Genomic DNA, 112,048 nt, shown 5'->3' on the forward strand with positions numbered 1-112,048 from the left:
GATCCTTGTGAAAATATCACCAATTATTAATTAAAGTATCTTCTTTTTAATACAAAACGCCGTTTTGAAAAATCACTTTTAGTTCTTGAGAAATAAATTTTTGAAATGATCGACAATTTTTTCGAATTTTGCAATTTTCGCCGATTAAGTTTTAAAAATTCGTATAAAATCCAGTTCTTAAAATATGAGTATGAAAATTTCCCAAAGTGTTAATAAAAGTGTCTTCTTTCGAATGAACCAACCAGTTTTCAGAAAAAGCTATTAGTTTTTGAGAAAACAATATTTGAAGTTTTGATAAAATTTTCGATGTAGCAATTTTCATCGAAAACTTGCAAAATTCGCTATAAAATTAATTTTTTAAAGGATCCTTATGAAAATATCACCAATTAGTAATGAAAGTATCCTCTTTTTAATGCAACAAGCCGTTTTGAAAAATCGCTTTTAGTTCTTGAGAAATACATTTTTGAAATAATCGACAATTTTTTCGAATTCTGCAATTTTCGCCGATTAAGTTTTAAAAATTCGTATGAAATCCAGTTCACGGAATATGAGTATGAAAATTTCCCAAAGTATTGATAAAAGTGTCCTCTTTCCAATGAACCAATCCATTTTGAAAAATAGCTTTTAGTTTTTGAGAAAACAATATTTGAAATTTTGATAAAATTTTCGATGTTGCAGTTTTCATTGATAACTTGTAAAATTTGCTATAAAATTAATTTCTTGAAGGATCCTTCTGCAAATATCACTAATTATTAATTAAAGTATCCTCTTTTTAATGCAAAAAGCTGTCCGGCTTTTCGCAAAATCACTATCCGTTCCATCATTAGTCAAAACAAATCACCGAAGCATCGCATATTTCTGAGAGACGAAGCAATTTCTTTAAAATAATTTAAAATTGCTCCTATTAAGAAATAGAACGTCCGTGGAGTGTTCAAAAAAGAAGAGGTTAAAGTTTATAGGCTAAGTTTCTGCTTAATCAGGTGAAGATGTAGATCTTTTGATCAATTAAGCCAAGATTGCTTGCGGCCGAAGTTTAGTGATTAATATTATATCAAGCTGAAGATGGTCATTATATTGCGTAATGTTATTTTATCAATCTGCATCTGCCTAGGAATGAAAGAATGCATCAGAAACACAGCTCTGAGAGACATTTCAACCCTTGCTAAATCCCTCGGGTGGTTGTTGCGAGCACACTGAGTGTAGCTATGATACAAACCCAAATCAATAATCTAACCATCTACAAATTCATGGTATAGTGGATGAAATCAGAACAGCGTTTGACACTAGAAGTACTACAACTTTGGTATGTCGATGCATTATCTCCGATTTTTCGCTTTCAAAGGGACAAAAAATATTGAAACAGTTGTTCAATCTATAAATGCAACAACTCAGTTCGAAAGTTTAGGGGCGTTGTTCTTGCTAATACTAATACCTTGCTGTATGTTTTCTAATCACTGAACGTGCAAAGGAAAAGATTTATTAGACGATTTTATGATTTGGTACTTATTAACAATTATGATGTTAACTTATACAGGGAGTATCAAGTTATAGGTCCCATTCTTTGTCCTTCTTAAGATATGATACGATAAGCTTAAGGGTTCGTAAGTTTGAGTACTGCTGGATAAAGAATTATACTCATCAGGCTTTGCTTATGTATATAGCTTTAATTTTGAATTCCTTGACGACTGAAACACGTCTCATTCGTCCACATAATTTCATTAATGAGGTGATTATCGGCGGTATTTTGATCAGTTTACCACTCACAAAACTCAACCCTTGGAGGATAATAATCTGCCAGTAATAACTCTTGAACTTCTGTGAGATAGAATAGATACAACAAATTATGATGCAAAATTGAGATGTATTTGCTGACATTCACAGAAGGATTGTTTTCAATACGTTCCAAAATTTCATCTTCATGAGTGAAATCTTTTTGACGACCACGGTCTTCCAGTTTGTGTTGAAGTCAGATTATTGTAGTCTTGCAGTATTTGCACAGAAATCGTATTGACCATACAGCAGCACCATGTCAGTGTATTCAATGTTGGTATACAACATTATTTAAAAGACTAAATTCTGAAAAATTCAATAATTTTCAAATTGACGTTTATGTGTCAAATTAAATTTGGGGTATTGTATACGCATTTTTACTCTGTTTTTATTTTCTATAATACCTCCCAAATTGTTGTAAAGTTGGTAACCGTAGGTAGGATAACACGCAATTTTGTTATATAACGTTTTGAAACCAACTTACTATGTCAGTTTGACGTTTGAACTTAGATATTCAACTGCTGAGACACCTACAGTATCTTATTTTTATAATACCTGTCAAGCTCAAATTTTTAAAGTTTTTGTTGGTGTTGCCTAGGGTCCCTAGAAAATTATTATTTTATTATTTACAATTATTAAAGTACAAATTTATTGTAAAAACGTGCTACAAACTGATAAAAGTATACAATTAAGTATCAAATTACAATTGTTTAAGTTATAATTATAAAATCGAAAACTAAATTATGACTTTTTGATTATAAAAAAGTTTAAACGTCAATGTGACAGAAGTTTAATCTTACCAACTGTTACCAACTTACATCAATTTGACAGATATTGTAGAAGTTAGTTACAAAATTACGTCTTTTTATCCTATTTTCTATTCAAAATACATTTTGTGTGTATCGAATAAAATAGATTTTTTTGTACAAATTCGAAATTTCGCGAAATGTCGAAAGGGGTTACGCTTTTCTTGGACATTTATATACATTTCATTCTGATACATCTTTAGTTACAAAATAATTTTGTTCTTGGCAATGTTACAGCAAATTTTTACCTTAAATGAACTTGATCTTTCTAAAGATATAAAAACCTTGTTTGATGTGCACTTATCTCGGCTAATTATCTGGTTTGAGATATAAAAAGTAAGTAGAGCAAAAATAACGGTGAAAAAGAAGTGAGGGTGGCCTTACCCAGTTTAATTTCATAAAACGAGAAAATGTGGAGTCTCATACTTCTCATTGCTTAATAATTTGATGTTAATAAAGTAATATGTATTGAGGTAGGGTTATAAAACATTAAATTAAAAAAAAATCGTACCAACTTTATTCAACTTAATTTTCTTACAGTTCATTAAAAGACTAAATATTATAAATATTTATAGTACTTACTGTTATTTAATAGTCGATCACAACAACATAATAATTTTTTATAAAAAAATAAGCAATATCGTGCGCATGTGGTCGTAGTTTGGCTTATTGATTTTGAATTCGCGCCTGCGACCAGTTTAGTTTCATCGACGGCAATTGGTGGCAGCACGGTGCTCGTTCGGTGCTCGGATCCAGTCGTCCTCTGACATCTGTTGATGTTGTTATCAATCCGATTGAAAATGCCTTTAAATCCTTCAAAAATGTTGACGGGGAATCTCCGCGGGGCTCCGTTTCGAATCAATTCCGACCAGTCGAGGTAAAAGACGGCCGCCGTCGTACTTGGACGATAATCGCGCGCGCGTGTGTGTGATCATGTCGATGAAAAATTTAATCAACAACTATAATTCCTCGCCGTTACCAGTTCCCCTGTCGTGGTGGTGATTTTAGGGGATATGGGCGCGAAACCGAGTAGTGCTAACGGGACCCAAAGCCCACGGACTCGGGCCTTCTCAACGAGTAGCAGCTCGGAGGTGGTGGCGGCGGCCCCGGCGGGCTTCCGTCTACTCCGCTCGTTGCCGGGGATGGACGTTTCGAACGATAGGCAACGGGCCAGGTCCCTTTCGAGCGTTCCTGACCTTCACGGGAGTCGCGAAGCGATTGCCATACCAGCTACGGGGGCCTCTTTTGATGCTTCGAATGGTGCAAGCCCCGAAACAGATAGTAGTTCCACCGAGGAGGCTGAAGCTAATTTAAACTCGAACGCCGCCGGTATTGCCCTTGGAAGGGTTTATGCTGCACATTCGTTACCCTCACACATTTGGTCCTTAAATGGTAAGTTTATTTTATTCTTCACTTTTAAATAAATCTTTAAAGTACAATTCCGTAACAAACGGCAGACTGCAAACCGCAAGCGACACTTTAGTGTCAAGATACATGTATCTCCATGACAACCAATAGTGTCGCCTGCGGTTTACGGTTGCGGTTTGTAGTCTAATATCTCGAATTAGAGTGGTAGAAAATAAAAATATTTTACTTCTATTTAGATGATGAAAATGTTTATTTACTTGTGTTACTTGTGTAGCACTACAAGCACCGAAAACACAAGTAAATAAACATTTTCATCATCTAAATAGAAGTAAAATATTTTTATTTTCTACCACTCTAATTAAAATACACGGAGAAAACCATAGCATATTTAATATCTCGAAATTGTACCTTTATTCTGCATGTTATTTATTAATAAGTTGTTTAAATAAAATCAATTCGATTCGTGCTGTTTTAAATTTTAAAAATCTTAGGATTTATTCAAAAGGAAGTTGGCAAGGTAAAACATCTTACATTATTAACTAAAGAATGTATATTTAAACGTATACATGATTCTTAGTGAAATCCCAGTTCGATACATATTCAATCAAGAGGTTTTTTATTCATAACAATACATTATGTAAAATTTTAGCAATCGCGATTTAGGTGAAGGTTGCCCATTATTATTTCGCATTTTCATATCTTTGACCTATACCCTTTCAAAACAGCTTTAAGAATGTCTTTTATTACATTTTTGTTGGTCATCTAAGTATTTTTCTTAACCCAAAGAAAAAATTAATAGGGTTGGTTTATGTAACATGGAGGTAGTTTTATAAATTTTTGTTTTGATTTTGATTAGATTTAATCAAACACACTTAATATCCTTAAGCTAAATACACAAAGATAAAATATAAATCATAGGAAATTGATAATATCAAGCCCCCAAGCGATACTGTTTGCGTAACGAACACTTAAAACTCATTCCGCATTCGATATTGATAAGCTTGTTATATTTTGTGTCATAAAAAACTAATAATGCGTGAAATAATTAAATTGGAATCTTCCTTCTTTTATTAAAACAACATTATTATTATTATTATTTTTAAATTGCGTAATTGAAAGAAATTCGCACAACACTCATTTAGAAATGAATTTAAATTTAAAATATTAAATTATAGAAATTATTAAACCCTGGGGAAAGAACAGAACGAATTAGATTATGCAACAACATTCGTATTCGAAGGATGAATATACATATACATGACAACATGGAAAAAATGGTGGAGCAATATTAAACGGAATTCAAGGAAGTGATATTATACTCAAAGCGGAAACGTTGCACCTGTAAAGGTATTTCAAAACAAAAATTATTTGAAAAAACTTGCAGAAAAAAGTAGGATGGAGAAGAAAGAAAGAATATTTAGGGAGAAGATTTAAGAAGAAACTATCTAAGTTCCGTATTGGTAAGAAGATTCTTATCTTAATAATTTAATAATTTCTACAATGAAAGCTCTCCATGCGAACAGCTCTAATAAGCGGACAAAAATCTTGGAACCAACCCCAAATCTATATTTTCATGTATAAATTTCTTTCCCATAAGCGCACGTTATAATAAACGGACGCTGATACGATTTTTCTTTGTATAACGGGCAAATATTTCGCATAGGTAACCAGACGAACACATCGAAGTAATCGATAGTAGATATTTACCGACATGTATCGGAGATTGCTCGCTTTACGAGTTCCGTTATTAGTTTTGTTCATTTGCATGTAACATACGTTGAAATGGCTTGCACTAAGCAGTTTAGTGCAGATGTTGTGTGTTCGTTGAGGATAGTGTAGTTTAGTGCATTTGCACTCATACTCTTTGTTGGGCCATGCGCAGTACAATTTCGTGCAACCGGTGCAAGTTAATGCAGATTTTGTTGAACCTGCTTTCGGTTAAGTTCAACAGCTGCAGTGTAACTCAGTGTAACAGGAATATTTGGAAAAAATCAAATTAAAATCAATTATTTACGAATATCACCATGTCCAAATTATTTTATTTTTACCTCAGTGCAATAATTTCTTATGGTTGTCTTCACGTGCTTGACAACGCTATAAGATTATTATTATCAATTAATTCTACATCACTGTCGGATGAATCGCTACTAAAAAAAAACATTTAGCGATGATTTCATCCTTTTCCGCGACTATTTTGCCGACAATCTCCTGTTCCTCCATTTCAAATACTATTATACACTTTCTTGATAAAAACCTGTTCGTTGCGACCACGCTTTACACACTTTTCTAACCTGCACTCAGTTGACATAACCTTGCACTTACTTACACTAAATTGCACTATGACGTCATACTAGTGCCATATCGTGCAGAGTAGGGAAGACCCAACGAACAAAGCTCATGATATCGCTAAAAAATTTGAAATCGGGAAACACAAGCGGCTAAAATAGTCAAAGATAAAAAAATATTCGAATGAAACGACAGTCTGGTGTCAGTGTAAAAACGAAGGAAAACTTTTTGAGTAGTGTGGGTTCAAAATTTGATAAATTCTGTTTCGAATGGTTTGTGAAAACTAGAAATCTAAATATTGGCCTATCAGGACCATTTGTAAAGAAAAAAGCAAAGGAAATTGCAGAAAAATTGGAAGTGAGTATTTTTAAAGCTTCTGATGAGTGGTTATAAAAGTGGCGTTATGTTAAAAAATATTGCTTTCAAAGATTTATTTGGCTGTCTGGAAATCAAACAAGAAAGCATGGATGACACGGCTTCTAAATTATCAAAATCTATTGAAATATTAGAAAGCTTGTTGACAATTAGAAATTGTTTAAAAAAAGTTGGATTTCCGATGGATCAAGAAAGTTCAACTGACAGTGACTACGATGTTGAAGATAATTTGCCACTCGCGAGACTAGCTAATTTACATAAATGTAGTAAAGAACTGGGGATAGATAAGGTAAAAACAGCAGTAAAATATTTAACTGTTGATCAATACGTCGATACAGAAGATAAGGACTTAGAATTTTCGGTAGAGACAGAAAATGTTAAAATTGAGGAAGAAGCATTGAATGTAATTTCCAAACTAAAATCATTCGTTATCCGAGAACGATAAAACAGCATATGTATATGTACTTTAATTTGAGTAGTCTTTTCTGATAACAGCTCAATTTACTCCACAACGAACTTTATCAATTCTTTTCTGATAAGTCTGATAAGCGGACAAAAGTAATGGAACCGTCAGGGTCCGCTTATTAAAGCTTTCACTGTATTATTTTAATAGAGTTAACTATCACAGATACGCTGGTAATCTGAGCGTGATACACTGAACTTGTAATCTTGAAAGCAATTTTCTATCTCTACGTCTTTCAAACCTTTGTGGAATAGCTCACCTTGCTCATCATTTACTACACAAAGATTTTTCGGGAAGTTGGCAATTTGGTGCTCATGTTGCAACCAAACATTTTGAAGTTCTCCAAGAGTTGCTGGATTTCGGCGTAATTCTGTGTTTGTGTATTTCCAAGAAAATCTTTAATGTTTTTGAATGCAAATTTCTGACATTGTTCTGATCATCTTTAATGAACTGCCGAATCTATGGACGAAATCAAAAATACCGATCCTTATCTTTTCAAGTGACAAGTTAGGAAATGCCTAAATGAGACACTGGAATTGGTAAAGTCGTTACGAATTGCTTTATAAGACCCAATTTTATATGCAGAGATGGAAATATGATGTTCTTTCTGTCGACGAGTGGCTGATATAGAATGTTTGGATCGCCAGGACTCAGATCAGATCTTGGTGGCCAATACGACTGTACCCAATACTTCCCACGAACTCTGGCCATTTTAAAATAACGTAAACGATCCATTGGTGCATGTGATATCGCAACCAATCAATGTCTCTCTTTATGCCTACATACTCTTCATTCAAATGAAGTGAATGGTCTTGTGGCATTGTGGAGGAAAACATAGAAATTCCTAACTTTTTCATTAAACAATGTACAGGTGTCCCAAATTCGTTGTCCGCATAGGCTATTTCCGGGACTAAGAGATATAAGAAAAGTAGCTGACATGTCATGAGCTCGTTTTTCGAGATCTTTAGATTTTTCAGGGTTTCGAGTTTTCTTTTGAAACTTCAATTAAAACGTGAAGAAACCCTTCTTAAAGGGTGAAGGAATGTTAAGTAAGGTTGTTTTCTTGTGAACACCAATTATAGCGTAAAGGAATGTCGGTTGAAACCCCAATTATACCGTGAAGGAGTGTTAGAATAGGTCAGGTTTTCGCCCGTCAATCATTCCGGAAAATACTCCATCTTTGGTAATACGTGAGATATTCGCGTTTGTCGTTTTCACAAATTTTTCAGTTTTTGGCGATAGGGTAGTTGTTTTTCAAAAACGAGATCATGACATGTAAGCTACTTTTTTGTCTCTTTTAGTTTCGTAGATAACCTATGCGAACAAGGAATTTGGGACAGCTGTACGTTATGGCAACACACAAATCCATCATCATTTCGAAAATATTGCAAAATGTACTTTTTCTTGATCGAAAATAGGATACTATAGCTCCCTTTCAAGTTTTTCTCGTGCAGTCTTGATGCTAACATCTCTGAAGTATAGTTCCAAATATACCAATAGAGTACAGTGCTTAGAGACCTTGTGAGATTAACTTGATTCACCTTGATTCCCAATTTTCACGTTTAAATAATACGATATTATAAATCAATTAGTTTGTTGTTTATGTGTGGTTGATTTGTGATTAACTTCAAATATACTCAATTCAAATTTATGTATGTAAATTGTGATTTTAAACGATTTTTGTCAAAATTGAATACAAAAATATTTTTACCAATTATTTTTTAAGTTGCTATTTTATGAGGTAAACTTTGAACGAATGTTGTAGTTAACCTTTCGATAATAATTATAGTTACTAGACGCTTCGTGCTTCATAGCACTTATTTCCAGCGAACTCGCCTAACTTAAACGTTCTTTTAACTACCAGTTTTGTTTGATAGCGTTTAAACGAAGTGTACTGTTTTTAATATTTTGCAATGACTTTAATGTTTCGATATCAATACGTTCAAGGCTAAATTTTACAACTAATAATAATCATAAAATAATTTATTCGTTAAAGATCAGATATCTAATACTTTGGCCGTGTGTTGGTTGCATGTTGACGTTTCTATTTACGAAATCGTTTCTGATCTTAATGCACAAAATTTAATTGAAATAAATGAAAAATGATTGAAATTAGAATGACGTTAAGAATTATATAATTTCAAGTTTTTAGTGGATAAATGTTTTAAAAGAGTGAAAGATAAATGTTATCCTCCCGTGACATCTAATAAAATAACAGAGTCTAGCGCTGAAATACAATTACAGCAACTTTTAGATATTACAGCATAACGTCTATGTACAACACAAAAGGATGTAATAAGATCGTATCAAAACACCCTCACATTGTTGGGTAAATGGGAATGTGATGAAAGTTTAAATTAATCCAGATATACAAAACTTGAATTCCTGTATTTCTGATGACTCCTTATTTAATAACATTTCATTAGTGCTATTACGTTTAATATAAGTAGAACGAAATATAGGATATAATTGGAAAAATTCTAAACTAAATTCGACTAGATGCTGTAATGTGGTGAAATGTTGTTATAGAACAGAAGCTGACAAAGTAATAAGGGAGGATATTAACGAACTAAAAGAACAAATTAATCAGTTAACTCCTATAAATATAAGGATAGAAGATGTTGATACAAAATTCATTTAAAATTTTTTTTAACGTGAATTTATCTTGCTGTCATCAATTTCATCGTCCCAGGTGAGATATATGCAGCGTAATACTTAAAAAAATGAATAATGGCAAAGCACTTTTTAAGATATTGCGTATAAAAGATCTTTACGCGGATTGTAACCCTTACGGAATAAACCATCCGTTGTATGGAATTTCTTCTTCACCTGTTCTTAAAAGCTGGAGATTAAAAAATGGCAAGCCAGAAGTATTGAAGAGAAGGAAATGTTATATCTAGGAAAAAGCATATTTTGGAAAGGTTATATATACACCATGGTGTTAAATAATAAATTTTATATAGATGATAAGTATTATTTTATTAATATAAATAGGGACATTGAAAATGGAGTGGCGCCTGGACATATCAAAATAACCACAGAGCTGCTGAAAAAGTGGATAAGGTTGGTGCAGGAATCCTTGCCGAAGGATTTTACAAATCGTGGGGAGAAGAAACATAACCAATAGATTTGGAAAAAAGGGTGCATTCTGTCATTACATAAAAGAGGAGACAGTAAAGATTTGTCCAATAAAGAACATTTGAGCAATAAAGATTGCTCAAATTATAGAGGAATAATCCTATTAATTACTGTATTAAATCTTTACGAATATATACTAGACAAAAGATTAAATACTGTTATAGAACCAACATTTTTCGAATCACAAAGTGGATTCAGAAAAAGAAGAGGTACTCAGAATCATGTATTTTACTACAAGACAGTCGACAGAAAAAATGGAAACACAAGGCAGAAATAAGTACATGGTTTTGGGCCTCGAAAAAGCTTTTGATAGAATACCTATAAAGAAAGTATGGCAGAACCTGCAATGTAGAGTAGTTATAAATAAATTAGTAAGGATGATTGAAAGTGTATGTAGGACAAGTACAAACTCTATGATAAGTAATAACAGAAAATTGCCAATAGGATATAATAGGACACCGAAACCTGATGATGGAGTGGTGCTGGCGGGCAACAAGCGGAATCACAATACAACCTAATGGTATGGAATATTGAAAAATCAGAAGTCAAAACTCAGATTAGATTAAGTGCAGTACTTTAAATACCTGGGAACAATGCTGAAAGACAACCCATGAAACGAAAAAGAAATTAATGAATGGGTGGTAAAAGCATTAAAATTATACTTCACTCTGAATAAGAACTTTATCAACAGATTTAGAGAAAAGTAAGATTCAGGCTATAGAGATGAAGTTGAGCCATGTCTTAGGAGTAACCAGAATCGATAAAATGAAGAACAGGGAATGTACTCTTTATAAGCTCTCAGACATTATCAATTGGATTCATGTCGGGGCTATTATTCGGCCAAACCAACTGAAGAATATTTTGCTCTCGTAGATACGTTTGAACTAAGCGAGCATTTGTGGCAGGGAGCTCCATCTTGCATAAATATCCCGATTTGGGAATCATTCTCTGACCTGCGGCATCAAATAGTTTGCTAAAATTTCAAATGTGCTCTCATCGCTGAACCAAACCTGTAGAAACACAAGAACATGGTGAACATTTCAGAAATTGAAGTAAAATAAGAAACTGGAGAAGTAGGAACTCTTTGGGACTCCTTTAAGAGGGATTCTTATTGATATATACGAGTGATTCAAAATCCCAATTACTATTAAGATTGTAAAATATTTCTAGCATTTCTTGGTTGAGCTTTGGTTATTACAAGATTTTGTATTTTTGATTCTTCAACATCTTGTTTCAAGCTTTCTTCAAGATAAGGTTCCTAAACGTCATCATTTTTATCTCCACATCAACATCAATATGTTTATTAAACAAGAATTTTTAAAATCCAGCTTTCTTGAAACAGAAATGATTTTCTCAAACAAGTTTTCCTGGCAAAGTGCATAGCTTGCAATAAATTTATTTCCCGTGGAATTTCTTCTTCTATGCATTTCAATATTTGCTTTACATCGAACTTACCAGAAAAAGGTTCAGAATTTTGAATAATTCGTTGATCAGGAATTTATAAAAGTTGTTAACTTGGGAATGTTGTTATGATTTCAGCAATTATCAAACATAACAACCATTCTAGAAAGATAGTAGAAGTCATCTAGGAGTTTTTCTTACTCTTATAATTTCGCGCGAGTGTCTTAATATTTTTGAAACATCTTTATTTCTTTGATTTTCCAATCAAAAGCAATGATAGTTTTTCTGATATGTCCAACTTTACGTGTTCTTTATTGTGTTTACTGCCAAAATGATAGTTATGGTTGAAGCAAGGGCTGACAAAAGATTTTTGTTAATACATTTAACCGTAAATATGAGGTTTTTATATTAAAAGAATATTGTGTGCAAATTGGGTTGTCTATATATCAGTTTTTCTATTTAATTAAATTGTATGTCATGTTTAAAGAAAAAATTTTATAACATTTTAAAAAAGCGTTGTACCGTTACACAACTTACTCAGCAGAATGTGTATAACAAAGGCAGCGATTTACATGAAAATGTATAATGTGGAGGATCGAGATTCAAATCAGAATACGCTGTGTCACCGAAGTGCACATTTTAATCCCAAGAGTAAAGTTTCATCTCCGGGATTACAAAGGACTTTAATGTTGCGCAACACATTAAAACTTACGTATTAAATTAAAGTTTTTGCAATGCTTTTAAAAAGTACCCTTTTAATTATAAAAGTAATACTTACAAAAATGAATTATAAATTATTGAAGCTAGTAACACCTGAGTTTATTGTAATTTTGAGTAATTTCGTTTTCCGCGAAACCAATCGATTTTTCCATTCAATTCCAATGTACCGTTTAAATTTACGTTTGCGGTAATGAATTTAATCGTTCCACAGAATTAATCGACTGTATATTCGGTTGCATATAAACCGAAAATTACGGACTGCGCCCCGGTTATTTATGCGGACAGCTTTATGAATTATCGCCATTGGTCGGTCATGGTGTGCTTCTTCGTCTTCGTTAAATTGCGCGTACGAAAACCGAGATCCGATTGCTTCGATTAACAGACAAAGCGGATCTGGAAATATTTACTACAGAATATGACTATATTTACCGACTAAGCGCTTATCGAGGCGATAAATCGGTATGGCAATAAAATATGACTGTTACCCGGTTATTTTATGACGACGAGACTGGAACGGCCATAAAACATGTACACTTTGCATTTTATTTTGTGTAACGTGTGCCTAAATTGGTTTTGATGTGGTTTAAATCAACAAATATAACCTATAAATAGTTGTAAAATGTTAAAACTTGTATATTTTTTATTGAAGTAAAATTAGAACTAACACTAGACCTAGAACTAGAAACTTTCGGGTTTCGTCTCTTAAGATGGCTACACCTGAATGTTTCTACTTCTAGGTCTAATGTTAGTTCTAGTGACAATGGTAGGTAGCGCTAATTAGCACTAGATATCGCTATGTTGTATATTTTTATGGAACTAAAACTAATAATACTAGTAAAACTCTACATAGTAATAGTACTAGTGTAAAACTAGAACTAACACTAGACCTGGAACTAGAAAGTTTCGGATTTAGCCGTGCGTCTTCAGACTAGTGTTAGTTCTAGTTTTAATTGTTATTCAGCGCTAGATTGTTGTATATTTTTATTGAACTAGAACTAACACTAGACCTAGAACTAGAAACATTCAAGTTTTGCCGTCTTAAGAGACGTACGGCTAAACCTGTATGTTTTTAGCTTTCGGTTTAGTGTTAGTTCTAGTTTTAATAGTTATTCAATCCCTGGAATTCGGCCCTAAACTTTTCTTCTATTCAAATGCCAGCCTTTACAAATCCACTCCTATATGAAGGACCAATTTTGTCTCATATTCATAGTTTTGAGTTCCTTATAGTATGTATAAGACATACATACCTTGATATCAAAAAATTTTACATTAATTTTTTTATGATAGAGGAAAGAAAGAAATTTCAGAAATCGGCCAAAGCCACCCAATGTATATAGGAAAGGGGAGGGTATGCTTCCGCATACAGCATCTAGGCCCCAACGGGCCCCTTCCATCCTCCTGCACTCTCTCCGGCTACATCAACCAGCCTTAGGAATTTCCGAAAGCTGGGATACAGTTCAGAGGTGTGTTCTTGATACCATCTGTGCTCGGCCATTCCTCTCCGAAGTCTCTCATTCTGAGGTCTTGCAGAGTGGGGCTCTCTTCACAAAAGCGACAGAGAGGACTAACAGCAGGCTTAAGGTTATAAAGATGCTTGTTTGCCTTACAGTGACCCGTGACGAGTCCCGTTACAGTTCGTAGAGCGTTTCTACCAAGCCTTACGAAAGACAAGGCTGCTGCTGAGGAATAACGTAATACTTCCTCAGACAGATGGCAGCCCTTAACCCTGTCCCACCAGTTCCTAACCTTTTTGTGGGTAAAATCTTTAATTATCTCAATCTGAGTTGATAAGGATGGAGCGATTATCGGTTTAGGCGAACAGGGCGCTCGCTTGGCAGCCCTTTTGGCAAGCCTATCAGCGTGCTTGCTACCTGAACAAGTCGAGTGTCCTTTTATCCATTGAAGTATAACACAGTTATGCACTGCGGCCTTCTCCAATATCAGATCACAATCCATAACAAGTCCTGGGGTAATTGTTATTCTACTCAGAGCTAAAATAGCTTGTCTACTGTCAGTGTAAATTGTGAAACTCTTACCTTCCAAGTTGGATCTGACAATAACGTCAACGGCAAGTTGTATGGCGATTAACTTCGCCTGTATAACGGTGGTACTTTTACCTAGAGGTTCAGATACGTGGAGTCGGAGATCGTAAGAGAAGACTCCGGCTCCAGCTCATTCCCGTCTACTTGAACCATCAGTGTAGTTTTAAGGCTGTTTTTTACCTCTACTTCTGTGGAACTTGGGTGGATGAGATATTTCTTCGTAAAAATGTGTTGTAGGGGTGTGAAGTCCGTTTTACATTCTAGAATTGGTGAGTAATTCACCATTTCATTCCAGAGAATGGCATTTTTACTATCTCTCTCACCCATTAGAATTCCTGCTGCCCGCAGTCGAATCATGGTTCTGTTCAGACAGGCAAGTGTCTGTACTTTATTAATGGATGTAGACTTGTAAGGTCTTTGACCACCATACTATTGCACCATATGTATATGCATAGGTCGGATTACAGCCGTATAAATCCAGAAGGCATTTTTAGGTGACAAACCCCATGTCTTACCTATAGCCCTCCGGCATTGACCGAATGCAACGTACGCTTTTTTTACTCTATTATCCTAGGTGAGCTCTCCATGTCATTTTATTGTCCAGTATGATACCCAGATATTTGACTTCTTTTGACAAAACCAATGGAGTATTAGCAACGGATGGCATTCTGGGCTTGTCATACTTCCTCATCCGTGTGAAAAGAATCAACTTTCACAAGCAACCCAAGTTTACGATATTAGTTCTAGTGAAAAATAGAACTAACACTAGTGTGAAATAGTAGTTGCTTACCTATGCGTGACATCACGAACGGGCCTTCGAGTTGTGCAGAATGAATTTGTATGCATTAAAATTATTTATTTAAACAGTTTAAAGTGCAAATTAAAAATTTTACAAATATTCATATTTATTTCCGTATTACTCTGTTATATTGAGGTTTTACCCTAATACGTTAAAGTTTTCCAACTCTATTCAGAGGAATAAAATTAATTACACTTGAAGTTGTAACTTGTTGTTAGTTGTGCTTCCAACTATGCAAATGTAAAATCATTTAACCGTAATAATGTTGCTGTCCGTATTTGCACGCAAGCATTCAAGGATAGTTAGCGTATTAAATAGCTAAACTTGGTTAAAATAAATTCTGAATTATCTAATTTTAACTTTGAAATTGTTTAGTTATTGAACAATTAAAGTTGAGTAAAAGTGTTTAATTAAGATATTTGTTTAATTTTATTTAAAATCAGGATTATGGCCTTGCAACTTTTATCGTGACGATTCAAGCTATCAGAAACTGTGCCTTTCCGGAAACAATGGTATTGTTTGTTTCTTCCTTTATTAACAACGCACATTGTTACTTGGTTAATGTTTTTGTGAAGTAAGAGAATTCACATGCATTATCATAGCGTACAATATTTATGTATTCATTTATTTTTATGCGTTTGTTCATTTCGCTATCGATTTTTGCAACTGTATTTATCACAAAATCTACTCCCATAATTTCAAATTCTGACACAAAACCTTTGTTTCATTTTACAATGTGGCATAAAAGGTAAATTACATAGATCCTCCTAACAAAGACACACACGTTCTAATTAACAATTTCATATTGCAATTGTCACGGTCAGGGAATATTTTAGACCGTCCGTCTTTGTTCGAAGCCGCAATCCAACAATATAAATAGCGACGAGGAGGACTGGAAGAGGTCAACATCGTTTGAATAGTGCGCCGCCGGATTTAGATTTGCATAAAGAAACGGCAGCTTCAGATTCGGGCCCTCTTCTCTTTCTCTATCTCTCGGCACACACACAAAAGAGTGCAAATTTAATACGAGAATCGAGGTGCAACCTCTTTTGCACTTGTACAAACATTCCTTCTGCAGAGTTTATGTGAACAAATGAAGTTGTCACAACTGGATATTGTTAATCATCGAGACACTGCACCTTTAAAATCATATATTGGAATGAATGGTGGTGGTCAAAATGTATAACTCGAAAAAGGGAAACAATTTTTGTGATGCACGCTATTTCCTGAAACGTTCTAATTATCTTAAATAAATGATTCGATCGATGGTCACTTTTGCTTTTGTCAGAGATTGTTGACCTAAAGGAAATATATTTATATGGAACTATTTTCTTTAAACTTTCATCTTGAAATCACTTCTGATGAAAACTTAAAACCGCAACTCTTAAATTAGACGAGATACATTGAGAGCAATCATCGAGCACTTAACGCTCGGAAACATATCGTTTAACACACGGACACATCTCTTGAAACGTAGTTTCCCATCTGGGGATAAATATAGCCGGTTTACAAAACTAGTTCGCCACTATAACCGACGGCGTGTGAAAATATAATTTCCCATAAATCTGTCGCGGTTCGTCGACAACGAACGCGTCGCGTTGTATTGAAAATTTAAACATGCCGTCAGTTGCAGCCGTAAATTTTGATTTATAAACGAAGACGGATCGCCGTCGGACATAGATTTCTTTGGTGTACATGAAAAATCTTGAAATTTCCTACTAAATCAAACAATCGTTAAGAACAAAAACTTCCTTTCTACTTTAGTATCCCCATATAAGCCTCTTAAAATTGTAACATTTTTCGTAAATTAGGTACGAACAATAAATACACTTAATTGTAATAATCATTGTATACGTTTTAAATCAATCACAATTAAGTGTTTAATTTTTTTGTAATTACAATCGCAAAATGTGCAATGATTTTGAGCGATTTGCAAAATTGTGTATACGCTTTGTAAACGTTTCCCGTGGATACGTGCCAATTTTGGGAATGAAAATATGTCCAGAACGTGGCATATTCCATTGTTTAGAGGAAATTGTTTTAGCGTTAGCTCATCATAGTTTTTTTTTTGCAAACTTATTTATAACTGATTAATCTAAATAAATGGATATTATTTTTAATGTATTAAAAACCACATTACCAAATAAAATATGAATATGGTATTGTATGTTATATGATTTAAATAGGATTAAATTTGATTAAAAGAAGCAATTTCTTTTTAATGCAACTGCGTAAGTTGCATTGATATATTTCTTGAAAACCAAGGAGATTCACTGCAATGATTTTTGTAAATATTGGTGTTGAATGGATTAGACAGATAGCTATCGGTCTCATATTAGTTGGGTTTGGTCGTTGAGATCTTTGAGTTATTCTTTGAACCCGTTGATCTCATAGCTCTCGAATAAATTAAGTTTGTTGCTCTTAGGTTATTGGTAAAACGATGTTATCTGAATTAAAATCATGGTTGTAAACCAGAAAATGGGTTCCAAGTCTCGAGTTGTCGTTAAATTTGTTCTTTTAATCTTTGTCTTATCATTCTGCCAGTTCGAGCAATGTAAGTGGCGCCGCATATTTCGCATTCTTATTGGAATACGAAATACTTTACTGTTATCCGGTTTGTTCATCTTATCTGTCAAACTTTCTATTTGATTTAATATGTTGTTATTTCTTTTGAAGTTTTGATACATATTATATTTTTTAAAGATGTTATTGTTGTGTTATTAGAGATGTGTGTTATAATCTGAAAGAAAAAAGTTTTCAACGATAGTTTATAAGTTTTAATTTCTTGAGCCTTATAATATGTGCATGTATAGTCCATACCATGAGTAACGCGAATGACTTAGCGCTTAAATTCGATTAAAGCATTGTTTGAAAAGATAGGCAACCAAATACACGTCGAGTTATGTGTGACCTTAACAAGGAATATATTAATCATAAGAAAGGAACTTTATATTAATTGTACACCAAATGTTATCACATCATCTTGTTGTATACTCTCGTAATTTTATTATAACAAGTTCCTGTACACCATTTCTTTCACCACTTCATAATTTCCTGTTCCGAGTATGCTATATATTTTGCTCAATCTTCAGCTTTCTTGGTTATGTTTTTATTTTAAGAATTTTAGGTTAGGTACATAAAGTATTCACTACTCAAAATCCACAGTGTGGTGTTCCTACAAAAATAGTCAACAAGTCACTAACTTGCCATAAATTCTGTGACAATTTTCTTTGTTTTTCTATGGGAGGTGTTTAATCGTTTTCGAATAACAAAGTTGTTATTTTCAAGGAAACTTGGTTTTATCAATATAATCTTGTTTATTCATGATTTCAAGTTTTACATTTTGTCTGCTTTTGTAATTGTCTGTTGTGTAATTGCTAAGGTTGTTGTCCTTTATCTTGTTCTTTATATCTTTTGACATTAAATTTTCTTTTGTGGAGTTTGTATTTAACTTGTTATTATCCTTTTGTGTATTTCTTTTTTCAGACTTATTAAAAAGCTAGATCACTTCGCAAATCATTATTCCGATATAAGTCCGAGGTTTGTTGTTTTAGGAACTGTAGGGTACTTGATAAGTTCGTGATTCTGATGTGAAAGGTTGTTTGATGTTCCAAACGTTCCATTATGGATTTCTTATTTGTATCCCTATTCCCATTTTCTCTCAAATGTAACATTTTTCGTTATTTGACCTTTTTGCTGTTTCCTATATAATTGATGATTGTGGGTTTTAGCCTTATATATAATATGTAGTCAATTTGATAAAATGTTATACAGTGTGTTAATTAATTATCGCACACGATGTCATCACTGCAAGTATGCAACCAATATCACAGTATACGCGATTTTCGTATTGTAATCCAATACTGTGATATTGGTTGCATACTTGCAATGATGACGTCAGAACGATAATTAATTAACACACTATATATTCGAGTAGGTTTACTAGATCCAATTTACTGTATTGTTTATTAATAATATATTATTTTATTATTAACATATTTTTTCATAATTTGATTTATATAGATTTGTAGGAATCCTTTCGGATGTTTATATTTGGTATAATTAAGTGTAAAGTTTTAGAAATTAATGCTTTCAATAATCAATTCGTTCCTGATAGTGATTTATTTATAGTTGCGGATGAAAGAAATGCGTACTTGCTGATTCATAATGAGTTTGTTGTGCATCATATTGGTATCAATTTTATATATAAATAAAACAAGGAAATGCAATACTTAATACATTTATAATACGAATTACACGAAAAATTGGCAGTTTCACTAATGTTTTTGTTAATTAATTTTTCATAATAATTGATATTATTGTAACAAGTTCTTATCTAATCAGTCGTTAAAAATAGACAAAGTACATGATGGCAAACTATACACAATAACCCGACTTTACTTAAATGTTTGTGTTTCTTTTTCCGTAAATATTTTGTTTACTAATAATTTTCAAGGTTTCTTTTACGCCATTACCACTTCCTTTATATGTTTTTATTATTTTTTTTTTGCGTTTTTAATCTAACAATAAGTACTTCTTAAAGATGCCATAAATACTCAAAAACACTTCAATTTAATATAATCCCTAAATAAACGATTAAGTTCATTTTGTTTACCAAAGTTTCTTTTACGCGATTATTATGACTTCTTTTTATATGTTATTATTTTGATGTTTTTAATCTCGCAATAAGTACTTCTTAAAAGGATGCCATAAACACTTAAAAACACTTCAATTTGATATAATCCCTAAATACAAGATTAAGCTTGTTTTTGTTTATAATTTAGTACCATAATACTAATAGTCGCAATATTATTGCAAGATAGGGATTTATTGGGTTTATCGTAAATGAGCAACACGTTCAGGTATAAACACTTAACACATGTAAAAATAACGTTGATAAATTCAATTTATTTTGAAATTAAAAATTAATTATGATGCTTTGTTTTTAATTGTTATCAAAAAAAAATCATAATAAGGACAGTAGAATCTAACAGGACTGCTACATCCATTGTTGTGACCACGCACACTACGTCACACCATTTTCCACTCCCAGTCAGCTGTTAATGTGTTCTATGCGTTTGTTGTGTATTTTTAGAGATTATATCGTATATCGTAGACATCACATATTCATATTTATAAACATATTAATGTTTATCATATAACCTCTAAAAACACACAGCAAACGTATAGAATTCAATGACAGTTAACTGGGCGTGGCAAAAAGTGTGACGTAGAGTGCGGGCAACTAACTGTGGCAGTCCAGTTAGATTCTACTGTCCTTGTAAAAAGCCAATAAAATTTCCTGTTAATCTTGCAAATTTTACAACAAACTAATAACTAAGACATTTTAAACTTTTAAGTATAACTTAATAAAACAATTTTTATTTTCGAAAAATTCTTTTGTTCCACTCTATACAGTGTCCGCCAAAATGTCAGCAACACTCAGCTCAGCTCATTAAGATCCTAATCTTACCCTGTCAAATGGTTTGGTGAGGACTATAATGATAATAATAAATGCGGACTTTTCATATTCTATCCGAGGCTTAATAATTTTTATTATATCAACTTGAAGCTGGTTATGATATTGTGGCACCTCGATCTCATGCAGCCTTGGTTCGATTAGATAGAATTACAGACGTCAATGGTTACGATACAACTAATTACGTTCCATTTACGGTAAACAAAAGCATTCATAACTGCTAAAAGAATATGATAATTAAAAGAAGTTGAAAACAAAAAGCCCTAGACATCAACAATCCTTATCAAAGTCAACCTATTTTTTACATAGAATTTTAAGATGTAATAAAACCATAACATTCTATTTAAAATAACTTTAAATATTTTAGATCGAAAGATTAGGATGAACATCCCATATTAAGAAAATTTCAAAAACCTAGGATCCAAAATAAAGAGGGTGTTGCTAACTTTTTGGCGAACACTGTATATAGATAATAGTAAATTGAGATTTAACAACGAAATTTGTTGTTAATAATTTAATTTAATTTTATAATTGTTGTGATTGCGCATTAAATGCTTTCAAAACACCTTAATTTTTTGAATACGTAAAACCGTAATTGTTTGATTCGATTTTAAACGCTTGCAATATAATTGTTTAGAAATATCTAGAAATATCTATAATTTATTTGTTATATCCGATATTTACGACGTTAACACACCGTTTAGTTAATCCTTTGCTTTTTTAATCATAAAAAAGCCTAAAAAATACGAGTCTTAAAAATAAACTTCCCAAATATTTATAATCATATTCAATTTACGTTTTGATAAAACAACAAAGTTATATTCCAACGTAAAAGTGTGTACCACATAAACAAAAACTGATACGATCTTTGTCGTTTACGGCTCACGCGTTCATCATAATTGTTGACGCAGACGTTGGTTGCACTCTGTTTTACTGAATTTACATTGAAAATGTTCTACCGAGTGTAAGACAAATATACAGGATGGATTAATACAATAAGAGTTTTTTTTTGACGAGTGCTTTAATTAAATAACTGTTTAATAAATTTAACTGTATAAATAATTAAGAATCAAACATTTTAGATTGTTATTGTTGTGATTGAACTCATAGAATCACTTTATATACAGGGTGAGTTATTAGTATCCCGGCGGTCGATAGTTACTAAACCATTTAAAAAACAAAAAAATATGTTATACAAAAGTTGTTTGACTCATCACTTTCTATTGCGTAAAATTGTTTTTACTTATACAGGATGTTCAATTTAAGCATAACGGAGAGTACGTACATTTATTTAAACGGAATACCCTGTATATTTGATCATATGATGAATACAATTAAATTTGATTATACAATCGTATATGTTACTATTTCACAGCGTTCATAGTTCCTGAGATATTCAATTGTTCTTCCAAAATGTGCCTATTACTGGATCTTTTTGAAAACGATTGAATTGATCACTTGAAAAACATCAAAAGTAACAAAGCTTTATGAACACGCTAATATATAATAGATATACTATTGGCTTTGACTATTATCTGACATAGTTTCAAGGCAAAATTGGAAAAAATGTTTTTACATCGTTTTTAAAAAGATCCTGCAATGGACACAATTTGGAAAAACAATTGAATATCTCAGGAACTATGGATGCTATGAGTTAGTAAGATTATTTAAACAAATTTAATGCTATTCATAATATGATAAAATATATACGTTGATTTATTAGCTCACCATCAAACTTTGACATATGATAGCTAATCCAATTACATTTTTTTAAAACACGTAAATATTACAAATATTGTTCAAAATAGCCTCCTTCTGCTAGAATACATGCTTTACAACGACGAATTAAAGAGTTCTTCAGCCGAATTAAAATGTCTGGTTGATTTCTTATTTCAGTAGCAGCCATTTGTATTCTGACAAATTTCTGACAAAGCGTAAATGGCGAATTAATATATTACACTGTTCAAAAGACCTGAAAATATTGAGAATTATACTGACCAACCTCAAAACTGTCAGAAAAAGTTGATAATTATATTGGCCTAACTGTACATTGTCAGAAAATGTTCACCATTATGCTGATCAAACTCAAAACTGCCAGTAAAAGGTGATAATTATATTGACCAAACTCTAAAGTGACGGAAAAGGTTGATAATTATGCTGAACAAACTATACACTGTCAGAAAATGTCTGGAATTATACTGACCAACCTCAAAACTGCCAGAAAAAGTTAATAATTATATTGGCCAAACTGTACAGGGTGGTTCAAATTCGATGTCCGAATAGGCTAACTCGGAAACTATAAGAGTTAGAAAAAAAGTAGCTTACATGTCATGATCTCGTTTTTCGAGAAATTGCTAATGCCGAAAACCTCAAAACATGCTTCACAACTACGAATTAAAGAGTTCTTCAGCTGAATTAAAATGTCTGGTTGATTTCTTATTTCAGTAGCAGCCATATGTATTCTGTTTAATAACTGTTCTCGTGTGTTTATTTCCACTTGGTACACAATTTGTTTCATTTGACCCCATAAGTTGAAATCCAATGGATTAAGGTCGGGGGATCTAGGTGGCCAAAAACGGACCATTATTACCAATCCACTTGTTTGGAAAATATTGGTTTAATCACTCGATAACTACTCTTCCGCGATGAGGTGGGGCACCATCGTGCTGGTATCATATATTTTGAATTACAGTAAGAGATATATCTTCAAGTAAATCAGTAAGTCCATCAAGTCTATGCAAACCTAGTAAATTGTTGTTAAATATTCCACCCCAAAGGTTGATGTTGAAACGTTGTTGAAATTTTCTTGGTCTAATCGCATGCGGATTTTGTAATGCCCTGATATGTTCATTATGGGAATTATTTATACCATCTCGTGTAAAACATGATTCATCTCTCGAGAGAGAACATTTGAAATGAAGTCATTATTTTGGGCATGTTGCTGCAATAACCATTCACAAAATGCTAACCGTTGCTGATTATATCCTGGCTGTAGAGCTTGAACATTCTGTTTACGATACGTATGAAAGACTTCGCGGTTCAATACGCACCATGCAAAATTTTGACTTACATGTATGTTGTGTGCTATTCTTCGAGTGCTGATTACAGCTTCTTCATCCTCTACATTAACTACATGTGGTCGAATAGCTTTTACTGGAGCAGGACTAAGTGTTTCTCGAAGTCTTCTGAAAGAATCGCTAAAAACTGAATAATATGGCAAATGACGCTGTGGAAATCTTTCTTGACTTGTCGAGCATTTCCATTGCAAAAATATGAAAATTATATCAGCATACTCTTCAGTGCTATAAGCGTACATTTTGTGTTTCTTCTTGTATGTAATAATTAAACCTTACAGTAAACTGACATATTGCAATGACAACTTTGTTTTTGTTGAATGTTTGATTTTACTGACTATTAATAAATTTGCTGCAGAAAACTTTAAAGTGTTATAATTGAAGTAGGACATATGTTCATTAACATTTTTTTTGGTACTTGGATTAGCTATCATATGTCAAAGTTTGATGGTGAGCTAATAAATCACCCTGTATAGGGTGTTCCATTTAACAAAATTTACATACTCTCCGTTACGCCTAAATGGAACATTCTGTATAAGTAAAAATAATTTTAGAAAATGGTGAGTCAAACAACTTTTGTATAAAACATTTTTTTCTTTCTCAAACGGTTTAGCGACGATCGTTCGTTGGGTTACTAATAACTCACCCTGTATAAGTATTAAAAAAACGAAGTGCACGCGGTGGGGCAAAAGAGTACCTACACGGCGCCGGGTCCGGTTTATTTTAAAACCACACTCCGTGTATACCTCTAGTCACACACGTTGCGACCTATCTTTAACCAAGAGATAACGAAACGACTCGGACCGTTTCGAGCCGACAAACAACAGTACCATCGAGTCGTTCCTCACGTTAACCTCGAACGTGCAACTCTTTCGCGTCGTTGTTTTTCTCGTTTTCTTTGCGAAAATATATTAAGACTCGGAAACAGCCATCCTCGTGGGTCCGGTTCGTTGAGAAACGGTTCGAACACGCCTTTTCTGCAAGGTCACAGATACTTCTTTAGTTGTTGGTTTTCCTTTCGGAACGTTCGGTGTTTGTGTGCGATCGTTAGATTTATGGATTTTCACTCGCCGGAAAAGTGGTAACTTTACTCGTTCTCGTTCTTCAGCATCGAAGTACCCTCTTCCGGTTATTGCTATTTGACCCTCGTCGATATTTTCTGTTGAGGTACTTACGTTGAGAGGAGTTTCAAGATGGGACAAAGCGTGTCCTCAACGTCGCATCATATACGACATACTCAAAAACCAACAGGTGAGTTAGATAAGAATCGAGATTTTCACTTAAAAATAATCCGATTTCATTATTAAAAAAGTATATAAGTCTTTTTTTAAGCTTAACACGCGTAGTTTGTTAAAGTTAATAATTGTTATGAATAATAATGAACAAACTTGATTTGAAACGATAAAAATAGACGCATTTAAATTCTTTGAAAAGACTGAAACATAATTAAAACATTCATATCATCGAAAAGAATTTGAACGTTTATTTCCACAAAGGATGATAGTGCAAGTATGATGATAATTCAAATACTTTGAGGGGTATTTAAAACGTATTTTTTTGTGTGAGTCACTGTTTTAATACTATACGATGGAACTTAGCCTATATGTGACGTGGTGATAGTAACTGCACCTATTTAATTACACGGTCATATATTTTATTAAATAATTAAGTAATTGCGTAATGTAAATAGTCGATTAGTTTGTTGTTTAAATGTCTTAATTATATTTATGTTTCCTGGAAGAAATTCTTAAACTAGACTTTCTAATAATAATGATCAATGTTTTTATTGCATGTTTACATCTTGTAAGTATTTGCGTTTAACATTAAATTTAATTTCACATACGTTTAGAAATAAAACAGTAAAATTGAATTTACTTTTTCTACTATAATAAAGATTGATATCTACTTGCCACTAGATGGCTCTTGATAATAGATTAATAATTTAATCTTAATAAAGATACTAATGATTTTGTTTCAATATGCAACTGTGTTGTATCTCAAAATAAATCCTGCTAACTTTCGAATGGTCATAGTGTTTTACCTCTACTGTATATCTTAAAGTTATTTCTTCTATTTTTATAAAAACTCTATAAACTACTACTCTAATACAACGAAATTTCTGCCAAGGCATAAACGAGGAAAATATATAAAATTATATTGCTTAAAATGCCAGAATATTTCTAGATTAATGTTGTCCAAACTCTCACTGTCACAAAATGTCCAATATTATACTGAAATATCTAGAATAATACTGGAAAAACTTTAAAATGTTAGAAAATGTACAAGTTTGTACTGGTCAAATCCCAAACAGCTAGAAAATGTCTGGATTTATGACAAGAAAACTGTAAGAACTGTAACGAATTGATAGGTATTTTCTAATAAGAAATTGACGGGAAATTTTAAGGCATTAGATAATGCGAAATGCCACAAAATGTCTAGAATGATCTTGGCCAACCTCTAAACTGTCAGAAAATGTCTAGATTTAAACTGGTCAATTTTTAAACAGCCAGAAAATGTTTGGAATTATGGTTAACCTATGACCTGCTAGAAAAATAACTGTAATGAATCGATAGACAATTTCTGAAAAAGCGTAAATGGCGTATTAATATATTACATTGTTCAAAAGACCTGAAAATGTTGAGAATTATACTGACCAACCTCAAAACTGTCAGAACAAGTTGATAATTATATTGGCTTAACTGTACATTGTCAGAAAATGTCCAGCATTATGCTGATCAAACTCAAAACTGCCAGAAAATATTGATAATTATATTGACCAAACTCAAAACTGCCAGAAAAAGTTCATAATTATATTGGCTTAACTGTACATTGTCAGAAAATGTCCAGCATTATGCTGATCAAACTCAAAACTGCCAGAAAATATTGATAATTATATTGACCAAACTCTAAAGTGACGGAAAAGGTTGATAATTATGTTGGCCAAACTATACACTGTCAGAAAATGTCTGGGATTATACTGACCAACCTCAAGACTACCAGAGAAAGTTGATAATTATATTGACCAAACTCTAAAGTGACAGAAAAGGTTGATAATTATATTGGCCAAACTATACCCTGTCAGAAAATGTCTGGGATTATACTGACCAACCTCAAGACTACCAGGGAAAGTTGATAATTATATTGACCAAACTCTAAAGTGACAGAAAAGGTTGATAATTATATTGGCCAAACTATACCCTGTCAGAAAATGTCTGGGATTATACTGACCAACCTCAAGACTACGAGAAAAAGTTGATAATTATATTGACCAAACTCTAAAGTGACGGAAAAGGTTGATAATTATGTTGGCCAAACTATACCCTATCAGAAAATGTCTGGGATTATACTGACCAACCTCAAGACTGCCAGAAAAAGTTGATAATTATATTGACCAAACTCTAAAGTGACGGAAAAGGTCGATAATTATGTTGGCCAAACTATACTCTGTCAGAAAATGTCTGGAATTATACTGACCAACCTCAAAACTGCTCGAAGAAGTTGATAATTATATAGGCCAAACTGTTCACTATCAGAAAATGTCAAGGATTATGATAATCAAACTCAAAACAGCTAGAATAAGTTCATAATTATACTGGCCAAACTGTGAACTGAGAGAAAAGGTTCATAATTATGTTGTCCAAAGTATACTCTGTCAGAGAGTTACCAGAATGTTTATTGTATGAAAATAATAAAAAATGTTTTATTCGAAGTAGCACCATCGCTATACAGTGTCCGCCAAAAAGTCAGCAATACCCGTTTTATTTCTGTTCCATCGCATCTACATTTCTGAAAAACCACTCTGTATAAGATTCTCTGATATATTTAATATCATTTGAAGAGTAATCTTACCAAGTTAGAGCTTTCTTGAATAAATATTGTCTGAGCTATGGGGTTTTAAAAGCATGGTGAAATTTACCAAACAAAAACTTAAAATCAAAATAACTCGAAAACGAAAAATGCTTGGTACTAATAACATTTATCAAAGTCACCATATTTTTTCGCATATAATTGGAGTTACTTGTCATTACCAGTCATAATTCAATGGAGACATGGTTGATATGATCTTCTGAATATTATCCTAAAAATCATATCTGGAAAAAACAGAAGTCTTGGTGACATTTAAATCCCAATATGATTTTTGCTAGAATCAGATTTCTTTACCATCGTTAACAAAACTTCCACAGATTTTCAAAATGCTTCTTGCATCATATCTTGCTGCCTGTCTTTTAATGACATTATATTTTAGATTAATCTTTGGAATAATAACCACAGATAATATACATTGTTACTTATTGATTTAATTCTTATAACTCTTTTTCGAAGTCAAGTCGTATGTTGACTTGACTTCGAAAAACACGTTATTGATGACATCATTAGGAGGATTTTTCGAAAGCTTTTGAAACGTTGCATCATAAGATTTTTTTCTATTGCTGTAAATCTTTTCAAAAATTACTTTGTTGTTCATTTACAATTCGTAAATTCGAGTGGGAACTCCAAGACAATTTCTATTGTTTCGGGTTACCTTCAGAAATCTATTCTTTACTTAATTTAAAAGTTTAGCATAACCGCACAAAAAAGTCATTAGTGGACATCTACAACGCGTATGTACAAAAATTAAGCTCCTCTACAACTGTTGAGGAGCTTTTCTTATATTATGTTACTTACACAATATCGTGTTGTTTTAAACCGGAAGATGTTTTTAAAATGACATTAAAAGATTGAAACTTGCTCGTGATGTTTGGGTCATAGTTATACAACAAAAATCTTTTATTCAATTTAGTTTAAAATCGCTTTTCTACATACAAGTTTTGAAACATCCTGGAGAAACCAGAAAAGTTAGACGATTTAAAACAGTTTTTCGTTTAAACCACTGATATATTCAACTGGTGTGAAGTTATCCATAAATCCCAGCAATAAACTTAAAACATTAATAATTCCGTAACCAATACGATTTGGGTAACCAAATTTCACACACAGGTCACTCTTACCCTCAAGAACAGCTAACCACCCCCATTTGGTAAAAAAAAAATTTTTCAACCCTCACCCCCGAAAAAGGGATGTTTTCGCCCTGATGGGCACCTTCGAATTAAACGAAATTCTACCACATAATAGAACACACTTCTAAGTATTTTTATCAATTTTCAAAACACCGTAAGCCCTAACGGTTTTCGAGAAAAAAAATCAGTATTATAAACCGCGGATGGGACTTTAGGGGTGAATTTGACCCCGTTGGGCACCTCCAAAATTGACGAAATTTTAGGATGATTTAGAGGATGCCTTTAGCGATTGAAATCAACCATCCAAACACCGTAATGTATTACGGTTTCCGAGAAAAAAAATCTGTTATTAGACACTATAGGTATACAGCGCGGCGCGGACTTTGGGGGTGAATTTGACCCCGTTGGGCACCTCCAAAATTGACGAAATTTTAGGATGATTTAGAGGATGCCTTTAGCGATTGAAATCAACCATCCAAACACCGTAATGTATTACGGTTTCCGAGAAAAAAAATCTGTTATTAGACACTATAGGTATACAGCGCGGCGCGGACTTTGGGGGTGAATTTGACCCCGTTGGGCACCTCCAAAATTGACGAAATTTTAGGATGATTTAGAGGATGCCTTTAGCGATTGAAATCAACCATCCAAACACCGTAATGTATTACGGTTTCCGAGAAAAAAAATCTGTTATTAGACACTATAGGTATACAGCGCGGCGCGGACTTTGGGGGTGAATTTGACCTCGTTGGGCACCTCCAAAATTGACGAAATTTTAGGATGATTTAGAGGATGCCTTTAGCGATTGAAATCAACCATCCAAACACCGTAATGTATTACGGTTTCCGAGAAAAAAAATCTGTTATTAGACACTATCGGTATACAGCGCGGCGCGGACTTTGGGGGTGAATTTGACCCCGTTGGGCACCTCCAAAATTGATGAAATTTTAGGATGATTTAGAGGATGCCTTTAGCGATTGAAATCAACCATCCAAACACCGTAATGTATTACGGTTTCCGAGAAAAAAAATCTGTTATTAGACACTATAGGTATACAGCGCGGCGCGGACTTTGGGGGTGAATTTGACCCCGTTGGGCACCTCCAAAATTGATGAAATTTTAGGATGATTTAGAGGATGCCTTTAGCGATTGAAATCAACCATCCAAACACCGTAATGTATTACGGTTTCCGAGAAAAAAAATCTGTTATTAGACACTATAGGTATACAGCGCGGCGCGGACTTTGGGGGTGAATTCGACCCCGTTGGGCACCTCCAAAATTGACGAAATTTTAGGATGATTTAGAGGATGCCTTTAGCGATTGAAATCAACCATCCAAACACCGTAATGTATTACGGTTTCCGAGAAAAAAAATCTGTTATTAGACACTATAGGTATACAGCGCGGCGCGGTTTTTGGGGGTGAATTTGACCCCGTTGGGCACCTCCAAAATTGACGAAATTTTAGGATGATTTAGAGGATGCCTTTAGCGATTGAAATCAACCATCCAAACACCGTAATGTATTACGGTTTCCGAGAAAAAAAATCTGTTATTAGACACTATCGGTATACAGCGCGGCGCGGACTTTGGGGGTGAATTTGACCCCGTTGGGCACCTCCAAAATTGACGAAATTTTAGGATGATTTAGAGGATGCCTTTAGCGATTGAAATCAACCATCCAAACACCGTAATGTATTACGGTTTCCGAGAAAAAAAATCTGTTATTAGACACTATAGGTATACAGCGCGGCGCGGACTTTGGGGGTGAATTTGACCTCGTTGGGCACCTCCAAAATTGACGAAATTTTAGGATGATTTAGAGGATGCCTTTAGCGATTGAAATCAACCATCCAAACACCGTAATGTATTACGGTTTCCGAGAAAAAAAATCTGTTATTAGACACTATCGGTATACAGCGCGGCGCGGACTTTGGGGGTGAATTTGACCCCGTTGGGCACCTCCAAAATTGATGAAATTTTAGGATGATTTAGAGGATGCCTTTAGCGATTGAAATCAACCATCCAAACACCGTAATGTATTACGGTTTCCGAGAAAAAAAATCTGTTATTAGACACTATAGGTATACAGCGCGGCGCGGACTTTGGGGGTGAATTTGACCCCGTTGGGCACCTCCAAAATTGATGAAATTTTAGGATGATTTAGAGGATGCCTTTAGCGATTGAAATCAACCATCCAAACACCGTAATGTATTACGGTTTCCGAGAAAAAAAATCTGTTATTAGACACTATAGGTATACAGCGCGGCGCGGACTTTGGGGGTGAATTCGACCCCGTTGGGCACCTCCAAAATTGACGAAATTTTAGGATGATTTAGAGGATGCCTTTAGCGATTGAAATCAACCATCCAAACACCGTAATGTATTACGGTTTCCGAGAAAAAAAATCTGTTATTAGACACTATAGGTATACAGCGCGGCGCGGTTTTTGGGGGTGAATTTGACCCCGTTGGGCACCTCCAAAATTGACGAAATTTTAGGATGATTTAGAGGATGCCTTTAGCGATTGAAATCAACCATCCAAACACCGTAATGTATTACGGTTTCCGAGAAAAAAAATCTGTTATTAGACACTATCGGTATACAGCGCGGCGCGGACTTTGGGGGTGAATTTGACCCCGTTGGGCACCTCCAAAATTGATGAAATTTTAGGATGATTTAGAGGATGCCTTTAGCGATTGAAATCAACCATCCAAACACCGTAATGTATTACGGTTTCCGAGAAAAAAAATCTGTTATTAGACACTATAGGTATACAGCGCGGCGCGGACTTTGGGGGTGAATTTGACCCCGTTGGGCACCTCCAAAATTGATGAAATTTTAGGATGATTTAGAGGATGCCTTTAGCGATTGAAATCAACCATCCAAACACCGTAATGTATTACGGTTTCCGAGAAAAAAAATCTGTTATTAGACACTATAGGTATACAGCGCGGCGCGGACTTTGGGGGTGAATTTGACCCCGTTGGGCACCTCCAAAATTGATGAAATTTTAGGATGATTTAGAGGATGCCTTTAGCGATTGAAATCAACCATCCAAACACCGTAATGTATTACGGTTTCCGAGAAAAAAAATCTGTTATTAGACACTATAGGTATACAGCGCGGCGCGGACTTTGGGGGTGAATTTGACCCCGTTGGGCACCTCCAAAATTGATGAAATTTTAGGATGATTTAGAGGATGCCTTTAGCGATTGAAATCAACCATCCAAACACCGTAATGTATTACGGTTTCCGAGAAAAAAAATCTGTTATTAGACACTATAGGTATACAGCGCGGCGCGGACTTTGGGGGTGAATTTGACCCCGTTGGGCACCTCCAAAATTGATGAAATTTTAGGATGATTTAGAGGATGCCTTTAGCGATTGAAATCAACCATCCAAACACCGTAATGTATTACGGTTTCCGAGAAAAAAAATCTGTTATTAGACACTATAGGTATACAGCGCGGCGCGGACTTTGGGGGTGAATTTGACCCCGTTGGGCACCTCCAAAATTGATGAAATTTTAGGATGATTTAGAGGATGCCTTTAGCGATTGAAATCAACCATCCAAACACCGTAATGTATTACGGTTTCCGAGAAAAAAAATCTGTTATTAGACACTATAGGTATACAGCGCGGCGCGGACTTTGGGGGTGAATTTGACCCCGTTGGGCACCTCCAAAATTGATGAAATTTTAGGATGATTTGGAGAGTGGATTTTTGATAGAAAAAAAAACTTTTGATAAAGAATGAAATTTATTATATTAATGGTCTGTTTTACTTATAATTAAATTGTGTAATGGATTGAGAATATTATTATAATTAGTTGCTACCGCGTTCCAAACCGCTTCCAATCCTTGTTCATTTAAGTGAATGCCATCCCTGTGTAGAAATTTGTATTAAACACATAAGAAAAGAAAAATTTTCACGTTGTGTTACCCTTCCATCATGTTTCTGTTAACAATTGCTTCAATGTCGGTACAATTGATTTGCTTTTCAGCACAAAACCGTCGAATGTAATGATTGATTTCCTATAAAGGCATAGAGAGTATTTATTTATAGCATGACATAGAAATTATAATATCTTACGTTCACAGACTCGAAGTTTTTGCAGGGAGGAATTGTGCAAATTTGTATTCCTTTAGGATTTAAAGAAAGAAGGAAGCGGAAGAGGTGAGAATATTGGGACTTTAGTTGGGATGGTGATGTTTTGTGGAGTATATCGTTAGTTCCTATCATTATAACGATATGTCGTTCAACAATATCTCCACAAAACCAAGGGGAACATGTTTTTGGAATACACTTTGCGCGCCGCAAAAGTTTTAGTATTGTTTGACCGCCTACTGCTAAGTCGAGGAAATATTTTCCGTTGCTTGTCCGTTTTGATTGTCGTCCTAAAAATATATACCATTAGTAGGAATTAACTTCATATCTGTTAAAACAAATACTTACTTTGTATAGTACGTAGCATTCGGCAAAAATTACTATCGCCCAAAAACAGTAATTTCGTCGGCATCTTCGCTGGTCACTGGTTTTAATAAGAGATAAACAGAACAACTGATCTCTGCAATAGCTGAGGAACCTTTATATATTATTAAGTTCTTACCTGTGTTACAGTAATATCGATGGCTATGATTGGTCAAAGCCGGTGTAAGTGTACTTACAATGCACTAACTCGTAAGCCACGTACCTGCTTAAGTGACCTTTTTACTGAAAAGAAGTTAAAAAGGAATTCCCTGTACATTTATTAACATCAAAAATAAGTTTCTGAATATCACTATTTCTTTATTAACTTCGCGCTTCTAAATGAAGACGTCGTTACCTCGCCAAATATTAATATATATATATTATATATTTAATTAAATATAACTATATTTGTAATTTATAATTTATATTATATATAAATATAATAACTTATTTATACACAATATATTATATACACAAAAATATTAACGAAAATATCGAAGCAGATTGATTCTAAAAAGAACCGATAAAATATCCATAAAGCGCGAACTACAGCAAAATATATCAACTAGTGATCTCCGTCCCCAATAGAATAGTTTAAGCACATTTATAAGTTTACTCCTCACCCTTCTGGCAAAATCTAAAAAAAAACAAAGGCGCTCTAAAACAACGCCGAATAAGTCGGCAACTATTTTCCCGGAATGCACTTACAATGCAAAAAATATGGACATATTTTTTCCTTAATACCTGCGCCTTTTGTAACTGCACGTGGCGGAGTTCTTACCCTTTGTCAGTAACGACTAAAAGCACATAAAACTACAAAATGCCTTTCTTAACAAAATTTATTTTTTCCATGAAATATTAAGAGTTTCGCAGTTTTCATAATCTATTAAAATCGCTAAAGGCACCTGCTATCTGGTCTACATACGTGTACAATTTAATAACAAATTTTTTTCTCTGAAGCCGTTAAGGGTTACGGTGTCTTGACGGTCGATTTAAATCGCTAAAGGCATCCTCTAAATCATCCTAAAATTTCATCAATTTTGGAGGTGCCCAACGGGGTCAAATTCACCCCCAAAGTCCGCGCCGCGCTGTATACCGATAGTGTCTAATAACAAATTTTTTTTCTCGGAAACCGTTATACCTTACGGTGTTTGGATGGTCGTTTTAAATCGCTAAAGGCATCCTCTAAATCATCCTAAAATTTCGTCAATTTTGGAGGTGCCCAACGGGGTCAAATTCACCCCCAAAGTCGACGCCGCGCTGTATACCTATAGTCTAATAACAAATTTTTTTTCTCGGAAACCGTTATACCTTACGGTGTTTGGATGGTCGATTTAAATCGCTAAAGGCATCCTCTAAATCATCCTAAAATTTCGTCAATTTTGGAGGTGCCCAACGGGGTCAAATTCACCCCCAAAGTCCGCGCCGCGCTGTATACCTATAGTGTCTAATAACACATTTTTTTTCTCGGAAACCGTAATACATTACGGTGTTTGGATGGTTGATTTCAATCGCTAAAGGCATCCTCTAAATCATCCTAAAATTTCGTCAATTTTGGAGGTGCCCAACGGGGTCAAATTCACCCCCAAAGTCCGCGCCGCGCTGTATACCTATAGTGTCTAATAACAGATTTTTTTTCTCGGAAACCGTAATACATTACGGTGTTTGGATGGTTGATTTCAATCGCTAAAGGCATCCTCTAAATCATCCTAAAATTTCGTCAATTTTGGAGGTGCCCAACGGGGTCAAATTCACCCCCAAAGACCGCGCCGCGCTGTATACCTATAGTGTCTAATAACAGATTTTTTTTCTCGGAAACCGTAATACATTACGGTGTTTGGATGGTTGATTTCAATCGCTAAAGGCATCCTCTAAATCATCCTAAAATTTCGTCAATTTTGGAGGTGCCCAACGGGGTCAAATTCACCCCCAAAGTCCGCTCCGCGCTGTATACCTATAGTGTCTAATAACACATTTTTTTTCTCGGAAACCGTAATACATTACGGTGTTTGGATGGTTGATTTCAATCGCTAAAGGCATCCTCTAAATCATCCTAAAATTTCATCAATTTTGGAGGTGCCCAACGGGGTCAAATTCACCCCCAAAGTCCGCGCCGCGCTGTATACCTATAGTGTCTAATAACAGATTTTTTTTCTCGGAAACCGTAATACATTACGGTGTTTGGATGGTTGATTTCAATCGCTAAAGGCATCCTCTAAATCATCCTATAATTTCGTCAATTTTGGAGGTGCCCAACGGGGTCAAATTCACCCCCAAAGTCCGCGCCGCGCTGTATACCTATAGTGTCTAATAACAGATTTTTTTTCTCGGAAACCGTAATACATTACGGTGTTTGGATGGTTGATTTCAATCGCTAAAGGCATCCTCTAAATCATCCTAAAATTTCGTCAATTTTGGAGGTGCCCAACGGGGTCAAATTCACCCCCAAAGACCGCGCCGCGCTGTATACCTATAGTGTCTAATAACAGATTTTTTTTCTCGGAAACCGTAATACATTACGGTGTTTGGATGGTTGATTTCAATCGCTAAAGGCATCCTCTAAATCATCCTAAAATTTCGTCAATTTTGGAGGTGCCCAACGGGGTCAAATTCACCCCCAAAGTCCGCTCCGCGCTGTATACCTATAGTGTCTAATAACACATTTTTTTTCTCGGAAACCGTAATACATTACGGTGTTTGGATGGTTGATTTCAATCGCTAAAGGCATCCTCTAAATCATCCTAAAATTTCATCAATTTTGGAGGTGCCCAACGGGGTCAAATTCACCCCCAAAGTCCGCGCCGCGCTGTATACCTATAGTGTCTAATAACAGATTTTTTTTCTCGGAAACCGTAATACATTACGGTGTTTGGATGGTTGATTTCAATCGCTAAAGGCATCCTCTAAATCATCCTAAAATTTCATCAATTTTGGAGGTGCCCAACGGGGTCAAATTCACCCCTAAAGTCCCATCCGCGGTTTATAAGAATGATTTTTTTTCTCGAAAACCGTTAGGGCTTACGGTGTTTTGAAAATTGATAAAAATACTTAGAACTGTGTTCTATTATGTGGTAGAATTTGGTTTAATTCGAAGGTGCCCATCAGGGCGAAAACATCCCTTTTTCGGGGGTGGGGGTTGAAACAAATTTTTTTTACCAAATGGGGGTGGTAAGCTGTTCTTGAGGGTAAGAGTGACCTCTGTGTGAAATTTGGTTACCCAAATCGTATTAGTTACGGAATTATTAATGTTTTAAGTTTATTGCTGGGATTTATGGATAACTTCACACCAGTATATATTCAGTATTCTTCCCACATAATTTTTTGTTTTAAACGTTACCAATTATTTTCTTTGATCCGTTTCCATTTTCAAACATCCGTTGAATAAAATAAATTAATATTTACCACGAATGAAAGCAGACGTTAAAAATGGAAAACCAAACGAACAATACGATTTTTTTACGGCATTGCTTTGCACACAATTACAATCAATCAAGGTATATATTGAATTACATAGAAAACGTACATCGATAGTTTATTTATATTTTTGCTATCGAACGCTTAACCTTTGGAACGACTACGATATCATAGCGACATTCTAAATCAACACGTTTATCATGTTGTATTGATAGCTCATACATTGTAGTCTTGAATTAAATCTAAACTTGGTTATTATTATTATTATATGAGTATTTAATTCATTAATAATTTGAACGATACGCAAACAAATCATATAGTCGTTAGTGTCAATGTTAAAGTTTCTCCTTGTTCGAAGGAAATTTAGTATGGAAAATCACTGTGGGAAATCTATTCAGAACCGGAGAGAAGTTCGTGATATAAATTATCGTTACGTGAAACGCAAATTTAATGATAACGTTGCGTGGGAAATATTATTTCTAACTTAAGAATGAAACTTCTAAAAATCAATCTTAATTAAATTAATAATAGTTGCGATTATTAAAAGGTTAAAAAGATTATGTTTGTAGAATTATTTACTCGATAATATGTTGTCTGAGGAGTGCCAAACTGGCAATAATAACATTACATACATGAAGCGGGACCAAAATACAAACTAAAACTGCGTCCCAATCAGGTTGTTTTTAGTTTTACGTCCTAGGCCAAGTATTTCAACGATGAACGTTGACTATGTTATGAATTTGTGGAAATGAGACGTAAAAGCAAATCGTAAATAAATCGTTTAAAAACACGAAATAAAGTAGTAGTAATTGAGATTACACAAATTAAAAAGTTTTCAAAACAACCAACCATGTTAATAAGTAGTTTTTTTAACTTATTATTTAATTAAACTCCTTAGCCTTATAATCAAATAAACATTCGCAAAAAAATATAATAAAACGCTATCTTTATGTTAATAACACGAGATAACGAAATAATTAACAATCTTTATTTTGTTGCAATTAAATAAAATCAAAACGGCATTCATTTAATAACTAAAATCAAAATTAGCGTGGAGGTCTACACTCAATGATTCGGATAAAAAATCATGGAGTGTAAAAAAGCACTTAAATTTTCCTATGAAATGAATGAATAGGAAGCTTTTAGATTCGCTGACAATGTTGGCATCGCGTTTTGCGGATATACTGAAAAGAGACAGAATTAGTTAACAAATTTCCTTTCAAGATTCAAAAAGGAAGTAATTCAAGAGAAGTTTTAAAACGCATGTCGCCATCATATCTGAGCATTTGAGGAAGTTCTGCAATGAAAACTAATGGGAGAAGTTAATTCATGCTTGAGGGAATTTCTAAGGAATGGGAAACCTGGTAACAGTAAAATAAAATATCTTTCATCTACAACCTGTAAGATCAGCTAAATATTTCTTTATAATTATGGATTCAACACTTACCGCTTCATATATAGATTAGTTGTGGGTTTCCATGAGGGTGGGTCGATGTATGTGGTGATATAAGTCTTCTCTATACACAGGGTGAGTTGGAAAGTATGGGAAATCCCAGAACAGAATCACTAAGGCCCACTTTTACCACCTCTTGATAAATTTATCCGATAGATAAATCCAGCTCTTAGCCAATGAGAGCGCTTAAAACCGTCGTAACCATGGCAACTATCCTCTAGATCAGTGGTTCTCAAACTATGGTACGTGAGAAGTTCTCAAGGGGTACGCAAAACAGTTTATATTTGCATTATCATTATTGTTTTTTTTTGTTCAGTGGTACTACCTGATTTTTAAAATAGCCTTAGTGGTACGCAAGGATATAAGTTTGAGAACCGCTGCTCTAGATAGTTTATCAGGAGGATGGTAAAAGTGTAGCTAAATATGTTACTTGATATAACTAGAAGCTGTGCGACTAACGGCCGAAGCTCTATAATTAATACCGCATTAATTCTAAAGTAGTCAACACAATAGCCAAGGTTGTTTGCGGCCGAGACTCGACAAGTAAGACCATAAGTTACTATAACACCATATCGATTCAAAAACTATCAACATTCAACGACATTAATATTAATTAAGACGAGGCGCTACATCAATACCATATCGATTTAAAAACTACCAACATTCAATGACGTCAAGAGTAATTAAGCCGAGGTTGCTTGCGGCCGAGGTTCTACATCTATACCATATCGATTCAAAAACTGCCAGCATTCAACGATATTTAAAATTAATTAAGCCGAGGTCGCTTGCAGCCGAGGCACTACATCAATTCTACATCAATATAAAAACCAAACCGCATTGAACGATGTTAACTGTAATTAATTAAGCCTAGGTAAACTTGCGGCCGAAGCGCTACATCGATCGTACTATCGTATATACCATATCAATATAAAACTTGAGTCATCTTCAAAGTTTCAAAGGTAATAACGCCGAGGTCGCTTGCGGACAAGGCGCTACATCAATACAAAAACTAGACAATTTAATTTTTCTTGTTAATGTATAGCCTCGGCCGCAAGCGACCTCGGCTTAATTAGGCTTGATATTATGATGAGATAATTAGATGTAATACGTAGATTACTTAAGCCTAAATTGCTTGCGGGCGAGACACTATTTCAAAACAAAAATTAAGTACCTATAGCCTGTCAATCTTAAAAATTGTTTTGGTTTTCTCTTGATGTATTTCCAAAAAAATTCTAAAAGTATTCAGGTATTGTATTTGACCATATTTTGTACTACAATATGTTATTTTTAACAAATTTTTCTGTCAGGGTTCTTTGTTAGTGCATATAGTATGTTAGCAGTACAGGTAAACGTCGTTTTGCGCCGGTTCGATTTACACCGATTCACAATTACGCCGGTTGGTGCCCGCCTGGGATTCCCCGGTTCGCCCGACATCAGACGACAGTAGGCAAAGAATTTTCAATTTCTAGTTTCATTATGGACGACAATAGTGATTCAGAACCTAAACATTGTGCGAAAAAAGCACGAAAAGCAATAAGCCTGGAGACAATTACAAAATAGACGTAATTACACGCATTGAAGATGGCCAAACCCGACCTTTTGTCTGCAGAGCTCTAAAAAAAACACTGTGACAACAATTATGAAAAACGCTGAGAAAATAAAACATTCCACTCGACAGACAACGGCTATAAGTGTAAAGAACCTAACTTACAGCCACAACAAAAATATAGAGAAAATGGAAAAAAATGTTAGCATTGTGGGTTGATAATGCCAATCAAAAAAATATTCCTGTAACACGAGTAATCATATGCGAAAAAGAACTGTTAATTTTTCTGATTTGAACTTACAGTCAAAAGTTTAAAGAAATTTTGGAACAAAGGAGTTACCCTACAGATCTCATCTTCAATTTTGATGAAACAGGCGTCTATTGGCAGAAATAGCTAAATAATTTACGTGCTCTGTAACACAACCTCCGTTTTACAACCCATGGATCAGGGGGTAATTTCTACCTTTAAAGCGTATCATTTGCGGATAACATTAAAAGCACTGATTAAGGGCCACCTGTATATAGGATATGTATAAATAAACATGTTAGATTGTTCTTAGAATTTTGACATGGAACCTAACCTTATATCGTCCATTATATTTGTGTTCATTTTACGCCGATTTTGTTTACGCCGGTGTCTCTCAGAACAGAACCCTGGCGCAAAACGACGTTTACCTGTATTTATTTATCACTGTCAGTATTTAGACTCTTTTGCAAATATTTCTATACCACTGTTTGTGTTCTTCCCTTTGTACAGTACCTTTTGGCTGAGTTCTTTTTTAGTGTTATTTGTTTTGCTGTTTCAACAAACCCTCCTGCCAATATTTTCCATCAGCGTTAGTAACCAGACCTTATTTACAAAATTTTTTTCATCATGGGTACTTTCGCTTTTACACTGACACTTCAGTATCAATTTTTGTAGTTTTTCTACAAAAATATCAGAGTTTCCTGTTAGTAGCAACTGTTCCTTTCCTTCTACAATCATTTTTGACAGCGTTTCTTGTCCATTCTCTGTTTACACAAATCGAAATTGACAAATCCCTGTCAATCTTGATTTTCTTCTATTCCCATTTAACTCATTTACAGCGTTGCTTATAATTATTAATAAATTAAAGATTTCAAAATTAAATTAATTTGAGAGGAGTCCTAGTACATCCCGAGTCCTAGTACAGCCTGACGTCATGTTGTTTGTAACTAGTTTTTCTGTCAAGCTTCTTTGTTAGTGCTGGTTGTTCTTCTCTTTCTCACAACACTTTTTACAGTGTTTATTTATCGGTGTGAGTAATCTGACCTTTTTGCAAAACTTTCTGTACCAGTGTTGATGTTCTTCTCTCTGTACAAAACCTTTTTGTCAGTCTGAGTGTTTATGTCATTTTGCAAAATAACCCAATCAGTTGTTCTTGTTTATCTACAGACATTTTCTTCCTTATTTTTTACTTATTTTGCACTTTCAGCAAAGTCATCTGGTAATCTTTCTGTGTCAGTCTTGATTTTCTTCTAGTCTTTTTGACTTTCACAGAGGCTTTTTTATTCTCCATCACTTTTGGCAATATTCTTATCAGTATTAGTATATATTAAGTTCTATGTCAGAATTATTGTATTCTTATACAGAAGTTTTTGCCATTTATTATTCTATTAGTTGTTTCTCCCAAAAACATTTCCATAAACATTTTATTTTTTTTTATCTTCAGGAATACTTAATTAACTTTTTCAATACTAAATTACAATACTTTCTTTTTATATCTTTTGCATATTCAAAAAATGTAAAAACGAGATTTATTATTAACTCAAAGTAAACAATTATGCAAAAAGAAAAGTTATTCCGTTTTAAATTAAGAAATTAATTCAAATTTTAACCCGGTTTGTTACTACTCCCACCTCATTACCATAAAAATGGAAAATACTCCCGCGTAATTTTCATTCGCAATTTGCAGCAACAACAACAAAGAAACGACTAACAAACGAAAAGAATCGTTTGACCTCCGGCGTCGTCTCGTTTTAACTCGTTAATGCGATATTTAGAAAGGATTTTTCCATCTCGGGACTAATTATCGAGTCTATATTTAGACGATGCCGGTCGCGATCTAAACAACAAACGCAAATTGATTTACGTTCATAAACGATAATTTCATTTCTCCCTCTCCATTTTCCACCATATCTTTCTTAAATTATCGTGCAACCAACGCTATTTTGAATTATTTATGTTATGTATAAAATGAATGTATTGCTCCACTTAAAATAATTTGCGTCGAAATTGTCTGGCAATTGTATAAGGTGATTATTTTCCAAATATGAACTTACTACTATGTATGATTAAGGTTTATGAAAATTTTATTCAAAAAGAATATATTTGTTGATTGCAGAAATTTTTTTAAAATTTTATTTAGATTTTTTTTTGGAACTTATTTAAATCATCGCTAAATTTAATATCTTTATCACAAAATAAACCGTTTTATATCTACAGTTAAACATTTTTAAATTTAATACAAGTAAAACTTTGATATAACGGATTTCGGATAAAACGGACAAAATATTTTTAATACTATACTATTAATATTATCTATTTAATACTATTCTATATTCCCTGAGTTGTTTATACGTTGTATAAATCAAGGACGGTAGTTCTAGTTTTAATTGTTATTGAGTGCTAGATTTTTGTATATTATTATTGAACTAAAAGTGGAACTAATATCTCTTAATACGGCTAAACTCGAATATTTCTAGTTCTAGGTTTAATGCTAGTGTTAGTTTTAGTTGTTATTCGGCGTTAGATTATTAAATATTTTTCATTGAACTAAAAATAGAACTAACACTAGACCTAGAACTAGAATCATTCGGGTTTAGCCGTTTTTAGAGACGTGCGGCTAAACCCGAATATTTATAGTTCTAGGTCTAGTGTTAGTTCTAGTTTTAATTATTCTAAAGCGTTAGATTGTTGTATATTTTTATTGAAGTGAAAGTTGAACTAAAACTAGACCTCTTAATAGAATCTCAAGAGAATTGTGCTACATTCGAATTTGTGTGCATTAAAATTTTTCCAAAAAAGTTTTAATTAAATTAAATAAAATTTTTATTATTAGAATTCAATATCAAAGGTGAACAAACCGTTATTATCATTTTTTAACCTTGATTGAAACAAAATAATATATAATATATATTCTTTTTAATTTCCCACATTTATCTTAACAAGCACCGATTACTACTATATAAATATATTTTATGACATTTTCAAGTACTTAATTTTGCCCAAAAAAGGCGGATCTGCTGTCGAGGTCGTTTCACTTAAATTATCGAGACCAATCTGTAAATAATATCGTAAAGATAAAAAAAATCTGAAGCTATTTTTGGCGATTCTGAGAAAACATATTGAACCTGTTGATGAAACGACATGTTATTGCAATCGCAAACATATGATTTATTTAATTTGTTATTATATTTGGGTGACGTTTTTATTTATTTTTTTTAAATGAGAGATTTCCTTTTTAGTATGTCGTAAAACTTGATTTCCATATTAATTAAATACATAGAAAGGTAATTGTGTCACAATGCGAAGCTATGGCTCAATCAAGGCTGCGAAATCCTTTATTCAGGAAACGATTATTTTATGCGGTTTGTTTTAGTTGCTTGTTTATTTAGTTAATTGAATAAAAATGATGGGAAATTGAATTTAAAAAAAATAACGGAGTGGAAAGTATTGGAATAAATTAATTTCAATTTTAGCTCGATAAAAGCGAGCATTGGAAAATTTTTAAATTAACAGTAAGTACATAATAGTGAACAATAAAAACGACTTAAATTTATTAAGATGTTATTTTTAAAAACAAGTGTCGCATCATACGAATGGTATTTAGGTGGCTAAATAAATAAATTGGCGATTTCTTTGATTGGAATGTCATCATTAAGACTTTCTAAGGTGTAAAAGAATTTCCTTTTTTTATATTTATTTATTATTTGCTTTAATTTTATGACTTGATGGTTTTAAGATGCAATATTAATAAAAACTCGGTTTGGGAAAGTTCATTATTTTCTATTAATTAAAATTGTTTAATGAATTTGGTTTAAATTTGATATATTTCGTATATATCAATTGATTACACGTGGTATTATTTTTTTTAATTAAATGGTTTATAATACAATTTGTAACTTGATCATTGATCTTTATTGTATTATCACGTGTATTTTTGTGAACAATTTTAAGTTTCTTATCATGCCAAGTCTGTATGAAATTAAGTTTCTATCAAGTCTGCATTAAAACAGTATAAAAGTTGCAATAACACATCATTAACTCTGCTTTAACACTGCTATAACTCCTGGATGTGCATAAAGTCTTGCTTATAAAGGCAAATTTATGTAGAGTTAAACCTTTATCAAGATTGTATCATTTCACTATTCAGTCTAGAGTTATATGAAAAGATACCGATTCCCAGAGATGTTCCTGGAAGCTATTATTAGCACCTGGACCACAATACAAAAAACCGAGATACATCGAGTCAGTTATAATCTTACATCGGTGACAAAATATCTATCTCACAATCAGTCAAAGCAATGGAAGAATTTTAATAAAACACTGAAAACCATAAAGACAAATCAAAACAATCAATCATGTACATATACTGAAAGTAATATAAGCTATTCAGAACATTACCTCTATGCCATGATGAACAAAAACATTTGTGTTCTAAAGAAAACGCTCAAAGTTAAAGTGTATAGCTGTGTGTGTGTGTGTGAACCCAAGTCATACCAAAACTACAAGTTTTTTCCATGGTTGTGCATGGTTGGGTATGGTTGTTCATGGCCATTAATCCAGAACACATAACAATTCATAAACAATACTTGGAAATCACTTAATTCAAATAGTTGAGACACGAATGCATGGAACCACATGTTACCAAAATCCATAATCGAGCCTTCCAGTATAATCACATCAACTTAGGTTCCTAGAAAAATTCTTAGAAATTGTTATTAATCTCGAATCAGAATATAGAAACTTTATAGAAAACAACATAATCATTGTGGTTGTTGCAATTCCAGCATCAAAATTGCATTTAGACTCTGCATTTATGCTTTTATTAAGTCTACTTTAGATGTGTATCATCCGTGCATCAAGTCTCAATCAATTCTGTCTTCAAAACTGTGTTTAGGAGTGTAGATGCATTATGCTTTCAAGAAGTTTTAGATTTCTTGTCATTTCGGCATCAAGTTCCAATCAGTTTTGTTTGGAGACAATACATCATCAACTCTATTACACTTATGCTGTAAAGAAAACGCTCAAAGTTAAAGTGTATTGCAAAGGCATCAAACTTGTATAAACCCAAGTCATACCAAAAGTATAAGTTTTTCCCAAATCTTGATGAAAACGATAATAGGTACATAACCGGATCGACGGAAGATTTAATGATTAAAGAAATTTATCTCTGGGAAGCCACTTAATTCAAATAGTTGAGACATGAATGCATGGAAGTACATGTTACCAAAATCCGTAATCGAGCCTTCCAGTTGAACCACATTAACTTAGGTTCATAGAAAAATTCTTAGAAATTGTTATTAAGCTCGAACCAGAATATAGAAACTTTGTAGAAAATAACATAATCATTGTGGTTGTTGCAATTTCAGCATCAAAATTGCATTTAGACTCTGCATTTATGCTTTTATTAAGTCTACTTTAGATGTGTATCATCCGTGCATCAAGTCTCAATCAATTCTGTCTTCAAAACTGTGTTTAGGAGTGTAGATGCATTATGCTTTCAAGAAGTTTTAGATTTCTTGTCATTTCGGCATCAAGTTCCAATCAGTTTTGTTTGGAGACAATACATCATCAACTCTATTACACTTATGCTGTAAAGAAAACGCTCAAAGTTAAAGTGTATTGCAAAGGCATCAAACTTGTATAAACCCAAGTCATACCAAAAGTATAAGTTTTTCCCAAATCTTGATGAAAACGATAATAGGTACATAACCGGATCGACGGAAGATTTAATGATTAAAGAAATTTATCTCTGGGAAGCCACTTAATTCAAATAGTTGAGACATGAATGCATGGAAGTACATGTTACCAAAATCCGTAATCGAGCCTTCCAGTTGAACCACATTAACTTAGGTTCATAGAAAAATTCTTAGAAATTGTTATTAAGCTCGAACCAGAATATAGAAACTTTGTAGAAAATAACATAATCATTGTGGTTGTTGCAATTTCAGCATCAAAATTGCATTTAGACTCTGCATTTATGCTTTTATTAAGTCTACTTTAGATGTGTATCATCCGTGCATCAAGTCTCAATCAATTCTGTCTTCAAAACTGTGTTTAGGAGTGTAGATGCATTATGCTTTCAAGAAGTTTTAGATTTCTTGTCATTTCGGCATCAAGTTCCAATCAGTTTTGTTTGGAGACAATACATCATCAACTCTATTACACTTATGCTGTAAAGAAAACGCTCAAAATTAAAGTGTATTGCAAAGGCATCAAACTTGTATGAACCCAAGTCATACCAAAAGTATAAGTTTTTCCCAAATCTTGACGAAAACGATAATAGGTACATAACCGGATCGACGGAAGGTTTAATGATTAAAGAAATTTATCTCTGGGAAGCCACTTAACTCAAATAGTTGAGACTCGAATGCATGGAAGTACATGTTACCAAAATCCGTAATCGAGCCTTCCATTTGAATCACATCAACTTAGGTTCATAGAAAAATTCTTAGAAATTGTTATTAATCTCGAATCAGAATATAGAAACTTTATAGAAAACAACATAATCATTGTGGTTGTTGCAATTCCAGCATCAAAATTGCATTTAGACTCTGCATTTATGCTTTTATTAAGTCCACTTTAGATGTGTATCATCCGTGCATCAAGTCTCAATCAATTCTGTCTTCAAAACTGTGTTTAGGAATGTAGATGCATTATGCTTTCAATAAGCTTTAGATTTTTTGTCATCTCGGCATCAAGTTCCAATCAGTTTTGTTTGGAGACAATACATCATTAACTCTATTACACTTATGCTCTAAAGAAAACGCTCAAAGTTAAAGTGTATTGCAAAGGCATCAAACTTGTATGAACCCAAGTCATACCAAAAGTATAAGTTTTTCCCAAATCTTGACGAAAACGATGATAGGTACATAACCGGATCGACGGAAAGTTTAATGATTAAAGAAATTTATCTCTGGGAAGCCACTTAATTCAAATAGTTGAGACTCGAATGCATGGAAGTACATGTTACCAAAATCCGTAATCGAGCCTTCAAGTTGAACCACATTAACTTAGGTTCATAGAAAAATTCTTAGAAATTGTTATTAAGCTCGAACCAGAATATAGAAACTTTGTAGAAAATAACATAATCATTGTGGTTGTTGCAATTTCAGCATCAAAATTGCATTTATGCTTTTATTAAGTCTACTTTACATCTGTACCATCCGTGCATCAAGTCTCAATCAATTCTGTTTTCGAAACTGTGTTTAGGAGTGTAGATGTATTATGCTTTCAAGAAGTTTTAGATTTCTTATCATCTCGGCATCAAGTCCCAATCAGTTTTGTTTGGAGACAAAACATTATCAACTCTATTAGGATTTACCATGTTTCTATTAAGTGTCGTTTGCTCAAAGTCAAATCTACCAAGACTACATTCACTTAGTGCATCATATACATATACATATAGGATCTACAGCATCTAAGAATGCATCAAGACTCCTACATATTGCATACCTCTGTATAAAGTATATTCATTCAGAACTGCATCATATTTCTATAATCTGCAAATTTTTATTAAATCCTCATCATTCCTGCATCAAGCCTCCAGTAAGATTATATTGAGATAAGTCCATATCAAGTTTACATCATCTTTCATCGTCGAGATTTCCAGATTTAACTCAATTAATACTTGTTGTTCCGTTACTTCTTACTTTGGATTAAGTAAAAATCAGAATTGTTTGAAGACTGAATTGTCACCAACTCAAATAAATTTTCAGAAGGAAACTTTTTAAAAATCTTCAGGTTTCTAAGAAGTCCTTGCGAATTGAGATAATGAGAGTAAATACCCTATAACTTTTTTAGTAGTAATTTAGTAGTATTAACGCCAAAACATAGTATATTCAATAAAGAAAACCTGAAAAGTGGCATGATTTTACTATTATCCAGATTTATGTTGGTAGTATTGACATTTGACAATTCATATATAACCTAAAAGTATAAATTTGACATAAAAATACCAACCGCAACCTCCAACATTTGCAGAATGACAGATTAAAATATCAAATTTTCTATATAAGACTGTATTGATAGCAAATTAGAACTATTTTATGCCTATTATTAATTATTACTTTATTTTAATTAAGTTTTATTTTCATGAAATATCGTTACTGTTAAATCAGTAATGATTAATGTTGCTAAAAAAGTAACATTTATTGTTTAAATACTAAGTCTACATCTAGATGTAACGCGCACTTTAACCCATTGACTCATAGCAAGTATTTATTCCACCTCAATTCGTTTTCCATGTATTGATCTGATAAGTTAGTCTTACGTGAGTTAGCGTTATTTCCACGTTTATATTCTACAACGATAATTAAACGTGTTAAATTAAGCTTTCCTAGAATTAAAATTTAGTGCGTCGTATTAAATGGAAAATTAGATGTGTCATTTGTCCCCTAACTCTCAAGATAACCATCTCCCAACGATCTTAAATTTATTTACATATTCCATAGTCTTTTTTACATTTACAAGAGACAACATTTTCTCCACGACACGATTCAATATTAATGTTTTCCATTCTCCTGGCTTATATGCCAACTAACATATACATATTGTGGAATGGGTATACAGACAAATATTATTTAAGTCTAATTTTAACGAGTAAAGTCAACTACGCAACCAATAACGCTAAATACTAGACGAATACGCAATTTCTCTTGCATTTCTAAATATTTATTTTAACATATTCGACCTAATCACGTTCACACAAAAAGATTCATTCGTCCAAGAGTTCAAAAATGACATTGATAAATCTTGAAATCGATTTTTTTGTTAACATTATTATTATAATTTTTATATTGAAACACCCCCATGTAGCTATTTAATCTTTTCAAAAGATACAGATTGCTTTTGTGAGCGAATCTCGGGTTTATAAATAGGCCTCTTTCTGAAATAACTTGCCGATCCTCTCTCCGAGGAGCTCGAGGTTTCGGTTCAACGTTCGAGACACGTTAAACTCTTCACTTTTATTTTTTGAAATGTTGAGGAGTTCTCGCTGAAAGAAACTGGTTAATTTAGATCGTTTATGTATTTTTTAAATTGTCGTCTAGACTACAGCAAATCTCATTTAAGATGCAATATACAATAATCTCCATAGAAACCTACTTACTTTGTCTCATATCAAATGCAACATGTTAATATAATTTGACATTACAGTAAAACCTCGATATAACGGATCAATATGGGGAACGCAGTGTCTATTATAGCTCAATAAAAATATATAATAATCTAGCGCTGAATAACAAATAAAACTAGACTAACACTAACACTAGAACTAATACACGGTTAGCTACGGCTAACCCCGACTGTTTCTAGTTCTAGTGTTACACTAGCACTATCACTAGAACTAACACAAGACCTAGAACTAGAATCATTCGGGTTTAGCCGTCTTAAGAGACGTGCGGCTAAATCCGAATGTTTCTAGTTCCCGGTCTAGTGTTAGTTCTAGTTTTACATTAGCAGTATCACTAGAACTAACGCAAGGTCTAGAACTAGAATCATTCGGGTTTAGCCGTCTTGAGAAACGTGCGGCTAAATCCGAATGTTTCTAGTTCTAGGTCTAGTGTTAGTTTAGTATAAAATATCACCATGTAGCGTATTTTTATTGAACTAAAACTAGAACTAACACTAGAACTAGAAACATTCGGGTTTAGCCGTGCGTCTGAAGAAGCCTGCATCATGTCTTACAACTCTGCATTGTGATAATTAGTTATAAGCTTTGTATCATGTGTGCGTTGAGTCCTCATTACCGAAATCGCCAAATTCATATCCGACAAAAAGGCAAAAAAATGAAACTGTAAAATTCTAAGGGATAATAGGAAATCTTTTCTCGATAAAATCCTGAACCATCCTGTATATAAATTCTAAAAATATTCTTAGAAATCTCTGGATTTTCTTACAAATTCTTTCTTCGTTTAAAATAAGTGTTAATGCGTCTCAAATAAACTCAAAGAAATTCTTAGATATCTCAGGAAGAGATTACAAATTTCTTGATAGATTCTTTGAAAATTTTCAGAAAATCCTTAGAAATCTTCTTTTTATATCAAATAAATTGTGACACATCCCACATTAAGGCAGAAATCCACGGAAAATCCTATATTGCCTTAGAAATCTTATAAGAATTTTTAAGAACACCGAGAATTGCTCATAGATTAAAGAAAATCCTTTCTGGATAATCTAAATCCTAAAACACTGTATGTAAACTGTCAGAAGATCCTTAAATATTCTTGCAAGCTGTCAAAGAAATGCGATTCAAATAATTTCTACAAGTTCTTAAGTATCTCATTAAGATTATGGGCTAGAAATATACGGTAAACCTTTAGAAGTCTTAGATATACAGAAATACCTCGGTTTAAATACCTTCATTTTCCAGACATTCATTCAGAACTAACATACGGTTAGCACGGCTAACCCCGAATGTTTCTAGTTCTAGGTCTACTGTTAGTTTAGTATAAAATAACACTACGTTGCATATTTTTTTTGAAGTAAATCTAGAACTAACACTAGACCTAGAACTAGAAAGTATCGGGCGCACGGCTAAACCCGAATGGTTCTAGGTCTAGTGGTAGTTCTAGTTTTACACTGGCACTATTACTAGAACTAACACAATACCTAGAACTAGAATCATTCGGGTTTAGCCACACGTCTCTCAAGACGGCTAAACCCGAATGATTCTAGTTGTAGGTCTAGTATTAGTTTAGTATAAAATATCATTATGTAGCATATTTTTATTGAACTAAAACTAGAACTAACACTAGACCTAGAACTACAAACATTCTAGATGCCCTTTAGTTCTAGGTCTAGTGTTAGTTCTAGTGTTACACTAGCACTATCACTAGAACAAACACAAGACCTCGAACTAGAATCATTCGGGTTTAGCCGTCTTGAGAGACGTGCGGCTAAATCCGAATGTTTCTAGTTCTAGGTCTAGTGTTAGTTTAGCATAAAATATTACTATGTTGTATATTTTTATTGAATTGAAGCTAGAACTAACACTATCACTAGAACTGACACAAAACCTAGAACTTGAATCATTCGGGTTTAGCCGTCTTGAGAGACGTGCGGCTAAATCCGAATGTTTCTAGTTCTAGGTCTAGTGCTAGTTTAGCATAAAATATCACTATGATGTATATTTTTATTGAACTAAAACTAGAACTAACACAAGATCTAGAACTAGAATCATTCGGGTTTAGCCGTCTTGAGAGACGTGCGGCTAAACCCGAATGTTTCTAGTTCTATGTCTGGTGTTAGTTCTAATTTTACACTGGCACTATCACTAGAACTGACACAAAACCTAAAACTAGAATCATTCGGGTTTAGCCGTCTTGAGAGACGTGCGACTAAATAAGCAAAACAAATAGTGTTATTATTATTATTATGAAATTTCTTGGGTTTTCAATTATTACACTTAAAAGAAAAAGTATAATTTTAGTTGTAGCTCAGTAAAAAGCGAACTCTCGAATTTACTTTCGAAGACAATTACACAAAGAAACAGTAAAAGAATAGCAAGAGCGAAATGGAAAATGAACGCAGAAAAGGGTTTTACCTCCTGGAGAGAGAAAATAACTTCCTTTTAATAATTCACCAACCGTAAAGTTGCTCGTTTCAATACCAGTTTTAGCGACAAGAACGCGTCCTCTCCGAGTTATTACCTACCTAGTTTATAAAGAGGAAAATTTCGCTAAAGCATCAATTCGAAGATCAAAAGTTTTTGTAGGTCGTTGTAATAACGCAAATTTTCTAGTTGAGATAGGTTTTAATTAAAACGAGAAACACATTCCTTATTGTGTTTAACCGTCGTATTATTTCGAATTTACCGAATCACTTTCAAAGTGAGAATTCTTCGACTGTTTATAAGTTTGATTTTCACGTTTACGTAACGTTCCGAGATTTAAAAGATTCGAAAACAATCAAACTAGTCCATAATTAGGTGAGAATGTTACCGCTTCGGGCTTCGTCCTCTAACTTGTGACGTTGTTGACACGTTCGTGCACGTGTTTTCCTTTATCGATCGAAATTCTTAGTACCATTTAATACGCTGGATAAATATCATTTTTAGATTAGGGATATTATGTTTCTGGATTAAGTTTAAATACAATTAAATGCAATTATACAGGTTGTTTAACGGTTCAAGATCTCTTTGATGCCAATGAAAGGGATACCATTAAAAGGAGTTGTGGTCAGTTGGGAGAAATCTGCAGGTGAAATGAGAATGATTATTAACGATTGTGAATTGCGAATACAATACCCATCGAATTTATATAATTAATTAAGTAATTACGTTGCTTTTTGTGCAGATTTTGTCGATAAAGAGAGGTTATTCAAGTGGAAATACAGTTTACATGCTTTGAATTAGTTATAATTAATATATAATTATATTAGAACAAAAACTACATGATAATTAATGATCGCTACTTTTTATTTACAATTTTGTATCTCGGAAACGTCAATGACAGCTTATTTAGAACGATTTAAGTTTCCATCTTAAACTTGTCTGGCTAAACTCTCATTAGCTAACTATAAATTGAACAAGAAGTTACTCTTAAAGCCATTTTGAGGACCATATAGAATTTACTGTGACCTAACCTTTAAACACTCATTATGTCTTCATTAAGTATACTTGAAATCTCTCTCACATCAAGGCTACATTAAGACTGCATTAGGATTGCATCATATTTCGATCTGATAGAGATCCATCAAGTCCGCATAGAGATAACTCTGTATGAAATGTCCATCAAATCAAGTCCACACTGAGACACATTGCGACAGCTTCGTTAAGATATATAACATCATCTTGACATCAAGTTATCATCATATTTCTCTTTTAAGTAAACTTTGTACAGGATCAAGTATAGATCTGCATCGATACTACATCTAGGATCAAAACTCGTTCAAAATGATATAAAATCTCCATCAAGGCTTAAATTAATATTAAATCTCCAATATGCCTCGTGATTTGATAAATCTGTTATTAAGATTTAATCAATACTAATTTAAGACTTTGTAATCAAGTCCTTATTGAGTTTGCATCGATACAGCTCTGTGTTATGTTTACGTCATCTCTGTATCAAGTCCAAGCTATGTTTATATCAGTCAAGTACTGTTATCGGGTAATACTCCTTAAAGATTTAATAAAATCTATTTCTTATTATATCTGCATGAGTTGAAGTATCAACTTTCCATTATGCCTCTTGACATGATAGATGCAATAAGATTACTCTACTTTAAATCTCTGTTGTGCCTGCATCAAGTCTCTTCCAACTCTGCATTGTGATATTTAGTTATAAACTCTGTATCATCTCTGCATTGAATTGTCCTCATTACCGAAATCGCGAACTTCGTATCCGACAAATAGCCAAAAAAGTGGAACTGTAAAATCCTGAGGGATATTATTAAATCTTTTCTGGATAAAATTCTGAACCATCCTGTATATAAATTCTAGAAATATTTTTAGAAATTTCTGGATTTTCCTACAAATTCTTTCTTCGTTTAAAAGAAGTGCTAATGCGTCTCAAATAAACTCAAAGAAATTCTTAGATATCTCAGGAAGTGATCAGAAATTTCTTGATAGCCGAATTTTCAGAAAATCCTTAGAAATCTCCTTTTTATATAAAATATATTGCAACACATCTCACATTAAGGCAGAAATCCACGGAAAATCATTTGAAAATCCTATATTGCCTTAGAAATCTTATAAAAACTGTTACGAGCACTGAGAATTGCTTAGATTAAAGGAAATCCTTTCTGGATAAACTAAATCCTGAAACACTGTATGTAAACTGTTGAAATATCCTTGAATATTCTTGCCAATTTTCAAAAAAATACAACTCAAATAATTTCCAGAAGTCTTAGATATGCAGGCCAATGCCAGAAAAAAAGTCGTGAATCAAAATCAATCAAAATTTGGTTACGAAGCTGAAAATTATTGTTAATGTGGATAGAAAATAAGACAAGTTCATTTAATGATTAAAAAACCAAGAAAGTTGAATCAATGGAAGATATAATGTTTGTTGGTGGTTGTGGAAGGATTGAATAGTTTAAGAAGGAGTCAAATTTACACAACATCAAAGTGTAACAGGAAAGAACACTGAAAGTGCAACTAAATTCGTTGTAGACCTAGAAAACAACTTCTCTATTATTTTCACCAGATTTTTAAGGTTGATAAGAAAAAATCTCTGCCAGGTTACAAAGTTGCAAAAATGGAATAACACTTTTATTGGAGAGCAACGCCTCAGGCAGTATGAAGCTGCAATCAAGATTTATTTACAGCGCGAAGAACTATGAGAAGTCTAATCCTCCTGTTTACTGGGGATCCAACATGAAAGCATGGGGAACTGCAGTTATTATTCAAGAGTGGTTTGAAAACTGTTTTGGACTTAATGTTACTGCGTATTAAATAAACCAAATACCACTCTGTATGACAACCTATGAATCAGTGTATGATACCCAACTTGCATAGCGGCAATAGATAATGAATCTTTAGGAAGAGTTCCTTTCGATATTTTATTAATATAGTACCATTTAGATTTATGTCCATGGGTTGTTGGTAATTTTAATGACAATTAAAATGTCTGTGATCCCATAACCATAGTAACGGACAAGGTTAAACAAGAATTAAACAAGATCTGTTAGATCTTCAACACAAGAAGTAGTACACAATAAAGTTAATGATGTTAAATCTCTCTTTAATGCAGAAAACCGTTTTGAAAAATCACTTTTAGTTCTTGAGAAATAAATTTTTGAAATGATCGTAAATTTTTTCGAATTTTGCAAGAAGAAAACAAATTTTATTCTGCACCCACTACATAAAAAAAATAAAAATAACAATAAAAATATCTATATGTATATACAACAAAAATAAAAAAGTGAAAGGGTGAGAATAGGGCTACCGACCAGGGTCTTTCTGCCCCGAATTTTGCAATTTTCGCCGATTTAGTTATAAAAATTCGTATAAAATCCATTTCTTGGAATATGAGTATGAAAATTTCCCAAAATGTTAATAAAAGTGTCTTCTTTCCAATGAACCAACCCATTTTGAAAAATAACTTTTAGTTTTTGAGAAAACAAGATTTGAAGTTTTGATAAAATTTTCGATGTTGCAATTTTCATCGATAATTTTTACAATTCGCTATAAAATTAATTTCTTGTATGATCTTAGTTTAAATATGACCAATTATTAACTAAAGTATCCTCTTTTTAATGCAACAAGCCGTTTTGAAAAATCGCTTTTAGTTCTTGAGAAATAAATTTTTGAAATAATCGACAATTTTTTCGAATTATGCAATTTTCGCCGATTAAGTTTTAAAAATTCGTATAAAATTCATTTCTTGGAATATGAGTATGAAAATCTCCCAAAGTGTTAATAAAAGTGTCTTCTTTCCAATGAACCAACCCGTTTTGAAAAATAGCTTATAATTTTTGAGAAAACAATATTTGAAGTTTTGATAAAATTTTCGATGTTGCAATTTTCATCGATAATTTTCAAAATTCGCTATAAAATTAATTTCTTGAAGGATCCTTGTGGAAATATCACCAATTATTAATTAAAGTATCCTCTTTTTAATGCAACAAACCGTTTTGAAAAATCGCTTTTAGTTTTTGAGAAATCCATTTTTTGAATTGATCGACAATTTTTTCAAATTTTGCAATTTTCGCCGATTAAGTTTTAGAAATTCGTATATAATCCAGTTCTTGGAATATGAGTATGAAAATTTCCCAAAGTGTTAATAAAAGTGTCCTCTATCCAATGAACCAACCCGTTTTGAAAAATAACTTTTACTTTTTGAAAAAACAATATTTGAAGTTTTGATAAAATTTTCGATATTGCAATTTTCATAACGTGGCAATGTAGGGTATCACTTCAGAAATGCACCAGAAGTTATAACCATAATGGCCGGATTGATATGCCAGATAACCGGATATCCGGCTTTTTGCAAAATCCGTTCCATCACTATATTTGACCATCTTGACAAGTTTCACATTTTCCTCTTCTATTCTATTTATTACCTGTCTACATTCTTTATCAAACCACACAGCTCGTTAATTTTTCTCTTTACTGCCTATTGTTATTTTGGGCACTTCTTTCACTACTGTCTTGATGCTATTCCAGTAATCTTCGATGCTAAGATGGTTTTCACATCTCAGTCTTAACCTTATATCTCTTTCTAAGTTTATCTTTACGTTTGGCAACTATTCTTGGATATTCGACATCTGAATTTTACTTGCACCAGGAAATGATTTAAGCAAGCATGCTCTTCACATCTTGTTTTGACACCTAGGATACTACTCGCAACTTTTTTGTCTATCATAATGTGGTCTATTTGGTTTGCTGTGCTTCCATCCGGTGATATGTACTTTGTTTTGTGGTTGTTCATTCATATCCCAAGATATCGTTGCTTAGTGAGTTATGACACTCTGTCAAACTCAAACTATCTATTTCCTCCCTTTCTAACCCATTTTCTTACCTGTATTGCTGTCTCCATCATTGGGCTTCTCAAAAAATTTCTGGATAACCTTGGAAGTTCTTTGAGAAAAATTTTATCTGCAACTTTTTTTTAATTAAAATTTTTCAATACATTTTCTCGAAATATAACATATGTTTCATTTCAACCAATTTCAAATTCAAAAAAATTAGAAAAGAGCTCGTGAAATAAAATCCTGAACTAACATTAATCACGATAGCTTTAAAAACACATTCATATGTAACAGCTGCTCTTCAATTAACACATAACTGTTCAAATACTGATTGGAGCGCAAATTGCAATGTCTCGATATTGACAAATTGGATGTATTCATCATTAACATTCAGACAGATTCAATTTTACCTCAATACATTTCAATTTTTAATTAACTTTATCTACGGGGTGATTCGAAATTGTTGGAAACCATCCTGTATAATTCGCAAAGATGATAAATGCGCTTGATAAATTCTATTCACTTTTTCGTCTTCGTCGTATACATTTCAAAACGTCCCAGGTGAATAATTTATGTGACATTCGTTTTCTACGAGTTTCTATCTAATGGGTTGGGTGTTCCCTTTAGGTGTGATGTTTCGTTTTTGAACCGCACGAAAAGTAATGCTTTTACTGAGGTGTATTATTACTTATTACTAAATACAGTGTGTTAATTAATTATCGTACCCGACGTTATCATTGCAAATATGCAACCAATATCGCAAATCGCGTGTTGCAATACCAATATTGTGATATTGGTTGCATACTTGCAATGATGAGGTCGGGTACGATAATTAATTAACACACTGTACTTTATTTAAATATTTATTTATTGTTTTTAAGTTGTTTTAAGAATAAAACAGATTTTTATGTAGAATACAAACACCATCGCTTTAAATAGTCGCAAATCAACCGGAGGACGAGTCGATATGTAGTCGATTTCGAGTGGACAGCGCATGGATAAGAAATTTTATGACGACGACACACATTTAATGGTTCGCGGTGTCCAAGAGAAACCAAACGATTCGCTACTCAAAACACACCCAAGACAATAAAATTATTATCGGAAGTGGTCAGTTTGTGTGTATCACTCGCAAAAAGATATCACCCTTATTTCTTGACGTGAACGATTAAAAATGATTTTTTAAAAAGTGTGCTAAAATTATAATAAATTAAACTTTAAAGGATGGGAATTGTGGTTGGATCTTGTATGCCTGATGACGATCAAGATTTTGATCAAAGATTTCATCATGTAGTTTACGGTATGATTAATTCTATTTTTTTTGTGATTTTTCTTTGAGAGATACACAAGAAGTGGATCAAAAGAATTAATTCTATTTATCAAGTTAATATATTACATGTTTTGATAACGTAATGTGGTGAAAACAATTTAAATAAACCAAACACACAAAATTTTCTTTTGAAACGAATCCAAATTATCTCAAACAAGTATTTTTCGTTTCTTTGCCAAACGATGTGTTAGAAAATGTTTAGATATGTTTTTGGAATTTATTGAAATTATAGTGTGTCGATTCTAATTCGGATAATTTAAATGAACGTTTGTGTGGGTAGGTTCAAGAAACTCTTAATCGAGATAATCGTTGACTTGGAAGCTAATTAATTGTTGTGTCATCAACCGTTACTCTTCGGTGCCAATCGGTTGAATTAAACTGGTAATATTTTTGTCTAGACAACTAATTGCGTTGAACAGCTGGCATCTAATCAAGATAGTTTTACGATAATAGAAATAGAATTTGTTGGTTGGCCTAGATTAAAAGATTGCTTAAAATATAATTATTGGGTATTATTAATTGTATATGTAAATAAATGTATATAGAGTGAAATAAAAGAGTTGTCGTATGACTCGCATGGTATATAAGTTATGACGTAAATGAATTTTTCTTGAAATGGCATCATATACATTTTTTTGAGGAATTTAAAGTATTATTTTTTTCAATGAGCAACAGAATAATAAGATAACACTATAGATTTTTTTAAAGCAAACAAATTGCAATATTCATTGTAATCATAGAAATAAATTGTTTATTGTCTATATACAATGTGCGGCAAAATTATGGAATAAATTCAATGAAACAAAATAAATAGTCATTTGTTTATAAGTTATAACGTCATCAACAATTCTTTTTATTACGGCATATAAAAAAGTATTTTTTGTTGATGACGCCATAACTTATAAACAAATGACTATCGGGAAGTGAATATACGCTCAAAATGACCAACATAGACTCACCGTTTTTGCAAAATAATGTTTAAGCGTTTTATTGATTTTTCCAAAATTTTGTCGCACACTGTATACAGCAGTGTTGTCCACTAATTTTTGATCAAGATCGACTTTTTATATAAATGTCTTGCCTTGATTTAGAGCTTATAAATAAAAAATGGTAATAATTGGGTTCAATCTTGTTATGGATTTAGTCTCTATGGTCCATTACTAAGGTTTTATGTATAAAAAGTTTTTCTCCATCGCTTTTAGTTTTTGAGTTATGATTGAGTTAATTTTCGAGAATCAACAATTTTGATGTTTAATCGGTTTAGAGCTTATAAATAAAAAATAGTAATAATTGGGTTCAATCTTTTTATGGGTCTAGTCTTTATGGCCCATTACTACGGTTTTATGTATAAAAAGTTTTTCTCCATCACTTTTAGTTTTTGAGTTATGATTGAGTTAATTTTCGAAAATCAACAATTTTGATGTTTAATCGATTTAGAGCTTATAAATAAAAAATGGTAATAATTGAGTTCAATCTTTTTATGGATCTAGTCTTTATGGCCCATTACTACGGTTTTATGTATAAAAAGTTTTTCTCCATCACTTTTAGTTTTTGAGTTATGATTGAGTTAATTTTCGAAAATCAACAATTTTGATGTTTAATCGGTTTAGAGCTTATAAATAAAAAATGGTAATAATTGAGTTCAATCTTTTTGTGGATCTAGTCTTTATGGCCCATTACTACGGTTTTATGTATAAAAAGTTTTTCTCCATCGGTTTTAGTTTATGAGTTATGATTGAGTTAATTTTCGAAAATCAACAATTTTGATGTTTAATCGGTTTAGAGCTTATAAATAAAAAATGGTAATAATTGGGTTCAATCTTTTTATGGATCTAGTCTTTATGGCCCATTACTACCGTTTTATGTATAAAAAGTTTTTCTCCATCACTTTTAGTTTTTGAGTTATGATTGATTTAATGTTCGAAAATCACCAATTTTGATGTTTAATCGGTTTAGAGCTTATAAATAAAAAATGGTAATAATTGGGTTCAATCTTTTTATGGATCCAGTCTCTATGGTCCATTATTACGGTTTTATGTATAAAAAGTTTTTCTCCATCACTTTTAGTTTTTGAGGTATGATTGATTTAATTTTCGAGAATCAACAATTTTGATGTTTAATCGGTTTAGAGCTTATAAATAAAAAATAGTAATAATTGGGTTCAATCTTTTTATGGATCTAGTCTTTATGGCCCATTACTACGGTTTTATGTATAAAAAGTTTTTCTCCATCACTTTTAGTTTTTGAGTTATGATTGAGTTAATTTTCGAAAATCATCAATTTTGATGTTTAATCGGTTTAGAGCTTATAAATAAAAAATGGTAATAATTGAGTTCAATCTTTTTATGGATCTAGTCTTTATGGCCCATTACTACGGTTTTATGTATAAAAAGTTTTTCTCCATCACTTTTAGTTTTTGAGTTATGATTGAGTTAATTTTCGAAAATCAACAATTTTGATGTTTAATCGGTTTAGAGCTTATAAATAAAAAATGGTAATAATTGAGTTCAATCTTTTTATGGATCTAGTCTTTATGGCCCATTACTACGGTTTTATGTATAAAAAGTTTTTCTCCATCGGTTTTAGTTTATGAGTTATGATTGAGTTAATTTTCGGAAATCAACAATTTTGATGTTTAATCGGTTTAGAGCTTATAAATAAAAAATGGTAATAATTGGGTTCAATCTTTTTATGGATATAGTCTTTATGGCCCATTACTACAGTTTTATGTATAAAAAGTTTTTCTCCATCACTTTTAGTTTTTGAGTTATGATTGATTTAATTTTCGAAAATCAACAATTTTGATGTTTAATCGGTTTAAAGCTTATAAATAAAAAATGGTAATAATTGGGTTCAATCTTTTTATGGATCTAGTCTTTATGGTCTATTACTAAGGTTTTATGTATAAAAAATATTTCCCCATCGCTTTTAGTTTATGAGTTATAATTGAGTTAATTTTCGAGAATCAACAATTTTGATGTTTAATCGGTTTAGAGCTTATAAATAAAAAATGGTAATAATTGGGTTCAATCTTTTTATGGATCTAGTCTTTATGGTCCATTACTAAGGTTTTCTGTATAAAAAATATTTCCCCATCGCTTTTAGTTTATGAGTTATGATTGAGTTAATTTTCGAAAATCAACAATTTTGACGTTTAATCGATTTAGAGCAGTAGTGTCCACAAATTTTTTATCAAAATCGACTTTTTATATAAATGTCTTGCCAAGATCGACCGAAGGGTTTAAAGTAACCTGCCTTTTTTTTTTGCTCTGAGGTCCAGATATTAGATATTTCAGATTCATGATTTTCTTGGCGATCGACTCAAAACTGCTTTGCGATCGACGTTATGGACACTACTGGTATACAACATACAGGGTGGTTACCAGCCGTAAAGGGTCATATAATGAAATTGAGAACTCGTTTGAATTTTTTATAAGAATTTTTTAACACCATGAAATATTAACAAGTTGTAAAGTTTGTCATTCATTGCTGTATGTGCTCTATTGGTGCGAGCTTCTGGGTGAGCTAAATCTTGTAGCGATGAAGATTAAGGTTCTACGCCAGAATTCATGTGTTATAAACGATGCGGAATTAATGGTACAGCAGCGATGTTTATTATATTTCACGACCGAAAATTCGGTCGGTTAATCGGAATAACCGCAAATAACAGCTGTCAAATTTCAAAGTTGCCACCGAAAAAAATTTCGAAAAATTTTAATTGGGACGACCTTTGTGATGATACATTTCACAACTATTTCTTTTCTTGGATATTTCTGATTATATAGTTGGTAAACTCTAGTAACTTATTGATTTGTAAACTTTCATATATCTTCATTAATAAATAAATTGAAAGCATTGGCCATCAATTGCGTTCAAGATTGTAGTTTAGAATGCTATATCATTCCTGATTTTGGCGTGTACAAAGTAAAGTTTTGATCATCATACAAGCTGATCATTTCCTTCTTAACACAAACTCATAATTTACAACGGTATAGCTAGTACAATACATTGGGGAACTTTGAAATATTGATTTTATGGTAATTGGCGAGCGTTTGAAAAAATCGACTAACAATAATGATAATTATTTGAGTTTTGCTGCATTGAAAAAATGTGTTTCTAGAAATTCGCGTTAAAGCCTTGCGATCATGAACAATTTTACCATTAATATGTTATCGCAGCACCATACAGCTGCCTTTCTAAGTTCAAATATAGCTAAAATTTGTAGAAAAGTCATTCAGATTTCATTTTCATGCTCTCCAAAGATTCTTGTTTGCGACGAATCCCCAAACCAGAAAAAATTAGCAGTCTATTAATTCTAGTTATAGACGGGTTTTTGATTTTGACACTTTGACACCACACACTAATCGGTGTTGTACTATTCAAAAAACTTTTACACCAATATTGCATCAAAATAGGTGTATGCCAAGTTTTATAAAATTGCAGGTTCTCATTTACCAGAAAATTAAGTATTTCCAGACTTTTGTTTCACTCTGTATAATAGCTAATTTGTTATGGTAGAAAACGTACGTTGAGGTAACTATATTACTTTATAAACAATAGTATTACTAATCAATACAAATAAAAGATAGAAAGGAAGCTTAATTTAATAAATTCAATTTCCCATCCAATAAATCTGTGGCATAATCCATCAATAAATTGTTTTGATGAAGATAGATTAATTTTAATCCTGTATAATCGTGCTTTTCATTTATTATTTTGAGGTTTTTAGCCATTTCATTCCCGATTTGTATTCTATGAAGCATATATATTTTTTTATTACAACGATATTGCCATTATCAATTAATTTCATTTCCTTATTTATTCTCACCAATGATTGACACGATCAATTAAGCAACATGCATTTAATCAATCTCGAAATGAAGCGATCTAATTCATTGGGGGATCGTAATTAACATCGACGCTAAATAATTCATCTAATAATATCAATAACCGATACAACAACATCCATTACTATTCTGAGTAGATCCATTGAGTACACCTATTGAGTATAGTAATAACTTGATATAACGCACCTCGTAGAACGGAGTTTGGAGATAACGAACAAAATATTTTTAAGTCATACTATTAATATTATTTAATAAATAAATGTTAGCGCTCATAGGTAGCATATAACTTGGGTTGTTCCTCAAGTTGCTTTATTCCATGTTCATAGATAAATTCGGGGTATTCCCCCCAGTTGTCTACAGTGTGTTTCGGTGGTCTCAGGGAACAAATGTAACCACATGTACTAGAATAAAAATGATGACGATTCATGTAAAAATCAAAGTTAAGAAATTTTAACACATTTTTCTAAATATCTTAAGCACTATTTATGATAAAGGGTTGAAATTAAATTAGGGAATTTTTGAGTTGGATCGGTACGCGGTAACAATGCTATACAGGCTGTTCCTAAAGTTTGTTTGCTCAGAACTATTTTATTCTATCATAACCCTACATTTATTTTTGCACGTTCTAATAGTAAATTTAGTTTAAAAACTTTTATCACTCTTAGAGAATATTGATAAAAACCACCGTTTTCGTATTAGATGCAAAAATGTTAGGCTCCGAATTTAATAACACTAAAAAAAATAAAATAAATAAATAATCTGAATTGGCAATGAAAAGTGAAAATCAAACTGAGCTGTCATAACTATTATGTATTATATTATGCAACATGTCCAATAATAATTTAAAGAAAATGTTAAAAATTCGTATATCTTTATCGGATCAAGTTACCTTAACTCTTTGAGGTACTGCGGGTTGCAATTTAACCCACTTAAAAATAGACCTTTATAGTATGCTGGGACAAAATTTAACCCACTTTGAAAAATGGTTGTAACTGTCATGTACATTGGTTTAGATTTTTGTTCCTGTACCTCTAGGGTTATTTTTGTCGGGATATTTACGTACCGCAAAGAGTTAACAAACAAATAAGAAGAGCACAAAAATGTTATTACCTAGAACTTTCCATGACACTTTATCCAAGCTTAGAACTGGTTCAAAACTACTTTTGATTCGTGTTTAAGAGCCAACGGATCAAAGAAACATCAACAACTTAGAATTACTTAAATTTTTGGCAAAAATAACTCACAAATGTTCGAAATGCTCAAAAAAACGCTGTTTAAGTCTCAGCCCTGGACACGTTTCTAATGACATTTAGTGTTTTATCATATTTTTCCTGGTTATTGGTTTTTCTTGAAAAGTCAGGTCGTTTGTGCACCCAATAGATAAAGGGGTGAAAGTAATGTGGGTTTTGCTCGAACCAAGAATGCATATTATGCAAGTTTACAGCAGCTTGTTGAGAGATGCTTCATGCATCCATAGCATTTGTGATAAAAGGTTTGGATTTGCCCGAATCATATTTAAAAGTCAATGATAATAGTTTAGTCTGTTATCATAATCAGTATCTGTTAAGGCCTGATATAAAACAATGTGGTGGAGATACATATTATTCTATTGAGGAATCTTGTGGACAATTCTTTTCGAGGTGGCCAGATTATGTGGGATCGCATTGCTCACCAATGTGATTACGAATTCATAGAGATGTCTGAATGGGCTACACGTTGCCAGTTTCCCGAAATCGCTAAACCAACCTTAAAAACACTTCTAGAGAAAAGTGTCTTTTTTGTCGTAATTGCATTGCACATTTTTGCCATGCAGTTGCATCATATTCGAAACATTAAAAATAAATCATCATATGCTCTATCATACGCTTCTGCGCAGTAAGTAGTAAATGACATGTTTACTGTTACCATGGTTATGTGATTTGTTTTTCTCGAAGAAGTAACTGGATCCGATTGATGGCACTCGAGTTTTTAATATTTTCTTCTATAATTCGAGAACGGATGGCGATATCGAGATGCGGTTTTTACTAATATTTAGCAAATTTTAAAGTCACTAAGGATCTGTGAAGTAAATAGTACCGTTCCATTTAATTTTTTTTTTTTAATCACAAAAATATGTAATCGCTGTAGATAACGCCCTGTAACTTATTTGTTTTAAACGAAACAGTCTTACTAAAAATATCTTTTAAAAGAGCACAGAATGCTCTTTCAAACAAGACCAAATATATTCAAATCGGTTGAATGTTCCAGAAAAAATTAAAATGTAAACATTTGATAACGTATTGGCCTCCCCCTCCCTTATTATAACAGATGTGAAAAATATCGCAAAACAAAAGCGATGCAGTGTTATCCAAACTACTAAATGATTTTGTCAAAGTTATAGCTCATCGTCCAACTTTCTGAGATTGCCAGAACTTTTTCCAGCTATTTCTCTTGCCCACTTTACGTATAAGGAATTTTTTCCCCCAAACCTCTAGGCCTTACCATTGTCCAGTTACAGCCGCTCCGTACCTTTAGCGGGACACCCTGTATAAATCAAGAATGGTAGTTTTATTTTTAATTGTTATTCAACGCTAGATTGTTGCATACTTTTATTGAACTAAAAGTAGAACAGTAGACCTAGAAGTAGAAACATTCGGATTATTTAGTTTCTAGTTCTAGATCTAGTGTTAGCTTTAATGCCAGTGTTAATTCTAATATTAGTTGTTATTAAGCTTTAGATTATTGTATATTTTTACTTGAACTAAAACTAGAACTAACGGCTAAACCTGAATGTTTCTAGTTCTAGGTCTAGTGTTAGTTCTAGTCTTTATTATTCAGTGCTAAATTGTTGTATATTTTTCTAGAAGTAAAAATAGAACTAACACTAGACTTAGAACTAGAAACATTCAGGTTTAGCCGGACGTCTCTTAAGATGGCTAAACCCGAATGTTTCTAGTTCTAGATCTAGTGCTAGCTCTAATGCTAGTGTTAGTTCTAGTTTTAGTTGTTATTCAGCGTTAGATTGTTGTACAGGGTCCGACAGTGAAAAGGAAAGATTTAAGGTAAGATTTGCAGCGCGCCGCGAAGTGGTGGGGAAGAAAGTAGCCGACTTGCCAAGACCTGCATGATTTGCCATTTGGTTTACAAAGTCAAAAAAATTATTTTTTGAATACTACATCTGCCAAATGTCCTCCGTTACAATTTATGTATTCTTGGAGTCGTGTCTAAAAATTTTGCATAAAGAAGCTCTGCAAGAAAGAAGTCGCAGGAGGTTAGGTCGGGAGACCGAGGGGGCCAACTGATATCGCCGTTTCAAAGCAATTACAGCATTCATTGAAATTCTTGTAGTGTGACTTGTTACCCCGTCGTGTTGAAAAAGTGTGTCTTCATTCCCTGGAAGGCCTTCAAGTTGTGGTGTGAGATAATTCTGAATCATTGCAACGTATCGTATAGAATTAACGATAACGGCATTTTCAAAAAAATATGGACCGATGATTTACCCATTTGCCGAAATCTCACCGTTTTGAAAATAGGCTTTAACTGCGTAACCGCGCTGCTCACCCGTCCAACGCTCCATTGTAAACTAAATGGCAAATTATGCAGGTCTTGGCAAGTTGGCTACTTTCTTCCCCATCACTTCGCGGCGCGCTGCAAACCCAACTTTAAATCTTTCCTTATCACTGCCGGACCCTGTATATTTTTCATTGCACTGTCACTAGAACTAACACTAGACCTAGAATTAGAAACATTAGGGTTTAGCCGTCTTATGAGACGCACCTCTAAACACGAATATTTCTAATTCTAGGTCTAGTGTTAGTTCTAGTTTTTATTATTCAGTGCTAGATTGTTGTATATTTTTCTAGAAGTAAAAATAGAACTAACATTCAGGTTTAGACGAACGTCTCTTAAGACGGCTAAACCCGATTGTTTCTAGTTCTAGATCTAGTGCTAGCTCTAATGCTAGTGTTAGTTCTAGTTTTAGTTGTTATTCAGCGTTATATTGTTGTACATTTTTCATTGCACTATTACTAGAACTAACACTAGACCTAGAACTAGAAACATTCGGATTTAGCTCTTATGAGACGCACGGCTAAACACGAATATTTCTAGTTCTAGGCCTAGTGTTAGTTGTAGTGACAGTACAAGTGTAAAACTAGAACTAACACTATACCTAGAACTAGAATCATTCGGATTTAGCCGTCTTTAAAGACGTGCGGCTAAACCTAAATGGTTCTAGATCTAGGTATAATGTTAGTTCTACATAGTAACAGTGCTAGTGTAAAACTAGAACTAACACTAGACCTAGAACTAGAAAATTTCGGGTTGGGTTGGGTTGGGTCTGAAGACGCACGGCTAAACCCGAATGTTTCTAATTCTAGGTCTAGTGTTAGTTCTAGTTTTTATTATTCAGTGCTAGATTGTTGTAGATTTTTCTTGAAGTAAAAATAGAACTGACACTAGACCTAGAACTAGAAATATTCAGGTTTAGCTGGACGTCTCTTAAGACGGCTAAACCCGAATGTTTTTAGTTCTAGCTCTAGTGTTAACTCTAATGCTAGTGTTAGTTTTAGTTGTTTATTCAGCGTTAGATTGTTGTATATTTTTCATTGCACTGTCACTAGAACTAACACTAGACCTAGAATTAGAAACATTCGAGTTTAGCCGTCTTATGAAACGCACGGCTAAACACGAATATTTCTAGTTCTAGGCCTAGTGTTAGTTCTAGCGACAGTGCAAGTGTAAAATTAGAACTAACACTATACCTAGAACTAGAATCATTCGGGTTTAGCCATCTTTAAAGACGTGCGGCTAAACCCGAATGTTTCTAATTATAGGTCTAGTGTTAGTTCTAGTTTTTATTATTCAATGCTAAATTGTTGTATATTTTTCTAGAAGTAAAAATAGAACTACCACTAGACTTAGAACTAGAAACATTCAGGTTTAGCCGTACGTCTCTTAAGACGGCTAAACCCGAATGTTTCTAGTTCTAGCTCTAGTGTTAGCTTTAATGCTAGTGTTAATTCCAGTATTAGTTGTTATTAAGCGTTAGATTGTTGTATATTCTTCATTAAACTAAAACTAGATTTAGAACTAGAAAATTTCGGGTTTAATCAAAACAAATAAAATAATGAAATGTTTTACATGTCGTTAAAAAAAGAATTTATAAAAAGAAGATACAGGGGATAAGAAAAGAATGTTTAGATTTAGTCGTCTGAGTGGGAATTGTGTTCGTGTTAATTACGAACCCTCGTTATACAACCTCAATGACTAGTCGTGGCTTATTGAGTATCGATCCGTTTTCAACTAACTAGATCCAAACCTCGTTAGGAACTTTTTAACATCCGGAATAATTCGTTTAACTATGTATTAGAAATTGATTAATTGTCGATCAAGATTTCTCTTAGCGTTATAATAGTAAAATGGTCTGATTGAATTTTCTGGTTGATTTGTTAAATCTAAAAAAATCGTTCCACGTGAAGCCTTTATTAACGTTTACGAGCGCGAAGCCCCACGTTATTCGTTTCCAAGTTTAATTAATTAAAGGAAAACATTATATGATGAGAGATGAAAAAGGCAACCATTACACAGCTACGTCTTTTGCCGGTGCTGCTATTTATTAGATCGTTAGGAGGTCATTAAATAAATTTTAACTGTTTACGCGTTAATTATACGGCACCATTTAGACACTTTAAAGCGTTTATTTTATAATGAATGGTATGGTTGAGTGCTAAAAGATGATGAAGAGAGAATGTTTAAAATGGTTAAACTTTAATATTATACTCAAATATTTATTGGAACCGCGATATTTATTTTGATTATTTGTTGTTATTTATGATGGTGGTTTATTTTAATTTTTTTTATTTTCAGGAATTAAATGCCCTATGTGCAGCAAATTTGTCATTCCTGACGATGATATTGAGTGCCATCTGGTTATGTGCCTAACGAAACCACGACTTTCCTACAACGGTAAGATTTTTTTCTAGTCTTTAATAATGTTATTAATTATACTTTGTATTTTTGTAGAAGACATTTTGACTGATGATAAAGGCGAATGTGTGATTTGCTTAGAAGAATTAAGTCAAGGCGATGTGATAGCTCGATTACCATGTTTATGTATATACCATAAAGGGTAAGTAAGATTTTGAGATGCAAGAGTTAAGAACAAAAATTATATTGATACTTTCGGACTATCGTAAATTACGGTTTACAAACAAATTTATATCAGTACTCAAAGTCGTTATCCTCTAACTGATAGAAATTAATCAGGAAGTACTTTTGGGGGTGCCTCACTTAAGTTCTGATTATTCTGATAATTGGGAGATCCCAAAGAAATGGTACCTTCTCAGTGATGAATTCGAAATAGGTTGCATCTCTAAACTTCTTACAAACAGAAAACTTTAATGGTGATATACAAATATGTCAGACTTTTAATAAGGAAGACTATGTTCCAAATATATTGCTGATGATCTAGCTAAGGTGATAAAAATTCAAACTCATCTTTATGTATTTCTTGTATTCTGGCCAAACATATATAACTTTATATACAGATCCAGATATTGTAAAAAAGTGATTTGGCAGATGCTTAAAATATATTATTTAAAAATCAAAATGATTTTCAAAAAGATCAACTGACGACTTTGTCCATTTCAAAGACCGCTACGAGAAGATTTGTTCAAATCTGTTACAAAGTATGTCAACCAAACTGGTTTAGACATGAGAAAAGTGACATTGGGGCTCGAAGGTTAAAAGTATTTTTGAATTTATGTGCACTTTAATTCATTTTCCTGTTTTCTAAATATCATAATAAAATGTTTCATGCATTTCATGGTATCGATTGTGTTTTCGTAAGATATCGAGATTCTAAAGATGAGTTTTTTAAGCAAAACTTGTAGTTTAGTAGTAGAGAAGTAAAGTAAAATATAGTGGAATTGGATAAAAGTAATTGGGGTTAAATTGCTACAGGGAAAATAAAATAATTGGGAGTCATTGCTCTATATCGTCTTTGATACCCACCCATCAAAATCATCCAGATCATTCATCTATACCGTCCTTAGCACACCTCAACATCATTCTAGGCATCCCTCAACAGCATCTCGAACGTCTTTGAATATGCTCCCTGTAAATTCTTAATATAGTCTCAAATAATTATCAATAGTGTCGCTGACAATCCTCAATAGCGTCTCGGACATGCCTCTATATCGTGTTTGCGCTCTTTAATATCACCCTAGACATTCCTTAATATCATCCTGTAGACCTCTCACCTCCTCAGATCCTTCTTGTAAATCCTAACATAATTTCAGATAATTATCATCACTGCCCCCGACAATTTTAATTACCGTCTCGGACATAATTCTATATCGTGCTTGTGCACTTTAAAATATTCCTAGCCGTCTTCAATATTAACTCTAATACTCTTAAACGTCGTCTCGAACATTCCTAAATAAGACTTTTTAAGATGGTTCCTGTTATGTATATGATAAATCCCAATATCTTCCCTGATACAACACTACAACATCATTAATGATCAGTATAGACTTAAATATTCTTCAATACTCTCTTTATCCTGGATATTTCTGAATAACATCCCAGACGCTTTTTAACATTGCCGCGAACTTTTTTCATTATAATATTTACCAACCCTCGGTAAAGTTTTAATATTCCTCAATTCATTATCAACACCTCATCATCAAACTTTTACTGTCAACGTAGTTTCACATATCTCTTAAAACGATATCTGGTAACTCACAATATAATCTCTAACGTACCTAAACATCATCCTGAGTACTTTTCAACACCCTCCCAAATATCTTTGAATATCATTCCTCTATCAACTAGTGGTGGAACGAACAATTTTTTAAAATTCCTATTAAAAACTTATTACTTAGTACTCCATCATTCACGTGAATTAGTATCTCTTTTAGATGTGACACTCAGATAATAATCAAGTGCAACCCCAATAAGACTTTTTTCATTGAATACAACTTTATTTATCATTAGCAACCTCATTGTAACAATCCCAATACGATATGTAAAATCTCTTCTTGCAGGTTCGTCTAGTTTTCTTCTTTTTGCTTGTAATTCATCATCACATTCATTACTAACAGAACTGTTGCTGATATCACTTTCTATTATTAATTAAAGTATCCTCCTTTTAATGCAACAAGCCGTTTTGAAAAATCACTTTCAGTTCTTGAGAAATAAATTTTTGAAATGATAGAAAATTGTTTGGAATTTTGCAATTTTCGCCGATTAAGTTTTAAAATATCGTATAAAATCCAGTTCTTGGAATATGAGTATGAAAATTTCCCAGTGTTAATAAAAGTGTCTTCTTTCCAATGAAGCAACCCATTTTGAAAAATAACTTTTAGTTTTTGAGAAAACTATGTTTGAAGTTTTAATAAAATTTTCGATGTGCAATTTTCATCGATAATTTTCAAAATTTGCTATAAAATTAATTTCTTGAAGGATCCTTGTGGAAATATCACCAATTATTAATTAAATTATCCTCTTTTTAATGCAGAAAGCTGTTTTGAAAAATCACTTTCAGTTCTTGAGAAATAAATTTTTGAAATGATCGATAATATTTTCGAATTTGCAGTTTTCGCCGATTAAGTTTTAAAAATTCGTATAAAATCCATTTTTTGGAATATGGGTATGAAAATTTCCCAAAGTGTTAATAAAAGTGTCTTCTTTCCAATGAACCAACCCATTTTGAAAAATAACTTTTAGTTTTTGAGAAAACAATGTTTGAAGTTTTAATAAAATTTTCGATGTGCAATTTTCACTGATAATTTTCAAAATTTGCTATAAAATTAATTTCTTAAAGGATCCTTGTGGAAATATCACCAATTGTTAATTAAAGTATTCTCTTTTTAATACAAAAAGCCGTTTTGAAAAATCACTTTTAGTTCTTGAGAAATAAATTTTTGAAATGATCGATAATATTTTCGAATTTTGCAATTTACGCCGATTAAGTTTTAAAAATTCGTATAAAATACATTTTTTCATGGAGTATGGGTTTGAAAATTTCCCAAAATGTTAATAAGAGTGTCCTCTTTCCAATGAACCAAGACGTTTTGAAAAATAACTTTTAGTTTTTGAGAAAACAATATTTGAAGTTTTGATAAAAGTTTCGACGTTGCAATTTTCATCGATAACTTTCAAAATTCGTTATAAAATTCATTTCTTGAAGGATCCTTGTAAAAATATCACCAATTATTAATTAAAGTATCTTCTTTTTAATGCAACAAGCCGTTTTGAAAAATCACTTTCAGTTCTTGAGAAATAAATTTTTAAAATAATCGACAATTTATTCGAATTTTGCAATTTCCGTCGATTAAATTTAATAATTCGCATAAAATCCATTTCTTGGAATATGAATATGAAAATTTCCCAAAGTGTTAATAAAAGTGTCTTCTTTCCAACGAACTAACCCGTTTTGAAAAATATCTTTTAGTTTTTGAGAAAACAATATTTGAAGTTTTGATAACATTTTCGATGTTGCAATTTTCATCGATAACTTTCAAAATTCGCTATAAAATTAATTTCCTGAAGGATCCTTGTGAAAATATCACCAATTATTAATTAAAGTATCCTCTTTTTAATGCAAAAAGCCGTTTTGGAAAATCACTTGCAGTTCTTGAGAAATAAATTTTTGAAATAATCGACAATTTTTTCGAATTTTGCAATTTTCGCCGATTAAGTTTTAAAAATTCGTATAAAATCCAGTTCTTGGAATATGGGTATGAAAATTTCAGAAAGTGTTAATAAAAGTGTCCTCTTTCCAATGAACCAACCCGTTTTGAAAAATATCTTTTAGTTTTTGAGAAAACAATATTTTAAGTTTCGCTAAAATTTTCGATGTTGCAATTTTCATCGGTAACTTTCAAAATTCACTAGAAAATTCATTTCTTGAGGGAACCTTGTGGAAATATCGCCAATTAGAGTTGCTTCGTTAGTTAAATCAGCATCAAAAAAATTCATCTTGTATCTTGGATCCAAATAAGTTGACATATCTTAAATCAGCTTTCTTATTAATTTCATTTTTAGACAAATATCGTAATAATGCGGCAATGTAGGGTATCACTTCAGAAATGCACCAGAAATTATAACCATAATGGCCGTATAGATATGCCGGATAACCGGATATCTGGCCGAAGGGGATACCGAATATCAAATATTGGTTATTCCAAGCCTTAACAGCGTCTCGCCATCTCAGATATTCGTGAATAACAACTTTGATACTTCTAGTCGTTATTCAGAGTATATTTTACTAAGTTCTTTGTACTCTTCAACATCATCCTGGACACCCCTCAACACATTTTAATACCATTGCTCAACATTTTTCCGGACATCCCTCAATACTTTTCTTGGAACTCCTCAACATTGTCTCAGACAGCACTCAAGCTTTTAAAATGAATGCAGTAAATGTCGTCTGATACACTCAATTTCATCTCAAACATCTCTCAAAATCCTACTTAGTATCCTTTAACATGGTCTCTCTCAATGTTACTCTGTAAATCCAATCAATATCATTCATGACACTACTTAAAGACAGACATGGTTCTTGTTATTTATTAAAATAATATTAATTTCATCTTAACATTTGTGATAATAGAAAAGTTTGATTAATAAAAATATTAACTTAAACAATCAGTTAATTTATCTTCTAAAACTTTACACGTGGGTAATAAAAAACTTGCAAATCTTCCTATTTTCATATGTTGCATTTGAAGAAGTGGCCGATCAATCCAATTAACAAACACTAACAGCTAATAAAAGAAATCAATAAAAATGGTTTAAATTTTTTTCGAAACATACTGCCGAAATATCAATCCATGTTTTAGCCTGCGGAAAACATTCCTCCATGCAATGCAACAATTTCCGATTCGGATTTTGACCAGGATTCCTAATCAAATTATAAAGATAATCCAACATTTTTATATCGACTATATGGGGCACGTTTATTTCCGCCGTGTTAAACCCCAATCGCGAGAAAGTCCGATTTTTATCGAAAACGATCTTTTTCTTTTTCGACAAGAAGATTTTCGAGAATTCTTCGGGGACCTTTTGGTTCCCGTACGCCAAAATATCGAAAATAAAAACGAAATTTTCAGTACTAATCAGCAATAAACTTAGGATTTCCGGTTTACTAAACGGAATCATAACCGGAAAAATACTAATTTCATTCGATTTGTTTAACATTTCGATTGCTTCGTTGTATAAATCATCTTTTCTCGTTAAATATGTTATATCGTCGTAAACGCCGGGAGGGATGTTTTTTAAAAAATATGGCACAGACATTTATTGACTTATTTGATTAATTTGACGTAAGCTTTCTTTTTGATTTTGTTGTAATTGATTTTTTTAATTTTAGATGTATAGATCAATGGTTCGAAATAAACCGTTCGTGTCCCGAACATCCAGGCGACTAGCATAGTTTAAAATCGACGTCGTTGAAGAAGCAGCCGCCGCCGCCGCCCGCAATTGACTGTAAATATGTAAATAACCGATCGTCGTGGAACCAACTTAGCTTTTTCAGCCTCCGCCTCCTCCTTCAGTGGTTGTGGTTCGAAATGGGGCCGCTAAAATCGGAATCTTTGTGGATAATTTATGCGATAAAGCCCCAAAATTCTACAATCACATCTCGCACGTAAACTGTTACACCCAATATTGTTAATTTAAAAAAAGAAAAGAAAATGAAGAGGATTATTAAACAAAAACAACTGTAAATTTACATATCATATTTTCATTCAAATTGATAAACTCACACTCTTTTCGCGTATTAAAGAATTAAAGAAGATTGAAATAAAGAATTTCAAGATAAATGTAAAATAGTAACGTAAAATATAAATGTGTGTAGCGGATATTTAAAGAAAAAATTAATAATTATTAACTAAAGTAATAAATTTTCTTTGGGAGACTAGGATTTTTGGACCAAAATACTAATTCTACGTTGTAGTGTCCAAAAAAAAAAGAATAATAATAACAAACATCATCTGAAAGGAAAAATTATGAATGATTTAAAAACGCTTCGTTTGAAACCTAGTTTTCTCCAAAATGATTTCATCGAAAAAACGAAAAGAAATAAATTAAAAGAAATAAATAGAAACGTAAGTTTGGAGTAGACAGTTTCCGTGAGAAAGAGATATTTTTGATACTTTCATATGGTAAGGCGAGCTTTCGATGTGTTTCCGTTCTCGTAATAAAAAAAAAAGAAAAATAAATAAATAGGACTTAGTCAATTAATGGTATAAAAAGCGCTAACCCTTCGTTTCCACCCGCAACTAAACCGTTTTATTTTATTTTTATTTTATTTTATTATTTTTTTTGTATAATTTTACGTTATATTGTGTGATTATTAAATAAAAAATATGCAAAGCGAATTAATTCTTTAAGAAAAAAAATGAAAAATTTTGCATGTTTTGTTATTAAGCCCTTCGTTTAAGTTGTTGTAAAAACCCCGAGAAGAATTTAATCGCACGTTTCTAACAGAATGTAAATTAAAAGCTAAATTTGTTTAAAACTCTTTTTAATAAAGCAAATTATAGACGCAAAGCATAAATAATAAAGAACCGATTTGGAAATGTGCACAAAACTACTACCTACTACTACCTATTACTATTAAATGTAAAAAAGAAATAAATAGTTTAAAACCAAAGACCTTAGTGAGTAAAAAGAAATAAAACAAGTTGGTTTGGAATTTTTTATTAAAAGTGAGACGACAAAGCGACGCCGACGTGCTGATAAAATAAAATGATTAAATAAAAGAAATGAACTCGTTAACTATTAAGGTGCTAACTGTGGTTTAATTAGTGATAATTCTTTTGTAAAATAACCTGTTACCTGTTGAGAATTAAAACAATTTTTTTTTATTTTTAATTTTTCTAATCTAAGTTATTTTCTTCAATTCAAGCGAGATGCGATCGCGGTGTTTTCTTGTTCTCGATAAATTGTTTTGATTCTATTTGATGATATATTATAATAATTATTATTGTTTTTATACAGCCCTTAGACGTAGCAGAAAAACTAACTTTTTTTTTATTATTATTTTAGAAATTGTTATGTATATGCGATAATACACTGTAACGTTTTAGTAAATTAATAAAAAAAATACATTTGAGAACATTATTTTAATTCAATTTGTTAAATTAAACATTTTAAATTATATAGGCAACCAACATTTCATTAATGGCATATAGGTTGCATTTAATATATCTTTTTATGTATTTAATACTTAACTCGGAGTTAATTAAAAGAATTTAGAATATAAATAATTATAATATGAATAAATATAATAATCGTTATATTTAAGTATTTTTTAACATTGCCATAAACAACTTGGTGCAATTAAGATAACAAAGAGTGACGAAATATCCAATTGCCCTAGATACAAAATCGTCCAACTATAATTGTAAATCTATAAATAAATTATAAGATTAATATTTATTGGTAAATGAATTACACACTACAACCTCGAAAAACATGATAACCAAATTATTAAGTAGAAATGTTTTTTTATTCACTTTCAGAACCCCCGCTGTAAGGTTATCAAAAGTAGCAAAGATATTAATTTATCTCAACACGTGTTTAATCACGAAAAAAAATAAATTAAAGAGTATAAACTTAAAGTTGATTAATTTTTATCCTCCCTTAGCAACACCAAAAAACATCATTTCAGTAATCTATTTATACAACTTATATGGATTATATAAATATACTCGTCTCTTGTGGTGTAATTAAGTTAATAAATAAATAAATGATGTTCTTAAGAGTTGGTGTATTATAAAGGTACTTAAAAGGTTTTATGTTGGTACCTCTCATCAGTAATCAGTAGAATCAATTAAAAAAAAACTATTTTAAAACATAAAAAGTACATTATCACAATAAAATTAATAACAAAATATACAGCAATGATAATTTAACGTTTTTATTGGAGTTAGAATGTTAAGTATTTAAAAAATTAATATTGAGAAGAAATGACAAGTAACCTAACCTAAAAATGTCAAAAACTGTCAAAAACCTAATAAGCTGTTTTTAATGGAAAATATCCTATAATTGTAGGCAATTTAGATTCAAATACAATCAAGATGATAAAAATAACATAACTGAAGTAGTAGAAATGTAACTTTTATAAAGTTACTGTAAAAAAAGATGTGAAGAGACTTTTGGCTTAGAATTGGGTTTGAAACTTTTAAGCCAAGAATAAACATCAATAATTAATGGAAAACGATATCACAATAAAATTAATAACACAATATATACAGCAATGTATAATTTAATATTTTTATTGGAGTTAAAATGTTAAGTATTTAAAGAATTAATATTGAGAAGAAATGACAAGTAACCTAACCTAAAAATCAGAAAAAACTGTCAAAAAAGGTAATAAGCTGTTTTCAACGGAAAATATCCTATAACTGAAGGCAATTTAGAGCCAAAATGTATCAAGATGATAAAAATAACCTTAAATTAAAGTAGTAGAAAAATAACTTTCATAAAGTTACTATAGAAAAAAATGTGAAGAAGCTTTTGGATTAGAATTTGGTTTGAAACTTTTTAGCCAATAATAAACATCAATAATTAATGGAAAGGATATGACAATAAAATTAATAACAAAATGTTAATGTATAATTTAACATTTTTATTGGAGTTAGAATGTTAAGTATTTAAAAGAATTCATATTGAGAAGAAATGATAAATAACCTAACCTAAAAATGGAAAAAACTGTCAAAAAAGCTGCTTCCAAGGGAAAATATCTTATAACTGTAGACAATTGTGACTCAAAATGTGTCAAGATGATAATAACTTAATTAAAGTAGTAGAAAAGTAACTTTCATAAAGTTACTGTAGAAAAAAATGTGAATAAACTTTTGGATTAAAATTGGGTTTAAAACTTTTAACCTAACAATAAACATCAATAATTAATAGAAAAGGATATGACAATACAGTTAATGACAAAGTGTTAATGTATAATTTAACATTTTTATTGAAGTGAGAATGTTAAGTATTTAAAGAATTAATGTTGAGACGAAATGACAAATGATGACCTAACCTAAAAATAGAAAAAAAATTGTAAAAAAAGCTGTTTGCAAGGGAAAATATCCTATAACTGTAGACAATTGAGACTCAAAATGTATTAAGATCATAAAAATAACCTAATTTAAAGTATTACTTTCATAAAGATGCTGTAAAAAAAAGTTATAAAAGTAGCTATTTTAAAAAAATGGACAATGAAAAATTAAACATACCACTCATACCTGTATCAGTTTGGAAAGAACGTTATGGAAGCGAATAAAGACGTCAGTTCATAACACAAACGAAGGCAATAAAAAACAACAACGCCAGACTCATTTTGCCATTTGCGAATGGCGAAGAAATTCCAGAGGCTTAGAAGAAAGGGTGGATAAACACCAACCTATAAAAAAGGAGATAGAAAGAACTGTAATAACTACCAATGTCTAACAATCACAAATACTTTAAGCAGACTATAGGGTCAAATAGTGAAAAAGTTGATATAAGAAGAATGGAAACCATGTGAAATGGAAAAACAAGCGTGATTTAGAGCGGGTAGAACGGCGAATTGATAATATATTCAGTCTAAACCAAATCACAGAGAAGAAAGTAGCTACAGGAAGAAGAACACATCTCTTATTTGTGGATTTCACCAAGGCATATGACACCATTCCTGAACAAAAATTGTGGCAAGAATTATACAGAGGGGCAAAAGCAACAGTAAAGATAAACAAACAAATATCAGAAAGCTTCAACATCACCAAAGGCCTCTGACAAGGATGCACACTGTCACCTCTATTATTCAACACACATATAACAATCATTTCTTCAGGAAAAATATGTCCAGCAACTTTATTGCTAATTGCTCTAGTAGTTCCTCCATTTCCCTTATGTGAATTTCCATGTCACCGCCTTCTGAGAGTACACTTTTACATAACCTTTTGAGTAGTCTGGTTGTCACTCCTAATGTAGATTTTTCTTGGAAGTTTTTTAATGGCAACCACATTTCTTTCGCCCTTGTTTTCCCTTTTATAAGTTTCAGTTGGGTATCATCCACTAATAATCCAATTGTTGCTCGAGCTTTTTTATCTGTAAGGTTCTTTTGGAGTTGGTGGTTCATTTGTCACAACTTCCTAAAGATTTTCCCGAATTAACAACATCTCAACTCGAAATTTCCATATCTGATAATTGTTGTTAGATAATAGCTTTATTTGACCCATATGATATCTTTCTGTTATATCTCCTTATTATATTTTATATGAGTATTTCAATCTTTATAACCCACGATCTGGGCCCATAACCTTTATGGCTTTAGCGGGAATTTTATTTTTGCCAATTTTTAAACAGGATCTTATCTATGTCAAAACCATAAAAATTATCAACTAAATTATTCTAACAGATATCAGAACCCTAGGCATAACTAACTATCGTAACAAAAAGCGTAATAAGTCGGAACTGAAGAGGACTTTTTAACAGGCTAAGACTCGCAAAGGGTTGTCATGCCAATGATGATGATGATGATACCTTACTTGTAATGATTTATATAGATCCTGTAGTGTTTGTATCTAACAACATAGAAAAGAAAATTCATCCTATTATTTGCGGTTAGTAAGCTTTATGAATAAATTTATTGCAGATAAATAATTATTTACACAGACTTAAATTGCTATAAATAATACAAACAAAATAAAGGATCCTATTTCTACATTTTTTGATGAACTTTTAAAAGCAAACAAATACAAAATTCTTGCGACATATTAAAACAATAAGACCTCATGGTCAAAATACGTTATCAGTTATTATTCTCTACTTAATCAGCAATTCTTAAAAAGAACTTTGCATAAATATGATCCCCCCGTGATAATTATATGTTATCAGCAGAACTATTACAAAATATCTAACCAAATTGCAGTTAATTGCATGAAATAAAAACATTATCAAAACTGACGATATTAATTTATTGTAAGCAACAAAACGCATTAAATTAAGATTAATCCGATTACAAAATCAAGCGAAAATATTTTGAATTCTGTTACGTCAATAAAACGTTTAAACGTATGTTATCGTTAAGTAATAACGTGCCATTACTTGATACACTCCCGCGGATATAAAAACCGGATTAAACGGAAATTATTGGTTTAGTACAACGTCGAATTAATAACGTAACTGGTTTGATTAAATTATTCGTTGAATGGTAAGTACACGCTAAGGTTAAATTGACATAACCTTGCTTTAATATTTAAGGTTATATTTCAGATTTTCTTGTAAAAATGAATAAATTATTGGTAATTGGTATCAGCGGTGTAACATGTGGAGGAAAAACGACTTTGGCAAACGAATTAAATAAGATTTTTCCGAATAGTAAAGTAATAAGTCAAGATGATTATTTTTTGCCCATTGATGATGAACGTCACGTGATTATACCACATTTAAACCATATCAATTTCGATGTCTCTTCCAGTTTGGATATGAAAAAAATGGTTGAATCAATTCAAGAATCTATAGCTTCTACAGAAAATTTGGTAGAGACTAATGTTAAGATCATCGAAGATGATTTAGTAACAAAAATCAATCCGTCTTTTGATGTCCAATCTTCGGTGGTGCAAGTGGCCAAAAATTTACACATCAATATCTTGATTATCGAAGGTTTTTGCATTTTTGCTGATAAAACAATCGAGGAATTATGCAATTTAAAATACTTTGTTACTTTGGATCGGGAGGAATGTTACAATAGAAGAATTCAAAGGGTTTATGAACCACCAGATTGTCCTGGATATTTCGAGGATTGCGCTTGGCCCGAATATGAAAAGCATTACAAATATGTTTGTAAAAATTTAAAGCAAATTCGATTTTTTAACGAGTCGACGAAAGAACCTTTAAAAGAAGTATTATTAGATATTTGGCAATCTTTACAAAATATTTATGATATCTTATAAAGTTGTTTTTTTCAATTTATAAAAAGAATACTTGTTTATTTTAATTTTGTATTATATAGTTGCTAAGTGCTTAAATTATTTATGATGAATCTATAATAAATAATTAATTATTTTTGCTTGGGTTGTTTGATGATGAAAACTAGAAAATTATTAATATCTGAGTATGTTTAAGTTCTTAAATCTTAAAAATACATATTTATCTTATTAATTAAATAATTGATATTTAATAATTGTTGTGTTTTATGTTGGTACCTCTTATCAACCAAGATTTAAATTAAAAGAAAACAAATTTATAACATAATTTATAAAAAGAAGTACATTATTATAATAAAGTTAATAACAAAATATACAATAATGTATAATTTAACATTTTTATTGAAGTTGAAAATATTTAAAGAATTTAATATTGGGAAGAAATGACAAGTAACCTAACCTAAAAATGGCTAAAACTGTCAAAAATCCATCAAAAACCCTATTGAGCGGTTGTAGAGGGAAAATATCTTATTATTGCAAGCAATTTAGATTAAAAATATATTAAAGATGATAAAAATAACCTAACTAAAGTGTTAGAAATGTAACTTTCATAAAGTTACTATATAAAAAAAAAGTTATAAGGCAACGGTGGGCAAATACGGCTCTTTCTTTATTTAAATGCGGCTCCAAGGAACGAATTATAATACTCTCTCTGTCCAGAAATAAGTGTCCGATATCGATTTTTTTTGTCCAAACATATGTAAGTGTCCGATTTACTTCCAGTATGGTTATAACTTCTGGTGCATTTGAAGTGATACTCTACATTGCCACGTTATTGCGATATTTGAATGAAAATTAAATTAATAAGAAAGCTGATAAGATATGTCAACTTATTTGGATGCAAGATACAAAATTAACTTTTTTGATGCTTGATGATGCTTTGATGATTTTTCAAAACGGTTTATTGCATTAAAAAGAGGATACTTTAATTAATAATTGGTGATATTAGTTACATCAGTTACATTTTTCCTGTATAAGTTTTAAGGGTATATATTTAAGGATATTCAAGCAAAATTTAAAAATTTGTGACAGTTGCTGTCACAAATTTTAACTTCTAGCTCGATCAGTCGCCAAGAAATTCAGATTTGAAAGACAGTGTTAATTGCTAAAAAAGTTTCTAATTAAAATAACTCAAAAACTAAAAGCACTAGGTATCAACATGTGTTATCAAAGTCAACTTAGTTTTGTGTGTAGAATCAGAATATGAAATAAAAACTATATCATTCCACTTAAAATAACATATGTTTATTTCAGTACGCTGGTTTATGACCGGAAAAAATCAGCTTCGGCAGCCTTCGGTCCCAAATATATATCAATACAATCCTTGTACCTTCTATAATTTGCTGTAAAAATTTCAGCCGATAGAATGCGCTACTTTGGAAAATAATGACAATTAAAGTAATTATCACCGAATGCACACACATCATGCGGCGGAAAATGATTTTAATATAGATCTCCGGCTCCAAAAATGCATCAATACAATCCTTGTACCCTCTATTATTAACTATTAAAATTTCAGCCTTTACAGTATGTTACTTTGAAAAATAATGATCAGTAACGTAATTATCACCAAGCGCGCAGAGATCATGCGGCGAAAAATGCTTTTAATATACATCTCCAACTTCCTTTGGCCCAAAACATGTATCAATACAATCCTTGTACACTCTGTTATTAGCTGTTAAAATTTCAGCCTCTACAGTATGCTACTTTGGAAAATAATAAGAAGTAAAGTAATTATTACCAAGCGCGCAGAGATCATGAGGCGAAAAATGCGTCTAATATACATATCCAACTGCCTCCGGTCCAAAATATACAGCCTGATTCAGAGTAAGCGCCTTATTTTTTTTTAGCCACACTATGGGTACTACTTTCAAAATATTTGGCAGTAATATGTTTTGGGTCATTCTCTACACGATGGTGATGCCACATTTTCAATTGGAAGAATTATTTCAAAATGGCGACTATCAACTTTTTTCTTTTTAAATGGAATGCCAAAATTTTTTTTTTATTATTGAGGTCCTAAAAACATTCTTTATACGATAGTATTTTGTTTTTCTTAAAAATTCATTTCTTTCCCCATCAAAAAACACACATTTTAATCTAGTAGCGCATGAATGTTTTACACTCGATGTTATTTTTGTCCAAATATCAAGTAGCGCTAGACACAAAAGAAACAATTAAACTTTATTTTGTAATAAACATCTTATTTATTTATTTTGACAAAAATAACATCGAGTGTAAAACATTCATGCGCTACTATACTCTGTTTTTAAACCAGGAGGAGTAAACGCGAAAGTCAGATTTACACTAGGAAAAATCACCAGAAAATATCACTAGATATTTTGGCGGTAAATTTAAATTAATAATTGTTATTATTTATTTATTTACTTATTATTGTATTTATTTTCGTTTGTTATCGTCAACACTAAACATACAAATTAACATTGAAGTTATGAGTGTATTTATTTCAAAATATAATAAAGAAGGGTTTAAGAACACAAAATTTACAATAATGACATGAAACTGTCGAATTGTCAATAACCTAACCTTCAAATTCAAAATTGCCTGTGTGTGAACCTTCCTCGCATTCAACCAATCACGTGCAAGGTCAATCTGGTTTAAAAACAGAGTATAATTGCCAAAGAAAACTTCAAGGTATAATTAATGTTTGTAAACAAAACTAACCTTACCTCACATTCCTTCACGCTATAATTGACATTACAAAAGAAAACTTCACGCTATAATTGCCATTACTAATTGCCAAAGAAAACTTCATGGTATAATTAATGTTTGTAAACAAAACTAACCTTACCTCACATTCCTTCACGCTATAATTGACATTACAAAAGAAAACTTCACGCTATAATTGCCATTACAAATTGCCAAAGAATACTTCATGGTATAATTAATGTTTGTAACAAAACTAACCTTACCTAACATTCAGCGTCTGAAGACACAGGGCTAAACCCGAAACTTAAAAATATACAACTTAGCGCTGAATAACAATTAAAACTAGAACTAACACTTGCACTAGAACTATACTCTGTTTTTAAACCAGGAGGAGTAAACGCGAAAGTCAGATTTACACTGGAAAAAATCACCAGAAAATATCACTAGATATTTTGGCGGTAAATTTAAATTAATAATTATTATTTATTTATTTACTTATTATTGTATTTATTTTCGTTTGTTATCGTCAACACTATACATACAAATTAACATTGAAGTTATGAGTATATTTATTTCAAAATATAATAAAAAAGGGTTTAAGAACACAAAATATACAATAATGACACGAAACTGTCGAATTATCAATTACCTAACCTTCAAATTCAAAATTGCCTGTGTGTGAACCTTCCTCGCATTCAACCAATCACGTGCAAGGTCAATCTGGTGACAAATTGAAAATACTCCTCCTGGTTTAAAAACAGAGTATAAATTAAAATATTAGGTTCCTTTTGGATGGGGAAAGAAATGAATTTTTAAGAAAAACAAAATACTGTCGTAAAAAGAATGCTCAAAGATCTCAATAATAAAAAAAAAATTTTGGAATTCCATTAAAAAAAAAAAAGTTGACAGTCGCCATTTTGAAATAATTCGTCCAATTGAAAATATGATATCACCATCGTGTAGAGAGTGTCCTAAAACATATTACTGCCAAATATTTTGAAAGTAGTACCCATAGTGTGGCTAAAAAAAAATAAGGCGCTTACTCTGAATCAGGCTGTATATAAATACCATCCTTGTACCTTCCATAATTTGCTGTAAAAAATTCAGTCGCTAGAATCCGCTACTTTGGAAAATAATGAGAAAGTAATTATCGCGTACAAGACGCGTACACATCATGCGGCGGAAGTGTCCATTGTCATCACATATTGTGATAAATAATTACCTAAAATATCAAATTTGATAAAAAAATTCAAAAACATTGTAAAAAAAAATAAAAAAATACGATTTTTTTAAGCATCCATAATAGACTGTCTAGTCTGACGTCACAAAGGTATAACGACGCGTCGTTATGGAATACCTGTATGTATAATAGTATATTATTATATGAGCATATCAGAGCATTATACTATACTTTGTCCACGACTATTGAAATTGATTCCATAAATTTATTTATAAATACATTTTTGAATAAAGTTTAAACGTCAATGTGACACAAATTCAATGTTACTAACTGTAACTAACTTCACAACAATATGTCAAAATTAAATGTCAATTTTATAAAACGTTTTAATAAAAAAGGAATTTATTTTGGTTTTTTTAATGTCAAACCTTTAGAAACTCCTCTCAAAAAAAATTGAATAAAATTGACGTTTTTTGAAATTTTAACGTTTCAAATAGTTATTATTAGTCTGTCAAGTTGATTACCCGTGAATAATGACTGTATAATACGGATTGGGGTTTAAACTGCATCGTGATTTTTAAGCTAACCATAAATAATTTATGGAAGGAGATGTAACTACATGCTCTGCAGAAGAAATCTAAATAATTGTAATGTTGTTACTTACTGTTTACCTGTAGAGATTCTAGACATAAAAATCTTTTAAAATGAGCACCAACATGACCAGGGTAGCTCAATTTTATTTCCAGAATGGCGGTTATCTATATCTATTTAGCTTTAAATGATATTTTTTTGAGAAAACCCGATATTTGGACACTGTAAAAGGTTAAGACACACTGTTTTAGATAAACATACTTAATAAATCCAAACCAGAAGGAACAAAACGAAAAAAAATTAAGAAAGAAATGTTTCTATCTATTAATTCAATAAATTCTTTACATTCAAATCAATTCACAGAAAGATCTTCAAGCATATGAAAATTAATTAAAACAATCAAATAAATACACACATGGACCTAAAAACGCGTATTTTTCTGTTGAATTAGAAAAGTTTCTTATGCACATCTTTTAACCCATTCTTCCTTTGTAAATCAACTTACATAGCGTAGGTACTCTTACTAGGTTGTTCATCTTCTTGCATTCCACTTGCCTTTTTTACATACTGCGGATTCACTTGGATTTCTTCATCCATCGACAAAATCTGTCTATCCAATTCCATACAAAGACTTAATTGCGTTTCCAAATTTTTTAAAACATCCGGTCCGCTATATTTATCCGGTTCATCTCTAAACACAACCATACCATCCTTTTGGTTAATAGTTGCATAAATTTGTTCGTCTTCTATCATGTGTAAAATATATTTTTCAGCATCAGCCGGACCGGGTAACCCAACTCTACTCGCCACATCTGACAAACTAAGCGTAAGAAAAGTCTTTGTTAATCGTTGAATGCTTTTTTTATACATAACAGTTGCTACTTGTTTAACAAGTCCATAATTACGATCTCTAGTATACACCTAAATCATAAAAATAACAAATATATAAAAAATAAATAAAGTTTTAATAAAATTCATTACTTCGGTGTGTTTATTTAAAACCGAATTCAGTTCTGAAGTGTTATTAGATGAAAAGGCTGTTGCTAAATCATGATACGGATGCGAAAGTGGTTTAATAAATCGATTAACAACTTGTGATGTGTATTTGGGCACCATTTGAACCTAAAAATTAAATGATTAATTATTAAATTATTATAAAAAAATTCTTTATTACCTTTCCATGCAAAAGTAACGAAACAAGAATATATTTCTTATAAGCCTCCAACATAATATGAGAAACGGCATGTGCAGGTGTTGTAATGGCAACCTCCAAGAAGTATAAAGCACGATCCAAATTCCTCACAGCTAAATAAATCATAGCGCCATAATAAAAGTAAAGCAGATAGTACTTGGCATCGAATGTGGCTCCATTTAAAAGTTGTGGATTCTTAAAAAGAGCAGATTTCTAAGGAATACATTAGGATTTGATCAATTTTGGGACATACGTCCTCCATCACCTCCTGGCAAATACCAGTTATATCGATGTTTAAGATTTGGATAGCCGGTTTAAAACATTTCGCCAACAAACTTAATTGACATAAATCAGCATGAATGGATGTTAATTGAGAGTCGTATAATTGGAGTTTTGATATCGCCTTTTTTAAAAGCATTATCCCTCTTATTGCTTTCTTTTGTGTGATTAAATAATGAGTAAATCCATGGCAAAATTCAGCAACTAAAAAAATAATTTTAAGAATTTTAATTTTCTAATTTTTAAACTTACATAAATCGGGCGCTAATCGAATTTGTTCCCCATTACAACCATTAATAAAATCTTGAGCCTGATTAAATTTGTTCTCTTGAGTAGCCCCCGTACAAGACAAATTAAACTTTGCATTCAACACAGCCAAAAATCCAAGAGAATGCTGTTGTAAATCTAAAGTTTCAAGAACGTTATCCAAATGGGGCCCATGTTTTAATAAAGATTCATTCGATTTTGATAAATATTCGCAAAGTTCTCGATAATTTCCTAAAAAAACAAACATAACCTCAAACCGCGGCAAACGCAAAAATCAAATGTAACATACCTTGCGAAGAAAGATTCCTAACGGTATTAACGAATTGTTCTAGTGCTGATGCCATATCCTTTTCACATTAAATATTAAAAATGCATCTATTTTTAGATTAGCGTTTGAACAAAATCTGGGAGCGAAATTGCAATTTTACCAAATGGACCAAATGACAGATTGAAAAACAAGAACTCGAGGATGTCAATTTATTTTGATCGCAATAACTTAAAAAGAGAAAAACAATGTTGAATCATAAAGAAAAACAGAGATAGAAAATAAGATTTGACGTCTTGTCCAAGGTCCATTGAGTAAATGTTGTTATGACCGTATCCCCCCGCAAAGGCCCTGCTGTGACGTCATTGGAAGAATTGACATTTCTATATTTTGATTTATACAGTGTATTTCACTTAAGAAGCAATATATAAAAATGTTAAAAAAAAATAAAATAAAATTAAAAAAATATTAAAATATAAAGCAAAATATTAACGGTTATGTTATAATTTTATTATTGTTAGGTTATCCAACTTGACTCGGTTACCATGGTGATTAAGATCCAAATATTGCAGGTGCTTGTCAAAATTGAAATTGAATTTAAGGTCTTTTAAGGAAAAAGTCTTATTTAATTGTTTTAAAAGGCTGTATTTAACTCAAAGTTGGTTTATCTAGGGTATTATAAGCACAGTAAGTAGATTAAATAAAAAAAAAATAAATTAATTAGAATCGATTTAAATTAACTACAATTAACGAATATGTTATGAATGCGAAATAATCGTAACGGATTGTTTTAAAATTAATAAAAATTAGGTTAGAATCGATAAAAAATCGGAATAAAATTTTATTATTTTAAGGTTATCCAACTTGACTCGGTTACCATGGTGATTAAGATCCAAATATGGCAGTTGCTTGTTAAAATTGACGTTGAATTTAAGTTTTTTTAATGAAAAACACATAATTAATTGGATTTAAAGGTTGTATATGGTTGGGTAAAGTAAAGGTTGTTCAAAATGGGTAAATGGATGAAATTATAAGCAAGGTAAGTGGATTAAATCAAAAAAAAATATTTTTAGATCAGTTAAAATGTAGAAGAATTTAGGGTTAAATAACAATTAGAACTAGAACACTAGACCTGGAACTAGAAAGTTTTAGGTTTAGCCGGGCCTCATAGACAAGAACTTAGAAAAGTCTGAAGACGCACGGCTAAACCCGAATATTTCTAGTTCTCGGTCTAGTGTTAGTTTTACACTATCACTAGAACTAACACAAGACCTAGAACTAGAAACAGTCGAGTTTAGTTGTGAAAAAAACTTTCAGTTGTCAATGTCAACTTTAATTTTATTTTATTCGTAATCTTCATAAAATAACCTTTAAAGTGAGTCCAAACTTGACGCATTTATCTCAAAAAACCAAAAAGTTCGAACTTCCAACTTTTAATTTTGACATATTTATCAACTTCATAAAAATTCCTGTAAAATGAGTACATATTTCGACATATTTAACGTTAATATTAATGGAAATACAATCACTTCCGGTTTGAAACGTCAACGTCAATTTTGACATATTTGTCATCTTCATTAAAAAACCTTTAAAATGAGTCCAGATAAGTGCGTCATCTCACTTATCTCAAAAAACAAAAAAGTTTGAATAGAAAACGTTAAACCCGAAGTTAGCAACAATGAAGATAAAAATTTAATTTTTAAAAATTAATACCATCCTTAATTTTTGATTTTTTTTTTAATTATATTCTTGATTTTGTGACAAATATTAAGACATTTTATAAAAATTAAGAATATGTCAAAATGACATTGACATTTCAAATCGGAAGTTGCTTATATCTCGAGTAATATTGGAATTAAACGTATCATGTTTGGGCTCTTTTTAAAGGATTTTTCACGACGATTACAAATGTCAAAATTGACGTTGGCATTTGTAACCGAAAGTTGACCATAACTTCATTTATATTGAAGGTAAATATGTCGTGTTTGTACTCATTTTAAAGGATTTTAATGAAGATTATAAATATGTCAAAATTGAGGTTGACATTTTAAATCTGAAGTTAGTTATCATATAATAGACAAATGGACAACTTCATGGTGTTCTCTTATGATGTATTCTTTATTAAAAAAAACCATTATAATGAGTTCAAACATGATGTTGCTAGATATCACTATGTTGTATATTTTTATTGCACTAAACTAACGCTAACCGTATAAGTAATACCAACGAAATAAAATTAAATAACCAAAAATTTTCCTTTCTATTTATTTTTAAATACACTCAATCCATTTAAAATCTACAATATTCTATATAGATAATAAATGATAGTATAAAAATTTACATCAAAGTATAAAAAAATTTTTCTTATTTTTAAGAAGACGATGATGAAGATGTTGATGTCGGTGTTGATGTTGTTGAAGACGAAGTGGAAGATTCAGCGGGTTTTTGAGGTTCTCCTTTTGAAATTGATCCTAATTTAGCCTTTTCAATAACTTTAGCTAATAACCCAGCTACTTCAGTCATCAAGGTTTTCACGTCGGTGTAATTATGCTTTTTGATTATAGTTAAAGATGAACTCATCGTCAAACGTACCGAATGCACTAAAGTATCTTTTGGATCAATTTCTTCGTTTAAAGTCACCTCAGCTAAATTGTGTAAAACATATAGTACTTGTTGACACCTCGATGAAGATTTGTCCCAATTACTTTGACTCGTATAACCGCGATAAGCCCTTTGTAAACGTTGTGCGCGTAAATACAATACCGGGGATAAATTTGCGTATAGTTCCCATAAAAATCCATCAGCAGGATAAAGAGCGGTCACTCTTCCAAGTAATTCTCTTGTGCGTTGCATCAAATGACCACATGGTTTTCCTTCGTGGTCGTTAGCGTTTTTACAAACACCATAAACTAAAACTCCTAACACCTCAGTGTTTAAATATTTCTCCTTTAAATCTAATAATTGATGATACGTTCTAATAATATCTTTAAAATGATTAATATCAGCGCTAACTACCAATAAATTCTCCCAAACTTTCCAATTTTCAAAGTTACATCTTAAAGCGTCAATCAATGCATGATGAGCGGCACGTTTATTGCCAAGTTTGATGTACACTTGAGCGAGATTATTCCATGCTTCAAACGAATCAGGTTCTTGCGTAACATAACGGCGATAAGCTGTTGCTGCAACTTGCCAATTTTCCACTTCCAAAGCAGCGTATCCAAGCCGTAACCAAACTTTCGGTTGAAGTGGATTTATACTTACTGATTTTTCAAAATGTGGGATACATTCTTGGTATTGTTTTTTGCCGTAAAGAAACATTCCCCAGTGACGTTGCACGCGATGGCTTCTTTTTCGAGATAAAGCCCATGCTCTTTCGTAACATGTAACATCATCAGTTGCGTCACCTAACAAAATAAAATTGTTAATATTTCAAGTAAAAAAAATTGTAATTTTAAAGGATGAAGCAACCGACGAGGGGAAGATAGTGGATGAAGATGAAGAGTAGCTGGCAGGAATAATAAACGTACAGTTAAATCTTTGTTCGGGATAATAACTCTCATAGCGCATTACTGTGGCAAAGTCATCGATCTAGATGTGCGAAGCAGTTACTGTCATGCTTGTGCAAAATGGCAGAATAAATCCAAGAATTCTCGAGAATATTTAGAATGGAAAGACTACGAAAATTATACAAAAAATCATTAAACTTCTGCAGTAAGTATGAAAGTAGAGTCTGTAAAAAAAATGTTTTTTAGGTCAGAAGACATGCATGGCGTATTGGAAATTATATTGGCGATGGTGATTCTAAGACATTTGCAGTAATTTTAAATCGTGAAGTTTTAAAAAGCGAATGCATAGGTTACGTCCAAAAGAGAATGGGAACACAAAGCAGAAATATTCGAAAATCTAGAAAGCTAGGAGGAAAAGGCAAACTTATAGAGTCATTAGTCAAAAAGTTCAGTGATTACTATGGACTAGCGATTCGAAGACATATAGATAGTGTAGAAAACATGAAAAAGCAATTATATTCTCATATGACCTGTGTTGCCCACAGGCAAAAGACAATATATGATGAAAAGATAATGTTGAAGAGCTAGAACAACGTGTAAGGGACGGTTGTAACACTATTCGAAACAAATAGAGAAATAGTGAAAAGATTAAAGCAAACAAAATATGGGAAATAAATTGCGCCCCCTATCCCTTATTTCCGCAACTGCACATTCCTTCTAATTTTTCATTCGATTATCGTATTCGCCACGTAAAAATAGCTAGATATGCAACATTTCGTGTTTCTAACCCTAGTAGTTTTTGAAGTAATGAGAAATAACCATATATTGAACGTCTTCTTCAAAGTGCTCTACTTCCCTTAGGAAGCATTTTAGGACCACCAATATGAACTTTTCTTCATGATTTTTATGTAGAATTACCCCTTCAAATATATGAACGCAATTTCCGGACACCTGTATATAAAACCGATCCGGAAACAATCCGGAAAGATTGGGAAGATAATATTATCTTACCAATACATAGAAAAGGAAGCTATTCGAACTGTGAATATTACAGAGCCATATGCCATACAAAAAAAGGCTAAGAAATGTAGTGGAAAATAACGGAAGATGAACAAGCAGCATACAGAGCAAGCAAAGAAACCAACGATACCATACATGTAATCCAAAATATCATTGAAAGGAAAATAGAGACTATACCTAATATTCTTGGACATAAAGCCAGCTTTTGACATGGTTAACACAACACCTAGAACTAGAATCATTCGGGTTTAGCCGTCTTGAGAGACGTGCGGCTAAACCCGAATGTTTCTAGTTCTAGGACTAGTGTTATTCTAGTTTTAATTGTTATTTAGCGTTAGATTGTGGTATATTTTCATTGAATGAAAAGTAGAACTAACACTAGACTTGGAACCACAAACATTCAGAAAAAAGGATAAGAAGAGTAGTGGAAAATAAACTAGAAGATGAACAAGCAGCGTACAGAGCAAGCAAACAAACGAACGATAACATACATGTAATTCGAAATATCATTGAAAGGAAAATAGAGAGGGGCAATGAACTATACCTAATATTCTCGGGAATAAAAGCAGTTTTTGACATGGTTAACCGTATTATATGGAAGTGTCTAGAATAACTAATGGTACCACAAAAACTAACAAATATAATTGAAAACCTGTACCAGAAAGTCAAGGGCATAGTTGCAAATGAAGGGAGAAACATCAAAAACTTTTGAAATTAGCAAAGGAACAAAACAACGCGCCCTTCTTATTTATAATATTAATGAGTAATACACAGTGATAAAAAATACAAGAACAATAACAAAAAAAACAGTAAAAATAGATAATTTACTATATGCTGACGACATAGTGCTGATAGCAGAGAACGATAAAAAGGTAAAGAAGTTAGTTGAAATATGGACAGAAGAAATTGAAAAGATGGGTCTAGAATTGAACGCAAATAAATGTATAATCGTGATAATAAATAAAAATGAAATAAGAAATCATCCGAATGAAATATTTATTAAGGAACAAAAGATAGAAAAAGTATCATCATATGAGTACTTGGGCAGTATAATATCACATGATGGAAGGCTAGATTTAGAGATAAATGCAAAGAATAAGGAAAACAAACAACGTATATCATATTCTACACAGAACAATTTTTAGGAAGAAGGAGATAGATAAAAAGATAAAATTGAAATATTGAATATTAACATATGCCAGTGAATCATGAACGCTTCAAGATAAACAAGAAGGAAAGATCACAGCAATGTAAATGAAATTTTTATGGAAAATAGTGAAAAAGACGAAATGGGATAGGATAAGGAATGAGGAAATAAGACTGGGACTAGATCAAAAGGAGATAATCAGCAAAATAGAGAGAAAGCAACTAAACTGGTACGCCCACATAATTAGAATAGAACATAACACAATGGTAAAACAGATATTTAAAGCGAATTAGCCAGGAACCGGAGGGAGTGGAACAATTGGATAGAGAAATAGGAAAAAAAATCGTGCTATATATTAATTTTACCTAATAAACACCATAATTTTACTGTTGGAGCTTTATCTAACTCTTGCCGAATAATTTCCGCCGCTTTATGTCGAGCATTCATAATCGTATAACACACAATAACTTCCTCCCATAACCGCAATCTTGTATAAACCTCCAAAGCACCTTTCACCATCCCCAAATTCAACATAAGTTCAGCATGATGAGCCTCAGTTTTCCAAATTGGAGGCATCGCCGTTCCATAAACTCCCCCCACTCTAGTCATAGGATGTGGATCATTTTTTCTAATACAAATCATTATTTCTTCTAATTGCATCAAAGATCTCTCCACAGTTCGCTTATGTTTCGATTCAATTTTGGCTCGCATCAATAAAGCAGCTGTTCTCACTGCCCAGGTGTTATTTTGATTTAAAATCACGTCAATAAACGGTTTAATTTCTTCATAAAATAGCTCATCTTGCGGTTTACATATGGACATTTTATGAATGAGGGCCAAAACAAGTTTTTGTTCCGTATTGGGTAACATTGGCGTTTCCATTCCTTCGGCGTATTGTACTTGGTCTAAACGCACGTCATCGTCGAGATAGACGTCTTTGGGAACTGGAAGTTTTAAGACGGGTTCGCGTTCTATGTTGTCACGAGATTCCAATTCCATTTTAAGAGCGATTTGGGCAATATCTTCTTGTTGGTGTTTTGTACGTTTTCCCAATTTCCCCACGAGTTGGTATTTTAAACCTGCTACATCACAAGCGATGTTTAAATGCATTTCTGCTTTACTAAAGTTGCGATAAATTAGATAAAGTTGAGCTTGTTCAACTTCGAATTTGATTCTATGATGACCTAAAATTTTTATTTTATTTTTAAGTAATTTTAAATTTAATTTACTCACTTGCTAACTCTAAATTTTGGATTTCCTTTTGCATTTGTTCGGCGGTGTGTAATATGGTTGTACTTGGTTCGTCTAAAACAAGTTGGTGAATAATGAGTACTCTCCACATCCACCAAAGGTTTAACATGGGTCTCATTACTTGGCAATGTTGAAACATGATTCTAGCTGCTACTAGCAAACAGGGATATTTTACGTTTATATTAATTTCCTCGTTATTTACTGCTAACATCTTGGCAAAATCGTATCCTTCAAACTTAGGGTCTTTTAGATAATCAACGATTTCAGGCAACAAATCGGGTCCGGTAAAATTAGCTTGTACAAAACCCAATAAACATCCAACTCCGAAAGTAAAAAATGTTCTTATTTGCTCCTTCGGTAACTTAATGATCTCTTCTTTAACAATGCTTTCGTCGAAATTACATTTTATTAATTCATCCCAAGATTCGTTGTTTTTTATTAATACTTTCCACACTGGGAGCGTAGGATAAACCATTTCGATGTACTCGCTGTCTTCTTCAACCGCGTCGCAATTATCAAAGTCGACAAGTAGTACGGCCAAGATTTGCTCATTTTTCTCTTCCACACTTAATCGTTCCATACTGTTTATTATAACTATATCATTAAAATGTGTTTTTTGAAAGTTAACCTCAAACGCCGCTTGATTTTAACTTTTGACGTTTCCATGCGGTTGCCAACATATTTAAAAAATATTTAATTATTTTAATAGTATTTAGATTTAATTAAAAGATTAAAGGAATAAAGATAAATGAGAAAGAAAATATTTTATACAAGTTTAATTTAAAAATCTATTTATTTATAAAAATTATTTCTGATAAATAGGGATTTTTTATTTACAAATGTAACCGTCGTCAGCGCCATCTGATGTCAACGTCGATACCAACGTCGATAACTAATTCCACTCAAAATCTAATGCCAACCTTTAAGGTGGCTTATATTTCATTTATTTTTTTTTGTATTCATCTTTGATTAATTAAGTCAAAGTGATGTCAAATATAAATGTTATTGATAAATCAATTAATTTTTTTAATAAGTGTAGTTTATAAGTGTAATTTTGTAATTATGTGTTAAAAAAAACATTTAAAAATTTTTAAATAATAAAAATTTCGGTTAATAAACCTCGCTGTGTACCATCTTGCGATGATAAAGACATTAAAAGGTAAATTATAAAAATTATTAATTAATACGGCATAATTACTTTCATTCTGTATTTCTAGGTATTATTTCCCGACCAACCTTATTATTCGAATGGCTTGGCTCTATCGAATAAACAATTCAAAATTATTTGAATTAATTAATGATAAACGTCTAAGTAACTATTGTGTTCGCGCCAATGTGCAAATATGTTGAGGAGAAATTGAAAAAGCTTCGTACATTATACTTACTAGGTAAATGAAATTTCACATAAAAAGTTTGTTTTTTAATCTATATATATTTTATTAATTATATATATTTTTATATCATCTAGATTTGTAAGAAGAAACTACAAATAATTGCTTTATGTCTCCACAAGATCAATCAACAGAAGATACTTCAGGTATGTTGCATGGTATGAAATTAATTATTTAGTTTCATAATTCATAATTATATCTTCCTGACAAACTTCCTGGTGTAACTAGTTCAACTGTTATGCAAGTCTATCCTGGATGTAGTAAACAACAAGGTTACGAAGTTGCTTCAATCTCATTTAGTGAGCAAAATTCTGTCATTTTATTAGAAATGAATAAGAAACGGGTTCACCTAAGTGATGAAATAATTGGTAAATATCATAAAAACTGAATAATCATTCTTATTTAAAATTATCTTTAATTTTTGCAGATAAGAAACGGAGAAAATTACCTTTTACAAAGAACTACAGCAATTGCAACCTAACTGGAGTAAAAAAAACCGTTGTGTCGCGCTAAGAAAAATGCCAGAATAATAAGGCAAAAGCTAATACAATTGAGGAAAAATCCTCAGGTATTGGTCAACCTCAAATATTTGAATAAAGAAACTAGAAATTTCTTTAGCAGCCAGTCCCGAAATCAGAAAAAAAAAGTGCTGGCTCTTTCCTTTTATTAATTTTGTGAATAATAAATTATTATGTTGAAATTAGATCTTTCATTTAAAATATATTTATTTCATTTTTTTAAGTTAGACCCAACGATCTGGCAACGTCGCTCGCTTCGATGCGCAGCGAACAATTTTATTATTTCAATTTCATTATTTTTTTTCTCAGAAATTATTAAATTTTCGAAGAAAATCAGAGAGACAAAAAAGTTTTAGAATAGTTTTATTTATCTAACTAAAATTTTTCCAATGTATTTATCATCTTCATAAAAAAAATCTAGGCATAAATTGAACGGGGGTGGTTACGTTTAGTAGTTTAGAAGGGTAGGTTGAAACTACAAATACGGTCAAAAAATGCGCCCATGGTTCATATATCAAAGTACCCTTAAAATTCACTAAAGAATCACCCCTTGAAGTTTGTTGCAGTCATTCAGATACACCTGTATATATATACTATCTCTCTATATGGAGATAGTTTATATATGGTTATAAGGTTATCCAACTCGAACGAATTGAAGTTGACGGGGTGAGGTAGGAAACGTGACGTCATTGGAGGAAAAATATAATAAAATAACAGGTTTCCCATTATGTATGGAATATAGTACATATACAGGTAATTCAAATTCGACCCCCACCATTGGGATCTCAGAAACCATAAGAGATACAGAAATAGTTAAATGGGGGTAAAGTTGCGTATCTTAGAGCTCATCATTTTTCAACTAAGTTTCTGGATCTAGCCGTTTTAGTTTTTAAAATATGGCCGAAAAACAAAAAAATTACTTTTTCGTTTTTTGCCTATAACTTCTTTATTTTTCGTTTTTTCGTGAATCTGAAAAAACATTTAATAATTAAATTGCTATCTTTATTATTGCTAACTTCGGGTTTAACGTTTTTTATTTTTTGACATAAGTGCGTTATCTTTGGACTCATTTTAAAGGTTCTTTAATGAAGATGACAAATATGTCAAAATTGACGTTGACGTTTCAAACCGGAAGTGATTGTATTTTCATTAATATTAAAGTTAAATATGTCGAGTTTGGTCTCATTTTGAAGGATTTTTTATGAAGTTGACAAGTTACTTTTATTTGCTCATTTTTCTCTTCCAGACTTAATCGTTCCATACTGTTTATTATAACTGTATCATTACCTCAAATTAAATCTTTTAGTTACTAAAAAATGTGTTTTTTGAAAGTTAACCTCAAACGCCGCTTGATTTTAACTTTTGACGTTTCCATGCGGCTGCCAACCTATTCAAAAAAATATTTAATTATTTTAATAGTATTTAAATTTAATTAAAAGATTGAGGGAATAAAGATAAATAACAAAGAAAATTCTTTTATACAAATTTTATTTAAAAATCTATTTATTTATAAAAATTACTTTTAATAAATAGGGATTTTTTATTTACAATCGTCTTATCTTTAGTTACTTTTAACGTCAAACAGGGTTCCTCGAGATCTCCTTAAAAACGCCGAAATATAATAATAAGGTAATAATAATAATGGGTGATAGTGATCGCATGCCTAAAATTGATGTCGCTAAATTGAGACCAGCCGAAATAGACTTCATTCGTTACGTTGAAAAGCAAAACAAAGAACGCGTAGAAAAACTCAAAAAAGTTCGACGAAATAACCTCCTCACAGCCGGAATAATTGGTTGTGGCGTATTGGGAATTTACTTTTATTCTATGTACGCAGTGAAACAGGAAACGTTCCTGGACGATTTTGAGGAGCCGCGTAAAGTAATCGAAAAACAATAATAATGTCCGCAGTAAACGCTTTGAGATTACCTCCTTTACCTTCTGTTAGAGATTTAGTTCGTTTATATAAGCTAAGAGCAATTAAACAGTTATCGCAAAACTTTTTATTGGATGAAAGAATAACAGATAAAATAGTAAAGTGTGCAGGTAATATTAGAAATCAGTATATTTGTGAGGTTGGTCCCGGCCCCGGGAGCATAACAAGATCGATTTTGAAAAGACAACCAAAAAAATTAATAGTAGTCGAAAAGGATCCCCGATTTTTACCCACTTTGGAGTTATTACAAGAAGCTTCATCACCACACACGGATTTTATCATTGAAATTGGTGATATTAGATCTTATAACTTTGTTGTTGGATTTGAAAAAGTGTATAAACATGATTGGCTTGAATTGCCCCCTCCTATTCATTTAATAGGAAACCTACCATTTAATGTCTCAACAAATTTAATAATTCGATGGTTATCTTCAATATCTGAAAAGAAATCTGCTTGGTTGTATGGGAGAACACCGTTAACTTTAACATTTCAAAAAGAAGTTGGTGAACGGATTATTGCGTCGGATTCAGATAAACAAAGATGCCGATTATCAGTTATGTGCCAATTATGGTGTGATGTGGAGTATAAATTTACTATTCCTGGAAAAGCATTTGTACCTAAACCAGATGTTGATGTGGCAGTGGTTACTTTTGTACCTAAAAGGTATCCTTTCGTAAATTTACCTTTTAAATTGGTTGAAAAAGTTTTAAGAAATATTTTTAATATGAGACAGAAATATGCTTTGAGAGGTGGAGAAACTTTATTTCCAGAAAAATTAAGGGAACAGTTAGGTAAAAGTTTTTTATTTTATTTATTTATGGGTTTAATCATTTTTTTTAAATTTTAGGTACACAATTATTTGTTTTAGCTGATGTTGATTATGAAACAAGACCTTTTCAAATCACCAATGAAGAATTTTCTAGATTATGTTATGCTTATGATACTTTATGTAAGGAGTATCCTGAAATTGTTAATTTTGATTTTCGATCTACTAAATGTACTGATGATGTTTTGTAATAATTGTTGTTAGTAAAAAATACTTAGATTTATAATTAATTCTCTTTTAATACTCTTTTAAAACCATGGTGTATTCGAGCCAAAATGGCGGTTTGACAGCTTGTCAGTACATGTCATCACTTATTTACAAAAATAATGCCGTTTTGTTGCCTATGGAGTTGCAAAAATAGCAGTAAGAAGGGCTTTCGACTCTTCAGAGTACCACGAGAAAAAAAAAAGAAAGTAAATTCGGCGTAATTTTATCAACAAAGCGACATAAATTTTAAATTTCCCGCTTGAATTTCGAGCCAAAATGGCGGAAACCGCGATAATCGAAAAGTTTGTGTCTTAGGCGGCCTCTGGCGACGCATTCACATAGTATATATTCAGCAATCTATGACTTATCGTTGCAAAGTCGACAAATTTGATCCTCAGCTTGTCCAAAATGGATGAGGTGGTATTTTAGGGGCGCATGGCTGGTCAGGAAGCCTGAGAGCGAGCTCAGATGCCCTTTGCTGAGGTATAAAACTTTTTTGGCAAGCTTGTACGCCTTCTCACTGCCCTCCATGTCTTTGTGATCTGGAACCCAGCATAGAGTAACATCATTGCCCCTAGCGAGTTCTCTCAGGTTGCTGGTACACTCTCTGATCCACTTTTCTATCCCTTTTCTAGGTTCAAAACGGTGCAGAAGTTTATCGCAACAACGTCTGCTTGAAAAATGGTCTATTTGGTCCTGTTGCTATTCTACCAGCCTTTTCTAAAATCTTCGAAAAATCATGGCACTCCGAATAATAAACTTTTTTGATAAGAATACATTTTTCACTGAGGAGCAATATGAGTTGAAAGGTAAATCAACGGTAAATGATCTTCAGAGACTGATTGAATGGATTTACGATCGTTTCGAATGTGAGGAAAACCGTCTAGCACACTTCCATGATCTTTCAAAAGCAAACGCTTTGACTGTATGGACATCTAGGAAAGAATATCTAGATAGTGAGGATTTTTGAACTTGCACATCTATATCTAACTAGTTTACTACCAATAAACTTGTTACAAATCGTGAAAAGTCTAACAACATCTACTTGACAACTAGTACAATTCATCACGAGTTCCAAGGAGGAAAGGTGCAAGATTGGAGTGTTGTTCTAGACAGCCTTCTCACTTGGTACGACCATGTAGAATTACTTTGTAACAGGCTGAGTCGTCAAATAGATGCGATTAGAAGGGTGCGACAATTAATTGGCAGCGAGGAAGCCAGGACAGTTTACTAGGCCTTACTTCATGCTTCTATGCTGTATGGAATTGCGGTATGGGGTAACTCTTCCCATGCTCAAAGAGGCAAAAGGAAGTCCATCAAAAGGCAATTGATGGAGTTCCTCAAACATCAACATGTAAGCCCCTATTTATCAAATACAAGAATATATACGATAAGTTGTTGGAAACTAAAAAGAAAGAGGCCTCACTAGATAAGATTGAAGATGTACATATGTATAACACCAGACATTATCAGCTACTGCGTATTCCAAAAAGTAGACTTAACTCTAACCTACTAATACTAGGTTTGCACCTCTACAATAAGTTCTTAGTACTAATACGAAGCTTGCCGTATTGATTATTTTACAAAAAAAAACAAAAATCTTCTTAAGAAGTGCCTAAAGTAAGTATTTAAGACATTAATTAATTCTGTATGTATAAATGAAGTGGTGTGAGGCCGATTAGGGCTACAAGAGCAGCCGTTGGACAAGATCTCTTTGCACCCGTTATGTTAAGACATGCTAACCGCTGGATTTGCGCCAGCTGTTATTGTGCTGTCTTGTGTTTAGTATTTGGCCACTAAACCAGTGAGGCATAGGCGACCATGGGTCTGATTATTGCTACGTAGACCCAGTGAGTCATTCGTAGTTTAAGACCCCAGTTCCTTGCAAGGATGTTATTAGCCATGATGACCTTTTTCCTCACCTTGGCTATGTGGGAATTCCAGTGTAATTTAGTGTCTAGTATTACCCATAGGTATTTGACGTCTGTTTTGAGGTTAATAGTTCTTAGGTTATTAGTTCAATTGTAGATTCCTTCTCCTAGTGACTATTTCAACTTTGTTTGGATTAATGCTGAGCCCATTACTTCTGCACCACGTGCTAGTAAGTAGTAGAGCTTTCTGCATTAGTTGGGTTATGATTGTGTCATATTTATCTCGGATTGTGATTATCAAATCATCAGCATATCCCGGAATCATGAATCCATTTTTTGTTAAGGTGTTCATCAAGTCATCAACTACCAGGCACCATAGGAGAAGTGAAACTTCCTTTTGAGGACATCCTCTAAGTGCCTTAATAGACAACTACTCGCCTCTCAGACTGGCTGTGACCTGCCGACTTTTCCGCATGACTCTCGGCGAGACAGTCTGAGTGTGGCCGAGGCGTGAGTTTCCATTACGTTTAGGGCTTTTTCTATGGATTCGTAGAAGGTCTTACGAAAAACACCGTTTATAGCTATGAAAGCACATAGGGCTATCTTTTTAGTTGTAATTGTCTCCTCTAAAATGCTTGTCAAAGCATGGAGAGCAGTAATTGTTGATTTTGCTTTCTAATAAGCATGTTGACTTGGATAGAGTGGATTAGTGACCAGCACTCCATACCTAAGGTATTGATCAATTACCTTTTCCATGGGTTTAAGGAGAAATAAAGTTAAGCTAATTGGTCTGTATGCCTTGGGATCGGCGTTTGAATGCCTACCACGTATAGGTATAAAGACCACCTTTACTTTCCATAATGTAGGTATATAGCTGAAATAGGGAGAATTCCACCCCCTCCCAGTGATTTTGGGGGCTTAACATTAGAAATAGCCCACCTTACTCTGTTGGGTGTAAAAATTTACTCAGCTATGTTGCGAGCCCTTCCAGATGGACGGGTTATTTCCATTACTTCAGGGTTGGCATCCACATTAGAGCAAACTTGCGCTCAATAAGAGCTCCAGCGATTCCTTAGCATCCTCAGAATATTTGCCGTTTTCTTTGCATAGGTAGCCTAGATCAGTGTTATGGTTAAATTTTATGCAGGCGAGCAACTATAGGCGTATTATCTTGTGCTTTCGCCAAATTTTCAAATTGCTAAGTTGTAAGTACCCCATTAAGACTTTCTTATAGAGGTTAGATCCTATGTACTAAAGGTTACTTTCGACCTAAAAAGTGAATATATAAAGCTCCAACAACCAAAAGTGGAAAGTTATCACGAAAAAATCAAATCCATTCCTTAAATAACTAACATAACCTAAAAATTTCAAGAAATTTGACAGGTTTAAAAGTATTAATTACAGATGGCGCTTATTTGTTAACTATTTAATAAGTATTCATTAAAACGGCAATAAATTTATTTCAAAACTATTTAAAGTACACATAAATATTGAAGTAACGAATAAAACGAAATCAAATCGTTCATTAAACTTTTTAAGCTAAAAAAAAATTGTTTTTAAAAAGAGACCTGTTGGTAATCGTACTTATAAAAGATTCTATTTCAAAAACAAACTTGTCAAGTATAATTTTTAATCAGTTTCTTCTTAATAAATAATACGCATATCAATCAATATCAATATATAAAATGACGCATTTAATAGAAATTTATTCAATAAAATCACCTTGACATTAAAACAATAATTCTTACGTCAAATTTCTTAAAATAAAACCAAAAGAAAAAAGTCACTAACATTCAAATATGGTGGCCTTCCCTATCGACCAATCACGCGCGAGCAATCCGAGTGTTTGTAACAACTTCGGACGTTTGAAACAATTTTGACATTTAATAACCAGTTGAAGAAAAAAACAAACAGTCCCAATCCGGATAATTCATAAATAAGTTTTTTTTTTAATTATATTATGGCTGAAGGCGATGATGGATCGCCGGATGGAAAACCGACGGTTTCACGCGGTCCCGATGAAGATTGCGACGATAATCCGGTGAGGTTAGATGCGGGGGCCACTAATGAACCCGCTAGAAACATAGAATCTCGGACGCACAGTACAATTTTTAACGATATAGGATCACAAAGTACGTATATAAATATAATTTTCTTATTTTAAAGTGGTATTAAAATAGTTTTGAGGTAATTAAAAACACCTGTCATTCAAAGTTCTTAAAGCCATTAATTTTTTTTCCAATTAAAATAGGTCCAACAACAGATCCGCCAAAAAAAGAAGACAACCCGTTTTCGTTTAAACATTTCCTTCGTAGCGGAAACTCTGCATATCACAACCAAGGTGCACGACCTAAAGTTTATTGCGACGGTAGGCCGGTGACTTCTATGCCAGATTTAGAAATTCATAATTCCCCTGTTGATAATAATAAAACGAGGGTCCCACCGGAGTTTTCTTCTGCTTTGCCTGATTTTGTGCAAGATCATTTGGTTGTGGAACAGTGTTATTTAAACAAAAATGGACCGACACGGAGTTACACTGATATGGGACTTCCCGATTTTGCACCATCGCGACCGCTCAATTTAGATTCTAGTCGTAAGGAGAGACGTAATCACCCCGTACCGTTAGATTTACCCGTTAGGCCTCCGACTGAGTTTCCACTTGACTTGCCTGTTAATGATAATCAAAATCAATCGAGGAGTTGTGCCCCGGCTGGGGAGGTAGCCGTTTCGAAGAGTTTGCCGGATTTTTTGGCTGATGGAGCAGTTAGGACTCAAAATGATGATACTATAAGTGTACAAAGCCCGGAGAGAGAGGTGGATAGATGTAGACAAGAGCTTGAAATTGCTAGGAGGCAGTTGGCGGATGAACGAAGGAGGACTGAACATTTACAACGACAGTTGGATATTGCCAGGAATAAAGAAAAAGATTATACTCAAAGTTTAGGGAAGGCTTTAGAACAAGTTGAACAAAATTTAGATATGAACACTGTAAGTTTCAAACAAAGCTGTTAACAAGTACAAAGGAATAGTACTCCCAGTAACCAGTACAAGTAGCGCTATAAATTATTTTTAGTCCAAGTAATAAGTAACAAGTATTTTTAAAAAGTACTTGGATTAATAAGTAATTTTACTTAAAACTGAAATTTCAAGTACCCAGTACAAAGTAATTACAACCCTTAAATGTACATATATTATATATGGTATTTTAAATCTTACCTTTTAAATAATTCTCCTGTATTGAGTAACCACACGCGGTAGAACAGTGTTATTCACCTGCACTTAGTACTATGAGCTGCACAAACTTGAAATAACTGACTCGCGTCGACGCTCAAGTCGCCAATACCTTACAAGATTAAACACGTTTCTCTGACCGCAACTATCAAAACTTATTGAAACATCAAAAATACAAATTGCGAATTATTTTGCATAATTTAAATTTTAAAATAGTAAAGAGATGGGATGGGAATGAGTGCGGGAAGTTAGCCCCCTATTTTTTGATTTTTAAATTTTTCATTCTTGTTCTAGCTAGATTGTTCTAGAGTTGTTCTACATTGTTCCAAAGAGCAAATAGGAAAAGTGAAAACTCGGCGAGAAAAACCGAAAAAACGGGTTTTTTGACTAGCTCCCCATTTTTGGAAAAATCTGATTTTCTTTGTTGTTCTGGGTTGTTCTAGTTGTTCTAATTATTGTTCTAGAAAATAAAAATTATGGGATACAGCATTACGAAGTTATAACTAAAAATTGTTGGGTTTGACTGCCAAAATGTCTAGTTGATTGTTGTGATCCAAGGACAGTAGAATCTAACAGGAGTGCTACATCCATTGTATTTTTGTAGTCACACTATTAGTAGCCATTGTAGTCCACTATGAGTTGGTTGTCCGCACGCTATGTCACACTTTTTGCCACGCTTGGTATCTGTCTGTGTTTTTAGAGGTTATATGATAGACATTAATACGTCTAAAAACATAAAACTTTAAAAATAATATGAATACGTCTAGGATATAACTGCTGTCCTTGGCTGTGACCATAGTTTTTCTATTTTCAATTCCATATTACAAATATATACTTATTATACCTAAAGCAATCTGGAACAGCTATTATTTTCATTAGAACAACTCTATAAAGGACACTTTACTCTTTGAAAATTAAAGTTTTTCGAAGTTTCAGTCAGCAATTCTTGCGAAAGCGGTTTTAAATTGCACAATAACAATGAAGAAACATACAGGGTGTGTCAAATGTCTGGAATACAGCTAATAACTTTGCAATTTGTGGTTTTAAAGAAAAATGTTTCAAATAAAAAATTCTGTATTGTGGCGCATTTTTTGGCTATATTTGCATGTTTACATTGTTTTTTGTTTCGTTGTTATGGCAACCAACATTATTATTTTAAATGGGATGCATATGTTCTTCTTGTATATTTTGAATATCGATAACGTCAATACTCGTTTAAAAATGGCGGAAAAAATTTAAAATCTATACCAAACAATTGCTAAAAATTTAAATCTTTAGACCCGTCTCAGCGATTTTTTTATAAATTGTTATTAGATGTTGTAACGAATTTATCCGTTACTTTTGGGAAACCCTGTATAATTCTTTATCTGAATTTTAATATTTTATGTTATTAATATATGGGAACAAATATGGTATATATAAATACAGGGTGTTTCGGTCTCAGGGAACAAATGTAACCACATATACTAGGGTGAAAATGATGACAATTCATGTAAAAAGGAATTAGTAAAAGTCCTGAAATTGCAAAGATACAGGCTATCAAAGTTAGGAAATTTAAACACGTTTTTCTAAATATCTTAAACAGTATTTATGGGAAAGCGTCGAAATTTGGTACAGTGTAAACTAATATCACGTAAAATCATTAGGGAATTTTTGAGTTGGATCGGTACTTGGGAATAATGCTATACAGGCTGTTCCTAAAGTTTGTTCGCTCAGAACTTTTTTATTCTATCATAACCCTACATTTATTTTTGCACTTTATAATAGTAAATTTAGTTTAGAAACTTTTAAAATAAATAAATAAATAATCATAAGTAATGACAAGTGAAAATCGAACTCAGCTGTCATAAGTATTATGTATGCAACATGTCCAAGTGTAGATTTAGCTAAATCACATTTTTAATTTCTTTTAGTTGGTTTAATAAAAGAATCCAAAAACAATACATTAAAAATCAACAGAAAGTAAACAAAAAAACGACAACACTAACAGGAATAATAAAAAAAGTACATAAAATAACAAGATAAGTAATAAAAAATACTAAAGGAAATGTTCAAAAACTTTTTTTTTAGTGCTATTATTGAAATTGGAACCCAACATTTTTGCATTTAACACAAAAATGGTGATATTTATCAATATTATCTAAGAGTAATAAAAGTTTCTAAACCAAATTTACTATTAGAAACTACAAAAATAAATGTAGGGTTATGACAGAATAAAAAAGTTCTGGGCAAACAAATTTTAGGAACAGCCTGTATAGCATTGTTCCCGCGGACCGATCCAACTTATAAATTGCTTCACAGATTTTACATGACATTGATTTATACTGTATCAAATTTCAGCGCTTTACTGTAAATAGTGCATAATAATAGTAATACATATAAGTACATAATAAATAGTATACATAATAAATAGTACATTTTTACTGCAAGTAGCTCAACTCTGGGTATAAAAAAATTATTAAAAATTGTTATTTTACTTACTATGAAAGTACTGGAAGTAGATAAACTACTTGGAGTAAACAAACAGTTCTTCAAGTACTTCTTATGTCAAACAAGTAACAAGTATCCAGTATATTTTAAGCTAAATACTAAAAGTACAAGTATTAAGTACCTACAATTTGAAAGTACTGCCAGTAAACTACTTAAAGTAAAAAAGTACTGAATAGTTTACTTGCAGTACATTTTTACTGCAAGTAGCTCAACTCTGGGTATAAGAAAACTTTAACAAATTGTTATTCTACTTACTATTGTAAGTACTGGAAGTAGATAAACGACATGGAGAAAACTAATAGTTTTTAAAGTAGTTCTTATGTCAAACAAGTAACAAGTATCCAGTATATTTTTAGCTAAATACTGAAAGTACAAGTATTAAGTACCTACAATTTGAAAGTATTAGCAGTAAACTACTTAAAGTAAAAAAGTACTGAATACTTTACTTGCAGTACTATTTTACTGCAAGTAGCTCAACTCTGTATATAAGAAAACTTTAAAAGATTGTTATTTTACTTACTATTGAAAGTACTGGAAGTAAATAAACTCCTTGGAATAAACAAATAGTTCTTCAAGTATTTCTTATGTCAAACAAGTATCCGGTATATTTTAAGCTAAGTACTGAAAGTACAAGTATTAAGTACCTACAATTTGAAAGTACTGGCAGTAAACTATTTAAAGTAAAAAAGTACTGAATACAGTAAAACCTCGATACAACGGACCTCGTTATAATGGACTTCGGATATTATGGACAAAATATTTTTAACAATGTAAATTTTTTTAATTTAAAATAAAATAAAATTTATTTCCGCTAAGTATAAAAATTTAAAATATTTTGAAGTAATATTATTAATATAATATGTTTAATAGATAACAGTACATATTTTATATATAAACCGATGAACGTCAATCATCGGTCGAACCCGATATTCGGAGTATAATCCAAGTTTCTCTATGCGATGTTCTGTATTAAGGATAAAACTCCGGGTATTCCCAGAGTTGTGTATTCGAACGCATCGGTCATGAATAGCTGTCCGAATTAATATATGCGTTAAATATTTTCATTCAAGCAGTTTAAAGTAAAAAGTGTTAAAAAGTGTTTCGGACATTAAAAAGAACAAAGACAAACTAAACAAATTTAGTTTAATGTGTGATGTAGATGCGAAAATGAATCCCAGAAAACGAATGAAATTGGCACGTGAAACTTCACTTGAAGAAGCGTTATTGAAGTGGTATGTACAACATCGTTCTTGTGGGGTTCCAGTGCAAGCAGTTGAAATTAAATCTGCTGCAATTAAATTAACTAATCATATGAACATAATTTCATTCAAAGCAAGTGATGGATAGCTCTGGCGTTTTCGCAAAAGATATGGAATTTTTAATAAGCAAATTTACGGCGAAGCTATTAATGCCCCAAAAGAATGAACCTTTCCGACAAAAATTAATAGAACGAATAAATCTCGAAATGTTATTGCAATCCCAGATTTATAATGCTGATGAAACTGGTCTGTTATGTATGGCGTGCTTTGTCTGAAAATATCCAAGCTTTTAGATATGAAACATTGACAACCGGTAGAAAAACCGGAAAGGAAAGAATATCAGCACTGCTTTGTGCTAACACTGATGGATCTCATAGACTGACACCTGTTATAGTTGGAAAATCTCGTAAACCCAGAGTTTTAAAAGACATAATGACATAACTCTTCCCGTTTCGTATTATAATTCACAAAAGACGTGGTTCACAGCAAATATATTCAAAGATTGGTTTTTTAAAGATTTTATACCTGCAGTCAGGAAATTTCAAGAAGAGAAGCTTGAAATACCACCAGATGATATAAAATGTTTATTGCTTTTAGACAACGCACCTGCTCATCCATCTGAAAATATTTTACAATCCGACGAAGGTAAATTTAATTGTATGTTTTTGCCCAAAAATGCAACATCGATAATTCAGCCCATGTACCAGGGAATAATTTTAGCCACCAAGCGAATATATAGACGAACATTTTTAGACGAGGTAATGGTTGTGTTGGAGAACGAAGAAAGCGAAAAAGACACAAGAGGACAACGCACGTTGGAAAATTTAAAAAAGTATAATTCAAAATCCACAATTTTTAAGACGAATCTATTTGACGACCAACATGAAGACATTGATTTGGAAGGATTAGAGGTTCCCGATTTTTGTACTGCCATACAAAATAGCGTTGGAGGAGAAGCAGCCGAAGAAGATATATTACAATGGCTAGAAATGGATGAAGGTGATCCTGGTTGTCATATTATGACGGAACATGAAATAGCTGATAAAGTGATGTTGGTGGATAACGAGCTTGAAAGCGAGGAAAATGAAAGATTCCCAAAGATAAAATTGTCAACGATCAGATCGCATCTCGACGATTTAATAACATTTATAGATGATTCATCAAATAAAAAAATGCAATTGTACTATGCACATTTCCGTAATTTTAGGGAGTTAATCATAAAATAACAACAAACTTCTGAAGTGCAAAACAAAACTTGATTGTTTTTTAAAAAAGCATTGCCAACCACAAGCGCTTCGACATCCAGTACATAATATCATTTTATAACCAGAGTATACACGTATCAGAAGTAGAGTTTTTCGTTTAACTAATATGTATAGGTATATAAATAAAAAAATATATAAGACATGTTCATTCATTTTATATTTGATAGCAAACAATTGACATTATATACCTCTTCCTGGTCTTGGAATAACCCTCAATTGTGATAAGTATTAAAGTATTATATTTGCTTATAACAGAAAAAACGTGTTCGGGACTGTTTTTCTATATAACGGACTTTCGGCTATAACGGACACCCTCTTCCCCGTATTGGTCCGTTATATCGAGGTTTTACTGTACTTTACTTGCAGTACATTTTTACTGCAAGTAGCTCAACTCTCGTTTCAAATTAATTAAAATAAAACAATATTTTTTTTTATTATAGAAACGCATGGTTTCATCAGAAAATATGGTGGTACAATTACGGAAGGAAATGAAAGAACTTTATGTAACTACAAAAGAATATTTCAATTAAAATAATTTTAAAATATTTTTTTAGGCTGAGATTACTAGGTTAAAAAGGGAAAATTCTTTGTTGAGGTGTGATGAAGGTGCAGCTGGAACTTCATCATCAAGTACGCATCAAAGCCGTCCGCAAGTGAATGTTGCGCGTGATTTAAGGGTAGCTGCAAATAGTGCTGAACAAAACTTAAGGTAACTATAAATTTATCTTATCTAAAATATTACGTTTAAATTTTTATAGGCAATTATTATCTGGAGTGGACAATCTACGAATGATTGCATCAACATTAGAAAATATGTGCCGTATTGAAGAAACATCAGACCCATTGCAGGATTACGATAGGGATTCTGATTCGGCAGGTCCAGCTTTATAAATTATTCATGCTGGAATTTGTAATTAAATGTATGGATTTAACCAAAAAAGAATCCAATTAATGATTGATATTGCTTCAGCGTTACTGTACATATATTTCGGTAGCGTTTTAAGTTTACCTTAATTTTTTTTTAATAGGATAGGTTGTACAGATGTGATTGTATTTATAATTTAATAAATAAGACCCAATTTTATTTATAGCACATATAATCAGTACACTATGTTCCATCACCTTTTTTTTTTGGTTTCTGTAAAACTAACGCAAAGTGGTTGTATAATATAAAAAAAAGAAGTTAAAACGCTTGTTATTCAGTCACTGTATAATTCAAAAATTAATGTACCAATATTAAGTCATTTCGGTTTTTTATATTTGTAGAGATGGTTTTTTATACGAAGTGATTTTGACGCATGAATTTTTGACTACTTACAAAGCTTGTTTTCTTTTTATAATGGGTAAAAGTGATAAAAAAAGTTTTTGAGATTATGTTTCGCCTAATATTGTAATATTTATATGTGTAAAAAACAGAGATTGGTAATCATTTATATTCCTATGGTTTTATTAATAAATTTTTATTAATTTTTGTATTGTGTTTAGTTACAATTTCATTTCGGCTAACCTAAGAAAGTAGAAGATATCTATGGTATAAGTTACATATTGCAAAACTTGAAATCAAAGTAATATAAGCAGGTGTGGAAAAATGTGATCTGATCAATTGTATATCGTTCTTTCCTAAGATATTGGGTCAGATACTAACAGAAAAAAAATTGTTAATATTAAAACTTCATCACATTAAAATCTTATTAAATATCATTTAAATTGCTAATTATGTCATCTTAATATCTCGATTCGTTTTTGAAATATGATTTTTTAAAGATGGTGGGGTTTAAAATTGCATGATTTTGGTTTTGCAGGGTTGAATTTAAAAAGTCATAACCCCAAAATTTTTGAATTTAAAGAAATGAGCTTCAATAAATTTAATAATAATGAAATTTGCTTTAAAGCGGTTTTTATTTCATTGCGATATCTCAATTGGTTCTTGAGATACGATTTTTCTAGATTTTCATTAACATAATCACCTTGATTATCAAGATGCTTGTATTCAGAAAAGCCTATCCGCCCTTCATCACATTAAAACCTTATTACATTTCATGGGTTGACATTTTTAAACCTGAAGTTAGTTATCATATAATCATATAATACACCAATGGACAACTTCATGGTATTTTTTCATGATGTATTAAAAACCCTTTAAAATGAGCCCAAACATGACACACTTATCTCAAAAAACAAAAAAGTTTGAATAAAAAACATTAAACCCTAAGTTAGCAACAATGAAGATAGCAATTTAATTTTTAAATATTAATACCAACCTTAATTTTTAATTTTTTTTTATTCTACTTTTGGTTTTTTTGACAAATATTAAGACATTTTATAAATATTAAGAATATGTCAAAATGACATTGACATTTCAAACCGGAAGTTGCTTATATCTCGAGTAATATTGGAATTAAAGGTATCATGTTTGGACTCATTTTAAAGGATTTTTCACGGCGATTACAAATATGTCAAAATTGACGTGACATTCTTAACCGTAAGTTGACCATAACTTCATTAATATTGAAGATAAATATGTCGTGTTTGTACTCATGTTAAAGGATTTTTAATGAAGATTGCAAATATGTCAAGATTGAGGTTGACATTTTTAAACCTGAAGTTAGTTATCATACAATAGACCAATGGACAACTTCGTGGTGTTCTTTCATGATGTATTGTTTATTAAAAAAACCTAAAATGAGTCCAAACATGATGCATTTATATCAAAAAACAAAAAAGTTTGAATAAAAAACATTAAACCCTAAGTTAGCAACAATAAAGATAGCAATTTAATTTTTAAATATTAATACCAACCTTAATTTTTTATTTTTTTATTCTACTTTTGGTTTTTTGACAAATATTAAGACATTTTATAAAAATTAAGAATATGTCAAAATGACATTGACATTTCAAACCGGAAGTTGCTTAAATCTCGAGTAATATTGGAATTAAACGTATCATGTTTGGACTCATTTTAAAGGATTTTTCACGGCAATTACAAATATGTCAAAATTGACGTTGACATTCTTAACCGTAAGTTGACCATAACTTCATTAATATTGAAGATAAATATGTCGTGTTTGTACTCATGTTAAAGGATTTTTAATGAAGATTGCAAATATCTCAAGATTGAGGTTGACATTTTAAACCTGAAATTACTTATCATATAATAGAAGTTTTATAACTGAAGTTAATTTAGTCACTTTTCCGCATTTTCTCTTTATTTTTATATACCTATATATAAATCGTATAATTGTGATAAAAATGGACAGGCACCAAACAATTTTCTATAGTTTGAGCCT

General features: G+C 32.2%; 9 protein-coding genes and 1 long non-coding RNA gene across 14 annotated transcripts; 6 read left to right on the top strand and 4 right to left on the bottom strand.

Annotated features, from left to right (window-relative positions):
- The first annotated feature begins 3,311 nt into the window (after window positions 1-3,311).
- On the top strand, window positions 3,312-75,541 carry LOC111416325 (E3 ubiquitin-protein ligase ZNRF1). 2 transcript variants are annotated; one of them, XR_002706529.2, is made up of 5 exons: window positions 3,312-3,968; window positions 68,284-68,382; window positions 68,440-68,545; window positions 73,793-73,908; window positions 73,958-75,541. XR_002706529.2 is itself a non-coding variant. In XM_023048296.2 (4 exons), the coding sequence occupies exons 1-4, from the start codon at window positions 3,590-3,592 to the stop codon at window positions 73,848-73,850; spliced, it is 642 nt and encodes a 213-aa protein (XP_022904064.1). In that variant the 5' UTR covers window positions 3,313-3,589; the 3' UTR covers window positions 73,851-75,541. The 2 variants fall into 2 exon arrangements, 1 of the variants encoding a protein (XP_022904064.1); XM_023048296.2 differs by having other exon boundaries at window positions 3,313-3,968; window positions 73,793-75,541.
- Window positions 32,460-34,244, bottom strand: LOC139432619 (uncharacterized). Its single transcript, XM_071201304.1, has 4 exons — window positions 33,175-34,244; window positions 32,812-33,116; window positions 32,662-32,753; window positions 32,460-32,604 (listed from the first exon to the last, which is right to left on the bottom strand). Exons 1-4 carry the CDS (start codon window positions 33,236-33,238, stop codon window positions 32,487-32,489), a joined length of 579 nt encoding a protein of 192 aa, XP_071057405.1. The 5' UTR covers window positions 33,239-34,244; the 3' UTR covers window positions 32,460-32,486.
- Window positions 72,987-73,761, bottom strand: LOC111416326 (uncharacterized). The gene is made up of 2 exons (XM_023048299.2): window positions 73,237-73,761; window positions 72,987-73,187 (listed from the first exon to the last, which is right to left on the bottom strand). Exons 1-2 carry the CDS (start codon window positions 73,717-73,719, stop codon window positions 73,056-73,058), a joined length of 615 nt encoding a protein of 204 aa, XP_022904067.1. The 5' UTR covers window positions 73,720-73,761; the 3' UTR covers window positions 72,987-73,055.
- An 890-nt stretch (window positions 75,542-76,431) lies between the features above and the next one.
- LOC111416361 (nicotinamide riboside kinase 1) lies at window positions 76,432-80,475 on the top strand. 2 transcript variants are annotated; one of them, XM_023048354.2, is made up of 2 exons: window positions 76,432-79,621; window positions 79,672-80,475. In XM_023048354.2, the coding sequence occupies exon 2, from the start codon at window positions 79,698-79,700 to the stop codon at window positions 80,361-80,363; it is 666 nt and encodes a 221-aa protein (XP_022904122.1). In that variant the 5' UTR covers window positions 76,432-79,621; window positions 79,672-79,697; the 3' UTR covers window positions 80,364-80,475. The 2 variants fall into 2 exon arrangements, with proteins under 2 accessions (XP_022904122.1, XP_022904121.1); XM_023048353.2 differs by having other exon boundaries at window positions 76,433-79,621; window positions 79,684-80,475.
- A 4,662-nt stretch (window positions 80,476-85,137) lies between these two features.
- Window positions 85,138-87,032, bottom strand: LOC111416343 (COP9 signalosome subunit 3). Of its 3 annotated transcripts, none has more exons than XM_023048332.2 (6): window positions 86,865-87,032; window positions 86,561-86,806; window positions 86,283-86,512; window positions 86,012-86,242; window positions 85,819-85,959; window positions 85,138-85,758 (listed from the first exon to the last, which is right to left on the bottom strand). In XM_023048332.2, the coding sequence occupies exons 1-6, from the start codon at window positions 86,917-86,919 to the stop codon at window positions 85,339-85,341; spliced, it is 1,323 nt and encodes a 440-aa protein (XP_022904100.1). In that variant the 5' UTR covers window positions 86,920-87,032; the 3' UTR covers window positions 85,138-85,338. The 3 variants fall into 3 exon arrangements, with proteins under 3 accessions (XP_022904100.1, XP_022904101.1, XP_022904102.1); XM_023048333.2 differs by having other exon boundaries at window positions 86,295-86,512; window positions 86,865-87,026; XM_023048334.2 differs by having other exon boundaries at window positions 86,012-86,224; window positions 86,865-87,026.
- A 2,057-nt stretch (window positions 87,033-89,089) lies between these two features.
- LOC111416317 (tetratricopeptide repeat protein 27) lies at window positions 89,090-94,426 on the bottom strand. Its single transcript, XM_023048290.2, has 3 exons — window positions 93,750-94,426; window positions 92,882-93,700; window positions 89,090-90,247 (listed from the first exon to the last, which is right to left on the bottom strand). Exons 1-3 carry the CDS (start codon window positions 94,345-94,347, stop codon window positions 89,211-89,213), a joined length of 2,454 nt encoding a protein of 817 aa, XP_022904058.1. The 5' UTR covers window positions 94,348-94,426; the 3' UTR covers window positions 89,090-89,210.
- A 9-nt stretch (window positions 94,427-94,435) lies between these two features.
- Window positions 94,436-95,858, top strand: LOC111416320 (uncharacterized). The gene is made up of 4 exons (XR_002706527.2): window positions 94,436-94,926; window positions 94,985-95,155; window positions 95,236-95,526; window positions 95,586-95,858. It is a non-coding gene; the product is annotated as an uncharacterized lncRNA (long non-coding RNA).
- A 1,459-nt stretch (window positions 95,859-97,317) lies between these two features.
- LOC111416319 (Coiled-coil domain containing 56) lies at window positions 97,318-97,575 on the top strand. The gene has a single exon (XM_023048292.2). The coding sequence runs from the start codon at window positions 97,318-97,320 to the stop codon at window positions 97,573-97,575; it is 258 nt and encodes an 85-aa protein (XP_022904060.1).
- Window positions 97,576-97,577: 2 nt separating this feature from the next.
- LOC111416318 (mitochondrial transcription factor B1) lies at window positions 97,578-98,664 on the top strand. Its single transcript, XM_023048291.2, has 2 exons — window positions 97,578-98,403; window positions 98,460-98,664. The coding sequence occupies exons 1-2, from the start codon at window positions 97,578-97,580 to the stop codon at window positions 98,627-98,629; spliced, it is 996 nt and encodes a 331-aa protein (XP_022904059.1). The 3' UTR covers window positions 98,630-98,664.
- A 3,711-nt stretch (window positions 98,665-102,375) lies between these two features.
- On the top strand, window positions 102,376-109,935 carry LOC111416336 (lethal (3) 04053). The gene is made up of 5 exons (XM_023048323.2): window positions 102,376-102,648; window positions 102,768-103,504; window positions 109,202-109,264; window positions 109,316-109,470; window positions 109,520-109,935. The coding sequence occupies exons 1-5, from the start codon at window positions 102,477-102,479 to the stop codon at window positions 109,650-109,652; spliced, it is 1,260 nt and encodes a 419-aa protein (XP_022904091.2). The 5' UTR covers window positions 102,376-102,476; the 3' UTR covers window positions 109,653-109,935.
- The last annotated feature ends 2,113 nt before the right edge of the window (window positions 109,936-112,048 follow it).

This window comes from Onthophagus taurus, chromosome 1 (genome assembly GCF_036711975.1).
Source record: "Onthophagus taurus isolate NC chromosome 1, IU_Otau_3.0, whole genome shotgun sequence".
Lineage (NCBI taxonomy): Eukaryota > Metazoa > Arthropoda > Insecta > Coleoptera > Scarabaeidae > Onthophagus > Onthophagus taurus.

Excerpts from the sequence above, each read along its gene's own strand:
- LOC111416326 (XM_023048299.2), bottom strand. The coding sequence starts at position 73,719 with ATGTCTGTGCCATATTTTTTAAAAAACATCCCTCCCGGCGTTTACGAC. Across the intron at positions 73,188-73,236 it reads CATGGATTGATATTTCGGCA|CTGTTAGTGTTTGTTAATTG; the intron begins GTATGTTTCGAA and ends TTCTTTTATTAG.
- LOC111416317 (XM_023048290.2), bottom strand. The coding sequence starts at position 94,347 with ATGGAACGATTAAGTGTGGAAGAGAAAAATGAGCAAATCTTGGCCGTA. Across the intron at positions 93,701-93,749 it reads CCAAAATTTAGAGTTAGCAA|GTCATCATAGAATCAAATTC; the intron begins GTGAGTAAATTA and ends TAAAAATTTTAG. Across the intron at positions 90,248-92,881 it reads AAAATTATGGTGTTTATTAG|GTGACGCAACTGATGATGTT; the intron begins GTAAAATTAATA and ends TTATTTTGTTAG.
- LOC111416343 (XM_023048332.2), bottom strand. The coding sequence starts at position 86,919 with ATGGCATCAGCACTAGAACAATTCGTTAATACCGTTAGGAATCTTTCT. Across the intron at positions 86,807-86,864 it reads TAGGAATCTTTCTTCGCAAG|GAAATTATCGAGAACTTTGC; the intron begins GTATGTTACATT and ends TTGTTTTTTTAG. Across the intron at positions 86,513-86,560 it reads TCGATTAGCGCCCGATTTAT|TTGCTGAATTTTGCCATGGA; the intron begins GTAAGTTTAAAA and ends TTATTTTTTTAG.
- LOC111416325 (XM_023048296.2), top strand. The coding sequence starts at position 3,590 with ATGGGCGCGAAACCGAGTAGTGCTAACGGGACCCAAAGCCCACGGACT. Across the intron at positions 3,969-68,283 it reads ACACATTTGGTCCTTAAATG|GAATTAAATGCCCTATGTGC; the intron begins GTAAGTTTATTT and ends TTTTATTTTCAG. Across the intron at positions 68,383-68,439 it reads ACCACGACTTTCCTACAACG|AAGACATTTTGACTGATGAT; the intron begins GTAAGATTTTTT and ends GTATTTTTGTAG.
- LOC111416361 (XM_023048354.2), top strand. The coding sequence starts at position 79,698 with ATGAATAAATTATTGGTAATTGGTATCAGCGGTGTAACATGTGGAGGA.
- LOC111416319 (XM_023048292.2), top strand. The coding sequence starts at position 97,318 with ATGGGTGATAGTGATCGCATGCCTAAAATTGATGTCGCTAAATTGAGA.
- LOC139432619 (XM_071201304.1), bottom strand. The coding sequence starts at position 33,238 with ATGCCGACGAAATTACTGTTTTTGGGCGATAGTAATTTTTGCCGAATG. Across the intron at positions 32,754-32,811 it reads AAAACTTCGAGTCTGTGAAC|GAAATCAATCATTACATTCG; the intron begins GTAAGATATTAT and ends ATGCCTTTATAG. Across the intron at positions 32,605-32,661 it reads AACAGAAACATGATGGAAGG|GGATGGCATTCACTTAAATG; the intron begins GTAACACAACGT and ends ATTTCTACACAG.
- LOC111416336 (XM_023048323.2), top strand. The coding sequence starts at position 102,477 with ATGGCTGAAGGCGATGATGGATCGCCGGATGGAAAACCGACGGTTTCA. Across the intron at positions 102,649-102,767 it reads TAACGATATAGGATCACAAA|GTCCAACAACAGATCCGCCA; the intron begins GTACGTATATAA and ends CAATTAAAATAG. Across the intron at positions 109,471-109,519 it reads AGTGCTGAACAAAACTTAAG|GCAATTATTATCTGGAGTGG; the intron begins GTAACTATAAAT and ends AAATTTTTATAG.
- LOC111416318 (XM_023048291.2), top strand. The coding sequence starts at position 97,578 with ATGTCCGCAGTAAACGCTTTGAGATTACCTCCTTTACCTTCTGTTAGA. Across the intron at positions 98,404-98,459 it reads AAAATTAAGGGAACAGTTAG|GTACACAATTATTTGTTTTA; the intron begins GTAAAAGTTTTT and ends TTTAAATTTTAG.